The sequence below is a fragment of the Anabrus simplex genome, chromosome 1 (genome assembly GCF_040414725.1).
Source record: "Anabrus simplex isolate iqAnaSimp1 chromosome 1, ASM4041472v1, whole genome shotgun sequence".
Lineage (NCBI taxonomy): Eukaryota > Metazoa > Arthropoda > Insecta > Orthoptera > Tettigoniidae > Anabrus > Anabrus simplex.
Window position 1 is genome coordinate 135,011,615 of NC_090265.1, and position 106,985 is coordinate 135,118,599.

At 39.4% G+C, this 106,985-nt stretch overlaps 1 protein-coding gene across 1 annotated transcript; it reads left to right on the plus strand.

The window, feature by feature from the left end:
- Positions 1 to 14,193: 14,193 nt before the first annotated feature.
- Positions 14,194 to 73,676, plus strand: LOC136862938 (probable peptidoglycan muropeptide transporter SLC46). The gene is made up of 7 exons (XM_067139231.2): positions 14,194 to 14,222; positions 26,311 to 26,624; positions 36,157 to 36,258; positions 38,364 to 38,501; positions 40,431 to 40,514; positions 64,665 to 64,821; positions 72,601 to 73,676. The coding sequence occupies exons 2-7, from the start codon at positions 26,423 to 26,425 to the stop codon at positions 72,734 to 72,736; spliced, it is 819 nt and encodes a 272-aa protein (XP_066995332.2). The 5' UTR covers positions 14,194 to 14,222; positions 26,311 to 26,422; the 3' UTR covers positions 72,737 to 73,676.
- The last annotated feature ends 33,309 nt before the right edge of the window (positions 73,677 to 106,985 follow it).

A 106,985-nucleotide genomic window follows, 5' to 3' on the forward strand; every position in this document is an offset into this window, starting at 1 on the left:
GCGCAGCCCGAGTGACGTCAGCACGCGAGGATCGGCGCATCCGCCGCCAAGCGGTGGCAGCCCCGCACGCCACGTCAACCGCCATTCTTCAGCATGTGCAAGACACCCTGGCTGTTCCAATATCGACCAGAACAATTTCCCGTCGATTGGTTGAAGGAGGCCTGCACTCCCGGCGTCCGCTCAGAAGACTACCATTGACTCCACAGCATAGACGTGCACGCCTGGCATGGTGCCGGGCTAGAGCGACTTGGATGAGGGAATGGCGGAACGTCGTGTTCTCCGATGAGTCACGCTTCTCTTCTGTCAGTGATAGTCACCGCAGACCAGTGTGGCGTCGGCGTGGAGAAAGGTCAAATCCGGCAGTAACTGTGGAGCGCCCTACCGCTAGACAACGCGGCATCATGGTTTGGGGCGCTATTGCGTATGATTCCGCGTCACCTCTAGTGCGTATTCAAGGCTAAATGCCCACCGCTACGTGCAGCATGTGCTGCGGCCGGTGGCACTCCCGTACCTTCAGGGGTTGCCCAATGCTCTGTTTCAGCAGGATAATGCCCGCCCACACACTGCTCGCATCTCCCAACAGGCTCTACGAGGTGTACAGATGCTTCCGTGGCCAGCGTACTCTCCGGATCGCTCACCAATCGAACACGTGTGGGATCTCATTGGACGCCGTTTGCAAACTCTGCCCCAGCCTCGTACGGACGACCAACTTTGGCAAATGGTTGACAGAGAATAGAGAACCATCCCTCAGGACACCATCCGCACTCTTACTGACTCTGTACCTCGACGTGTTTCTGCGTGCATCGCCGCTCGCGGTGGTCCTACATCCTACTGAGTCGATGACGTGCGCATTGTGTAACCTGCATATCGGTTTGAAATAAACATCAATTATTCGTCCGTGCCGTCTCTGTTTTTTCCCCAACTTTCATCCCTTTCGAACCACTCCTTCTTGGTGTTGCATTTGCTCTGTCAGTCAGTGTATTACTCGAGAGATATTGATGAATCCTTCTTCATATGGGATGAATGATAACTTTCTGTCAGAATATTTAGTTGGTCTAGCATATGATGGGGCCTCTGTAATATTAGGTAGAAGAAATGGAGTTGGAGCACAGTTTTTAAAGTTAATTCCAGATATAGAAATCTGGCACTATTTAAACCATCGCTTGGAATTGGCCGTTTCTGATATCAGACATAAGTTACAGGTCTTAACCATCTCCATTCTTTCTTTGACAAATTGTATTCTTTATAGAGCATGTCTCCAAAAAATCAAAGGGAACTCAACATTTGTGCTGCTTTAATGGAACAAAGACTTAAGAAGATTGGGAAAATATTTACAATAAGATGGGTAGCATCAAGCCAGAGAACCGTAAAAGCTGTCTGTGAAAACTATAGTCCACTAGTAAAACATTTTAGTTAGGCCAAAAATGACCACCAGAGAGACTCTAAAGAAAGGCCAAAATTCTAAAGTCTAGAAAATATGTTAACATGCTCTTGTTGAGTTAACTGATTTGTCATTAGAGTTGCAGAAAAGAGAGACAAGTCTGACAGAGGTTCAAAATGCAATCAAGCGCACTATAAAAGTGTTTGAATATATGTGTAACTCAGCTTCTAGAGAATACTGAGAACAGTTCTTAAAGCAGCAGAAAACAAAATGTTTAGAAACATAGGATTACATGATTCTAAAAAAGTTGTTAAAATTGACAGAAAGTAGTTTTTGATAAGTCTTGTGAACAATTTAAATAACGGGCTTATGGAAAATGTGTCCACATCATCTCATCTTGGTTCCAGCTCTAGTCAGCAGAGACATTAGAGAATGACAAAAGTTATCAGTGATTCAAAAGTACTATACAAAAATAATTGGCCCTCCACTGGATATCTACTATGGTGATGAGAGTGTTGGCAACCTTTGCGACTTTTTCTACATGTCAGACAAGAGGAGGTACAGTAATGCTTTTAGACAGTATGTCGAGACCAAGGAAATTCCAGTGGAGCTGATACCTTTAATCAAGACTGTACAGACCTTTCCCATCTCTTCAGCAGAATCTGAAAGAGCTTTCGGTATCATGAATGAGATCCACAAATAGGCTGCTGGTTGCAAGATCATTTTCATAAGCAGCGTTGGACCTCCTGTGCATATATTTAACCCACAACCATATGTCAAGTCATGGCTACGAAAGGGGAGACGTTCAGCTGATGAAACAACTTGTCGAAAACATGAGGCCGCTGATTTTGACGCCCAATACGAGTCCATTTGGAAATTGCTGAATTAATAAGGTGAGTTCCTGTAAATATTTTGTTCCAACTAAATCACTGATACTCCATCAGTCGGTGTCCGGCTTCATGGTTAAATACTCGCCTTGCTCGCCTTTGAACACAGGGGTCCCAGGTTCGATTCCCGGCAGGGCAGGGAATTTTAACCATCAATGGTTAATGGATTTATGTGTCGTCTTCATCACCACTCCATCATCATCATCATCATCATCACCATCATCATCATCACGACGCGCAGGTCGCCTATTGGAGTCAAATCAAAAGACCTGCACCTGGCGAGCCGAAAATGTAATCGGACACTCCTGGCACTAAAATCCATATGCCATTTCATTTAATTTTTCATCGGTCATTCATTTTTCCGATACAAATCTTCATGTCTCTTTAATCTGTGTTGTCCATTTACAATTTTTTGGACCCATTATCTTTAAACGTAAGGAACTTCATCTTATTTGTCCGTATTGAACTGAGATCACAATTAATTAAAGTCTATCAGGTTCCACCTTTTCAATACTAATACAATGTTGTTGGATGATATTTACAACATTATTTATTACAGTACATGTTTCGGTGCTCTATTATGTCACCATCATCAGCTGATTTAGAAAATGTGAAAAAAATGGCGATCTAAATATTAAACAAAATATTGTCATACTTAACTCATACATATACATATTTACATACAACAGAATATTTATTGGTTAAATCCTAAACATCTATTATGCTATATTAAATATCCCTAATATGTAACAAGAGAATTCTTGTAAGTCATGAATATAAAATTTTTCTCATCTGGTTGATGAGTTGTCTTCACATTCCTTAATGTCTGTAATTCTATGCTCTCGTACTGTCTAATTAGAATGCGCACTTAAAATTGAGGAATTAAAATTGCATGCAGTCTATTTGATGTTAAAATGTTCATTTCATTTGTATATTAGCTGCTTTTGTTGGATAAAATTCATTATATATAATATAATTGTTGAAAATTGAGCCGTCTTCTTATATTTATGAAGTACTAAAACTTCGTATTTTTATTGCTTTATGCGTGGTTGGAACTGTAATTAATTTGTCCTACAGTTGTTAGGCGGACTTATCTTCTCAGTTCAATGGGAACCCTGCAATGATGAAACCCAATATTAAAAGAAAAGCGAGAAAATTGATAAAGAAGCTGATTGAATCTAACTGTTGATACGGCTGACTCACCTTTACAGCTGTGTACTTCGCGTGACGGCTACCGCGCGATGAGTGTGTGTGCTAGTATCTTGTGCTGTGTGACGAAGCGCTAGTGAAGGAGAAGTAGGGGCGGCAAAGGGGATGTTTCTAGAAACATGAACTTTTAGGAGATGGTCCGGGGGGCGTTGTGGACGAAGACAATAGTACGCAAAGTTGTTACGTAGCATTCGGAACGCATTCGAATTTTCTGGAATTTTTAGCTTGTTAAGTAATAGAATCAAAACGTCAAACAGTACCTTGGGTTTTTCCGAAATTTCATTCAGATTAAGGTTAGCGTTATAGTATTGGTCTATATGTATTAGACATGCTTCAGTAATGTCAAGCTTCTGTCCCTTAGAAAGTATTTCCATGATCTCGAGGTCTTTATCTATGTCTGTGAACTTATGTTTGTACTCATGGATATGTTGACCTACCGCTGAGAATCTGTGATATTTTACAGCGTTAAGGTGTTCCTGACATCTGACGTTGAAGCTACGCCCAGTTTGCCCTATGTATCCGCTTGAACAGTCTTTACATTCGAATCTATATACCCCTGATTTAGAATATGGGTTGACTTTGTTGACAACAGAAGCATTATGTAAAACTGTTGTACTTCTATTATCTGTCTTGAATGCGATCCTGATGTTACGCTTCTTGAAAATATTTGTAATTCTGTGTACATCTTTATTAAATGTGAAGGTTGCGATTTCCTTAGCTTCTGGTTTATTTTTCATCAGACTCGTTTGAGGGCGATATTTGAATTTGTTTATTATTCGTTCTATGAAATTCTCTTTAGCCATAGCTCGAATGATGTTCAGTTCCTTGTCCAAGTTTTGTTTGGACACTGGTATGCTTAAAGCGCGATTCACCAAACTGTTATAGGTCGCGCATTTGTGAGCTGAGGGGTGTATCGAATCATTTCGTATTGTGGCTACAGTTTGTGTGGGTTTTCTGTAAATACTAAAAGAAAATGAAGAGGCATGCCTATTGATCTTTAGGTCCAGATAATTAATGGATTTATCTATTTCGGATTCTAAAGTAAATTTTATATCCGTATCTGTCGTGTTGAGATTACTAAGAGTCGTAGATGCGTTGGTTATGCTTTCATCCAGGATAACAAACGCATCATCTACATACCTAGACCAAAATAGAACATTTTTGAATTTTTCATTATTAATTATTTGTGTGTCCTCCAAGAAATCCAAATAAATCTCTGCCAAAATTCCTGAGGCCGGAGACCCCATTGCAAGGCCATTCTGTTTATAAATGATCTGGTCGAAAGTGAAATAGTTATTATTGATCAGTAATTTTAAAATCGCCATGAATTCATCAATTTCAAGTTTGCTTAAGCGACTGTATTTTTTCAAATTCTTAGCTACAATGGGAAGCATAATTAATAATGAAAAATTCAAAAATGTTCTATTTTGGTCTAGGCATGTAGATGATGCGTTTGTTATCCTGGATGAAAGCATAACCAACGCATCTACGACTCTTAGTAATCTCAACACGATAGATACGGATATAAAATTTACTTTAGAATCCGAAATAGATAAATCCATTAATTATCTGGACCTAAAGATCAATAGGCATGCCTCTTCATTTTCTTTTAGTATTTACAGAAAACCCACACAAACTGTAGCCACAATACGAAATGATTCGATACACCCCTCAGCTCACAAATGCGCGACCTATAACAGTTTGGTGAATCGCGCTTTAAGCATACCAATGTCCAAACAAAACTTGGACAAGGAACTGAACATCATTCGAGCTATGGCTAAAGAGAATTTCATAGAACGAATAATAAACAAATTCAAATATCGCCCTCAAACGAGTCTGATGAAAAATAAACCAGAAGCTAAGGAAATCGCAACCTTCACATTTAATAAAGATGTACACAGAATTACAAATATTTTCAAGAAGCGTAACATCAGGATCGCATTCAAGACAGATAATAGAAGTACAACAGTTTTAAATAATGCTTCTGTTGTCAACAAAGTCAACCCATATTCTAAATCAGGGGTATATAGATTCGAATGTAAAGACTGTTCAAGCGGATACATAGGGCAAACTGGGCGTAGCTTCAACGTCAGATATCAGGAACACCTTAACGCTGTAAAATATCACAGATTCTCAGCGGTAGGTCAACATATCCATGAGTACAAACATAAGTTCACAGACATAGATAAAGACCTCGAGATCATGGAAATACTTTCTAAGGGACAGAAGCTTGACATTACTGAAGCATGTCTAATACATATAGACCAATACTATAACGCTAACCTTAATCTGAATGAAATTTCGGAAAAACCCAAGGTACTGTTTGACGTTTTGATTCTATTACTTAACAAGCTAAAAATTCCAGAAAATTCGAATGCGTTCCGAATGCTACGTAACAACTTTGCGTACTATTGTCTTCGTCCACAACGCCCCCCGGACCATCTCCTAAAAGTTCATGTTTCTAGAAACATCCCCTTTGCCGCCCCTACTTCTCCTTCACTAGCGCTTCGTCACACAGCACAAGATACTAGCACACACACTCATCGCGCGGTAGCCGTCACACGAAGTACACAGCTGTAAAGGTGAGTCAGCCGTATCAACAGTTAGATTCAATCAGCTTCTTTATCAATTTTCTCGCTTTTCTTTTAATATTGGGTTTCATCATTGCAGGGTTCCCATTGAACTGAGAAGATAAGTCCGCCTAACAACTGTAGGACAAATTAATTACAGTTCCAACCACGCATAAAGCAATAAAAATACGAAGTTTTAGTACTTCATAAATATAAGAAGACGGCTCAATTTTCAACAATTATATTATATATAATGAATTTTATCCAACAAAAGCAGCTAATATACAAATGAAATGAACATTTTAACATCAAATAGACTGCATGCAATTTTAATTCCACAATTTTAAGTGCGCATTCTAATTAGACAGTACGAGAGCATAGAATTACAGACATTAAGGAATGTGAAGACAACTCATCAACCAGATGAGAAAAATTTTATATTCATGACTTACAAGAATTCTCTTGTTACATATTAGGGATATTTAATATAGCATAATAGATGTTTAGGATTTAACCAATAAATATTCTTTTGTATATAAATATGTATATGCATGAGTTAAGTATGACAATATTTTGTTTAATATTTAGATCGCCAATTTTTTTCACATTTTCTAAATCAGCTGATGATGGTGACATAATAGAGCACCGAAACATGTACTGTAATAAATAATGTTGTAAATATCATCCAACAACATTGTATTAGTATTGAAAAGGTGGAACCTGATAGACTTTAATTAATTGTGATCTCAGTTCAATACGGACAAATAAGATGAAGTTCCTTACGTTTAATGATGAAGCCCACCAGGCATTTATTGTAGCTCATCGTTATATGAATTTAAGAATAAAAGTGGGAAAACTTGGTAAGGATATTAAATTTATTAGACAATGCATAGCATATGATTTGACTCCAAATTTCTTGAAAAGTGTTTTAAAAAGGGACCCAGGTGTGCCGCATCGAAGTAAATACTGGTTAAAGTCCAAAAGACAATGGCTTAATAATGAATTAAAATTCCTCCACAAAAAGAAGTTCTTTTTGAATCAGCAATTATATGTGACTCACCTCAAAGCTACACTCTTGCTCTCGGCATCACAATGGAACCTTTTTCAAAATAAAGTTCAATTCAAATTATCTAACGTACTTGCAAGTAAACAATGAACATTGGAGAAAGGGCTAGAGGTGCTAAGGAAAGAAGCAGAAAAATTTCGAACTCAATCTTCATCCTCGATCCAAAGGTCCAATTTTACACCTAACGAAGATCCATTGAAACATTTTCATGCTCCAGTCATTAACCTTTCCAATGTCAACTTGAACGAAGAGGAAAGACTTATCCTTGAGAAAGGTCCAAAATATAATTAGCCGACCTTCAATGAAGCTAAAATAACTAAAGATCTGATCATAGAAACAGAAACCGCGCTCGGAAAATTGCCATTCGACTTGCAGGATGAAGTCAGAATGGAAGTAAAGAAACAGCTGAACAAAACGATTAATAATAATAATAATAATAGTAATAATAATAATAATAATAATAATAATAATAATAATAAATTTGTTATCCCAAAAGATTCCTTTAAGGATAGGAAACAAATACTTGAACTTAAAAAGAAAATAAAAAACGAAGAGCTTATAGTTACTAAAGCTGATAAAGGCAACGTAACCGTCATTATGCACAATGCTGATTACATTCAAAAAACAAAAAACTTTTTTAAAGATGACTCTTTCTCTATTATAAAAAAGGACCCGACTCAATCATTGCAGAAACAACTGAAACAAACATTGAAGACATCTTCTTTCCTCTTTAACGAATACGAGAAGCAGAAATTAATTAGCATGAACCCCGGTCTTCCTACCGCTAAAGCTCTACCAAAAATCCACAAGGCCGGAGTCCCCATTAGACCAATTATCAATTACAGACCTAGCCCCCTTTACAAATTAGCGCAGTATATTCAAAAATTCTTAAAACAACATTACAGATTCACTGCAAATAAAGCCATAAAGAATTCCGTAGAATTTACTAAAGAATTAATTAAATTTAGATTACAGCATCACCACACAATACATTCTTTTGATATAGTAAATATGTTCCCTAATATCAAAACTAATAAATTGCTTCCCATTGTAGCTAAGAATTTGAAAAAATACAGTCGCTTAAGCAAACTTGAAATTGATGAATTCATGGCGATTTTAAAATTACTGATCAATAATAACTATTTCACTTTCGACCAGATCATTTATAAACAGAATGGCCTTGCAATGGGGTCTCCGGCCTCAGGAATTTTGGCAGAGATTTATTTGGATTTCTTGGAGGACACACAAATAATTAATAATGAAAAATTCAAAAATGTTCTATTTTGGTCTAGGTATGTAGATGATGCGTTTGTTATCCTGGATGAAAGCATAACCAACGCATCTACGACTCTTAGTAATCTCAACACGACAGATACGGATATAAAATTTACTTTAGAATCCGAAATAGATAAATCCATTAATTATCTGGACCTAAAGATCAATAGGCATGCCTCTTCATTTTCTTTTAGTATTTACAGAAAACCCACACAAACTGTAGCCACAATACGAAATGATTCGATACACCCCTCAGCTCACAAATGCGCGACCTATAACAGTTTGGTGAATCGCGCTTTAAGCATACCAGTGTCCAAACAAAACTTGGACAAGGAACTGAACATCATTCGAGCTATGGCTAAAGAGAATTTCATAGAACGAATAATAAACAAATTCAAATATCGCCCTCAAACGAGTCTGATGAAAAATAAACCAGAAGCTAAGGAAATCGCAACCTTCACATTTAATAAAGATGTACACAGAATTACAAATATTTTCAAGAAGCGTAACATCAGGATCGCATTCAAGACAGATAATAGAAGTACAACAGTTTTACATAATGCTTCTGTTGTCAACAAAGTCAACCCATATTCTAAATCAGGGGTATATAGATTCGAATGTAAAGACTGTTCAAGCGGATACATAGGGCAAACTGGGCGTAGCTTCAACGTCAGATATCAGGAACACCTTAACGCTGTAAAATATCACAGATTCTCAGCGGTAGGTCAACATATCCATGAGTACAAACATAAGTTCACAGACATAGATAAAGACCTCGAGATCATGGAAATACTTTCTAAGGGACAGAAGCTTGACATTACTGAAGCATGTCTAATACATATAGACCAATACTATAACGTTAACCTTAATCTGAATGAAATTTCGGAAAAACCCAAGGTACTGTTTGACGTTTTGATTCTATTACTTAACAAGCTAAAAATTCCAGAAAATTCGAATGCGTTCCGAATGCTACGTAACAACTTTGCGTACTATTGTCTTCGTCCACAACGCCCCCCGGACCATCTCCTAAAAGTTCATGTTTCTAGAAACATCCCCTTTGCCGCCCCTACTTCTCCTTCACTAGCGCTTCGTCACACAGCACAAGATACTAGCACACACACTCATCGCGCGGTAGCCGTCACACGAAGTACACAGCTGTAGAGGTGAATCAGCCGTATCAACAGTTAGATTCAATCAGCTTCTTTATCAATTTTCTCGCTTTTCTTTTAATATTGGGTTTCATCATTGCAGGGTTCCCATTGAACTGAGAAGATAAGTCCGCCTAACAACTGTAGGACAAATTAATTACAGTTCCAACCACGCATAAAGCAATAAAAATACGAAGTTTTAGTACTTCATAAATATAAGAAGACGGCTCAATTTTCAACAACTATATTATATATAATGAATTTTTTCCAACAAAAGCAGCTAATATACAAATGAAATGAACATTTTAACATCAAATAGACTGCATGAAATTTTTATTCCTCAATTTTAAGTGCGCATTCTAATTAGACAGTACGAGAGCATAGAATTACAGACATCAAGGAATGTGAAGACAACTCATCAACCAGATGAGAAAAATTTTATATTCATGATTTACAAGAATTCTCTTGTTACATATTAGGGATATTTAATATAGCATAATAGATGTTTAGGATTTAACCAATAAATATTCTGTTGTATGTAAATATGTATATGTATGAGTTAAGTATGACAATATTTTGTTTAATATTTAGATCGCCAATTTTTTTCACATTTTCTAAATCAGCTGATGATGGTGACATAATAGAGCACCGAAACATGTACTGTAATAAATAATGTTGTAAATATCATCCAACAACATTGTATTAGTATTGAAAAGGTGGAACCTGATAGACTTTAATTAATTGTGGACCCATTATCTTGCGAAGATATTTTCTCTCAGCCTTTTCAGTGTCTCTTAGACCAGCCTTCCCAGTCATTCGGAGACATTCACTAGCATACAGACATTCCATTTTAATTGCAATGTTGTAGTGTCTGATCAAATCAAATCATTTTATTTGAAAATGAGATGTCTACCTCGGTGGCAAATGGTACACAAAAATACATTATTATCAAGCACTAAATATTAAATTAACAAAAGAAGAAGACTTTCCTAAAATACAGTATTATACAATTTACACTAACAATTTTTCTATTAAACACACAGCTTATCCTTAATAAATTTAAATTATTTACAAAATTCTACTCATAATATCTTCTGTACTCACAAACATAAACAACTCATATACAGTATGTGGAATTACTTCAAATAATACTACTGTATATAACTGCTATAAGGTTAAAATTTAGGTACGTTGCATTTTTTTAACCATTTTTGTACCTAACAAGCATAACGACCTGCTGCGTCTTAACCAGAGCCCTTATTTCCACCGCTTTCCAGAGTTCCTGAAGGGCCTTCACAGCTACCGTAGTGGTCCCAGGGCCGTCGAAGTCCCCATTGTACTTCACCTCTGCAGGCAGTCCCCTACTTCGGCTGTCCAATCTCCATAGACCAGGGGATGGAATTAATTTCTTCACAATTCGCAAAAATTCTTTACTTACAATAACCTGCACAGGTCAAATGCCCACTAATATTTCATTTCTTTTCTTTGTTGCTGTTTATACTTTTCTTGAATATCTGTACAGGTTTTGGAAAAGGATCAAACACTTCCCCTGGCAAACTGTTCCACTCCTTCACGCCGTTCCCAATGAATGAAAATTTACCGCAATCGCTTCTGCTAAAATCTCTTCTAATTTTATACTTGTGTTCAGCCATGCCAATGTAATTATTTTCCAACTGAAGCCTTTCACGGATTTTCCCCCCATGCTTCCTCTCCTGTATAGACTCTTATATAATCCTATACGTCTCAGTCTTGTTTTTATCTCTTCTCTTACTTAAAGTTTCCCACCCAAGTTTCTCTAACATTTCTGATACACTACTTTTTCTCCTGAAATCCAATTTTACAAATCTTGCTGCTTTCCTCTGTACGTACACCCAGCGAATATAATGCGACGGTTTTACTCAGCCAAACATTTCATAGCGGATAGGTCTCTCCCCTCGTATAACATCGCTTAAGAAACAACACTGCATAGTCAAAAGAATACAGCCAAATGCGATGGTTCAACATCGCTTAACTAACATGGACTGGATGATTTTCCTCTTAGAAATTAGCTGAGCTAGAAAAGTCAATTCCTAAGACTTTAGGATCGTTTATTCAGTTTTATATGTGTTTTTCCTTCGGGTGCAAAATTAGCAAACGAACGAATAGGTCATGCGGTTAGGTGCACGCAGCTGTGAGTTTCCAGTCAGGAGATAGTGGGTTAACCCCACTGTCGGCAGCCCTGGAGATGGTTTTCCGTGGTTTTCCATTTTCACACCGGACAAATACAGGGGATGTACCTTAATTAAGACCGCGGTCACTTCCTTCCCACTCCTAGCCATTTCCTGATCCATCGCCGTCATAAAACCGATCTGTATCTGTGCGACGTAAAGCCGATTGTAAAAATCTATATATATTGTTACGGGGTTAGCCATGGAATGCGGAGGTGAAAGAAGGTGCCGGGATGAATGGGTCTAACTACAATGTCAAGAAAAGAATTTAAAAACTTAACGGAAGGTTATATTTTTGAAAAACAACAAATTTAACAACTTTTCACTTAGTGAGATTACAATGACATAGCAATTTAGAAACAAGACTTAGGAAAATCCGAGACTTCAGAACTTTAACTCTCTTGGGCTACAAGCCCCTAGTTTTACAATCTTTGAGTTCCCAGCTCAAATTTACAAAAGAGCACAAATTTGTTCAAAGGGCAGAAATCCCCTAATACATGGAACACTAGCTCCTTAAGCTACAATACCAGGCCTCCCAGAGGCACTTCTATGACACTTGAAAAAGAGCAAAAGTGCTCTCAGGTTTCCAAGCCTACAACATGAAAATCTAATAATCACTGGCCTTACAAGGCATTATTTACAAATAGAAATCTTATTACACAGAGATATCTAGTACCCAACCTACGGGGCCTTAGTAAAAAAGAACAGGTTAAATAAATGGCCCGAAACACAAATTGAATGGAGGCGTGTACTTGCACTCCTAGATATGAATACTAAAATCCTAAAGGGCACCAGGCCAATGAAACAGGGGCTATTCCCAAACTACTGAGGTTGCACGCATGGAAATAACTTTAACACATTGCAGAAACGAAAGCGTGGCACCTCAAACCAAGATGAAGGGGAGCTCGAGAGGGTCAATCACTCTCTATCCCCGATTTCCAGTTAAAAGTTTTTATGAATTAATTACATAAGCCGGCAGAGAATTACATTTTTACAAAAGAAGGTTGCATAGTTAATGATTCGGACCTCCCGTGAAGTCTACTTGTGTACGCCGCAGATTAGAAGTGTATCTACAGTCCCCAGATGAGTTGGCGGTAGAGGCGCCGCAAATCAACCTTTGCCGGAAGATGGACTCCGGTGCGCCGTACACAAGTAGACTTCACGGGAGTGGAGTGGGCCCGTACCCCACCTTTGTGGTAGTACGGTGGAGAACGGCTGCGGGAGCACTGAAACAGTAAGATCTCGGCAACAGAAAAGTGTTGCTTGTGACTTGAGATTAGAGGGTACGATCTTTGTTGGTGATGCTGAGGGCCGGGCGGCGTGAAAGGCTTTTATGTCAATAGTGTGGATATGCAGGAGGGGAGGGGGGCTTGGTAATGGCCACTCAGGAATGGACAGCAGGAAAACCAGAGGGGAAGATCGTACATACAGTTTATACATATATCAAAATAAAATAATTTGGGGCAGAAGGCCTGTCAAAAATATAACCTTCAAACTGCTGCTAAACGTTGATGGCTAAGTTAACAATGACATTACACAGGTTTCACCTGAGACAGGTGAACTCTAAAGATCCTCTCCGTGGCTGGATTGCTCACTAATAAGGTAACCGGAGTCAAAAAATCCAATATGATGCACGGCCCATGAAATCTGGGGGCAAGCTTGCCCGCAGGAACAAAGTTTCTTACCATGACTTGATCTCCTATTTTCAAATTGGTGGGCCTCCATCCACGATCGTATCTTTCCCTAACCTTTTCATGAGAAAACTTAAGATTGGCCTTAGGCTTCTTCCATAAATCTCTAATATTATCGGGATCTATTGTCTCTGGTAGAATATCAGTAGTGATTGATTGACACAATGGTGCCATCACGAATGCACTCTGGTGGGTGTTCTACACATTACAGATCCTTGTAAATCTAATCATTTTCTCACACATCAATGGTAGGCACGTATATCAAAATGGGATAATATTGGACCACTCCTTCTAGGTGCTTAACTCTTTTTTGTCAGTTAGTGTATATAGATATATATAGATGGTGATTAGTGCTGTTTAAAGAGGCTTAATGTCAACGTCATTCCAGCATCTGATATAATACCGTATTTGACCATCTTTTTCAGTGCAGAACCCGGAAGAGAAGAAGAATGTCCAAATGAGGCAGCGGTGGAGGTTGCAGAGGCTGGTATCATTACATGGTCCTCCCTCATCAACAACTCTTTCCCGATACTCTTTGTCCTGATCGGCGGCTCATGGAGTGACAATAATGGTGGGATACGCAAGCCGCTCATGATACTACCTGTGCTGGGGCAAATGATCAGCGATGTCTTACTCATCTTCAACTCCATCTTCTGGCAATGGTCGCCCAGTATCGCTGCATTGTCCTACTCACTGCCCTCTGGGATGTGTGGAGGGCGAGTCACTATTTCAATTGGCATACTCAGCTACATAGCCGACATCACCACTCACAAGAACCGAACTTTCAGGTTACTTTTATGTTGTTGTTGTTGTTATTACTATTACTGTATATTAGAAGTAGTAGAGGAGTAAGTATGTTTATTATACCAGTAACATGTCGTCCCTACTCTGGCAAACTAACGAATCTGCAAATTGTCAATAGGTTAGGAGAGCAGAAAGAAGTTGTGATTGCTCATGTCAGATCAATGTTTATATTTCATGATTGGTTTTATGTGTTAGGCATACAGAACGAGCTGCAGATGTGAGACTTTGACAGAGAGTAGACAATATATAAATAATAAAATATAGACCAATACTTGAGAACTACATATTCCCTAGTTTGTCACTTTCGCTAGTTTGCCAGAGAGGGGACGATGTTTATGTATTTCTAAAAGTCACATTCTGAAAGCATTTCTGCAAATTATGCATGCATGCATAAGATCAAAGTGCAAAACAGACATGAATGACAACTAAACTGGGTTCAGAAATGGTTTTGGTACCCAAGAGGCATTGTTCAGAGTCTATGTTCTCCTTCAAATTTGCCGAGAAGAATGCAAAGATGTATTTGCATCTTTCATTGACTGTGAGATGGCATTCAGTGGAGTCCAACACATAAAACTCATCAAGATTCTCAGGCAGAAATGAATTAGACATAAAAGATATCTGCATCATACAAAATCCTGACTGGAAACAGCAAGGCAGAGTCAAGATTGGAGGGACAATAACTTCAGAGATATGTATCAAAAGAAGAATATCCCACAGTTACATATTTCCACCACTCCTATTCAACCTTTATGCTGAACACATACTCAAAGAAGCCTTGCATGGTACTGAACTAGGTGTGAAAGCTGTGAATAAAGTTATCATAAACAATATTAGTTATGCAGATATATTACACCTTTGAAGGTCTACAAGAACTGCACAGTAGAATTCGTCTCAGTGGATTAAGATAGGGTATAAACATCATTACCACAAAAAAAAAAAAAAAAAAAAAAAAAAAAAAAAGTTCATGATGATGCCTCCATTTCATGAAATAATAATCAATACATAGAACAAGTAAGTCACTTCATGTACATTGGGTGCATCATTACAAACAATCTAGCCCTGAAAAAGAGATCAGATACTGCATTGTAATTTCTAGATCATCTTTCCAAAAGAGGAGATGATCTAAAACTCAAACTTAGGCAAAAGCTGTTGAAATGTTATACCTGGTCAACACTGTTTTATGGAAACTGCAAGAGCTGCCATTCAGTGTCCCCATCCCTGGATGCTCCTATATGCAGATGATGTGGTCATTTCACAAGAGTGCAGCCTTGTATTTTCAGCACCATGTGGAAGACAGGAAACAGAGGCTGAATGAGAATGGGCTTCACCTCAACATCAAAAAGTCAGAATATCTAGAATGTGGTCCCCACAAACCAAAAACCAATGGTACCATTTCCATCAATGGCAAGTCCTTATAAATCACCCATTTTAAATACCTTGGATCTTTGGTCGCATCAGATAATGTTACTACCTCCGATATACAGATAAGGGTCAGAAGTAACTGGTGTCCTCTGTGATAAAAAGCTACCCAAATACCTGAAGGTTAAAAATTACAAGCCAGTGATGAGACCAGTTGATCACTATGGAATAGAATGGCACCCTTTGACAAGGAAACACGGGCAAATCTTCCATGCTATGGAGATGAGGATGTTGAGTCAGTCATTTCGGGCGACGTAGACTTAAAAAATTTGCAAATGACGTGTCTTCCTCGCTGGCAAATGATACACAAAAATACATTATCAAGTACTTAATTTTAAGTTAAAAAGAAAAAAAGACATTTTCTTAAAATAGAGTGTTATACAATTTACATTAATAATTTTTCAATTAAACACACAGCTCATCGTTAATAAATACAGTACATATCATTTAAAAATTTCTACGCATAATATCTTCTTTCTTACACACATAATCAACTCATATACAGTATATGGAATCATTTCAAATAATACTACACAACTGCTAAAGATTTAAATATACATTAAATTAAATTTTTTTTTTTTACCATTTTGGTGTCTAACATGCATAACAAGCTGCTGCGTCTTAACCAGAGCCCCTTTTGCCACCACTTTTCAGAGTTCTTGAAAGGCCTTAGAGCTACCATAGCGGTCCCAGGGCCCTCAAAGTCCCCACTGTACTTCACCCCTACAGGCAGTCCACTACTTTGGCTGGCCAATCTCCACAAACCAGGGGATGGAATTAATTTATTTGCAAAAATTCTTTATTTTGAATAACCTGCACAGGTCAAAAGCCCTCTAACATTTATTTTCTCTATTACTGTTTATTTTTCATCATCATCATCGATTTTCCGCTCCAGCAAGCCAGGTATGGGTGTTTACGAGCCTCTTCCAGTTTGTATTGTTTAATGTTAAGAATTTCATTCTTCGGGTTCCGTATTGAATCAAGATTCACAATAAACAAAACAAATAATAAGATCCACCGTTTCAATACTATATATTACCAAGCTCGATAGCTGCAGTCACTTAAGTGCGGCCAGTATCCAGTAATCGGGAGATAGTGGGTTCGAACCCCACTGTCAGCAACCCTAAAGATGATTTTCCGTGGTTTCCCCATTTTCACACCAGGCAAATGCTGGGGCTGTACCTTAATTAAGGCCACGGCCGCTTCCTTCCCATTCCTAGGCCTTTCCTATCCCATCGTCGCCATAAGACATATCTGTGTCAGTGCGACGTAAAACAAATAGCAAATACTATATATTATGTGAAAATGTTTTACATTTCTGTTAACTCATCACGTTTATGAACTGCTGATGTTCTATGTACTTTTTGCTGCCAATTTACATCATGTTTGACAAGGTCTTTGAAAATTTGCTTTCTCCAACTACCATGAGGCCTCCCTCTGGGCCTCTTACCAACAACATTCCTTTCATAGTATGCTCTTGGAGTCCTAAATGGAGTCATCCTTCTCATATGTCCATACCATCATAATCTACTTAATTCTAAGGTTTCCAACAGGCTCCTGTCCAATCCAGGTTGTTGCCAAATATTTCCATTCATTATTTTTTCTCTCCTTGTATTTTGGAGACATGACCGAAGGAACTTCATTTCAGTGGCCTGCAGGTGACTTTGTGCATATCTAGTCAACGTTGCTGCTTCTAGTCCGTATGTTAGAATTGGTATAAGATATGTTTTGTACAGCGTGAGCTTGCAAGCTTAGGGACATGAGTCATCCCAAAGTAATTGACGTATGAAGTGGTAGAATTCTGATGCAGCTTGCATTTCTTGGTTTATGCTATTGTCAGAAGAAGCGAAGCTCCCTAAGTATTTGAAGTTATTCTTTTTGCACTCGCAGGTGGACTGCTTCAGGATTTCAATTCATCACTAAACTGACAGTTTTATTTCAGCTGATGATCATTCCCATTCGTTCAAAGTCTTCTTGCCAAAGATCTAGTTTAGCTTGAATTTCTGCTTTTGTCTCACCCCATAGCATAACATCATCAGCAAATTCAAGTGCATTTGTTGTCTGATCCTTCATTTTCACTGCTTTTATAACCTAATCCATTGTACAGGGCACCAGGAAATGTTCTCCACAGCGCCTACGTGCTGATGCGTGAGGTGGCATTAGCAGTTAAGTTGGCAGCACGGCTGCTCCCGCTTGTATCTAAACGAAACAAACAACAAACAGTGGAATTTGTACACACCACAGCACTTCTTAACAGATGCTGGAAGTGTTGTCCTTGTGTTCAACACGTCTACACATATTGTCAAAGACTTTCACTAAAGAGTCTTGCATAAAGGACTGCACATAATTAATGATAGTCACTTTAAGTTTATAAACACTTTTTCATCTGTCAAAACCGTAGGCCTGCCTGTTCCTGGTACATTGTGAACTGAGGTGGTCACACAAAATTTACTTATCAAATCCCAAACAGATACTTTGAATTTGGAAACCGCGCCTGAAATTTTAATTTCACATTTTCTGTAAAATGATCACCTTTGCGAAAAGCGTATTCCACCAAAAATAGCTCTTTCTTCAGTAGTAAACATTACCACCTGTATCATGTTGCACTATTCCAATCATCTATCTGAATGCTCGCTTATGCAATACACGTTGATGATTTCGACAGCCCACAGCTCACACGTGCAACCTCCCTGTACTGCTATCCTGTTGACCTTGGCCTTTCGGTGAACAAGGGTGACAGATGTGACACCGTGCTGCCAACTAAACTGCTGATGCTCCCTCACGCAGCAGCAGGTAGGCACTGCGGAGACCATTTCCTGGCGCCCGTCAGTAATGAAGAGAAGTGGTGATAGACAACTTCCTTGTTGGACTCTGCTCTTGGTTTAAAAACTGTTTGACCTGCCTCCTTGAATTTGCAGACAGCTCTTTGTCTCTCGAGCTATGATCTCATCAGGCACTTCTTTACATCTCAGAACATATCCCATATGTGCTTACGAGGTACATGATCATATGCCTTCTCAGTATCCAAGAATACAACTATAACCATTCTATTCTTATCCCAGTATTTTTCAAGGAGCATTCTTCTTGAAAAAATGAGGTCTAGCGTTGATCCATTTGCTCTAAATCCATGTTGTTCTTCCACAAGTTTAGGTTCAAAAAATGTTCTGATTTTTCTCTCCAGGATCGTCTCATGTATTTTTAACCCATGAGATAGAAGGGTTGTTACACTTCTTTCGGTCACCTTTCTTAAACAGTGGAATAATCACTCCTTGCCTCCAGTCACTGGGGATTTCATTTTCTTCTCAAATTTTATTTAGTAGTCTGTATAACCATTGTATTCCAGGTTCACCAGGTGTTTTGATCATGTCTACACTGAACTCATCCAATCCTGCAGACTTGTTATTTTTCATTTTACACATTGCTGTTTCCACTTCCAGTCAGGTTAAACTTTCCACATTATAATTTATAGTGTTTAGAGGGTCATCTTGTGTGTCATCAGTTGTATTACAGTTCAGCAAGTGATGGAAATATCTACTGAACTTCCGCAATATTTTATTTTCATTTCTAGTTACCTCTCTGTTTGGAAGCTCTATTGTGATGATAGTAGTATCATCATTTTTGTTTTTAGCAATGCTATACAGGAGCTTTTTGTGTTTATCTTGCCCTATTCTATTGGCAAGATCTTCTTTGCATTTCTGTTTTTCAATGTCAACTATTATTTTCACCTATAATCTTTTTTCTTTGTAAAATATTAGTTCATCCTTGATTTCACTTGGATTTCCTTGCACTCTGGCATGGTACAAAGCTTTTCTTGCAGCATTTCTAGCTTTGACAGCAGCTTTTACATCCTTATTCCACCATATTGTTTCATTGGATTTTCTTATTTGGCTCTGCCTTCCACATACTCTCTCAGGCTGTAAGCCATCATATGCACCTAGCTGTTGTCGTTGTCTTGAGTTCTTTGATCCGAGGTTCATATAAGTCTTGAAAGCAATTGCAATTACTCTCCAACCGACTTGCTAGGCCTAACGCTAGAGAAGATTTTCTGTCAGGGTTATCTCCCTTAGCCTTTGGCAGTCTCCTGCCACACGTGCAAGGCAGCAGCTTACTGTTGAATTTATGTGTCATTTCCTACACAAAGGCTTCAAAAAGCCCCCTAAGGATGATTTCCTCTGCCCATAGCCATAGGTTTTCCCTTAAACCTATAGCAGATCAAGAGCATCATCATCAAAGCCAGGAGAACAGCTCACTTAGACCTTGTTTACTCTTTTCTTGAATATCTGTACAGATTTTTGAAAAAGGATCAAAATTTCCCCCGGTAAAATGTTGCACTTGTTCATGCCCTTCCCAATGAATGAAAATTTACCCCAATTTCTTCTGAAAAATCTCAACTAATTTTATATTTTGGTGTGGCCCAGTCATGGAGAAAGCAAGAGAGGCTCGACTCCAATTGTATGGCCATGTCATGTGAAGCCTTCCTAGGGAGGCATTTGAAGGTTCTTGATTTTAAGACCAAATTGTACTTACTGTATATTTCTATGAGACACTCCCTGTTTATTCTTTTGTGCGCTGGTTAAAGGCCTACTATCCTTTGGTATTTTTGTTCCTTGCCAACCAGCGCATTAAAGTCACCCAGGAGTCTGTAGAATGATGAGATGGAATACCTTGGACAAATTTCATAACAAATAACAAAGCTAGAGCTAGAGCGGAGCAAGAGCATCATCAAAGGCCAAGACCTGGAGGAGCTCATATTCTAAGCAAATTTCAAATTGATCGTATGGCTATAGACAGACAATAAAATAGAAAGATACTAAATGTCAAGGTATTGTGAGTAGCAAACATAGACTTTTCACTTGTCAAGGCTAATTTTCAACTCTTGAGAAGAACAGCAAAACCCCCAAGGAGTTCTTGAATACCCAGGTTCAACACTCTGCGACTATGTGATGAAAACTGCGACTTTCAGGATACACTTGGGAAGAATACACAGAGAGAAGGTTGGCCAGCCCTACAAAAAGCTCTTCTGGATGCCTCCCATGAAATTATCCCTAGTACGTCGAACAAAGGCAAGCACCCTTGGTGGACAACAGAGTGCGACCAGGCCATAGAAGAAAGGCATAGAGCCTGGATGAGGTGGATCCAGCACAAGAATAAAGCCAACCACGAGGCCTTAATCAAGCAAAGAAAGGCAACAGAAAACACTGTATGCAGAGCCAAGAGGAATTGATTACAAACCCTGCTGCAACAAGCAGAAGAAAACTACCAGAGAAATAACTCTAGAGACCTGTACAAGGGACTCAAGAAACTTACTTCTTCATGGGCCGGATGGGAAGATTCAACTGGATAACAGGGACTGCACCAATATTCTTGCAGATTATTTCCAGAAGCTCCTCAACACAGAAGATCCTAATGAAAGACCAATCTCCATGAGCCTTCAACCAGGAACCCTGATTTTCAACCACCTACCATGAATGAAATAGAAGATATAATGAAGAACGTAAAGAATAACAGGGCCTCAGATGAATATGGTATAGTGGCAGAGATGTGGAAATACGCAGAAGAACAGTCCCTGCAGAGCATCCAACAGATTTTAAAAGATATATGGACAACAAAGATCTTACCGGAAGGTTGGACGTCAGCTGTTGTACGCCCACTCCACAAGAAGGGAAGCAAGACAGACCTCAATAATTACAGAGGTATCTCCTTATAACAGGTCACCTAAAAGATTCTTTCTGCAGCCCTTTTAGCTAGAGTCACCAGCCAACCAGACTCTCAAGTAGGTGAATATCAGGCCAACTTCTGAGCTAATCTTGCCCAGAGCAAATACAAAATCTCAAGGCCATCCTCACCTGTAAGAATCAAAGGGGACATCCCTGCGTATTTGTCTTAGTAGATTTCCAGACTTTGTGGACAGAGAGACCCTTTTCTTCACCCTGTGGGAACTTGGCCTCTCTTGAGAAGTCCTTAAAATTGGTCCAGGCCACCTTGTAGGACACCACTTCTAAATCAAGTTCAGAGGTGAACTATCTGAGAGCTTCTCCATCAGGACAGGAGTAGGCAGGTAGATGGACTCTCTTGCATTCTCTTCTGCATCTTGGAGAAGATCATAGGCGAATGGATGGCAACATTACCAGAAGCAGGACTGAAGCTAGGGTAAAAGAAAGACAACCTTAATGTCTCATGCCTAGCCTTTGCCGATGACCACACAATACTAACTAATAGTATACAGGAGGCTGCCCATCGCCTGCAGAACCTTCATATTGTAGCGGCTAGGGTTGGCTTGAAGATGAACATCAGAAAGACTGAATTGATGACTAATATCAAGGAAGCGCTTCCACGATACCACTAGAAAACACCGCAATCAGAAAGATGCTGGTGGTCAAGTACCTAGGAGAGTAGATCTCTGTAAACCAGGGTGAGAACCTAGCCATAGACACCAGGTGCACCAAGTTTGAGAGGGCCTATCACTCCTGCAGAAGCATCTATGCATCAAAGTACTTCTCCAAGAATCTCAAACTCAGGCACTATAATGTGGTAGTAATACCACCTGTTCTCTATGCCTCTGAGTGTTGAATGATGACCACGAAAGGCCCTCTCAGGGAACTAGAACTGAAAGAAAGAGGAGAATACATGTAAGAGAAGAGGGAGGCACCTACAGAATTCGGCACAATGATAAGCTATAGCCTACAAAGAACAGGAAGACATCGTTACTGGTCTTCAATGGGCACCTAACCCGCTTGAGTCCCTGCAGACTTACCAACAGAATCTTTGCAGTGGGAGGTAGAGGGAAGGCATCCAGGAACAAGTGAATCTCTTCAGTCAAGTCGGATCTGGAACAACTGATGATCCTGATAAGTCCATACATGACAACCCACAGTTTTGGCAAGCCATCCAGGAGAGAATTTTTCCAACATCACTTACAAGTAGGAAGAACACAGGGACCAGCAAACCTATGTGGACGGAGGAAAGAAAGCTGGCTCACAGCCAGAAAATGAATGAATACTGGAAAAAGGGAAAATAGAAGGCCCAAGTGACAAGAAGATGTGAACCCCACAGTCCTCAGTAGGCCCAAATGACTAATAATAATAATAATAATAATAATAATAATAATAATAATAATAATCATTTGGAACACATATAACAAGAAAAATCATTAACTTGGAAAACAAAACTAAGACCTTAAAAACCTGAAGCATTATACGCATCGGAAATCTTAATCATTGGCAGCAAATCACTCATAAAAGATAAAGAAAAGCAAGAAAGAAAAAATGTTACGGAAAATTTCCGGCCCAGTCTGCACAGAGTGAGTATGGATGAAAAGAAAATCTCATGAAATTTATTGCCATACTGAAAAAATCTCAGACACTATCAGGAAAAGGAGGTTGAAATTCTATTGTCACATTTTCAAAATGAACAATGATAGACTGACCAAAAGAATATTCTAAATCTTGTCCTCACACTGAAAGTCAAGAACAACTGGCTAAATGAAACAGAATCAGATCTTCAGGAAATCAGCATCAACCAGGAAACTGTGAAGTACCAATCTCCTTTCAGAACTCTGATTAATAATCATTGTTTTGTGGATCCAAAAGCTAGAAGTAATAAAACCTGGACAGAAAAACGTAAGAAGAATTTCAGTGATAGTATGAAGAGATTTTGAGAAGAAAGTTCAAGCATGCTCCTCAGTTGGGCATAACAATGTAAAAATAAAAAATAAAATTTTTTATGGGGATACCATAGGTTGCAGAGGTATAAGAAGGTGTGGGCATAAATGGAAGGACAGAGAACAGATGAGAACATAATTTAAAACTCTAAAATTAAAAATTTTATTTCTTTTCTTTCTCTTTTTCTTTTGAATTTAAACAACAACAAATCTGGAGCTCATCGGCTCAAACAACAGGAATGATCAAAATTCAGGTAGACAAATATTTGAAAAATGAGCTTGTAGCTCCAAAGTTACACTATTCCAAAGAGCACTTTTGTTCCACTCAATTTATCCTCTAGGAGACAGCTCCAGAACTTACAACCAGCCTCTCAAAAGCACAAGTTTCTAATCTAAATTTTACATTAGATCATTACAAAACAGTTTTTACTGTCTTACCAACTCAACAGCCTGATTCACACTTGATTGTGAATAGTTAAAAATTAAACAGGGGCAATAAGTGCCCATACTAAATGGCCTTAGTGGTCCAAAGAAAAGGTTTAAGATATCGGCCGTAAACAAAATGCTAGATGGTGAAAATATTAAGTTCCAAAGGTAGAGATGTCACCCCAATACAAGTTGAATGGGAATTAAAAGAGATGAACACTTTTTATTCCCTAAGTTACATCTTTCACAGCAGGAATTTGAATAAAGTCCTTAGACTTACTTGAAAATTTACTTTTAAAAGATGATGATAACTACAGAAATTTACATCAAGAATTAATTTTGAAACCTTCCCCTCAAGTCAGCTATCTGGATCTCTCAGATATTTAAAAGATTTCTGCCATTACCTTGAGCTGGTGGGCCTTCCAACAGCAGGCAAGGCTTTCCCCTGCCTCTACTACTTATGCAGTCTAGACTGGAGCAATGAAGAAGACAACATGGCTCAAAAGCTCCCAGCTTTTATAGTGGAGCGGAAAGCTCCAAGAACTCTCTAGGCCGATGGCGTGTACACATCCTCAATTTTGATTGGTTATTAAATATATGTACAAAATTTCTGATTGGCTACTACTTTCACGAAGAATGAGGCTATGTAGTGCTGACAGCTTCAGCACATAAAAAACAATTTACAAACACTTCAGGTTAATAAACGTCGAAAATATAGATTCCCTTTGAAAATTAATTGTCCGTCCTCCCACCAGAAGGGGCACATAAGTCGACAGTAGAGACACCTTAACCCACAAGGGGTCGCATGCTGAGTGTAACATCAGGAGCTGGCGTACGGTCGTTTCAACCGGAAATCAATAAAACACCAAACGCTTACTTAATATGGTATTTATTGTTATAATAATATAAGATAATACTATTTAAAGACAAACACTTTTTAGCATAATAATTATAATAATGAGATTGCCTTATGCTTATGAACCGGCCCTGTGGCGTAGAGGTAGCGTGTCTGCCTCTCACCTGGAGGCCCCGGGTTCGATTCCTGGCCAGGTCAGGGATTTTTACCTGGACCTGAGGACTGGTTCGCGGGCCACTCAGCCTACGTGATTAGAATTGAGGAGCTAACTGATGGTGAGATAGTGGCCCCGGTCTAGAAAGCCAAGAATAACAGCCGAGAGGATTTGTTGTGCTGACCACACGACACCTCGTAATCTGCAGGTCTTCGGGCTGAGCAGCGGTCGCTTGGTAGGCCAAGGCCCTTCAAGGGATGTAGTGCCATGTGGTTTGGGGGGGGGCTTGTGCTTATGAAAGTGAAAAAGTGAAATTCAAGTTCAGTTTATGGAAAATATCTTTAAAATGATGTTTAATTTCATTTAACACACATGTAGACAATGCTCCTTCTCCCTCTACTCAACAATGAGTGATAACAGTGCACTTCTCACATTATAAATAAGTCTACACCATTAGTCGCGTATGGTTGAATAGAATGGAGACATGTAATGTGAGGAGTCGCGTGTGAATGAAACAACCTGATAACCAGCTTGTCACTCACTGAAGGAGTGGAGAGGGATAACAGTGGTGTGACAGAAGTGTGGATGAGTCCATTGAAAGGTACTGAGGGCTAGGAAGTATAATAAACATTGTTCGTGGAAGGATTGATCAAAATAAACAGAAATGGTTGAAATGACCTGATGCGACCCCTGACGGGTTAAGATTAAAGCTCAAAACTTCTTCCAATACACAGTTCAGGGGTTTACATCACAGATGGCCTTCTAACAGGCAGTCATTTTAAATGCATGGAGAAGGTGTATCTCTGGTACAACAGCAATAATAATAATAGTAATAATAATAATAATAATAATAATAATAATAATAATAATAATAATAATAATAATAATAATAATAATAATAATAATAATAATAATAATAATAATAATAATAATAATAATAATAATTTTCACACTGCTTAAGACTGTATACCCTGGGCAGGATTCTGTGGGCTCATGGGTTCATGTGTGGAGCTGATTGTGTATGCCTGTACTGTTGAACTCGTGTGTTTCTTCCAGCTTAAGAAATATTCCATGTTCCAGGATTCACAGATGACACAACAAAATTACCTTGTACAATTTTAGTCATATTTTAGTGCAGTTCAGTCATTATTGTAATTAAAAATAAATATGTATTTTTATATATAATGAATTTAACATACACCAAAAGAACCACTTATGATAACATTTACACATGCCGTAGATTATAATCAACTGTGTCTTGCTTTTTGTTAATTGACATAGTCTGAAAGCCATCTCCATCCTCTCCACCTTCTCTTTTACTGTCTCCATTTCATTCCCACTGGTGGTGAAAATTTCTCCTAGTTTTTGTTATTATTATTATTATTATTATTATTATGTAAATTAATGCATTTAAAAAGTTACATAATACAGACACATTTCCAAAATTCATTTCAAAAGGATCAGAGAAATACTAAAGGAAACCAAGTATTCTGAACTACTACTTTCACTACTGAGACTTGTCCCATGTTGTACAACTCTGATATTTCTCACCCACAGGTTATCTATAGTCGTAGCGCTGGTATTCCTAGGTTTGCCGGTTGGGACATCACTTGGAGGTGCTCTCAACAAGTATCTTGGCTTCCCAGGAACATTTGCTCTGTCCGTCATCATGAATGTCTTGGGATTAGTCTCACTCCTCCGAGTGAAAGAATCTGGAGACCGCAAGAAGGCCAAACACTCTGAACGCTGTTTTAAGTTTCACGATGTGTTGCAAACCTTTTACACCATAACACGGCGGCGGCAGGGATATCATCGATGCTGTATTATCCTCTTGGGGCTTTCCATCTTCTTTCTCCTTGGACCCTTCCTGGGTGAGTCACGTCACTAATAATGATGCAAGTCTACCAGTAAGAGAAATTTACCATTGTCTTCAATATATTAACATTAGATCATGTTAAATCAGAATGAGTTGAAGTTAATGGTCATGAATGGTCTTCAAAGTGAAGGAAAGCTCGAAACATACTTGTCTTGTTCTTTTAAGACCCAAGAGCCATGTTCAAAACTAAACCATCACGTTGCACAGCTTCCAGCCACTGGTTGGGTTTGTTTAGAAGATAAGCTTCTCCTTTGTCTTCTGTCTTCCCACCATCTCTCTGTTACTACTGTGATCCAGTCCTCCTCTATTTTCTTCTCCCTCTCCACTTCTTTCAGCCATCTATCCCTTCCTCTTCCTCTTGGTTTCCTGTCTTCCATTCCCATCTCATGCATCTTCTGGTTATCCTCTTCTCCATGCTTTTCATGTGTCCATACCATCTAACCCTTGATTCTTCTATCCTATCTGGCTACGGTTCCACTTGCATTACTTCTGTAACGTTCTCTTTTCTTATCTAATCCATTTTTGTTACTGCTATTCTACTTTTCAAAAATTTCATCTCACTGGCCTGGATCCTGCTTTTCTCCCTTCCCCTAATTACCAAAGTTTCTAAAGTATATGTAAGTGTTGGTATTACATTTGATATATCACTATTTTGCTGTTTTAGGGGACCACTTTACTCCACACCAAGCTTCTAACATTTTTGGGGAATATTACTGCTTGTCTCCTACTCTCACTTATTTGTTTATCATTTCTTTCACTTTCCTGTATTAAACTGCCTATATACCTGAAACTCTCCACCTTACAAGTTATTCCCCTCCAATCATAACTCCAGTTGTTCGTCTACTCTTATTTCTGGTTGTAAGATCATTTCACTTTTCTTTATACTAAATTTCATTGCAATATTCTTATACTATCTCATCCCATGCATCCATCTTCTCCTGAAATATTTAAGAATGTGTATTCAAATATTCTTAAGTATTTTGCTACTTGATTTTCTAGTCAATACAGGTTTTACAAAGGGAGTTCAATATATAAAGCAACACTTTTTTTTCTTCTAAAATCAGGTTGGTTTTATTGAGGATTCAAATACACCATGTTATTCCCCAATTCTTCTGCTACAAGATCCTATTTTTCAACACAATCTCTGTTCAATGCTGTGGTCTTATGCCATCATAATGTGATGGCCTGTATGTCTGCATGGTACCACTCTACTGGTCGATGTCGGAGCCAACGTCTTGCTGCATTGATAACTTCCCCATTGTCCATGTAGTGCTTCCCGCGTAGTTCATCCTCTATTGGGCCAAACAGATGGAAGTCAGAAGGCGTGAAACCCAGGCTGTAGGGTGGATGAGGAAGAACATTCCAGATCAGACAGGTTTACTCGACTTTGTTGTGATGATGAAACATGCCTCGCCCAATGACTCACCATGCTTTTGTCCACTGCCAGGTCTCCATGGATATTCTGCAAGCACCTATCTGTGATGCCCTGGTTTTCCATCAAAAGAAACTCAATAACTGCTGTCTGTTTGGTATGCATCTCCATTACAGACACCAATTTGAAGGCTAGTTATAGTGCTGTCACCTACCGGAAATTAATGAAACTCTATGAGATGAAGTGGGAATATTCAAAGATGTTCCAAACAAAATTTCAACATTTTAAAGCTGAAATTGGCCAAGAAATAAAATGTGTTGCATTATATATTGAACACCCCTCATATAACGGGGCTTTTAAAGCTTGTTACTTGTAAAATAAAAATAATGCAATATGAATGTCCAGTTTTAGAACACGTTTTTCATTAATTCTGTTGAGCAAACAAGCAGTATTTGAGTCTGAGGTCAGAATTGAAGTATCATTGGCATACAAGATAACTGAACTGTGGTCAAGTTTTTGTACATCACAGACATGAAGAATAAAAAGAAGATGACCAGGAATAGAGCCTTAAGGTATGAAAGTTCATGTAACTTGCACTGGCAAACCATTTTTTAGTCCCTGGTGGTACAACATTTCTGTGATATTTGGAAGAAACTTCATTCAGAAACAATAATTTTACACAATTACAACTTCAATTACTATAGTTCCAAATACTGTCAACAGATGTTAGAAGGCTGCTATAAGTGATGTACTGCAGAAATGCGACACCCACAGTGAGTGGAAGTATGAACTCACAATAAATCAACTTCCACTGAGCAAGGCATCTGGCGTACAGAGCATAAATGCGACCACAGCATCAATAAAGTGGCACCTTCTTGGCACTCTACAACAAGATGAAGGAAAGAACACACAAATTATATCTCATGAACAGACACTGTTCAAAGCACTTGCACTATATGAGCACATCATATAAAACTATCTTTCAAACCACAATTTGGTAGTGAAATAATCTTCAAGAATTCCTGTACTAGGGATCAGATGCTGAGGATAGTTGTGTAGGAAGCAGCTGAAAACATTTCAATGAAGTAATTCATTTACAGTATGTTCAAAGTGCCCCCTTTATCCCGGTTGGCTCAGTCGGAGAGCGAGAGTCCCAGATGCGGACCATTCACTGTCAGGCTTTGCTTATATTATAAGGGCAGGTAAGACTTAAGGACTGTTGACAATAAAAAATAAAAAAATAAAAAATCAATAGGTTTGACATTAAGCACTTCACATAACACAAAATAACAAAATTTAACAAATTTATCTTGATGATTTTGATTCTTCTCCAAAAGTTGTCTGATACATTACACCTTCATTCTCCAACCATACCGAAGCTTGCATTTTACTGTTATATAAAATAAATAACCATTATCCCACATCTGGCTTGAATAAAAATGAAAATTATTGTAGGAGAATCTCCTCCTAACACTGGTCAGATTATCAGCAAATTAAAAACAAATTAACAATAGTAAATTGTTCCAGGTTTCATAAACTATCCTAGGCTATCACAATAGTGTCTACCTTTACACAAAAAAAATTAAATTTTTTAATTTAATGAAGAAAATTAATTAATAATGGCATCATTAAACTTTGAAAATATTATCATAAATATTACATCATTATCTTTCTTATTTGTGGATAAATTCCATTAATAGTATTTCATCTTTCTGGTGTGAATTCAACGGAACTATACTCCTGAAAATATTTCCATTATGTAATTTTACTAAATCACGTCTCTTCAAGACCTTACCAAAATTAATTACGTTTACAAGTATTATTATTTCCATGAAAATCCTTTTAAACTGCTTTGAATAAAACATTAATTAATTCATGTTACTCGACACCTTGAAAATGAATTTTACAATATTTACAATTTTTATACTTTGCTCATACAATTTTGAAATAACACACACTTATTCATTTTTGGCTGGTACCTTAACGTCAACTTAATGTAAAATTCAAATAAAATTTACTAAAGGTGTTAATCATCTCAAAATAAGTCATCACAAACAATGCTGGAATAACCTGGGCCCAACGTGATGAACACGTGGCCAGGTCAGAACCACATTTCAATAAATCACAGAAAAATATTACTAACTACTGCACTCATTCCACAATCACACAAATGATACACGATTATTATTTACACATTTTACAATTGGATTCTGGAATTTGAATATTAAGTTTTGGATTTTTATTCTCCTATCCATGGAATATTCAGATGACGGTATCAGATAAATAGTAACACACGACACTCATAGAAATGTGATTAAATCTGGGCAATCACTTGTAAAGAAAATAACAGAGTTATCACAACACTGATCATCGAGAAAACCAGCGATTCAATATTCAGAAGAATTGGTAGACTAATAACACGCACCTAAATATTGGTTAAACATTAATATCATCAGACATGTGGTTCATGAGTCACGATAAATTATTTTTACTCCTAAATCTCATCCACATTATTTAACATGTGCTCCAATTAGGGAAAGGCTAGGAAAACAACAGATAGGGAATCTGCCACCTGGGCAACTGCCCTAAATGCAGATCAGTATTGACTGATTTATTGGAAATTCGCAGAAGACATGGTTCTTTAGACACAAACCAAACCTCATGGCACTACAGCCCTTGAAGGGCTATGGCCTACCAAGCGACCGCTGCTTGGCCCGAAGGCCTGCAGATTACGAGGTGTCATGTGGTCAGCACGATGAATCCTCTTGGCCGTTATTCTTAGCTTTCTAGACTGGGGCCGCCATCTCACCATCAGATAGCTCCTCAATTCTAATCACATAGGCTGAATAGACCTCCAACCAACCCTCATGTTGAGGTAATATTTCTACAAAGATGAACAGGAAAATTATTTTAAAAAGGTACTTAAATTTCTGATGAAATTGGATCTCGCCATCGGTGAATGAATCTGCTCACATTGTGACCTGCTTACGTGGCAATCTGCTTCTAGTCGTTATCTCCCCCATGTCAGACAGTGCCTACATTTTAACACTGCATGTTGACAGCAAAGTCAATTTCCATATTCTCGTAAATCGCTCTTTCAGAAGATGGGTGAGACATCCTGCTGAGGAGAATTGAGTATGTGAAGGTCCTCTTCTTTCTTGTCTTTATGAGAGCTGAAACTGACACAAAAGTTTTAGAATGTGACCAAACACATGACCACGTGGAAATGATCGTAAAATAATACGTAACTTGTCCTCGAAAATCTGCTGCACTCAAAGAACATCGCAATAGGAAGGGGCGTTTATTCCTGAAGTACAGGTATTTATACATTTACACCAGGAGATGTGTCCTTATATTGCATCGTAATTGCCATCGTACCTTCACCTGAAAGGTTCTCATAGTTCGAGAGAGTAATCATACCGAGAATATTAGCCACGCGCTATCAACTGGAGCGGCCTTGAGAAAATCCAAGTAGGTCACATGACTACAGCTGGCCGGTCGATTGAAAAATCAATACACTGTCAACCCTACCTATTCAAACCGGTTCTCTGTGTGAAGACACGACTGAGTTGAAATAAACTTGTAACATATCACTCTTAATGAAAGAATGATAACATCCCTTTGCCACATACAATAAAATATTCATTATAGGCCAAATTTGAAGGGGTCAAGAGGAAGTAAAAATTTGGCTGAATACTGATTTTTTCCTACTTGTTTAACATCATACTAACACATCGAAGGTGTTTGGTGACAGAAGGTTGGAGAAGGGCTAAGGTTGGGATGGTAGGGGCTGTGGCCTTGCCTGGTGTGTAAATAGAAAACAATGAAAAACCATCTTAAGGACTGCCGAAGGTGGGATTCAAACTCACTATCTCCTGAGTGGAAGCTTATGTGGGGATTATCGATGTATCAATGACCATACCCTCCAAGACTGTTACCCAGTTCCATGTGTAGATGTTGTTAACCACATCTTTGAAGACAAGACAACTTTTTCTAACCTGGACCATATGAAGTCATTCAGCGTACTTCAAACTTCTTCTCCCTGATGATTAGGGATAAGGTAACAAACCTTTCAATAGACAGACTCAAAACGGTGTTTAACTCGAAGGAGTGTGGCAGTGAACTGGCTGACCCACAACCACTAATGTCAGCCAAAAATATGAGCGATCCAGTACTCCACAAAATTACCAGACTAGGACGTGTTATTAAACTTCTTGTGTTTTTTGCAGACATTGTGGTGTTAAATCAACACTGAGGGGAAAGTGTTGTGGGGGTATTGTGAACATGTATGTAAATACAGTCGAACCTGCACTAACGGACACCTTTATTGAGCAGACACCTCATTATATGGACATTTTTCCATGGAACCGATTTTATTTTACATAACGCACGTGTTAAGTAAGCTCATCTAAACAGACACCTCGAATTCCAGACAGCGGACATCACCATTCCACTTGTCTTAAGCGGACACTTCACACATTCCACGACACTCTTTACACGGGGCTGTCATTATTTCTCTTAATATCATTCTGCAGACATACAGGAAGTCCAAGGAAAAGAGAGATGAAACACACATAGGAATGCTGAAGTAGCCGTGAAGTTTTTGACAAGTTGCTTTACGTCACACCGACACAGATAGGTCTTATGGCAGCGAGGGGACAGGAAAGGGCTAGGAATGGGAAGGAAATAGCCATGGCCTTAATTAGGTACAGCCCCAGCATTTGTCTGGTGTGAAAATATGAAACTACAGAAAACCATCTTCAGGGCTGCCGATAGTGGGGTTTGAACCCACTATCTCCCGAATACTAGATACTGGCCACACTTAAGCGACTGCAGCTATTCAGCTTGGTACCGTGAAGTATATTGTTCTGTACATGGCTCTCTCCAAACCTTTCGTTAGGGCGTCTTCGGTTCTAATTAGTGTACATTCTGAAAATTCTAGTTGTCCTGGAATACTACCAGTGTCTGCTTACTCACAAGTTACCTAGAGATTTTCGAGCATATCTTGCATCACTTTATTCATAATTCAGATTGTTACTGATAAGGTTGAGGTCAGGTAGTCAGCTTGAGAAGGAAAAGACTTTCATATGCTGATTGATGAAGGAGGAAAACCATAGCATTTCAATCACAGTGGCGAAACTACTTGGCATCATTTGAAGCAATGCCTACCCTAAGAAATACGATTAAACATAACTATCGTAACAAATGTATCTGCTGTTGTTATTGTGTTGAATCAACAATAATCTCTTTTTGATCTGTGCTACATGATGATAGCAGATGATATACTTTGCTGATCGCCCCGCTAGATGGCGACAGCAGACTACTTGTTCTGACAAGGAGGCAGTCTCTAACTTGTCTCACCCAGGACTTTTTGTTTTATTTCCCTTCCGTCAGTTTATGAATGGCGCGGGATGGTGGAGGAAGGGTACGTTTACCGCCCGCACTCCTCTCTCCGCAAGGTCTAGAGCCCAGAGAGGCAAGCCTCCTTGCTATTTGAGAGCGTAGTAACTCCCCGCGCGAAGGTGACAATGAAGTACCTTATTGTTAAGTGTGTGCTTTTCTTTTGAATTAGTAGACAATCCATGCATTATTGGCTGTATTTGTGACAATTCAGATATGGACTGTTAGTTGTGTAAAACGAGACAATAAAACCAGGTAGGCTCTTCATTCATAATCTGACAGCATTTCATTCATTTTTAGTAGATCCTCAAAAAGAGCTCATCCTCTGGAATCCAAAGGATTCAGACTTCCACAAGCATGCGCTACCCATTGGAGCTTTCATTCGATAGCAGTCCACAGAATATTTTCACACTATGATGATCTAAGACAGGTTTTTGAAGACATTGCAGAGAATGATGAGGGTTGGGACAGTGAGTCGTAAAATTCTGCTGTAGGGTTGCTTAACATACTCAAGAAGGCCCAATTCATTTATTTGCTCTGTCTCTGTAGATAAATTTTTGTTTATAGAGACCATATCGTTGCTCTACTGCAACATAAAAGCACACCTGATGTAAGTCTGTGCAATACTGAAATTAGAAAAACCACTGTATCCTCAAGGTCCTGCGATCAGAATATACAGTATCATCTTGCGTTGTAATATGTCGCAAAATAAATAACAAGATAAATGTAGACGACAGGACATTCCAAAAGCTCAAAATGTTAACATATGCAGTTCTTGACACCTTAATTATGCAAAAGGAAATACGGTTTGGCGATTTTGAAAGCATCCAGTTTGAGTTGTTGGATCCAACTCAGTTCATAGTTTACAAAGAGAGCTTCCCTGCTATTAAACTGAACAGTCTTATGAACATTTACCGCTGTTTTAATAGGAAAAGACTAGAAAGTGAATTGATTAAGATTTATTTCGATATAGAAAAACACTTGTCCCCTAAAACTTTTACATTACATTGTCCTCAGTGACCTCGAACCAGTGTATGTGGAAATGTCTTCTTATTATTATTGCTCTTTGTTTTACGTCCCACCGACACAGATAGGTCTTATGGCGACGATGGGACAGGAAAGGCCAAGGAATGGGAAGGAAGCGGCCGTGGCCTTAATTAAGGTAGATTTGCCTGGTGTGAAAGTGGGAAACCACGGAAAACCATCTTCAGGGCTGCCGACAGTGGGGTTCGAACCCACTATTTCCCGGATGCCAGCTCACAGGTACGCGCTTCTAACCGCACGGCCAACTCGCCCGGTTGTGGAAATGTCAAAATTGATTCTTTTAATATTAACATTTCCTGTGACCACTGAAGGGAGTATGAGCACTCTGAAGAGGATAAAAACATACTTGCGTAATTCAATGAACAATGAAAGACTTGGCCGTGCGTTTAGAAGCGCGTAGCTGTGAGCTGGCCTCCGGGAGATAGTGGGTTCGAACCCCACTCGAGAAAATGCTTGTGAAGAAATTGGTGAGTGATCAAGTATTGAAGGAATCAATTTTGACATTTCCACAACCGGGCGAGTTGGCCGTGCGGTTAGAAGCGCGTAGCTGTGAGCTGGCATCCGGGAGATAGTGGGTTCGAACCCCACTCGAGAAAATGCTTGTGAAGAAATTGGTGAGTGATCAAGTACTGAAGGACCGAGTGATTGACCATTTTGCAACCAAGACAACTCGATGTTTGGAACTACTGTACAAGAAACTTTAAGGTAATATTTACTGCCTACCCATTAATTAACTAATAGCTTCGCCACTGTTCAATCGCCCAGTAAACATGAGTAGGAGAGGCAATCGTGTTCAGGTCTCGAAACAAGAAAAAATGTAGTGTGAAATTATTTTCGGTGAGAAAGCTCACTGAAAAATTGACTGTGGGAAAAAAATTGTGAAGAATAAAAATGACATTTTAAGTGAGTGCAGGTGGGGTAATAGATATCGAAGAATGAAAAGAAAGTGGGAGTCAGTTTTTGCAGAAGTGAACATTGCGGTATATGATTGGTTCAAATGTGTTCGAGCAAAGAAACTAAGTGAGAAGGCCAATGTTACAAGAAAAAGCGCCAGAAATTGCAAATAACCTGAAAGTTGAGGTTAATTGAATAAAGAATTTGCACACTATGCTGGGTCGTTATTCCCGTTTTGAGAGTATTATATTATAGAAAAACGTGGTAAATTTGTACACCCAGCTGAATGATTACTTCCCGAAGCTGTAATGAATGTTAAGGCTGTAAAATCACTTCTAATATATCCCAGGCAAATATTCAGTAAGAAATTATTTAGAATACTGTAATCAAAATAAAGATGTTTGCTTATCTTGAAGGTGAGTGGTTTTCATTTTGAATATTAGGTTAATTTTATTTAAGTGAAGATATTTAATTTTGTTATGTTGTGGATATTGATTCTTTTATGCAGGTATGCTTAGGGCCAAAGGAATAATAGTGTGAGAACTTTGCTTACTCTGTGAACTGTGCTGCCCATATACTCTCTGGATGTAAAAACAAGACAAAGAAGTAAACAAAATAAGTGTAACCTGCGTTTATGCTGACTCTTAATAAATAATAAGTAAACCTAACATATGTCAAAGCCATAACACTTACAGCTGCTGAATTCTACAAATATAAAATTGCTAGTGTCTAATGAACTTTATGTTAATTGTATTATATTACCTCATTGCATATGTGTTTCCTAGCTGTCCAACTAATACTCACTATTCTGTTTCAGGTGAATACTCTGTTCTTTATCTGTTTGTTCGAATGAAGTTTGGATGGACAGCAGAAACGTTTGGCTACTTTGCTGGAGTCAAGATGATTGTCCTCTTTTTTGGTAAAATGTAGAATATATCTTTACATTCATACAAACAGAGATTTTCTAATTAAAAATGTGCTTTTTATTATACACATTAAAGTTGATTTAATGTACTATTGTGACTGCATAGACATTTGGCTGGAATATTTGTAACCAGACCAATATAAGATAATGACTCAATACTGCACTGAAATTAATAAATAATACTGATTGAGATGTAGTTAGAAGTGTTATGTAGAAGGACTGGGTAGTGTTGCTGTTAAGTCTCCAGTCCACGCATGTCCAATCCTAACACGAATAACTGATTTCATGTATGACACTACATAAAATAAGGTATTCCATCATTTCTTGGTTTAACTGAAACATGCCAACATGTCTCATTATGTTTACTAAATCTCTTTTCCATATGTACAGAAATAATGAGAGTATGACACAATGTATTTTCATTTTCAGAACTAAACACTTCTTCATTGTTTCCTGACAAAGAATCTATTAGCTACCTTACAATCTACTGGGCGAGTTGGCTGCGTGGTTAGGGCCGAACAGCTGTGAACTTGCATCCGGGAGATAGTGGGTTTGAACCCCAGTGTCAGCAGCCCTGAAGATGGTTTTCTCTGGTTTCCCATTTTCATACCAGGCAAATGGACCTTCATTAAGGCCATGGTTGCTTCCTTCTCACTCCTAGGTCTTTCCTATCCCATCATCACCTTAAGACCTATCTGTGTCGGTGTGACGTAAAGCAAATAGGGACTTTGCAATCTTTGAATTACCTACAATAGTCTGATTCTACCACTGCATCCAAGGTCATAATACTCAAGGAAGCAATCTGACAGTTCTTAGAGTGAGGTCCGTTTACTGCCTGCCTGGTTGGGAAGAAAGAAGTAGGAGGTATGGTTGTCATGGAGATAAGCCTGGCAGGCAGCTCTTGTTGCTTTGGAGTTGCCAAACCTCTCACTTCTGAGTTAGGTACAGCAGAACACAGAGGAACGAACGAACAAGTGAGCCGGAAGCAAGGGAGAAGGTTAAAGGAATGCAGGAATCGGGCAACACTGTGCAGTGGTATGTGCAATGCTCCTCCCTCCAGCCTTATCTGTCAGAATGCTTCTTTCACCATTATAGGTATACAGTACTTCTAACAGCCCAGAATCTGAATAAGGCAAGAGACAACTCTTCTGTCAAATAATTAGGGTGTTGTCATGTTGTTTTGAACTTCTTCTTTTTCCAAAAGAGTATATTTGCAATGGAGATATTATGTACTGATCATTTGTTAACGATAAGGATTCCATTTCAGTTACTCTTGCTCATATCCTCTTTACCCATAGTTCTTGCTCAAAGTCTCTCCGTCCTTTCAGTGCTCAATGACAGTTATCCCACATTAAATGTCCTACAGAAAGCTTGGTTATAGATGAAAGCATGATTCCATTTTGTGGAAACAGTACATTCCCAACAACTTGCATAAGTGTGGCAAAAAAAGATTATAAAAATTTGTTATAACACTTATGGGGTGAAAGTTTACATGAGTAAAGGAACTGCATTGAAGAATATGTACAGGCAAGTCCATGGCAACATCCATAGCAAAGGAAATGATGAATGAGTCTTGAGAACTAATTCTCACATGGAGTGACCGGAATTTGAACTACAGAACCCAGCGGTGTGAGGCCGGCGTGCTGCTGCCTGAGCCACGGGGGCTCTTAGTATATGGTACAAGTTTTATTTTTAATCACTTAGCAACCAAGATCTGCCAGCTCAGTAGAACTGGCAGAGTTCTTCATAAATATCTATGCTGCTGGTCGATTGAACACCCATGACACCTAACGTGTCAAAGTAATAAGAATAGAAGAATATTTTCACATTCCCGAACTGATATAAACAATATAAACAACTCCTACCCATTCTTCCTCAGTTCTCCAGCCGTGGTACCAGGTGCACTTCAAATAACTAAAAAGAAAATAGAAGGAAATCAGGATAAAATTTTATTGATTCATAAACCAACCATTTGAAATCTGAAACTGTTTTTTAATTACATTTGTAGTACCTGTTACCATTATTTCTTCTTTTTTTGCAGATCACTTACTGAATTTCATACATTTAGTACTTACGTGATACTTTCTCTTTCAACTTAGGCACACCAGTGATTGTAAGAATTCTCTCTCTCTATCTGAAAGTCTCTGATGCATGCATTGGTATCTTAGCATGCATCCTTCAAATGATACCAAGTCTCATCTACCCATTTGTACAAGAAGGTTGGATTATGTACATTGGTAAGTTACCGTAATATTCAATACATTACCTCTGTATTATTATGATAACTCTGTTAAGATTTTGGAAAATTTGAAGGAAGAAATAAATAAGGTAAACAATGAATAATACTTCAGTCATCAGTCAATACACTTCAAGATTTCCTTTCTTTGTCATGCAGTTACATGTAATTAGTGAATCAGTGGTAGTCAGCCTCCAGATCCCCAAGATCACGGTTTCAAACTCAGCAGAGGTAACAGTAACAGTTCGGTCTCTCATGGTAGTATCATGATGAGCACATTAGAAATTTTCTGGGTTTGTATGTCATGGTCCATTGTTTCACTGAAAACATAGAAGTTCAGTATTGAAGACAAATAAACCTACTCTCATCCATAAAGATCATGACAAGATTTGTCTTCAGCTAAAATGAGAATTTCTGCAAGGTTAAAACTTTTCTGATATCAGAAAGACAAAAATCTCAGAGAGAAAACACTAGAAGGTTCATCTTAGGAGTTAAAAATGCATCGTCTTCCTTGATCTGCATAATTATTATGGTCTCGCTCTGTAAACACTAGAGTGCAATAACACTGCAGTTGTCCTTCTAATGTTGTAAACATTTCTTAACAGACAGAGCAGGGGTCCCCATACTACGAAAAAGTAGAAGGTTGAAGTTGAAGGGCTAAAGGGCCTGAAAAGGTTTCAAATTTTGAGTCTTGGATAGCTCTATAAAACTAAAAACCAAATTTTGAAAATCACTTCCCACCTAAATGCAGTTCCGGAAAAACAGCCTAAAATCTCTTGTTTCTTTACTCGTTTTCTTTTTGATTCAAATCCTAGCCAAATTAACTTATTTACATAATTCCTTCTGTAATGTGTTCCTTGGTTCAATACCTTCGGGCATTTTTTGATTTTTTGAAAAATGTCCACATAAAATGTAGTTATAAGGGCTAAATGAAACTCTGCATTGACTCACATTAGTGCTTATAGTGGTGCTTATGTGAAACAATGTGTTGACTCGTATTAATGCTCGTAGTGGTAGAAAAAGTTAAACTGTTAATCTAATTGACTGGATAACAATGATTAAGAAAAGGATTGTAATATTTAGGAATAAATACAGAATATATTCTCATACTTTATTATATTTTATTTACCTAAAAGAAGTAGCTCCTATCCCTGGGATATTTTCAACACTGAGTTGCTTGCCAGAAGGGCTAGAACTGTAGATTTTTATTTCTCTCACCTTGGTGGAGGTTTGGATTGGTAGTCACTCTGACTCCTAATACACCACAATCTTTCAACACTCCTAGTGGTCATTATTGTTTTAAGAGGAAGAACAACTGGGCAACCACTCTCTTTTAATACTACTGTAATTAGAAATGAAAATGGAAGGGCTCTGATCCTTCGAAAACTGAAGGTATCTCCAAAAGAGAAAGAAGGGCCACAAAGGGCATGAAATTGATTGCTTGATTGATTTTGAGGATTAACTTTTTGTTTTGCCATTGTTGTCTTATTTTTCTAAGAATACAGTTAAAGAGTAATGGAGAGAGTCTGTCTGTTTCTACTGCTCCTGTTTTGATTTTAAATGGTTCTTAGATTTTCCTCATGAATTTAACTTTGGAATTTGTGTCTTTTTGTCTGTTTTATGTGTTCACTAAGGTTTTGAGGTCTAATCCTTGTTCTATCAGTGATTCATAATAATTTAGGTCATAAGTTTTTTTAAATTGCCATCATCATCATAATCATCATCATCATCACACTGTATTAAATTGAGCTGTTCATGATTCCTTATGTTTCATGAAGTGTAATTTGAGGAATCCAGAATAATGAGTATGTTCTTGTTAGAATCTCCATATCAAACAACAGTAGGTATCAATAAAAATAATGACTTCCCTACTACATTGAGTTTATAACTAATTATTCTGAGCTAATACATAACATATTTCATTTTACAGTTGCACTCACAGAAGTCACACATGGCACTGCATTTACAGTTCAGAAAGCCATTGTGACTAAATTGGTATCAAAGGAAGAAATGGGTAAGTAAGAGTAAATATAATAATGAAGTAACTTTAGGAATTAGAACTGATAATATCTAACTTTAAGAATCATTCCCCAAAGAGATATTTTCCTGCCTGGGAGGATCAGGGGTGACTTCTGAGGGGTAGTAGGTGAAGCAGCACTATTTTTACCACAGTTACTTTAAAAACTCATTTTCCTTATCATGTATGTTGGTTTTAATAGAAAATAGTTTTGTACCATGCCTGATTTACTGTTCTGGCAGCCAGTGAAGTGTGATTTAGACCATGGCGACCAGAGGGTGAAGAAGTCTTCCTTTCATGCTATTTAGCCTCTGGGGGCAGAGCTTAGCTCATTCGTTGCTATGACAACTGTGATGTTAGCCACTACAGTTTGTGCTGCAGAGAGGTACGTGGTGAAGTAAAGGGGAAAGATATACATTTCTTCTTCCTATGTGGACTGGAGCACACTTCCTTAAGAGTTGTACTGTTAATAAATACAAATCCTCTTTGTGATATAGTGTGTGTTTAATTAGAAACACCATTTTTATGTTGGAAAGATGAAGATGAGAAGGAATTAGAAATTGGAATAATCTATAATGGGAAATGTTTGATACATCTCCAGGTTCTTTGATATCATTTTTTTTTAGAAACTAGGTAAATGACTGATATAGAATCTGCCATCTGGGCAATTGACCTAAATGCAGATCAATGGTGAATAATTGAAGTTTTAAATTGTCATTGCCCTACTGACTTTCACCAAATATGTGGTACAAAGGAAGGGAACAATTCAAGTAAATGCAACAATCTTAGGTTTCATATGGTCACGGTTTAAAAAATTCTCATGGTTGTGCTCCTCTCCAACTCTGCAGAAATTATTTTGTTGGCTATGCTTGCATAATATAGCCTATATATTAAAACAACATTCAGAATAGTGATTAAGATAAGTGTGTGTAAATATAGTTTTCTTTCTTCCTACTAACTTTTCACTTAACTTTACAGCCATGAGCTGGAAAGGGGGGCCTAATTGGTAGTTTTAATAAGCATGATTATGGTATTTAATGATAGTAAAGTGTTGAAATGATCCACTAAAACTAATAATCTAGTGCTCTTTCATCTTTTTATTACTTTGGTTCAGCATTCCCTTACTCTAGCTGCAAATGTAAACAACACAAGAGCTCTTACTATCAGGAAGAAAGCATTATTGTAATATAAACAAGAACATCAGATCAAATCCTTAATCTGTTAAGCATAAGAATAACACAACAGTAAAGATATAATGTCCCTGGCCTTCTGGCCTCAGCTTGGCAGGTTCGATCCTGGCTTAGTCCGGTGGTATTTGAAGGTGTTTAAATCTGTCAGCCTCATGTAAGTAGATTTACTGGCACATAAAAATCTCCTGCAGGACAAACTTCCAGCATCCTGGCACCTGTGAAAATGGAAAAAGTAATTAGTGGGACGTAAAAACAATAACATTATTATTATTCACCTTAAACATTCTCTCTAGCAAAGGCATAAAACTTGTAATTAGATAAATGAATGAAATGGTGTTAAATAATGTATTGTCTGTGCTCTATTTGCTTTAGTACTGATGGTAGTAAAATGGGAATTTAAATGGTTAATTGATTAATGACTCAAATAAATAGACATAAAAGTCCTCATCTATTCTAATCAAAGTCAAAGGATTCTCTCCCCTTTTTAAGACGTTCTTTCCTTCTCTTACTTAGCAGTGGTCAGTCGAGTCTTCTGAGAACAATAAAGTTCCCTGCAGTTTGCCTCTTTTACATGGCAAAAACCCAACAGAGATCATGTCTGGGAATTTTAATTTGTTAAGATGGATGCCATTATTTTTCAGTGTTGAATTTTTAAGTTTTTTGTCTGTTGATGAAGAACAATAATAAATGAATAATAGACTTATTAAGTGTGTTTTTTTACAGGTATTTATTTTATTTTTAAAATCTTCCTTCATGTGGAGGCTGTCTAAGACAAAGAATACACCAAAACAATTTCATGTAAAAAAAATTTAAAATAAATTATGTCTCAGTCTGGCAAATACAAGTGATGTCTGAGTATCTAAAGAGAACCCCTGAGCGCTTTCAGTCACTAGTCGATGAACTCCTCGGAACTGATGTTGAAGTTCTATCATCTTCTTAGCTGACTGTCCCTCTAGCACCGATCATCAGCTCCCTCACTTCTAAGTCATTCAGCTCATATTTATTCATATAATACTACACTGTAGGCAGGTAGATAGACTTATTTTCTCTGTCTACTTTGTCTGGTTAGGCAGAGTGCATTTTAAATCTTACTGTGGGATGTACTCCAATGCCATGGACTTCCTTGTGCACTTGAAATACTTTCTCATGGAGCGACTGTGCTATGCGACGACCTGATGTGATGTCTAGTGTTTCGAACAGTTTCACCAAAGGCACAGGAGCCCAAGACATGAAGTAAAGATTCAGTCTCACTGCATTTTCTGCAGTGGTTACCATCCAGGGACCTTTTCAGTACAGCTTTTACAAGTGCAACGTTACATGTCATTTTCAGCATGTCTCTCCACTCCGTGCTAGAAACACCAGCATGGTTTCTAAACCAATGGTTTGCCTTGTTCAGACACACTCCCTGACCTTTGCTTCTCAGCTAGCACCATTTCTAAAATTAAGATTCTTGTAATTTATTTCTGAGTTTCTTGGTGTCATACTCACCACGCCTTTTTTCTTCGTATCCTCAGTTTTATCGTTTACGTTTAGCTCAGTTAAGCATCTGTTAATTTCTTCATATGGATTTCTAGTGGCTTCAATATATTGGTTCCCCTTCCATTTCAGAATGTTGCAGCTGTTTATATGCTGAAGCAAGGATTCCCAGCTTGCCCTAAAATCACCTAACCCTTTGTACCATTTATCCGAGTAAATCATAAAATCCAGAGTGTCAGTTAGGAAGGGATAAGATCTTCTTGTGTACTCTCAACAAGGTTATCAGCATCTTCCAAAAACCGCTGTGGTATTTTTCCTGCAGGAACGTACAGGAACTGGTAAGTCAAAGTAAGGCAAACTGAACAATTTAGAATTGAAAATTTCTGATCTGGATGAAGCCAGATGCAGGATGATAATGGGATGAGATTTTGCTGAAGGAGTGCCATTGTCTTCTTGGAATTAAATAGCATATATATTTTGATCAAAGTAACTATATACATTTACATAGAAATGAATCCTCAAATACCATTGCTCTTCAACCATAACAAGGTAAGGACCACGGCTACAGGCAGCAGACTATTATAATGAAAAATATGAATTCCATTAACCTTCATCGGCTAACGTAAATTTTTTAACACTTCGGCTATCATTGCAGCTGTTAGCCGCACTTGCATCTTTCTAACTGTCAGTGCTATTGTTTAACTTAAATGCATAATAGACAGCAGGTTTCTTAAATCAGTATTAATAAGTACTGTATTAAGTAATAAACTTTATTATTTTTCAGAATGATTTCTCCATTACAACATATTTTAGAAGCTTAAACATTATCACAAATCTTATTGTTCTAAGACATCAATTTTCAGTTGGTTTTAGTTCACATCAATAAGCTGTCTCTTCTTTGTATGCACAATATCAATATGTTAATCATATAAATATAATAAAGGCGAAAAGAAATCATGAACATTCAAAATATCTATTAGCCAAAATGTACATGTCTGAACAAAACAAATATACCCCACATATTACAAACAGCCAGTTACACACTTGAGGGGGATAACCACCTACCTTCATGCAGAATCCCAAGGAATATAATACTATTCTTCTGAAGATACTCAGCAAGCGGTTAACTACAGAAGTAGTAGTTACTGGTCAAGTTTCTAAAATTATTCATCAGTCGCAAAGTCATCCTCATTTACAGAACTTTCATAACAATTATGACAGAACAATTTAGCATGTGTTTGGCAAACATTCTTTTGGCATGTGTTACAGGAGAGCCGTGTTCGATGATTCTTATGTGTCCCACAAATTTAGCAAATTCCTGGTCGTATCAGAGTTTCTCTTATAGAGCAGCTTTCTTCTTTGTAAACCTTAAAAAATATATTTATTTTATTTATTTAGCGTATGGCCCATACAATCAACTTGAGTTCAGATATAAATTATATACATATTTACATAACAAGAAAACAATGAACAAGAAAAGGCTCCCTACAACTGAATGTCAAGATCACTGATCCACTGTATTGCTTCTGGAGTTGCCATCAGGAAATCCACTTTGCTGCCTGTGTATTCCCGCGTTTCACACTCTGACAATATGATGTATGGTTTGTCGTGCAGCTCCGCAGTCACACGCGGGTGTTGGCAACTTGTTCCATTTAAACAGCATGTCTTTGCATCTGCCATGGCCTGTTCTTATTCTGTTCAGAACAGACCATGTTTTTTTACATGGTAGTTGGAATCCACTTGGAAGTTTGGCATTCGAGAACATACTGTGCAGGTGCATATCCGTTGCTGCTTCCCACCATCTTTTCCACTCTGTAGTTGGGTTGTAGCTTCTAGCAACCATGTCTAAGGCGTTACGTAAAGTTGGGTGGCGTGAACATAATCTGTTTTGGTTGATAGTTCGTAGATCTTCGTGTACAGGTAGATCGGGGTTCCTTAAGATTTTATTGAATTCCTTGATAAGAGCGGTGGATCTGTGTAAATCAGATGGCATTATTCCAGATAGAAGCGGGAGCCAATGAGTTGGTGTAGATCGAATTGTGCCAGTTATTATGCGTATAGTGGAATTCAATTCAGTATCAATGAGTTTTGTGTGATGACTGTTTATCCATACTGGAGCACAGCACTCAGCACTTGAATACACCAAGCCTAAAGCTGAAGTCCGTAAAACGCTTGCTGAAGAACCCCAGGTAGTTCCACAAAGCTTATGAATGATGTTGTTACGTGTTTTCAGTTTCTGTGCAGAGCCCAGCAGATGTTGCTTGTAGGATAGTGTTTGATCCAAGATTACTCCAAGATATTTTGGGTTCCAGTTGTGGTGAAGAATCCTGCCACAGAAACTTACATTCAATTTAGTATTTGCTAAGTGATTGTTTAAATGGAAACAAAACACCTCCGTTTTATTGGTGTTGGGTTTAAGTCTCCAGTTCCTGAAGTAAGTTTCCAAAATGGACAAATCCCTGGTTAAAATCTCTTCAGTTCTCTCCAGTTCTTTGTGTTGCACAGCTAATGCTATATCATCAGCATAGCAGAATCTCCGTGATGTAACTTCAGGAAGATCAGATATATACAAGCTGAACAGGAGTGGCGATAGGACTGAACCTTGAGGCAAACCATTTTTAAGCCTCCTCTCCTTGCTCACATTGTTCCCGATGATAACCTGAAGCCTCCTATCACTCAACATATTGTTAATAAGTCTTGCTATCATTCATAGAAATGGGGTTCCAAAGAAAATTGTAAACATCTGTTGCTTTTGTTGATCTCACTGCTGCATTTGATACCGTGTGGAGGGAAGGTATGGTCTATAAACTTCTCCAGGTCATACCATGCATGAAGATAGCAAGACTTAAAAAATAGAGCTAACTCTTTAGGAAGCTTTGGTATTAGTTTGGCCTAATCTTGTAGGTTTTTTTCCATAAGTTCAAGGGCCAACTGGTGGAGGTACTCTCTTCTCAATGATTTATCCATAGGATTGTTCATCTGGAAAAATATGCATTGAGTTTATTCCAGCTAGATCTAGAATGTGGAAGAATTTTTTTTCTATTTACTTTACGTCGCACCGACACAGATGTCTTACGGTGATGATGGGATAGGAAAGGCCTAGGAATAGGAAGGAAGTGGCCGTGGCCTTAATTAAGGTACAGCCCCGGCATTTGCCTGGTGTGAAAATGGGAAACCACAGAAAGCCATCTTCAGGGCTGCCGACAGTGGGGCTCGAACCCACTATCTCCCGATTACTGGATACTGGCCGCACTTAAGCGACTGCAGCTATCGAGCTCGGTAGAATGTGGAAGAAGTAATTCACTGTCCAGCTAAGAGTTTTCCTTGACGTAGTAATACGTGAACACATCAAGTCAACTGTGTCTACGCCACCTTTTGTGGCATTGTAATCCATGATGTGTACAGGTATACCGGTTTCTTCATCTATATCATTGGGGTCGTGCATGGTGGAGAGTAAAATTACAACTTTCTTCTTTTGGATGGCAAAGGAAATCAAAGATTTATCCTCCTGACACCCAAACAAGTGACTCCCTGGTAGAAGATTCTTGTTTTCAATCACAAACTTGGGGGAGATAACTGCCTTATCCTTACGCAGAGTCCCAAGGAATGTAATACCATTCTTCAGAAGATACTCAGCAAGTGGATAGCTACTGAAATAGTTGTCGATAGTTAGGTTTCTATTACTGCGTTCTATTGGATCACATAATCTTCTGACAATATCAAAAGGTTTGTTGGATGCTTCGAAGGGACCAGGTTTTTGTTTTCCACAGTACAGTTCGAGATTGTAGGTATAAAATGTTTGGGAGTCACAAAGGGCATAAATCTTTAGGCCGTACTTAGCTGATTTCTTAGCCATATATTGAATAAACCCACAACGTCCTCAAAATGCGATGAGCATCCCGTCGATGGTTACAAAATCCCCAATGTTATGAATTGTAGATCTGTCACTGGAGCCAACTTGTCAAATTTCTTCCTCTGTTCCCTAGATGTTATGTCATCAAACCTAATCCACTTCAGAAGACATTTGAACTGCTCTTTGCTGAAATTTGCATGCAAAATTGTCAATCCAGTACCGTTTGTCACAAAATATTCTGAAAAATCAGCATGATTTCCCATTTTCACACCGATTAGAAACGGAGCACCGATAACAGCCATGATTTCAGCATTCGTCGTTGACTTAAATCTGCTCTAATACCAATATAAATGGTCTGTTATTGGACATTATAAATTTTCCAGGTAACTCATTCCTGGTTGCCAGCATTTCGCCCTCATGTGCTAGGCTGGGCTCATCAGTTGGTACCTAGCACACCTACCAAGACGCTGGCTAGTGCATACCGTGGAGGCCACTGTGTAGGCTAATTGTAGCCACCGGCAGTGCCAATGAACTATGAGAGATATTGTCTCATTACCAAAAATTAAAGCCTGCTTGATACAGATGTTGATTCCCATAGGAAATCTGAAATATTTGTTTCGAATGAGTAAATTTATAATACCAATATAAATGGTCCATTATTGGACATTATAAATTTTCCAGGTAACTCATTCCTGGTTGCATCAGAATTATGATCATCGTCGAGAATTCGTTGAGGTTCAAAGTCAGGATCTTCGTCGTCATCTAAATCACACTCTTGTTCTTCTCCAGCAGACTCTTCAGCTTCTAGTGCCCTTAGAATTCTTTGGATATCCTCGGGAGTGCTATATCTGGCCCTAGAAAAAAGAAACCAAAACTCCGTTCTACAGAAGCACTGGTTCTATTATTCGGTAAAGATATATATTATTTCAGAGCAATATAGTAATATACTACTATTTGATAGGGTAATAGGCTTAAATAGTGCAAAGGTCACCGTCAGAACGTTCAGACTTCCAACGAAAATTTATAATTCACCTAAGTAAGGATGCGTATATTTTATATTATGACACAAGTTTTATAATATGTACTTATTTGTATTAGACATAAATAATTTTATAGTTAATGTCATTGAAAATACCTATTTACAAAGCAATCCACAAAACAAAATAATAATAACATACACTTACATTGTGACCAAAAGCTGAGACACACTGGCTAACGTGCGGCAGACAGCCACCGGTCTGACACCTATGAACTTAGAAGTCACATTGGGCGCCTCTGTGTCGTGGAGACATCTGGAAACTGTGCCGCCTAACGGGGAAGGGTGTAAGTTAGGAATACTAGCTTCTCCCATTACACTGTGATGCGCCGAGACGGAACAGCGAGTTGGTTTCAAATTTTGCGGCCAACATCCGCATACATTAGCAGATGAAGGTTAAGAATGTACTGAATGCAATTAGTTTGGAATTTCCAACCTAAATTGAAGACATGAGGATGGTTGTGAATTGAGTGAACTCCAGAAGTAATTACTTAACTTAACACTAGGTTTACCGCAGCAGTCAAAATGACCGTTTTCAGTGTTGTTTTCTCTATCATTCTCGTTATACGGTTAGGACAAACAAACCCTTTGGTGGCTTTTATTGATTTTAAGTGTACTTTTTGGCACATGGCTTCAAAAACCCGTAACTCCTTTCTAGTTAGTGCTGTGAGGTCATATACCTACTTTTACCGGACGGTCATTTTGACCGGTAATGCAGTAGCTACCCCATCAGACTTTTGTGGTATTCATTTAGAGTGGGATATGATTCTAACAAGTATAGTATATTTTATTACCGTAGTGTCATATAGAATGTATTGTTGTGCTACAATGCTGCAGTTGTTGGCTCTTTTCAAGCAATCATACAATTACACCGACAGAAAAATATAGTCAGTATTTGTTCAGTAATGAAAGGTGTGCAATTATAATGAGTAGTCAATTGTCGTGTTCACTAGTTACAAACATTCAAATTAGATTTCCCATTTTTTTGTAATTACCCCAAAGAAACATGTTCTCGCGTAGTCTGCTGACGGATGCCGAAATTTTGAACCATAAGCATAAAATTTGCCCATCACAATCCAGTGATGAAGCTGGGACTGATTTGGACCTCTATAATTGCGAGAACGTGTATAGCTTGACAAACAGAAATAGTTCGGATAGTGATTTTAGTTGCGTCGAGCCTGTAGAATTGCCACGTGAATATGAAATCACACAGCAGCCTTCTACCTCAAGGGTTAGGGAATTACCCTTCAAACGTGATGCACGCGCACCAGCAAAACAGCTGATGACAAAAGCAAGCCATTTGACTTTAGTCGTTTCGTATTTATGTAATTCTGTGCACAGTGTAAGTAAGTTTGGTTTTATATTTTGCAGGTGAAGGAAACACTAAGGAAGGTAGTGAAATTACTAGCAAGGAGCATGATATAAACTGCAGTAGGCCGAGCGTACTCTGCGGTAAGTCAACATATGGACATGGTCAGCACGCGGCGGTCGGCGAGTAAGAAGTTGCTTTGGAAGGAACATTACGGACTCGCGTTGATCTACAAAGCCTGCCAGGCCATCGAGGAGAACAAAATATTCTCAGGGAAATTCCAGGTTCCACAGGACATACAAATCGCTACATTGAAGGAATTTGCACCGCTACAGGTTGTCTTTTTATTGACGAATCCAAGCTGCACCACATTGAACGATATACTAAGGTTGGAGCCCGCAAAATTCTGAACAATCCTGAACCAGCACTTTCTTTGGAAGAATTGGGCGCTGTCATTGGTATTTTATATGCCCGTGGAACTTACAGAGCTGACACGAACATTCTCGATCTGTGGTCACAGAAGTGGGGTCTTGGAATTTTCTACTAAACTGTGGCACGAAACCGTTTCCTGTAAACCATGAAGTTTCTTCAAATCAGTTAAATGTCTACCAGCGGAGATCACCTGAAATTTGATAAATTTGCGCTTGTATCCGTTGTGTGGAACAAATTTATATCTAATTTTACTATTTGCTACAGACAAAGTGAGAAACTTACCGTGGATGAACAGCTCTTTCCATCGGAAGCAGATGCCAATTTATGAAGTATGTGGCCAACAAACCAGACAAGTTTGGTATTAAATTTTGGTTGGCTGTTGATGTGGAAGCCATGTATATTGTAAACGATTTTCCATATCTTGAGAAAATTGAAATGCGTCCCACTCATCAGACCCTGAGTGAACATACTGTACAATATTGCATCTTGCCGAGTCTTTCATCATTCAGGGAAGAAATATTGTTTGTGATTACTTCTTCACTTCACTGAAACTAGCAAAATCATTGAAAAACAAGAAAGGTATCGTAGGAAAACTGAACCATAGTAGGAGAGAAGTTCCTCCTCCTGTGAAGATCAGCAGTGACCCAATGTACAGCACAGTAGTGTACAAAAATGAGGATGCAATTCTCAAATCCTACCAGGGTAAAACGAACAAGAATGTTCTCATTCTCAGTACAGTACAGTACATACAGATATAAGGATTAATGGAAAACATCCAAAGAAAAAACATGAAACAGTCTCTTTTATAATTCTACAAAATTTGTCGTCGACATAGTAGATCAATTGGTACACGGCAAATTCAATGAGTCGGCGATGGCCAGTGCACGTCTTCTTCAACATACTAGATCTCGATGGTATAAACGCCTATGCATTGTGTAAGGCAACAGCCGGCAAGAAAATACAGAGAAGGATATTCCTGAAACAACTGGCAAATGATTTAGCGTATCCTTATGCGTCTTCTCGGATTAGTAGTCTGCAACGATGAGGCCCTAACCTACGGAGAAAGTTCACATCGCAGATAGTGCCAGGTTGTAGTGTACAAAGGGAACAATACAACTGAAAGGTGTGCAATCTGTAGAAAACTGCTCTGTGGTTAAGTTAAATTCAAAGGTGACCAAGCAAAGTGTGTGCGTACAGTGCGACAAATAAGTTGAAAAGCAGAAAGTGACATTCATGCAGATATGTATATAATTCAAGCCAAAGCGTGTAAGTAGTAGTAGTATATTTACTAGTATATTTATTTATTTATTCATAATTGTGTTTGCAACTCCTACATGATAATAATTAAATTATGGTCCATGATGTTTTTATACTCAATTCAAACCTTTTTCTGGCACCAATATCCTCAAGAAACGAATACATGTTACTATCGGTCAAAATGACCGCTTCGGTAAAAGTAAGTAGAAAGAATGTTTGGTAAACCTAGTTAAAGGCTACTCTTTCAAGCATTAGACCATACATGTCTGTTTTTTCCACCTTATGCATAAGGTATCTCAAGTCAATCCAGGTTTCCCTTCTGGTACAACTACATCAGTCTGGAAACAGAATGAGGTACCATTGTAGAAGAATACATGACCATAATTTATTCATTTAAGAAAAGGCCTATCCTTGTCCACAGATCTAAAGTTTAAGGAAATCTGGTACAGAATGTTATCAAAAAGGGACTAATATAAATACCGGTATAAGAAGCAAAATAAATAATGGTGCGGTTGTGTTGAGACACGTGTGTACAAGCCAGGATGGCTTGGAATTAAAAATTGGCAATGCCCAGATACTGTATTGCCACTTTTACTGCTTGTCATGGATGATACCATCAGAGCTGCAAACACAGAACACAAATGTATAAGAACCAACACAATATTATCTTATGATATTATATTTTGAGAGAGATTGAAGAACAGCTTGATACAGTAAATAAGAAGATTGAGGAATGAGAATCAGTATGGAGAAAACTGGACATAGTAATGATACTTAAAACTGACAGCCTACAGAAGTATATTTATTTGCAGATGACCTTGCATTACTGTTTGTGGTCAACATTGAAAATTTTGACCTTTTTACTCTGGTGGATTGCTGTAGTAGTCGGGAGAATGCAATGCCACACAACCGGTGGACTTCTGTAGCACTCATTTGTTGTTCAGCTTTTCTTTGTTTCGCTACGGTATACTGTAGACTGATTGAGAAGTTTGATCTTCATGATATCTAGCAGTTGTCTTGCAAGTCTACAGTATAGTTACTGGTAAAATCACTAGATGTCTGGGGCAATGAGTTAGAAGGTGAGAGTCTGAGTGGCATTCATGTTTGTCATATAATGTGCCTATTCTGTTCTTCATTATACCAACATAATCCTGCAGTGGTGTAATGTGTTAATTATAAAGCTATTGAAATAAATGGAAAGATCTCTGTTCACCCAGGACAAAAACACTTGAAGTATCCTGCCCTTTACCAACATTTTTAACAAGGAACAAAACCTCCAGCAGAATTCAATGCAGAAATAAGGTTTAGTGTACAGACAATAGGAAATTTTGTATAGTGCAGGGGTCTGAGAACACTGGTGCTTTAAAATTGTGTGCGTGTGTGTAGCCAATGAGGTGAAGGCATGCTTAGTTCACCTGAGTAGCTGCGATTGGAGGGGGGGGTGCGATTGAGGGGTAATGGGGGTGGGGGTCAGTAGCCTATCCCCCCTCCACTTTGTGAAATAGAAATACACTTTTATTCCTTTTTAGCCTCCTGACCTTTTTAAGTTTTGGCAGACTGAAGAACCTAAGAGATTTGACAAATTGCCTGAAACTAGAAATTATAAGAAAAGCAATTTGTACAATCCCTATTGTTTTTTCAGCAAATGCCTTCCTTTTAATTTATTTAATTATTAAGACAAATACTTAGCGAAAGTACTCACATAATGTTGTTTGTTGTGACCAGTGGCATATGCTGGGATTAAGATATGGGCTACCACTAGACAGGTTATCTCTTTTTGATGGTTAGTTTAGTGAATGTGTAGCATTCATCATTCTGGCAGTCTCACTCAGTAAATGTGTTTGTGTAGTTCTGTTTAGTGTCTGTGACTTTGTTTGTGTGTAGTCAAATACTAAATGATATTTTAATTGTATGGTGATGCCAAACTTCTATTTAATTGTAATACATGTGCAATTATTGTCCTTTTGGTGAAAGTTTTATTGTATAGTACTTTTATTACTGCACTAAAGTTGATAGACTCAATGTTTATGTCTCTATTGAAATTTGCTCAGAGAACATTAAACATGCTTACCATTTTGTTGCTATATTTTTTCAATTTATATGTCCTCCTACCCCCTTCACCTATAGCCCTTAAACCTGGGTATTTTTGCAGTCTATAAATTTTTGTGCCTCCCCACCCCACTTCTAATTCCCAATCACCACTACTGGTTCACCTAGAAAAATGTGGGTTTAATTCCTCGTGATGATTTTCACTTCTGGAGAGGCGTGTAGCCTTAAGGTTCACTCAGCCTACCCACAAGTTAAATACAGTAAATTGTCTACAAATTGTATCTTATGTCTGGATTGTATTCTGTTAGAGGTCCTGTTTCTTGTTAGTTACATATTCAAGATACAATTGCAGTTGAGCTTGGAGGTGCTGGTTGTTGGGGATATCACTAATAAATAAAACACTGAATCACTTTACTTCGTCATGGCTGCCATCTTTATTCTTACTTACTACAAACCAGTACAAAACAAAAGCATAAATACAAGCGATATGGCAGTTCCCAGTAGCTCCGCTAGATAGCAGGAGCTCATACTTGAAATACTAAACTATGTACAGGGAGATTGCATATCCAAATCACATAACGCCGTTAGAGTGTGTACGAGTCCTTTTCTATGAATCTCCAACATCCTCCCCACCCTGGTCTATCTCGAGTGGGATGACCAGCTGGACAGGTCGTGTCACATTGTTTCCGTCCGAGGTGCGAAGAATAACCGTTCTAGTTCTCCCGTCACGTCCTTCGCGTAATTCTTCGACCCGTGCTTTATTCCACATGTGTCTTGGGCGTGTATCCTCTTGTAGTAAAACTACGTCACCGACCCTGATTCTTGACCCGTGGTCTCTGGGCTGGCGAACTTCGTGAAAATTCCGTAATAGTAGCAAATACTCTTTACTCCAACGCTTCCAGAAGTCGTCAGCCATTCGCTGGAGTAGTCTGAAGATTCTAAGAAGGTCTCGCCTAGGTGGTTCTGGTCCTGTAGGTATCGTGGTGAGTCGATCGCCAACGAGGAAGTGGGCTGGAGTCAATACACCACCATTGTCATCATGTTGCGTCAAGGGTCTTGTGTTTAATACGGCTTCTATGCTGGTCAAAACAGTCCGTAGCCCTTCATCATCAATAGTGGAACGTCCAAGTATTTTCCGTAGACATCGCTTGGTGAGGCCGATTAGTCTTTCCCACCATCCTCCCCACCAAGCGGCACGTGGGGCAATGAACTTCCATGTGATACCTTGCTGGGCCATATAGTGGTGTGTCCGTGCCGCTGTCAGTTCTCTCCACAAGTCCGTTAACTCTGCGTTCGCTGAATGGAATGTCTGAGCGTTGTCGCTGTAGATCGTGTGTGGTATGCCACGTCGGCCTATAAACCTCTGCAAGGCCTGTAGGAATTTGTCTGTCGACATGTCACCGCACAGTTCCAAGTGTAAGGCACGCGTTGTTGCACAGGTGAATAATGCAATGTAGGCTTTCTTCATGAGGTTGCCAGAAGTAACGTACAGTGGTCCTGCGAAGTCTAGTCCCGTTACTTCGAATGGTCTGCAAGGACGTAGACGATCCAGAGGAAGTGGTGCTTCTAATTCCGTCGGTCTCCTTCGGTGAACAACTTTACACGGAAGGCAAGTGTGTAAGACCTTCTTGATTGTTTGGCGTGCTCGCAAGATCCAGAATTCTGTGCGTAGTTCAGTTAGGATAGCTGAAACACCTAGATGGTGAAGTCTTATGTGAGTTTGTTTTATCAGAAGTTTACAGAAAGCGTGTGAGCCATCCAGAAGTATTGGGTGCTTTTCGTTGTTCGAGATGTCAGCGTGTTGTAGGCGTCCGCCTAGTCGAAGGATACCATGTTGTAGAAATGGATTGTAGCGAAAGATCTTCGAAGCTCGTGCTAGTGGAAGATTATTCTTCAGGGCTTGCAGTTCAGAAGCAAAGCATTCCTGTTGAACTTGCTTTATCCAGTACGTTCTTGCTTCTTCCATTTCTGAGGCTGTGAAGTTGTGACAATACTTGGTTTTCTCCTTCAAACATTTCACGAATCGTAGAATCCACGCAGTAACTCGTAAAAGTTTCCAGTATGTACTAAATCGTGAGGCAGCAAACAATGGTTCTGGGGTGGTGGTTGCAAGAACTTGAGTGGTCTTCCTTTCCTCAGGTAGAGTCATATTAGTGGGGGTGACATCTCTGGGCCATGAGTAGGAAGGTCCATTCAACCACGAAGGTCCGTGCCACCATGAGTCCAAGGACTCCAGTTGGTGTGCTTGAAGTCCTCTAGAAAGGTGGTCAGCTGGGTTGTTGATTCCGGGACAGTGTCTCCACTGACTGGACGTGGTATGAGTCAAAATTTCAGTCACCCGGTTACAGACAAATGTTTTCCAACGGTTGGGATTACTTCTTATCCACCCCAGTGTGACTGTAGAATCGCTCCATAACGTGGCAGGGATGGACGTTACTCCAGTGGCTTCGTAAAAATAATGTAGAAGTCGGGATCCGACCAAGGCTGCTAACAATTCGAGCCTGGGAAGAGTCACTTTCTTCACAGGGGACAGTCTGGCCTTGCTGCAAACTAAGCGAACAGTGTAAGCGTCGTTGACAAGTGACCGGACGTACAATGCGGCGCCGTATGCTCTTTCGGAGGCGTCGCAAAACACGTGCAGTGATATGTCTGTACCGGAATTTGAAATGGCAATCCATCGTGGTATTCGGATTGGAGAGAGGTACTGTAGGTGTGAGAGCCAATCGTTCCATCGATGGGCGAGATTAGGCGGTAAAATTTCTTCCCATGCCAGTCCTAGGCACCAAGTATCTTGGAAAAGGATTTTGGCAGTGATTGACACGGGTGAAAATAGTCCAAGTGGGTCGTAGAAGCGTGCGGTGGCTTTCAGTAACTGTCGTTTAGTTGCTGGCTGTGAGGATAGTTTCGCAGTGACGTCACCTGGGGTTGTAAAGAGTTGGTCTGATTCCGCATTCCAGTCGATACCTAATACTCGTGTCTGCAGTACGACTTCTCGAGTTTCTGCTTTCCATATGTTCATTAATGGCAAGGAATTCGTGACCCATTTGGAGAGTGGGAGTCGAATGTGGCGCAGGAGGGCTGTCAGTTCATAATAAACAGTAACGGCCGTATTGTCGTCTTCTACGCTGGCAGTGAAGTCATCCATAAATGTGCAAGCATCTAGGAGAGGCGCTGCCGTGGGATAAGTGTTGTAGTGTAGGGTAGCTAGTTCACGGAGAGTGGCTGAGAGGAGGAACGGGCTACAGGTGAGGCCAAATGGTAGGCGGGTGAATCGGTACGTTACGACGTCCTCTGTTGTCGTGTAGGTTCCGTCTGTAGTAGTGTCGATGCGGTACCAAAGAAATCTGGTGAGATCTCTATCTTTTTCGTCGAGGGCTAGCTGGAGGAACGCCTGGGTACCGTCACATGCGATGGCCTTTCGATGCAATCGAAACCTTAAGAGAGTGGCAAAAATTTCGGGTAGGAGATTTGGACCCATGTGGAGGGTATCGTTGAGGGATGGGAATCCTGGTTCGTGAGAGGAAGCGTCGTACACTATTCTCCATTTAGTGGCATCTCGTTTCTCCTTCTTGACGGCATGGTGTGGCAGATAAAACATATTTCCAGGGATTACGGTATCGGGGGCTAGCTCCACTTGCTCTCGAAGCACGTAGTCCAACATTAGCGTCTGATACATGTTCTTGAAAGTTGCGTCTTGATGTAGCCGTCTCTGTAGTGTTCGAAACCTTGCCTCGGTTGTTGCCAAATTATCGGATAAGACTATATCCCGTTTGCGAGGAAGGGATACGACTCTTCGTCCGTCGTGGATGCGGTAATTGTCGTGGAACTCTTGAAGAATAGCAGCATCCGTGTCGTCTAGTTGTCTGTGTTTCGTCTCTCGAATGCCGATTGTCTCGAGGTCCCAAAAACGTCGCATGGAGTCGTCAGATATCTCGTCATTGTTGACTGAGACGTGGTTCGTCATGACATGATTGACAGTGGTACCAGAACGGTTGCCTGTGAGGACCCAACCGAAGATTGTTGGAAGTAGGACTAAGGAGGGTGTGATGGGCTGTGGTGGATCTAGTTTCACGACTTTCCAATAATTGTCTGCACCAATAAGGATTTCAATCGGCAAATCATCTGCGTCGTTGGTTTTTGGATCAGCGAGTGGCAGATTGCTGTGGTTAAGAGTGACTGCTGGGTGAGATGAATAAGTGTTGGCACTTTCGAAAGCTGTGATAGTGACGGCGGTTTTTGTCGAAAATCCGATAATTTCAAATTGGGTGAGTCGACGTGGCTGAAAGCTATTGCTAGTTGTTTCGAAGGCTGTGACTGCTAGGTCTCGAGTACAGATTACTGGTAGCTGTAGAGTGTCCAATAATGACGTGGCAATAAAACTTGATTGACTTCCAGCGTCTAGAAGGCATCGTGTGATTTTGTGTGTCCCTGTTGGTCCTTGTATCTGAACACGGGCTGTCTGAAGAAATGAAAAACTGGGTGGCCCTGTTTCAATCTTTCCGACAGAAGTTGACTGGGATTGGCTCTGGTTGCAGATGGATACGTGGTGAAGTTGTTTGCATTTAGGGCATGACACTCTGCCCTTCTTGTTGCAGTTCTGGACATTGTGACCTCGATTGAGGCAGAGAAAGCATCTTTTGGAGAGTTTCAGCTTCTCCACCCTAGCTTGGGGTAGGACTACTTGTGTGCATCCCTGTGCCCAGTGACCTCTGCTTTCGCAGAAGGCACAGAATGGTGTTATTGTGGGCTTGTTCTGCTCCCTTCTTAACTTTTGTGGCTTAGTACTGACTTGGAGAGCAGCTGCTGTAGGTTGGTAAAGTGATGGAAGTGCGATGCTGGTCTCTCCCCTGAGTTTCTGAGTGCTAAGGGCCGCTTCTACCTCCTCACGAAGAAATTCTATCAGAGACATCATATGACCTTCGGAGATTTTGTTGCGCTTTGCGTGAATTAGCCAACGTGTGCAGATTGCCGCTGGGAAAGCTCGTAAAATCTTCGGGGCAATCACGCGTCCGTAAACATTAATGTCTTCGCCGAGCGCCTTGAGGGCTTGAACTCTACGGTGGCACTCCAGGTATGTCACGTTGAGATCATCAGGATTCTCTGATAATGTGGGTGGTAAATTCTCCAGGTAGTTCAGATGAGCCTGAATTATTTTATCCTTGTCGCCATAACGTTCAGTAAGTAAAGTCTTGACCTGGGCGTACGTTTCTGAACTAAGTGCTATACCATCGACGAGCTGCTTGGGTTCTCCTCGTAGATATCCTCGTAATAACACGTGCTTGCTAATGTCTGGAATCGTGGTGTTGTTGTCAACTGCTGTCTCGAACTGTTCCCAGAAACGAGACCAGGACTCTATGTCACCTGAGAATGGCTCAATGTGTATTGTCGGGAGTTTAAATTCTGGAACAACTGGGGGTGGAACATAATAGCTAGAACTGGGAATGGATGCTGACGCATTTGTCTCTGCTGGTTTCCGTGTAAGAATTTTGTTGGCATGCTGTATAGCTCTTGTTGCACTGTCGACATAGTTTTCACATGCCTGTACATCTGTTTCATAATCTGTGTCGGGTAACTGGTCGTGTATAACATCATCTGAGGAAACTAATAATTGCAAGGTGTTCTGAAGTCTATCACGAAGATATTCTATTTCGTCATAGTCTGGTGTACTTGTTTTGTCTTTTAAAAGATTGACAAAGCGCGTTAAATTAGCTCGCAGAGTAGTTCGCTTTCTTTTCAGAAGGGACAGGTCTTGTATAGACATCGCTGAGGGTGTGACAGACGGGTAATTTATGACGGCTGAGGAGGGGGTGCAGATGAACGTGCTGCAGGCAGGGCTTTGTTCCCGTGACAGTAGGTAGTTGGGCCGGTAATAGTCCGCCTTGTTTCCAGTAGATGGCAGCACTTGTCACACAGACCGGCGTGAGGTTGTTTTAGAAGAACGATATTCTTGAAGCATGCAGAAATAATATCTACACCAATGCAATAATGCCGTATAATCCCCATATAACATGCTACGTTAGTGATTCAGTACATAGTATCTCAGAAGAAATAACTGTTCTACTCATCGTGATCCTGGGTCGAGTGGCGTGATGAAATATTCCCCTTACAGGAGAACCGTGGTTACTTGGCGTGAAAGTTCTCCAAATCTTGAAAGTTCGTGATGAAACGTATCGTAACTTGAACAGATGGGTTATTTCGGCACCATAAATGTTGGGGATATCACTAATAAATAAAACACTGAATCACTTTACTTCGTCATGGCTGCCATCTTTATTCTTACTTACTACAAACCAGTACAAAACAAAAGCATAAATACAAGCGATATGGCAGTTCCCAGTAGCTCCGCTAGATAGCAGGAGCTCATACTTGAAATACTAAACTATGTACAGGGAGATTGCATATCCAAATCACATAACGCCGTTAGAGTGTGTACGAGTCCTTTTCTATGAATCTCCAACACTGGTGTTTATTTATCGATGACGGTAGGGTGAACAGCAGACTGAGTACATTCATCACATGAGTCTTGCATTACCCACAGAACAAGATTTAATTTTAGAGAATAATTTGTGAATGCTATGATTAAAAATATTAATAGGATAAATTCAGAATGGAATGTGTGTTGATTGTTCAGAAGTTAGCCATGTTAGAGCGAAAGGAATTACTGTATCCGATTAACTGACTAACTGAGCAGGCTTCTATACTTGATGACAGAGCACCAGATTTAAACAAGGAGTAGTTTCTGGCATGACCAAGTGCAATTATATCCTCAACACATGATAATGCCTGGATTTTCTGAACATCACTGTATTTTCAGCTTCTTCATTTCTGTGGTAGCCAAGTAGAATATACTTGACTATTTTCTTCATAAACTTTTGTACTACCGTACTAGTCCTGTCTCTTTCATTTTACTTGTGGATATGGCTTCACTTCCATGATGTAAGACCATAATGAATGGAATACAGAGTGTGATCACTCTGCTCTCTGATTCTCCAATAAAGGCAGTGACCTTCCAAATCCAAGAAAAATCCGCCAAGAACTAAGAATAATACCAATATAAATGGTCCGTTATTGGACATTATAAATTTTCCAGCTAGCTCATTCTTGGTTGCCAGCGTTTCGCCCTCGTGTGCTAGGGTGGGTTCATCAGTTGGTACCTAGCACACCTACCAATACGCTGGCTAGTGCATACCGTGGAGGCCACTGCGTAGGCTAACTGGAGCCACCGGCAGTGCCAATGCACTAAGAGACTTTGTCTCATCACTAAAAATTGATGCCTGCTTGGCCATCAGATGATATAGATGTTGATTCCCATAGGGAATCTGAAATATTTGTTCTGAATGAGCAAATTTATAATACCAATATAAATGGTCCGTTATTGGACATTATAAATTTTCCAGCTAGCTCATTCTTGGTTGCCAGCGTTTCGCCCTCGTGTGCTAGGGTGGGTTCATCAGTTGGTACCTAGCACACCTACCAATACGCTGGCTAGTGCATACCGTGGAGGCCACTGCGTAGGCTAACTGGAGCCACCGGCAGTGCCAATGCACTAAGAGACTTTGTCTCATCACTAAAAATTGATGCCTGCTTGGCCATCAGATGATATAGATGTTGATTCCCATAGGGAATCTGAAATATTTGTCCTGAATGAGCAAATTTATAATACCAATATAAATGGTCCGTTATTGGACATTATAAATTTTCCAGCTAGCTCATTCTTGGTTGCCAGCGTTTCGCCCTCGTGTGCTAGGGTGGGTTCATCAGTTGGTACCTAGCACACCTACCAATACGCTGGCTAGTGCATACCGTGGAGGCCACTGCGTAGGCTAACTGGAGCCACCGGCAGTGCCAATGCACTAAGAGACTTTGTCTCATCACTAAAAATTGATGCCTGCTTGGCCATCAGATGATATAGATGTTGATTCCCATAGGGAATCTGAAATATTTGTCCTGAATGAGCAAATTTATAATACCAATATAAATGGTCCGTTATTGGATGATATAGATGTTGATTCCCATAGGGAATCTGAAATATTTGTCCTGAATGAGCAAATTTATAATACCAATATAAATGGTCCGTTATTGGACATTATAAATTTTCCAGCTAGCTCATTCATGGTTGCCAGCGTTTCGCCCTCGTGTGCTAGGGTGGGCTCATCAGTTGGTACCTAGCACACCTACCAATACGCTGGCTAGTGCATACCGTGGAGGCCAAGCAGGCATCAATTTTTAGTGATGAGACAAAGTCTCTTAGAGCATTGGCACTGCCGGTGGCTCCAGTTAGCCTACGCAGTGGCCTCCACGGTATGCACTAGCCAGCGTATTGGTAGGTGTGCTAGGTACCAACTGATGAGCCCACCCTAGCACACGAGGGCGAAACGCTGGCAACCAAGAATGAGCTAGCTGGAAAATTTATAATGTCCAATAACGGACCATTTATATTGGTATTATAAATTTGCTCATTCAGGACAAATATTTCAGATTCCCTATGGGAATCAACATCTATATCATCTGATGGCCAAGCAGGCATCAATTTTTAGTGATGAGACAAAGTCTCTTAGTGCATTGGCACTGCCGGTGGCTCCAGTTAGCCTACGCAGTGGCCTCCACGGTATGCACTAGCCAGCGTATTGGTAGGTGTGCTAGGTACCAACTGATGAGCCCACCCTAGCACACGAGGGCGAAACGCTGGCAACCAAGAATGAGCTAGCTGGAAAATTTATAATGTCCAATAACGGACCATTTATATTGGTATTATAAATTTGCTCATTCAGGACAAATATTTCAGATTCCCTATGGGAATCAACATCTATATCATCTGATGGCCAAGCAGGCATCAATTTTTAGTGATGAGACAAAGTCTCTTAGTGCATTGGCACTGCCGGTGGCTCCAGTTAGCCTATGCAGTGGCCTCCACGGTATGCACTAGCCAGCGTATTGGTAGGTGTGCTAGGTACCAACTGATGAGCCCACCCTAGCTCACGAGGGCGAAACGCTGGCAACCAAGAATGAGCTAGCTGGAAAATTTATAATGTCCAATAACGGACCATTTATATTGGTATTATAAATTTGCTCATTCAGGACAAATATTTCAGATTCCCTATGGGAATCAACATCTATATCATCTGATGGCCAAGCAGGCATCAATTTTTAGTGATGAGACAAAGTCTCTTAGTGCATTGGCACTGCCGGTGTCTCCAGTTAGCCTACGCAGTGGCCTCCACGGTATGCACTAGCCAGCGTATTGGTAGGTGTGCTAGGTACCAACTGATGAGCCCACCCTAGCACACGAGGGCGAAACGCTGGCAACCAAGAATGAGCTAGCTGGAAAATTTATAATGTCCAATAACGGACCATTTATATTGGTATTATAAATTTGCTCATTCAGGACAAATATTTCAGATTCCCTATGGGAATCAACATCTATATCAAGAACTAAGAAGTCGTGAAATGGCAACTTGGTGCTCTTTGCCTCAGAAGGGGATCAGTGTAGAGTTGTATAAAGAATACACTCCAGCCAGTAATTGGATTAGGCATCACCAGGGACTTTCTTGTAGCGAATGGCGAGAGGCAATCAAGATGACATCAAAAGTTTCTGCAGTACGAACTATCCCGGGCAGAACTCAGGACGGAAACCTCTGCCGCAGATGCGTCAGAGAGAAAGAAACACTGGCTCACGTTCTGGGTTCTTGCCCCTACGGCGAAGTACCGAGAAACTCACGTCACCACAAGATAAGATCACTGATTGCAGAAGAACTCCTTAGCAAAAACTTCCATGTATATGAAGAAGTGCACGGTTTGTCTACGACAGGGAGTACAAGATGAATTGACATAATTGCCTTTAAAGATAACGACAAGAAAGGCTTCATTATCGATCCGACCATCCGATTTGAGCACCATAGCGGCCAGTCTACTGAAGTTCATCTTGAAAAGCAGAACATTTACGCGCCCACCATTCCGTTCTACAAAAATAAATACCAGCTGAATGAAGTAGAGATTATCGGCCTAATGATTGGTGCTCGTGGCACAATACCTGCCTTGTTCATAGAATTCTGGAAGAAGTTCAACCTGCCCATGAACAACATTGAAAGAATACTTACTACCACCATACATGAATCTGTACACATCCTGAAATCTCACCTCTTTGGACCTCCATAACCTAAAAAATCCGTAACATCGCTATATTTCTATGTGATAAAAACATTATCTATCCTGATATGCTTTACTTTGTCCATTGTGGCAACCCGTAATTGCGGGAAGTCGTTGATTCATTCGGTAAATATATATATCTGTGTAGTGCTTTGTCTGTGGGCAATCAAGTAGTTTTCTATTATTTCGAGAAAATGTCATACTGTTTCGCTCCTGGTTGTAAATCGGGTTACGGAAGGAAGCCTGATGGTAGACAACTTTTTATACTGCCAAAAGAAAATAATCTGTTTGCGAAGTTTACGAGAGTTATTCCACGCAAAGATGAGTAATTGTAAGCCAAAAGCAAAATATGCGGCCTGCATTTTTTGGCAGATTAATTAACTTATAAAGGCGGACTGTTTCGTTGTGAATGGTAAAAACGTTGACCTTCCTCGTGTGAGGTGGAAATTAAAACCAGGAGCGGTGCTTCATATTTTTTCTAAATTTACCAAAATACCTATCCACTGAGGTAAAATCGCTAAAGGCACCCAGTAGGAAAAGAAATGAAGACAGTATCAAAAGGATAAGGAATAAGAATCACAATGCGAATGAAGCAATGATGGCAACAGTGACTGGTAAGGTTCAAGCTCAGCCTAGTTGTGGTCAAATTCACAGCCAGTCTAGTTCTCTTACCAGTGCCCAAAAGTCAATAATGTCCCTCAAAAGGTGACTATAGAACGCAACTCATAATTAAATGTGAGCTAAATATCTCCTTCCCGAGTCAAAGGATTAATTTCCTACACGGAATATTTAATATTTGATGTGCTCTGTTTAAAAGTCATTTTTTAAAGTATGTAAAGCACAGTATTGCTTTTGCTTTCTGTAATGTTCCATTTTATCTTGTGTGTTCTCTTATTAAAGTCCAAAGTTATTCCTTCATGGGGAGTGAGAATATTATTTACAACTCTTTGACACTATTATTCATAAGTCTAAACACTTGGGTGTTGTATTTATTTGTGTATCAGTGTAACCTCCACTACAACAGCTGACCATGTAGTGTTGGTGATTGGCTCCTCTAGCGCCACTCTGTGGAAGCGCGTTTGAACTTGGTGAGTGATCTCACTAGCTATTTTATTTGTCATGGTAATACTATCCATGACAGAGTTATGAAAAGCCTATTTTTAACTATTTATGTACCCTTTGACATGCTGTCAGGATCAGACATATTTATTGCCTTTGTTACGATTCATATATTTAAATAATTTAAACACACCAGTAATATCCAATGAGATAATGTCTATTCTTAACAAATTGTAAATTACTTTCTGTGCCCTGAAATACATCAAGTAGGAATATGTTCAGAGCTTTGTAAACTCAACTTTCAATTTACTACAGATATGTTCCTTATTTCCTGTTATAGGTCAGGTGAACTCATTTATGTGTTTTACTGAAGCACTGGTACCAATTGTTATGATCCCACTCTACAATTTATTATATCAGAATACGATTCACAAGTTTCCAGGAGCCTTCTTTTTGTTTAATGCAGCTATTACTGTGCCTGCAGTTGGGATCTTCATGTGAGTATAAGAAACTTGTATATTGTAATAAGCATTACATCATCATCATCATCATCATCATAATTGTACAGTTCCAGTTTCCTGGGTACTGTTAGTAAGCCTCTTCCACTTCTTCCTGTCCATATACAACTTGTCATGGAGAACATCATCCACTGTCCATTCTCTGGTAACTATATCAACACAGATCATGTATATTAATCGGGCTTTAGGTCAAGATTGTGAGCAACTGCAACATGACCTTGAAAATATTGTGAGATGGACAGCAGGCAATGGTGTGTTGATAAACGGGGTTAAAAGTCAGGTTGTGAGTTTCACAAATAGGAAAAGTGCTCTCAGTTTTAATTACTGCGTTGATGGGGTGAAAGTTCCTTTTGGGGATCATTGTAAGTATCTAGGTGTTAATATAAGGAAAGATCTTCACTGGGGTAATCACATAAATGGGATTGTAAATAAAGGGTACCGATCTCTGCACATGGTTATGAGGGTGTTTAGGGGTTGTAGTAAGGATGTAAAGGAGAGTGCATATAAGTCTCTGGTAAGACCCCAACTAGAGTATGGTTCCAGTGTATGGGACCCTCACCAGGATTACCTGATTCAAGAACTGGAAAAAATCCAAAGAAAAGCAGCTCGATTTGTTCTGGGTGATTTCTGACAAAAGAGTAGCGTTACAAAAATGTTGCAAAGTTTGGGTTGGGAAGAATTGAGAGAAAGAAGAAGAGCTGCTCGACTAAGTGGTATGTTACATGTAATAAATATCATTTTTGGTCCGTATTGATGATATTTGATTGAAATAATAACATTAAGTTATTTATTTGACCACCTAATCAATACAAAATCGTCTTGGATGATTTACATAAATTTGTTAGCTAATAGTGGTACATGTTTCGCCTTCTCTGAAGGCATCATCAGCCATAGTCTTAACCTTAAATTAAAAATAAGCGTCTAAATAACATGTAGTAATGAAATGAATTTTAAAATCTTGAAGAGATTTGAAGTAAAATAACATTAAAAATAACAATGATGGTTTGAAAAATACAATGTGATGAGATACAATAGTGGAAGTATTAACAAAATTAACATTAGAAGGCTGCTAAAATAAGTACAATGGATAAAACAACAGATTGTTATACAACAAGTAGTAAGATTGCATAAAAGTAAAGTTAATAGTCTGGCGGTTATAATTAGACGATGGCGAAAAATCTTATATAATCAAAGTAAAGAAGAGAGAATAAAAGTCAAAGTTAGTCGAGAGATCCGAAGTTAATCATGATCTTGAAGATAAAAGACGAAAGTCACATGCATATGGTGAAGTTGTAGAACACGTTGAGGATATGAAGTTGGTGAATAGAAGTTGAAGAACAGTTTCAAATAGGATCACTATGGACCATCTCAAAATTTGAAGTGATGTTCAAATGTTGTAAATTGTGAGTTTGTAGATATTCAGTTGAAAAAGCATATAAAAGTGGAATCTGTAAATGGAAGCAAGAAACGTAGAGTTAATTGTGTGAAAAGATATTTGAAAAATATTGAAGTAGAATCATATGCACTTACCATTTGACGGTGACAAAGATAGCTTGTAATATTATGAGTTAGAAGTATTTGCAACAGTAGACTTCTTGCTACGTGTGTTATAACTGAAGTTTTGTGCTGGAGGGGGATCTGTTTGCGTTGACGGAACTATTGGAGGGGGGCTGCTATTAGTGGGAGGGAAGGAAGAGTGTGTATTACTGTGCGTGTTGTAACGGTGTAAGGCTATTGGAGGGAGCGATGTTACAGTGGGTGTGGCTATGGGTTTATTGGTTGTATTTGAATTAGAGGTACTAGCGGCGGGGGGAAGGGAGGGGGGTATATTAGCTGTAGGGGAGGTGGGAACTCTAATTGATGTGAGGTTGAAGATTTTTAAGAATTTGTTGGTGAGGGAAGTTGATTCTCGTAATAAAATAAGAATCTGTTCATACAAGGGGCTTTTTTTATCAATAGTGTCATTTAGATTTTTATCTTTATTAAAATGTTGGTCGAGGAAAATAAATAAGTTTTCATATTCTGTCATGAGTTTGCTTTTATCGACTCTTTTTAGGATATGGAGGTCTTGTTCTATTGTGGTGAATTTATGCCCGGTGTCCCTCATATGGTTGGCCATTGCGGAGAATTTGTTGTGTCTTTGGGCATTGTAATGCTCGGCGTATCTGGTAGAGAAGCTGCGGCCAGTTTGGCCAACATAAGAAAAATTACATGTAGAGCATTTCAATCTGTATATTCCTGATCCAGAGTAACTATTGTCTGTGATGTTAATAGAGTTGTGATTGAAGAATAAATTACGATTAATGTTTTTTGTTGTGTAGGCTATTTTTATTTCGTGCTTCATTAATGAATTGGTTATCGGGTAAATGCTATGGTTAGTGAACGTGAATTTAGCGTATTTTGGTTTGACGGGTTTTAATGGAGTTAAATTGGTAGCTAGTTTCAGTTTGGTTTTATTGATGATTTTATCAATCATACTCGTGTTAAATCCATTGAATTTAGCTATTTCCTTGATGAATAGTAATTCTTTCTTTAAATTAATAGAGGACATAGGGATCTTTAATGCTCTATATATTAAACTGTGATAAGTGGCTTTTTTATGTGAGTTGGGATGTAAAGAATCATTTTTTATGGTTGTTGGAGAAAAGGTGGGTTTTCTGTATATTTGGAAGTCGAATTTGTTCAATGCTCGTGTGATTTTGATATCTAAGAAGTTCAAAGAGTTATTGAACTCATCTTCTTTAGTGAATTTAATATTATTATCTAAGTTGTTGAGGAATGATAGCATGTTATTGCTGTTGTTGATTTGTTTATCAATGATAGCTATGGTATCATAACTTAATGTTATTATTTCAATTAAGTGGTATGTTCCGAGCTGTCAGCGGAGAGATGGCGTGGAATGACATTAGTAGACGAATAGGTTTGAATGGCGTCTATAAAAGTAGGAAAGATCACAATATGAAGATAAAGTTGGAATTCAAGAGGACAAACTGGGGCAAATATTCATTTATAGGAAGGGGAGTTAGGGATTGGAATAACTTACCAAGGGAGATGTTCAATAAATTTCCAATTTCTTTGAAATCATTTCGGAAAAGGCTAGGAAAGCAACAGATAGGGAATCTGCCACCTGGGTGACTGCCCTAAATGCAGATCAGTATTGATTGATTGATTGTATTGATTGATTGACTCCCTGCAGGTCTTTTCCCCTCCACCTGTCTTTCCAAATTTATTCTGGCTGTTCTTGTAGGTTCCATCCTCATCACATGCCTGTTATAAAAAGCATTACAAAACATAAGAAACTGCTAAGGAATGTAATAATTAAGGATAAAAGTTACTGCTGTACTTATACAAGGTGTCCTTGAAAAAGGTGCCAATATTTACTGGAGGAGGCAGCACTCAACAAACAAAAGAAAAATGGTCCTATAAACATTTGTCACAAATCCAATATCTTCAAAGTTACCAGGTGTATACATATGATTTTGCCAGTTTTTGTGGTAAAGAAAACGTAATTTACAAAGGAAATTCATTTTTGTTTATTCAAAATACTAGCTGATGTACCCGTGCTTCGCTACGGGATTCTCAGAAAGACTGACTTGGTGGTTTTTCTAACTGAATTCAACATAGGTCATTACAAAAACGTCAGTAGGAATGTAGCAATTGAAAGCAATGTTATCATATAAAATACTCGATCAAATGAAAAACCACACACTTTCTCACTTTCAACGAACAGTACTACGGTGCAAGTGACTAATTTCATGTTTTAATCTGTATTGAAATCTGTTGATATACAATAACAAAGTTTTATTATGAATCCACCTGTTCAATACATTATAATGTTGTCACATTTAAAATATCTTCATTAGTTAAAAAGTTATATATGGGACATGTTTTGCTCCATTACAGAGCATCATCAGCCAAATCTGAATCTTGAATAATTGTTATGTACGTAAATAATGACTTAAGAACTATTAGACCATTTTTCACAAACTTAAAACTTACTCTATCAGAATATCATAAAATACAAAATCTTTGTAAACACGCCTTAATTACATGTGCTTAATAGGAAGATACATTAAAATTGTGGAAGAAATACTAAAATATTAAACAAGATTAAAAATATATATATATATATCATGTCTAAATCTTAGAAAGACGTGAAAATCAATCTTAGGAGCTAAATTTGAAGATTTTCTTGGTAATGAGATCTGGTAAAAACGTTATTTATCCCCTGTGGATAAGAGTCTATAAAGATTCAAATTTATCGTCAGTTTGATGATTGAACTTATAACAGGATGAATGTTGGTCTTTAAGAAATTTAGATGCTTGTTGACCTTGGCGAATGCTGCTGAATAGATATGTTCTTATAGATGTCAGTGACCGTACGTTGAACTAATGGATTTGATAAGGCATGATTGAAAGGGACGTAAATCAATGCTCGTATTTAAAAGTTGTTGATTGGTTTATCTTGTTGAATGTCCCTCCAATTGCTGTTTGTCACGTCTTTCTAAGATTTTAAACATGATATATATATATTATTTTATTTAATATTTTAGTACTCTTTATTCCATAATTTTAATGTATCTTCCTATTAAGCACATGTAATTAAGGCATGTTTACAAAGATTTGGTTGATGATGTTCTGTAATGGAGCGAAACATGTCCCATATATAACTTTTTAACTAATGAAGATATTTTAAATCTGACAACATTATAATGTATTGAACAGGTGGATTCATAATAAAACTTTGTTATTGTATATCAACAGTACTACGGTGCTGATCTAACAGTCCAAAGTTCCAGAGCTGGAATAACCAGGTCGCAGACTGCCGTGAACACTCCTCTGTCATTATTCTGTTAAATATGCACACTACTCATTCCAATCAGTGCCTCAGAGTAGGGATTGAATAGCTCGAATGCTATGATGAACCAGTGTGTTACGTACCAGTAATGTCAGAAAATGTATAAACCAGAGGAATGGCATGCTAAAGAAGAAAGTTATCTAACTCCCCAGCTACTTCCTGCCAATATACAGGTAGGCTGTTACACTCGGTACGACCAGGCGAGTTGGCCATGTGGTTAGAGGCGCACAGCTGTGAGCTTGCATCCGGGAGATAGTGGATTCAAACCCCACTGCCAGCATAAGTGAAGATGGCCGTGGCTTCCCATTTTCACACCAGTCACACCAGACTGTACCTTAATTAAAGGCTAGGCCGCTTCCTTCACACCCTATTCCTTTCCTATGCGATCATCGCCATAAGACCTACCTGTGTCGGTGTGACGTAAAGCAAATTAGAAAAAACCTTGGTACGCTGCAGTAATCCTATCTATCGGGATGAGTGGAAACAGAAGACAAAAAGCACATCACAACAAACAATGGTCAATGTAATGTTATTGTTGATAAAGTTTATGAGATTTCTATATTGCAGGCCTTCACATTACAGTAGTTTTCTTTCGACTCTGTGATATTAGGGTGTCTTACAAAATTATTTATATCATAGACTGTAGCAAATACAGTAGAGACAATACGCGACACTTCCAGATTTAGCCTTGTTAAAATGGGAGACAAGTCGCAAGTGGCGCTCCTAGTAGCCTGACCTGCAAATTTGCGCTAAATTCAAATATCAATGGAAATGTATATACGGAAATGGATAAATAAATTACGTCTAGAAAGAAAGTGTTACTAAGATATTAACTTCAAAGTTGCTAAAGCAATTCTGGATAAATGAATGGAGAATTATTTAACAGGTTATTATTTAAAGACTGAAATTTGACATATCATCAAGATGTGAAATGGACTGCTGTGAAAGGACTTGATCTTTCATTTATGCATTACTTTTTTAGCTTTAGAATTCCTGCCTGAACGTTCACCGCTAGATTTTTCTTTTTTCTCATTTAAAAGCATTGTATCATCATATTAAAACACTTGTCAACAAAAATATTGGCACATTCCTTACACACAATTCAATGAATTTACATTTGAGAGCTGGACAATTTTCCTTTTAACTTGAAGCCTACTAACAGAAAGAAAATCTATAAATTTAGCCTCAAAAACATTCAAACTTTCCCAACAAGCAATACTTGCCATAATGCCATTACATTAGGGTAAAGCAAATTTGCATCATCATATTGTTTCAACAAAATATGTACATTTCTTAAATCACCCATATTTTCTTCAGTGCTTGACAACACATTATGGCATTCCAAACGGGGTAACTTGGAACACAACCAGCCACACTCATATGCATATGCATTTTCCTGAATTAAATCAAACCCACAGATCACACCTACAACAACACTAATCCTAAATGATTAAAAATTCAATTTACAATTATATTCATAGGCGTAAATCTAACATTCTTCCCTCAACACTTTTTAGGACTAGCTGGTATACCACGTCGATATTCTGATTATCCAGACAGTTATACATCCTGAAATGTTGTTTCAAGACTAGGGTCAACTATCTCATTTATTGGAATTATCTTCCTTATTTTCATTATTTGAGAAAGTATAATCTCAAATCGAATGGTATTATTTCCTATAAATATGGTAAGTTCATTAGAATGATATCAATATTTTAATGTTTGCATTCTCTAATAATCCTTTTTTTATAAACACCAAAATCTTTTCAACCATAATATGTTCAGCATTGTTACTAAAATTGGGAGCCGCCCCCTTCCATTTTTGGTTTCCAGCAACAATAGAAAGTTTAAGATGAAAAAACAATGAAGTGCACCAAAGTAGATAAAAACTTGTTGATTTCCCCCATACAATGTTTGACAAATACATTTAATACACCTTATGAGTTATATAATATAACCATGTATTTTTAAAACTTGGACCACTGCATTACCTCCCACTGCTCACAGGAATAATGCCTCCTGATTTATGCAGATCTACTGTCCTATCCGGGAATTTCATGAAATCTGTGATAATTTTGATCTACATGTGCATAGAGATCTGTCCATTCTTAATCCCTGCAGGCTACAGTCACATCCTCTACTTCGTATGATGCTACTGACATAGAGAGATTTTAAACCCCACCAGAGAAAGGAATATCAGTGGAAAGCAGTGATAGAAGGTCACCTATACAGGGTTGGAGTAGTAACAGAAATAGATTTCAGAATCACTCGTGAAATGACAAATCAAAGAACAAGCATGTAATGCGTTACTTAGAAGGACTTCTCATCCATTATAACAAGAAAATGATTATATTACACTAGTTATCTATACACATAAAGTAAGAATTTTGTCTGTACATTGCTCATAATTTAAAAAGAATGGTATTTCTGCATCGATCATGTCCACAGTAACAAGGAAATGCACTTTTTAATTTCCCATCATGTCTGTCTGTCTGTCTGTCTGTCTGCATATCACGAGAGAATGGCTGAAGAGAATTTAATGAAAATTGGTGTTTTAAGTCAGAGAATGAGGCACTGCAATCAAAACTATAAATTATTTTATTTACACTGAGTGAAATGGTGGTTTAGGGGAAGGCCTAAAATTTAATTCTCAAATATCTGAGTTATTAGTGATCCTATCAATAAATACCACATTACTAATGTTATATAGAATTACAGTAAAATTGTGATCATTCATGACTTACACATTTTTACAGTTAAATTTGTGAATTTCTATATATATGCTGTATGTCCCCATTAATGTAACATTGTAAACACCTGCATGCAGCTTTCCCTACTCCAATTGGACTGGCCACTGCTGATTATCTAACATTTAATGTGTTTCTTTCTCCTATTTTCAGTGTTGTATATTTTCTGCTGAAAGAGAAACAAAGCCTAGATATAACAAACCCAGAAATCTCCTTCAGAAAAGAAGGAGATAATATTCAGTGTAATGAAACCGGAAGTACAAGTATAAGGGTAAAACCTTTGAAGTGAAAGCAGTCTGGACGAAGTGTTTAGAGAAGCTCCACAGAAGATTTTTTTTTTTTTTCCTTCACTGCCACAATGTTCAAAGATGAGAGAAAATCCTTGATGACATGTATTGTATGGTGTGAAAGTCACTATGTCAGTGTTTTTTTATCAGGATAATAGACTATGGCAGCTCTATTGCAGAAGGTGTGACATATTCTCTGCCATTTTTAAGTTGATGAGAAAAGAAATTTTCATCTCAGGGATGTTTGTTCATTTATATATCGATACTCATTGTGCAAGCATTGAAATGGTGTAGTTTAACTTTCTTTAAGGAATGTTTATAGAATGTAACTGTTGAGAGGTTTCTATAGGGAGCAGTTCTATAGAAGCTGGGGAACTGTTCTGTGTATGATGTATGGTTTTAGTAAAATATCCTACTAATACTTTTATGGCCCATAATTGTAAACATGATAATAAGCCTTTGGGCTTTTGCCATGTGCCCATGTCTGAAAACGAGGTGAAATTCTTTACGTTTCGCAGAGAACTTGCTCCGCATCTTCAGAAAGAAATCTCATCTCTTCTTGAGCAAGACTTCTCCAATAATGACGTTTTGAATTTAAGAATACTTTACTATTTGTCTATAGTAAGTGGTACTTCTGTTCATCACTAGATGGCACTCTGTGAAATGTAAAGAATTTCACCTTGTTTTCTGACATGACAAAAGCCCAAAAGCTTATTATCATGTCTATCCTACTAAATATTTACATATTTCTCAAATGATTTGTATAGCATGTATAATATGTAAATATATATGAAGTAATGAAGTATAAAATGGAATTATGTAGTTTTCACTCTACTCAATAAAATAAACCATGTTATGGTTCTTTATCACAGTGCTTACTGCCATGAAAATAATTGTCATAAACATGCATGGTTTTCATTTCCTGAAGAAACTTACTATACTTTTACCAAGCAGAATAAAGTTTGATTAATTCGCAAGTGACTATACTATCTGCGCACTTTTTAGCGATAGATTTACACCCTAGTGCTGAATCGATTGACTTCGGTTATCTTCGAGATTCGTATTGGCAACTTTTGAAACACAAACTAAGAATCCCTTATCATTGCTGTGCGACATCTGGCGTACACTTTAAGTACTCGTACTGTTGTTGTTTACACAGCAAAGCCAAACTATAGAATTCATGCTAGGAACAAGATTCGCTTCGGGAAATATTATATAGTAAAACCAACAGATATGGTAATAATACAGGTATACTTCCCTACTACTGGACATGACGACGATGAAGTTGAGGAAATGTATCATAAAATAGAAGATATAATTAAACTAAACAAAGACAAAGATAACATAATCATAATGGGAGACTTCAATGCTGTGGTTGGCAGCAATATTACTAGAAAAGTTGCTGGCAGATTCGGTCTAGGACGAACAAATGATAGAGGAGAACGTATGATGAACTTCTGTGAAGAACAAGACATGATCATAATGAACACTGTATTTTACATGCCTAATAGAAGACGTTACACATGGAAGGATTTCGGAGATAATAACAGATACCAAATTGACTACATTCTAGTTAAGAGAAGGTATAGAAATCAGGTAACTTCATGCCATAGCTATCCTGGCTTAGACATCGACAGCGACCATGTCCCAGTATTAGCAAAATGTCGAATTAGGCTGAAGAAGTTTAGGAAACCAAGAAGCAAGAAATGGAATCTAGAAAAGTTAAATGATCCATTAACACAAGTAGCATTCGAAGAAAAGACAGATACGATCATGTACAACAACTGCAACGAAACAGATTGGGACGCTGTCAAAGCTTCACTTACAACGGCAGCAGATGAAGTGCTAGGAAAAAAGACGCTTGAACCCAGGAAGAACTGGATGACCGAAGAAATACTAAATCTCATTCAGGAAAGAAACAAAGAGCATCGGAAAAATACCCCAGAAGGAATGATAAACTATAAGAAACTAAAAAACTTAGTTACACAGAAGTGCCGAGAGGCGAAAGAAAGATGGATGAATGACATTTGTAAAAGCATAGAACATGATATGAAAATCGGAAATGTTGACAGAGCATACAATCAAGTAAAAAGAACACAATTCAAAGCTAAAATGAAATCCAGTGTAATAAAAGATACGGAAGGAAGTCTGTTAATAGAAGATGAGGAGGTAATGAAGAGATGGAAAAAGTATTTGGAGGATCTATATAATGGAGAAGAAATTGACAATGTAGATGAGTACATCATAAAACAAGACCAGGTTTCACAAGATGAACTAGGTCCTCCCATAGTGAGAAGTGAATTCAAAACAGCACTGCAACAGCTGAAAAAGAACAAGGCTCCTGGACCAGACAAACTGCCTGCTGAACTGTGGAAAAACTCTGGAAAAAAGCTGAAGGATGAACTCTTCAAAATCATCCAGTACTGCTATGAAAACGGAGATATGCCAGAGGATTTTGTTGAAAGCAAAGCAGTACTTCTGCACAAAAAAGGAGATTCAACAGAATGCTCCAATTACAGAATACTAAGTCTTGTTTCACATGCAGCAAAAATATTCACATGCATATTAAAAAACAGAATCAAAATGAAAATTGAGCAGAATCTAGATGATGATCAGTTTGGGTTCAGGAAAGGAGTAGGAACAAGAGAAGCTATTATAGCACTTAAAACCATCTTGGAGAGAAGACTGGAGCTTAACAGAAATACATATATAGCTTTTGTAGACCTGGAAAAAGCTTTTGACAATGTTCATTGGAAAAGGCTGTTCAAAATTATGAAGGACATTCATTTGGACTGGAAAGACAGAAAAGCAATACTCAACCTCTACATCAATCAAAGAATAAACATCAAAAGTAATGATAAAGTATGCAAGGTGAGAATCAGGAAAGGAGTAAGACAGGGGTGTTCCTTATCACCATTTCTATTTAATCTGTACATTGAAGAGGCCATGAAAATTTTTAAATCCAAAACACCTGGCATTAAAATAAATGGAACAACTGTACACTGTATTAGATTTGCCAACGATATTGCACTTCTGGCTGACAATGAGAAGAACATGCAGATCATGCTCAACAAATTAACATCCATCTTAAAAGATTTCCAACTTAACATTAATGTAAATAAAACTAATGTTATGGTTGTAAGCAAATCTAAAATGAAGCCAGAGGCACAGCTCAGAATTGGAAATATTTTAATAAAACAGGTGCACAAGTTCTGCTACTTAGGATCAGTTATTACCGATGACAACAGATGCACTGTGGAAATAAAAAAAAGGATTTCCCTGTGTAAGAAAGCCTTTGAGGAGAAGAAGCAGCTCTTAACTAATAAATCCTTAAATACTGAACAAAAGAAATTATTTATCAAAACGTTCATTTGGAGTGTGCTGCTATACGGCTGTGAAGGATGGACTCTCTTGAAGGAGGACGTGAAACGACTAGAGGCAGTGGAAATGTGGCTATGGAGGAAGATGACTAGAACTAGCTGGATTGAGAAGAAAACTAATGAAGCAGTGCTTAGAGAAATAAACACCCAGAGGCATTTAATAACAGCGATAAAAAGGAGAAAAGCATCAGTTTTCGGTCACATTCTCCGGCATAATAACTTCATAAAGAACTTGTTCGAAGGCAAGGTGATGGGAAAGAAAGGCAGAGGGAAACCACGGAAGAAGATCATTGAAGAGGTAGTTGAGATGATGGGATGCCAAGGTTATGGAGAGATGAAAAGGATCGCAGAGAGAAGAGATCAATGGTTGCAGCGACAAGGCGAAGCCTTTAGATGATGATGATGATGATATATTGTGTGTGTGACACAGTTGTTGGCGTTAAGATAATAAAGCAACTGTCATGCCCCAATCAACGAAGACAACAAGAAGAACCCACAGAAAGTTGATGACTTCTGGGATCTTCTGGAAACTGAAATCACCCGGATACCCAAGAGCAACGTAAAAATCCTGCTGGGAGACTTCAACGCACAGATTGGGAAGGAACGAAAGTACAGAGACATCGTAGGGGAATATCCAGCACATAAGAGGACAAACAAGAATGGGGAAAGGCTCATTGGACTCTGCAAAGCTTTTCAGTTGAACTTATGTCAACACACTTTAAGAAACTCCCGAGAAAATCAAAGACATGAGTATCTCCGAATCCTGAACTAGGGGAATTCCAATTGGATCACGTAGCGATAACAAGGAAAAACTCAAAGGAGGTGATGAACGTCAAAGTGATTAGGAACGGTGAATTTGATTCAGACCACTATCTCTCCAAAGTTAAAATCCGTTTTCTCCCAATAGGACAAAAGAGAGACCCACCTAAAATAATGAAATACAACACAAACAAAATGAACATCACTGAAGACATCATTAGAAACTTCAGGGACAAAATCCGGACCAGCAGAAAGGGTAACTGGCAAGAACTATGCACAGGAATCAATGAAGCCGCAAAGAAAACACTCGGACAGGCTAGGAGGAAAAGAGAAATATGGTAGAATGAAGAGTGCGAGGAAGCTCTCAGGGAGAGGTCCGAAAAATGGAGAAAATGGAAATGCTCCAGAGGAAAGGAACAAATGGAACAACTCAGGCAACAGAGGAAAGAAACATCCAGGATATTTCGAAGGACTAAACGATCATTTGAAAGAGCTCAACTGGAAGAGATCCAGACCAACTTTATCAAGAACAATTCCAGAGACTTTTATCAGACCTTTAAGAGAAAACTCAAAGGATACCAAGCGCCAAGTTTGAGCTTCAGAAACGAACAGGGTAAAATCAGACTGAACAACCAAAAAACTGTGAGATATTAGCCAGATACTTCCACACTCTCTTGAATTGTCCTTCCCCAACCTCTAAACTAGAATTTCCAGACATACCAGAGAACTCAGAAGATGACGAACCACCAACAAAGGAAGAAGTCAAGGAAGCTCTTGAAAACCTCAAAAACAACAGGGCAAGTGGAGAGGACTTAATAACCGCAGAAATGTTGAAATGGGCAGAACCGGAAATCTTAGATGATCTTCACCAAATCATCAAGGAAATCTGGAAGAAGGAGACAATACCAGAAGAATGGAAAACAGCACTTATCCATCCGCTGCATAAGAAAGGGGACAAGCAGTATGTCAACAACTATAGGGGCGTGTCCCTCCTCCCGATCGCCTATAAAATTATCTCAAAACTGCTTCTTAATAGAATAGAAGCAAATCTGGACCAACAACTAGGGGAATACCAAGCAGGGTTTAGGAAAGGCCGCTCCTGTATCGAACAAATATTCAACCTGAAGTCAATACTCTGCCACAGAATGTTGAGTGGTAAGAAAATTGTGGTGTCATTTATAGACTTCAAAAAAGCCCTTGATTTGGTGGACAGAGAGACTTTGGATAAGATCATTAGGGAATTTGGAGTCAAAACGAAACTGGCAAATATAATCAAAGAGACCCTAACAGGCACAACCTCCAAGGTAAAATTCTTCGGGCATCTCTCACAATCATTTGAAATCAAGACAGGCGTGAGGCAAGGGGATGGACTATCCCCACTCCTGTTCAACTGTGTCCTAGAAAAGATAGTGAGAATATGGAACTCAGAACTTGAACATCAAGGGATAATCCCGATCTGTCTAGGGAGAAAATCAGGTGGGATTAAAGTCAACTGCTTGGCTTTTGCTGACGACTTTGCTATACTATCAGAAAGTCCAGAGGTCGCAACCATCCAGATTAACCTCTTGGAAAGAATTGCCAGCCAAACAGGACTGAGGATCTCAGCAGAAAAGACCAAATTCATGACGAACATCAAAGATGGACCAAAATTCCTGGAAACAGAGATAGGACGGATAGAAAGGGACAAGAAGTTCAAGTACCTTGGTGAGACGATACAGGAGAATGGACTAGAAAAAGCTGCAGTGGACGATCGGATCTCAAAAATGGAGAGGGCATACGGCTTGACAAAAAACATCTACAATAAGAAGTGCTTATCTTGGAATTCCAAATTAAAACATTACAGCACCGTGGTCAAAACAGAATGCCTGTATGCCAGTGAATGCCTGTCCATGAACTACAAGCTGGAGAAGCTAGAGGTCCTGGAAAGATGAATCCTCAGAAAAATTATGGGGACTGTCCAAACTGAAAGCGGATGGAAACTTCGGAGTAACAAAAAAGTTTACCAGAAGGTGGAAAGAATCTCAGATACCATGAAGAAAAGGAGGCTGGCATTTCTTGGACATCTATACAGAATGAACGCAAACAGACTTACCAAACAGATATTTGATTACTTCTGGAGAAAAAAGACCACTACAGCATGGATTAAGGAAACGAAGAAGGATATGGAAAGGTTAAGCATCTTGGAAGACCAGCTGTTAGAAAGGAATACGTTTAGGAACATACTTAAGAATTTGGAAGGTGTTCAAGCTGCAGGAAGAACTAGGAAGACCGGAAGAGCCTGGACAGATGAACAACGGAAGCAGGCCAGCGAACGCATGAAGGAGTATTGGACACAGAGAAAACTCCGCACGAAGAGAAAGAAATGAAATTGTAGCATGATCCTTAGTGGTCCATTCGCTTGTAAAAAAAAAAAAAAAAAGTTTAGAAAATTCATATCGATCGATCATATTATCGATTCAATTCAGATTTCATTTCCATTCAGTTGGCAGTATTTACCGGAACCGGAAGTGCTTCCTTCTTACTCCTCACTGAGTACAAAAATCTATCACTAAAAAGTGCGCGTACAGTACATTTCTTACACAATGAAACTCTAAAGACTGTTGAACAAATGTCTGTACTTCCAATATTGTCTAATGAAACTGTAAATATGTACAATATATTGTATTCAGTTTGAAGCAACTATGTTTTCCAGTTCTATAATATTTCAATTTTAAATCTGTTATTGTGTCCACGGGAAGAGCCTCCATGGCTCAGGCAGAAGCATGCCAGTCTCTCACCACTGGGTTTTGTGGTTCAAATCCTGGTCACTCCATGTGAGTTTTGTGCTGTACAAAGCGGAGACGGGACAGGGTTTTCTCCGGGTGCTCTGGTTGTTCCTGTCATCTTTCATTCCAGCAACACTCTCCAGTATTATTTCATTTCATCTGTCAGTCATTGATCATTGGCCCAGAGGAGTGTGTCAGGGATAATTCCCATCCTCGCCGCTAGATGGGGGCTTCATTCATTCCATTCCTGACCCGGTCGAATGACTGGAAACAGGCTGTGAGTTTTCATATTGTGTCCACAGGAAACTGTTTTCTATATCACTCTTAACCCATTTCTTATAAATCAGTTTCTGTAACACATATCTGGAAAGAAGTTTTCACTGTGGACTGGTCTTTGATATTTTAAGAGGTAAAACTGGGATTATTAACTCTCCCGAACCTCACTGTAACTGACGAAGAATTAGCATTCTGATTTCTCCAAGAATGAGATTTTGGTTTATTGAAGGCAATGCTGGAAGAAATGAAATCTTCTAGGATAGGGGTAACCATCAATATTTGACTTATGAGTGCATTTACATGAAGGTTATCAACTCAAAGATATATGATGACATTTTGTCAAATGGTGATTTCATAGTAGGATAGGCTGTTTTGTACCTTAAGCATTTCTGGCATTGGTTCTGATTTGAGTAGGTGTCTATCGAGCTCATACTTAACCAAACTGCAAAAAATACTAGTAGGTAGCAGTGATGGTAGTTCTGATCAGTTATGATGAAGAGCATGGATGTGGTTGACAAAAAAAAATTTTTAGCATTATTTTTGTATTCTTTGTGGCACAGAAACAAAGTTGTGTTTGTTACTATAACCATCTGCTGTGTGTTTCTTAACATCTTATTAGTAGATACATATACTGAGTTCAGTGATTTATTAAAGCCTTTCACTTAGGGAGCTATATTTGTAGAAATGTACTTTCTATTGTGGGTACCTTGAAACACAAACTGTCATGTATCATGGATCAAAACCATAGACTGTCATTTCCTTCTTTGATTCTTAGATCATAGTGAGAAGTTAATCGAGCATTTAAAGGATTTGAATTGTTTTGGATGTCTTGGAGAAAGACTTCAGTCATGGCTCCTCCAGAAAGCAGATTTTCTATCAGAGAAGCTTGCAAATTGTGCAATCTGAAGTTAGTTACACTGTCAAGATATTTGTCCAAATTTTGAAACTTGAAGCTGAAATGTTCAGCTGTAACCCAAGATTAAACAGTAAAAACTATCAAAGAAAATTGTTTGTTTAAATAGAGTACATAAAAACTATCAGACAAATGAACCAAGATTTGACCAAAATGGGTATAGGAAACTGCCCTTGACAAAAATGAAAACTACCCTGAGTCATAGAATAAATAAGAAAAACTGTGCCAAGGAGACAGAAAAACTACATTTGCAATGTTTTCAACTCTAGCTGAGTGCAAGTGCAACCGAGAAACAATTCTTCTCATCATATTCTTTACAAAACTGTATGATTTTAGCAAAATAATCTTACATATTTCTGAAAAGATTTGTTGAAATAATTAGTGATGATAAACAATTTAAAATTGATTTCAAATATTTTATTACAGCTATTTCTGATCCATATTCCCTTTGTTCCAAGACAGACTTGGAATCACGTAAGTTTGGTGCCTAAACACCAAATGTGCCCTCCCTACGTATGGCTCATCAGTGCTGTCCACTTGACTAGTTATTAAAATAATTCTTCTATGAACGTCCCTTCAGGTATGAGCAGGCTACCTAACATATGGTCCAGCTCCATGGCTAAATGGTTAGTGTGCTGGCCTTTGGTCACAAGGGTCCCGGGTTCAATTCCCGGCAGGGTCGGGAATTTTAACCATCATTGGTTAATCTTGCTGGCACGGGGGCTGGGTGTATGTGTTGCTTCATCATCATTTCATCCTCATGACTCGCAGGTCGCCTATGGATGTCAAATCAAAATACCTGCACCTGGCAAGCTGAACATGTCCTCGGACACTCCCGGCACTAAAAGCCATACGCCATTTCACCTAACATATGGTACTGTCAGTCTCAATAGATGCCAGAGAGTCAAAATTTTGCTCTGATAAATTTTTCTTTAATGTATCAGTAAATGTACTGCCGTGGATCTCTAACATTTGAGTATTTTTAAATATTACCATAACTGAATATGTTAGGAATCAAATTCCTCCCCAGAGACTCTCAATGGAGAATGGAACGGTGATCGCTGAACTGCAACTGAGTCTGCATTGTGCCAGCTTTATCATAGTATATATAACTTTGTGTGGCTATTTCTAGCCGGGTGCAGCCCTTGTAAGGCAGACCCTCCGATGAGGGTGGGCGGCATCTGCCATGTGCAGGTAACTGCGTGTTATTGTGTTGGAGGATAGTGTTATGTGTGGTGTGTGAGTTGCAGGGATGTTAGGTATAGCACAAACACCTAGCCTCAGGGCCATTGGAATTAACCAATGAAGGTTAAAATCCCCGACCCAGCCGGGAATCGAATCCGGGACCCTCTGAACCGAAGGCCAATATGTTGTCCATTCAGCCAATGAGTCAGACATCATAGTCATATTTCCTATCTGACCTTCTTTGGTCAACTATGGGGGTTGGGGCATAAGTCAGGGCAACTATCCCTACAATGGTCAAATGTTCTGTAAAACATAATACTCATGGTATATGGGCATAGGACGAGATGGTGGTGAATTGGACACGGACCATGCGCAGTATGATGGGACTGCAGTAATGAGTCTGGCTATATGCAGAATGGATGTGACAAGGCAAGCACAGCATGCATACATCAAACTGGCCATTAGTCAGGGTTACAATGCCAAAGATATGCTGGACTCCAGTCCGGATCTGGACGCTGATGCCTTTTAACCCAGACATGCACAATTTATATAATGTCAAGAGTAAGAAAGAAAGGGAAAATATTCGATTAAAACATTAAAAATATCTTAGAGAGAAATGTAGGTCTTATGCTTGCCCTGGCCTTAAAAAAAATTTGCTCCATAAATGGCAGTACCGAATAGTGAAGAAATGAGAATGAATAGGTTTCTTATTTGCTCCAAAAATGGCAGTGAGTATTTATTTTGATTTTTTCTCTAGTCTGTAGGCCTCTTCCCTGCCTCAGTTAGTAGTTAGTTATTGCTTGTTCTGCACACAAATTAAAAAATAATGCATTGTTTATAAATCAGTGTAAATTTTCAATCATTTCAGAAAAATCTTGTGTCATGAGTGACTAATATAGGATACATAAAGTGAACAGTGAAAATTGCATCTTCAAGTCTGAAAAGGAACTAAAATTCCTTTTGTTTGCCCTGATCATACAGTACAGACACAAAATGGACATGTTTAATATGCAGTCGGACAGTTGCTTTTATTTAGAGTGGTAATTTTTTTTTTTTTTCTTGACAGGTTGCTTATCATCACACTGACACAGATAGGTCTTATTGCAACAATGGGACAGGAAAAGGATAGGAGTGGGAAGGAAGCAGTGGTGGCCTTAATTAAAGTACATCCCCAGCACTTGCCTGGTATGAAAATGGGAAACCAGGGAAAACCATCTTCAGGGCTGCCAACAGTGGGTAGTTTAATGTGGCACTTCAACAATAAGCAGTTCAATTGCGACCAGCAATTTCCACTTAACAATGAACAAGAAACCAGAAGGTTAAACAGTAGAAAGCTTCATTAAAGGCCAGTCAAAGATACATAAGATGAGGTACCACAGAACAGGAGAAGGCAACACGGGCATCTTTAAAAATATCCTGGATTTTAAGTAGGGCAAACATTTCATTTGTCAGCCAGAAACTCTGAAAGAATGTCTTGTTGAAACAGTCAGCACATTATTTCCAAGTGATGAGAAAGCGATTCAAGCCATGAAAAGTATATGACTGTCTGCTGCTACAAGTGTGCGCAGGGTAGAATAGTTATCAATGGATGTTTATAAAAACTCAAGTAAGAAACAGGTGTTGCCTTAGTGTGCTCTGTGACTCTGGACAAATCTTCAGATGAGACTGACTGCGCTCAATTATGGTATACATCCAAATTTTTAATGGTTTTTGAGTTGTGGATGATTTGCATGGTTTTAAGGCTATTGAATGCAGTCATGCGGAAGACATATGTCGGACATAATGTCAGAATATGTTATGAAGTGGGAAAATCTGTTATAGATGGCAACAGATGGTGGGAGGTAAGAGTGACCCGGTTCATCATATTTGAGATCAAAACAGTAATGTTGCATTTTGCCACAGCATAATTCACCAAACTGCATTGTGCACTAAGTTGTCTCTTGAGCTGACTGACATTATGAGTACAGTCACTAGTACAGTGACTTTTTTCGGTAAGAAATCACCATTGACAAATAAACTTTTCAGACTCTGCTTTGAGAAACTTGTTGCCATGCACACAGTTCTTTTGCTTCACAACAATGTTTGCTGTTTTAGCAAAGGAAACTAAATTCTCTGAACTGAATGATGAAATCAGTTTTAACAATGGATGTGACGTTAAAGACAGTAACTAGAAATGTCAATTGATCAACTTCCTGTACAATGAAGAAACAATTCAGTAGTTTGCTTCTTTGAGTGGCATACACTTTATTAACCCGCGAGTGGTCGCTATATGAGATTTTCTCTCACATTTTGTATTGTGATATTACTTCACAGTGATGAAAGGGAGGTGAATGTTCCCTCTTCTAGCTGAGTTTATAACTGTCGTGAGTAGAGCGATTCACATTTGAAGGGTAAGCACCCCCTCCCCTAGTCAGGACAAAGGTTCCTATGTGTCTGTGCGTGCTGTGTGAGAGTTTCTCTCATCTCGCGACCAATGACGTTGGTGTTATTTTGAAGTGGAGCGGTAACCTTACTCCAGTTGTACGCGTTAGTATTTGCATTATGAGCACTTCTGGTTTTTGAAAATGTTATTGTGTTCAGAAACCTTGGTTTGTACGTAAATACTACTAGATATAATGCATGTGTGAGATTTTATTTTTTACAAATTCAGGACGGAAGTTATTTTTATGTACATTGCTTATGTTATTTTAAGTAGTAATTTGTGTCTTTTATAAACAGCTAATCATGTCCAGCTCCATGCCTAAATGATTAGCGTGCTGGCCTTTGGTCACAGAAGAGCCGGGTTCGATTCCCGGTGGGGTCAGGATTTTTAACCTTAATTGATTAATTTCGCTGGCATGGAAGCTGGGTGTATGTGTCGTCTTCATCATCATTTCATCGTCATCATGACGCGTAGGTCACCTACGGACGTCAAATCAAAAGACCTGCATCTGGCGAGCCAAACTTGTCCTCAGACACTCATGGCGCTAAAAGCCATAAGCCATCTCTCTCCCTCTCAGAGCGAATCATTTCATTTTTATCTAAAATATATCAGGTAGAACTTGCGTTTCATTTCAGTAGTAAATTTCAGCCTTGCGTTACACAAAGCTGTGAAAAATGTCATATTTATTTTAATGTGAGAGAAAGTCTCACGCGCGACCACTCACGTTACATTTTGGCTAGCGACCACTCGCGGGTTAACATTTAAACAATCGTGCCACTATTTCACAGGGATAAGGAAAACTGGTACCTACTATACTGTGCCCTACTGCACTCTAAAGTTCCGTCCAGGCGAAGGCCGGTCTCGAACCTAGAGTACAGTAGTGAACGAACTCTCACAGACGTGAGCTGGTGCACATAGTCTTACCTGAACACTGTCCTCTTCAATCAGCCGGGAGAGCGCTCTTCTCAGGGATAATATGGGTATAATGGGGCAACATAAAGCTCAAACACTAGGACATGTGCCTACTCAGGTAAGAATTCGACTAAGTAAAAAGAATTAAAATAAATATCTAACAGAAAACACCGCTGCATTCAAATTTTAACAAATAGGGATTTATTACATAAAATTGAATTATTTACAAATAAAAAAGCATTTTAATATGAGATGGAAAAATGACGCTGAGCCGATGACTATCAGTTCACTGCCTTCACGAGAATCCGTGAGCTGCAACAAGCATGTAACCATAGGGTAAGTAACGAAGTTTAGAAAGATGGATATCTGCTTACTGACACAAAAACAATGATTCCCATAAAAATTTACAATGCCTCGCGCCGTCGAACCCCGGTGCAAACAAAATCACTACAAAATTTACAATGACCTGACTTGGTCACGAACCCTAGTCCTATGACAAGTAAGGCGTCCAAGATACCTATGCAAACAATATAAAAGGATCCAATCAACACCTACAAGGGTGTCAGTCAAAAAAAACGAGCCAGTGTTAAAAGATTACGTAAAACAAATAGGACATAAAACAAATCTCTCTCTCTGCTCTCAAACCATGAAGGTCGTTTCTTCCCCTTCTGGCATACTTGAAATACTGCAGGCGACCAACACACCCGCCTGTGACGTCAAGCTCAATGACCTCCATTCTCACCCCACCACTGGCGGCAGTCCCCTAATTTATGAGCTCTACCGGGGAGCCAGGCTAAAATCTTGCCTTTCAAAAGAACACTTCACGTAGTCAGCTGCTAAAGCCCTCATTTAAATATACCTGGGCGAACTGCCCTCGTCTCGATACCTTCAGCAATCTCGCTCATCTTACTTACGCCTCTCATGGGCTAAATCCAAGTGCTACAAAACCCTAATCATTAAGCGATCGTCACATTGCCATCCTAGGCATTTCCAAAATATATTCAATAAACTCTCAATGGTTGGGCTCTCTCAGGCCGACTGCAAATCTTACTTTTGCCTCTTATGGGCTCAAATCTCTTAAATACCTGGACTCGCTCGCTCTATCAATGAATCTGGGTGAATTACTGGTCACGGCTTGGTCACAACTTGGTCATAATTATACACTTCTACGTCTGCAGAAACAAATGCCTGAATGTGATCTAATAAAAGTACCTATCTGTAGACTAACCTCCTATGACAAAATGAGTTCAATCAGACCCTTACAAAAACACGTACTTTAAAATAACGCAATCAAAATGAACTATAAATACGCTAACAAGGACTCTACCAATAACATCTACCTTAAAGTACGGGGTTCGAGTTTGAGGCCTAGCTCTAAATTACAAGGGAAATTCTCCTATTCCCACAAATCTGCGGACTGACGGCCCCCATATACCTATCTAAATTTAAATGACATGCTTGAAACAGAATTGGAAAGCTCTGACCTTAATTTAGCATTCTGAAGAGGACATAGCGGAGCGGCCATCCCTGTGGACCACTGGATCTACCACATTCTGATAGACTGCAGAGCTTGCATCAGATACTGCTGACCATTTGGAGACATTCTTGCTGGTGTGGCGTCTTCGTACAGCTCCCTCTGTAGTCGGAAGGTGTCCTCTTCGATGTTGTGCTGGTCAGGTGCTCCCAACGTTCTTGGATCGATGCCCGTTGTTGTGTTGGCTTCAGCTCCTGGTTGTGGCTTCTTTGGAATGATGCTGTCACACACTCGTTCTGACTTGATGCTGGGGTAACTGAAAATAAATTCATATATTACAGACTGTCCAAACTCGATGCCGGTCTTCACTGTTAGCGTGTCTCACACGTTACACTGACCAAGTCTCGTTCAGAGTTTTAACCTGGTACACAAGAGTTTCTTTACTACACTCCGTCACTGTTCTATCACCCTATCACATGGACAACATATAGTTTTAGAATTCCTAACCTGAGCCAATATTAATTCTAGCATTTCGTCCGAAATCCCTTGACCTCACAGAAATATGAAGCTCCTAGCTCATTAGTCTCTTATAAGCAGTGCCTCATCTCCCCATAGCATAATCCCACAGGTAAAATCTTCAATTCATCTGAATATTCAAGTTGATTACTTACATCTTTGCAGAAATCGCAGTACAGGTAGTCGTTGTAGCTTGAAGACAAAGCGTTGTTCTCAGTACCAACACGCCGTATGACGATTCGTTCCTGCAGCCTCTCGGTCTACGAATGACTCTGATATGCCCTGGCGGCCTTAATTTATAATTCCGAGTAGCGTCATCACGCCACTTGGCTGCGTGCAACCTTAGCGTGCCCGGGAAAATTTTCCCGCATTAATTATCATGAGCGCAACTTAGCGAATGCATTAATTAATGCAGCCCTAATGCCTATCAAAATAAAGCAGATATAATACAGGTTGCAATTCTTGTCTCAAATCCAATGCAACTCTTCTGTAACCAAAGATATTAATTTATTTCATTCTTCCCTCCTAGAATAAGTTTAGCCGGGAACTGGAAAGCGTCCCCAAGCTTCATCAAGAGGCTTCGCTTTGGACATAACTCCTTCTAATGAGTTCTGGAGATTTCTCATAATGACGCTCGCGCTCACTTCACATAAGAACGCTTCTTCTGGACCCCTTTATGACATATACTGTAAGACATCGGCTTCGTGGGTGGCCTAGTATTATTCCAATATCCAATACTCAAATTAATACAATTGCTCCAATGAACAGAATGGTTCATAGCCCCCCGTGAACGACAAAATAAAATTTTGTCAAGAATTTTATTTTCCCAAATTCCAAGATCATTTTCTCATTGCAATAATATCTGCTGTCAATATTCAAAACTTCAGGGCATGGGACTATCTTCAGCGACAGACATGATAGCCTCCCTATCCTTCCTCACTCGGTAATAGGCATCCAGCAGGGCTAGAAATCTCCGGTGGTTACTCTCGCAGTCTTGACACTCCGTTTCGTTGCGCTGCTCAGATAGCTGTTGCTGGTCGCCTGGAGAAATCATATTCACTTCTTCTTCTGCTTCTTCTTCATCTTCTTCAACATTGGGTATCTCTGGTTGTTCTTCTTCGCTGTCATTTCCATCTTCTTCCGGAATGATAACCTCCTCTCTGGCAATGTTTTCGGTCTCTTCGTCCTCAGGTTCTTCTTCCTCTTCTTCGCCTCCTTCTTCTTCTTCTTGATTGTCTAATTGATATTGGCCGGGTTGGAAAAAGGGCTTAAGGTTTGATGAGTTAAAGACCTTAGTCACTGTAGCGTCCAAGCTTTGTACCTTGTATGAGTTATTTTCATAACTATGAATTATTCTATACGGTCCAGTGTATAGCTCAGCGAACTTATGGTAGTATCTCTCTGTAGGGTTAGAGACAGTGGGTGTCTTAACTAACACTAACTCGCCCACTTGTAAAGGTCTATGAAATCTTTTATTCCTAGTTCTTCGCAGCCGCTTCTCAGCCTGTGCTTTTAAGTGTTCTGCAACGTTATTAACACATATCTCTTGAGCTAGTTGCGGATCCCTATTAAATTCATCTTAAGTTCTCTTCATTCGTCATGATGTTCAATTAATATAATTCATAAAATAAATTTATAACTACTGGTTATCATCAGTTTTCTATTTACAATACTACTTATATACAGTGGTGTTTATCTAAATGGCTCTTCTATTTGCCAAACTTACAGAAGTTCCCTGTCTCACGGCCATTTCGCAACTTTCTTCACACCCTGTCTCATTCATGCGGCCTTCTAGCCTGCAGAGGTTCCTGGCACTACATGTTTGTTTCCTTCTGTAGTTAGAGAGGTTCCCTCTCTCTGTTCCGCTCTTTCTTTTGTGGAGTAAGAGACATTCCTTTCTCTCGGTTTTCCAGTCACTTTTCTTCCGCCTTATTTCACGACATGCGGAAAGCCACCTCTTCGCAACAGCACGTTTTCTCCTCAACTGTTCCACGTAGCTTCTCGGTTCAAGAATTCGTCCCTCTTTCATATCTTCTTTTCGCCGCTTCTTCTTTCTCTTGATGGTTCCAATCTTCCACCTACGACGTATTCTCACTTGTTTCCCGAACCAACCAAACTGGTCTCGGTATTTTTGTTTCTTCTTGCGTCTCTTGTATGACTTAGTTCTCTTTCCTTCATTTCGCTTCGAATGCTGGTTATACCATTGATCGTCTCCTTCATTTCCGGCTGCTATTTCTTGTAGATACTTTCCAACCGTTTCCCTTTGATTATTTTGTGCGTCCCCGGTCGGGTCTCCCATTTCTCGTCGTCCAGAAATCCCGGTCACTTCGTTCGCGATTTCCCTTCCTATCTCCTTTGCCTCGCCCTTGGATGCTGTCACACATTCCAGACTCTCTTCTTCTTCCGCAGAATTTATGAGGTCTTCGCCCTCAGACGTCGTCGCGTAGTACTTGAGCTCAGCCCCTTCTGACAGGACTATGGCTATGTTGCCAGATCTCTGCACAATGTGATTCTTGAACTGCTCTTCTTCTCCTTCCTGTAGCCAAACCAAAGTTGCCGTTTCCCCAGCTTCCTTGCTTGTTGTGTCATTCAATCCTTCTTCTGAGGCTACGGTAATATTCTCGTTTCCTGGTGTATCTTCCCTTTCTGCTTCTGCCTCCTGAACCATTGGACTGTTTGTATCAGATTGCTCCATTCGCATCACTTCATTTTCGGGCGGTTCAACCGGTGACTCAGACTGCTGAACTTCTTCGATAATTTCATCCTCGGACACCTTATCGCTGACTTTACCTTCCTTATTCTCTTCCGTGGTTTGCTCTTTCCTCCCAACTCCTTCTCGAGTCCTCGCCTCCATACTGTCTTCTACTTTCTGCTCTATTTTTTCTAGCCTCTCTTGCGTATGGTCTATGCGATCTATTGCTGCTATCAGTTCTTCTTTAACGGTTTTCAGTTCGGCCTGAGTCTCCTTGTCCTCTTCTTCAATAGGCTGTTTTATTTCTCCGATACTGCCCTTTCCCTTACAAATCTGTTCATCTATTGTCCTGTGTGACTCTTCTACCTGTCTATTCACTTCCTCTGTAGGGGTAACACATGGTCTCCTATTGATCTCTATCTTCGTTTCTACCTTGGCTATGGTTTCCCTAGTCGCTTCATTTCTAGAGGCCAATGGCTTCAAACGCATGCTAGGATGTTCCTTAAACTCAGTTATTTGGCTCGTTATCCGTGCCTCTGAGAGTCTTAATCGTTCGGTCAAGCGTTCTTGGAACCCCGCGAATGGATCTGTGAGTTGCTCGGTCGAGTGTTCCTTCAGTCCTTTCACTGGTCCCGAGTTCTTAACTTCCGGTTCTCTAAATTTTGTACTGACTTGGTCGTTCAAATGCTCACCAAGCGCCACAAACTGTACCTCACTTTTGGCACATTGTCTAGGGAATGGCTCACTATTCCTAGTCTTTCGTCCTGTAATAGCTCGTATATCCTCTCTCAACGCCACAAAATGTGCTTCTCTTTTGGCACCCTGTTCTTTTATCTGCTCGCTGAGCTGCCTCAGCATCTCTCCTATGTCTACCGACATTCTACTCACTTGTCATAAAGTCCGGCGGGAAAAAGCCGCTCCGTATGTCCTCGATTAAATTTCAAATACTATAAATTTCCTACACTTTCTAATTTATCAAAATGTTCCTACTGCTAAACTCTCGACCTTTCAAAGCCTAAATTGGCTACCTCAATCTAATATCATGTCATTCAAACATAGGGTAACCGTCAGCACAACACTATGACACAAAAATATATATACAACACAAACATAAAATTCTCCCACAAAATGTCATAAACCAGCAAAAACTACCACATGCACAAATCCAAGCTATCCGATTATACACCTGTAAAACACAACACCTTGCAGGTCAAATCCCCGCACGAATATCATCCATAACTTCAAGAAAACCACAAAATCAGCACATCCTCGCTAAACACCATCAACAACAATATCCATAAACTAATGGTAAGATCAAAGACAGAACATCACAAAATATCTCTCTGAACTGGCAGTCATTCAAGCTCACAAGTTTAACAACATACTCCAAATATATCACCAAGCTAACAGTACAGATCACAGACCAAACTTGGTATACCTGCCCCTTACGTAATAGAATGCAGCTGTCATAACAGATGCCTGAAATCAAGCCTTGCACGACCTTTATTTACCAAAATATCAGGTCCTGCCTTTATAGACACACATTATGACCTATAGCCCTATTTTATGGGGAAAATCAACAAAATACCACTTGGTTGTGTGAGCTCGTTTACACAAATATCAAGCATCACCTGACGGCATAATCAAATAAGCTGTATGACCCTCCTTACTGCAATATCGGGTACTCAGTTAGCCACACCAAGTTCACAATGTAGACAAAGGCGCTCTGGTCCCTTTTACTGAAATATCGGGCCATTCGTTACTCGTCGTCATAAACTATGGCGCTATGACCCCCTTTACGGAATTTCGGCCACCACGTTCTTCGGCGCCAATTAAACTATGGCGCTATGGCCTAATGAGCCCCTTTTTACTAAGTTATCGAGCTCCACGAGTATTGGGCGCCAATTAAACTATGTGCCCTACTGCACTCTAAAGTTCCGTCCAGGCGAAGGCCGGTCTCGAACCTAGAGTACAGTAGTGAACGAACTCTCACAGACGTGAGCTGGTGCACATAGTCTTACCTGAACACTGTCCTCTTCAATCAGCCGGGAGAGCGCTCTTCTCAGGGATAATATGGGTATAATGGGGCAACATAAAGCTCAAACACTAGGACATGTGCCTACTCAGGTAAGAATTCGACTAAGTAAAAAGAATTAAAATAAATATCTAACAGAAAACACCGCTGCGTTCAAATTTTAACAAATAGGGATTTATTACATAAAATTGAATTATTTACAAATAAAAAAGCATTTTAATATGAGATGGAAAAATGACGCTGAGCCGATGACTATCAGTTCACTGCCTTCACGAGAATCCGTGAGCTGCAACAAGCATGTAACCATAGGGTAAGTAACGAAGTTTAGAAAGATGGATATCTGCTTACTGACACAAAAACAATGATTCCCATAAAAATTTACAATGCCTCGCGCCGTCGAACCCCGGTGCAAACAAAATCACTACAAAATTTACAATGACCTGACTTGGTCACGAACCCTAGTCCTATGACAAGTAAGGCGTCCAAGATACCTATGCAAACAATATAAAAGGATCCAATCAACACCTACAAGGGTGTCAGTCAAAAAAAACGAGCCAGTGTTAAAAGATTACGTAAAACAAATAGGACATAAAACAAATCTCTCTCTCTGCTCTCAAACCATGAAGGTCGTTTCTTCCCCTTCTGGCATACTTGAAATACTGCAGACGACCAACACACCCGCCTGTGACGTCAAGCTCAATGACCTCCATTCTCACCCCACCACTGGCGGCAGTCCCCTAATTTATGAGCTCTACCGGGGAGCCAGGCTAAAAACTTGCCTTTCAAAAGAACACTTCACGTAGTCAGCTGCTAAAGCCCTCATTTAAATATACCTGGGCGAACTGCCCTCGTCTCGATACCTTCAGCAATCTCGCTCATCTTACTTACGCCTCTCATGGGCTAAATCCAAGTGCTACAAAACCCTAATCATTAAGCGATCGTCACATTGCCATCCTAGACATTTCCAAAATATATTCAATAAACTCTCAATGGTTGGGCTCTCTCAGGCCGACTGCAAATCTTACTTTTGCCTCTTATGGGCTCAAATCTCTTAAATACCTGGACTCGCTCGCTCTATCAATGAATCTGGGTGAATTACTGGTCACGGCTTGGTCACAACTTGGTCATAATTATACACTTCTACGTCTGCAGAAACAAATGCCTGAATGTGATCTAATAAAAGTACCTATCTGTAGACTAACCTCCTATGACAAAATGAGCTCAATCAGACCCTTACAAAAACACGTACTTTAAAATAACGCAATCAAAATGAACTATAAATACGCTAACAAGGACTCTACCAATAACATCTACCTTAAAGTACGGGGTTCGAGTTTGAGGCCTAGCTCTAAATTACAAGGGAAATTCTCCTATTCCCACAAATCTGCGGACTGACGGCCCCCATATACCTATCTAAATTTAAATGACATGCTTGAAACAGAATTGGAAAGCTCTGACCTTAATTTAGCATTCTGAAGAGGACATAGCGGAGCGGCCATCCCTGTGGACCACTGGATCTACCACATTCTGATAGACTGCAGAGCTTGCATCAGATACTGCTGACCATTTGGAGACATTCTTGCTGGTGTGGCGTCTTCGTACAGCTCCCTCTGTAGTCGGAAGGTGTCCTCTTCGATGTTGTGCTGGTCAGGTGCTCCCAACGTTCTTGGATCGATGCCCGTTGTTGTGTTGGCTTCAGCTCCTGGTTGTGGCTTCTTTGGAATGATGCTGTCACACACTCGTTCTGACTTGATGCTGGGGTAACTGAAAATAAATTCATATATTACAGACTGTCCAAACTCGATGCCGGTCTTCACTGTTAGCGTGTCTCACACGTTACACTGACCAAGTCTCGTTCAGAGTTTTAACCTGGTACACAAGAGTTTCTTTACTACACTCCGTCACTGTTCTATCACCCTATCACATGGACAACATATAGTTTTAGAATTCCTAACCTGAGCCAATATTAATTCTAGCATTTCGTCCGAAATCCCTTGACCTCACAGAAATATGAAGCTCCTAGCTCATTAGTCTCTTATAAGCAGTGCCTCATCTCCCCATAGCATAATCCCACAGGTAAAATCTTCAATTCATCTGAATATTCAAGTTGATTACTTACATCTTTGCAGAAATCGCAGTACAGGTAGTCGTTGTAGCTTGAAGACAAAGCGTTGTTCTCAGTACCAACACGCCGTATGACGATTCGTTCCTGCAGCCTCTCGGTCTACGAATGACTCTGATATGCCCTGGCGGCCTTAATTTATAATTCCGAGTAGCGTCATCACGCCACTTGGCTGCGTGCAACCTTAGCGTGCCCGGGAAAATTTTCCCGCATTAATTATCATGAGCGCAACTTAGCGAATGCATTAATTAATGCAGCCCTAATGCCTATCAAAATAAAGCAGATATAATACAGGTTGCAATTCTTGTCTCAAATTCAATGCAACTCTTCTGTAACCAAAGATATTAATTTATTTCATTCTTCCCTCCTAGAATAAGTTTAGCCGGGAACTGGAAAGCGTCCCCAAGCTTCATCAAGAGGCTTCGCTTTGGACATAACTCCTTCTAATGAGTTCTGGAGATTTCTCATAATGACGCTCGCGCTCACTTCACATAAGAACGCTTCTTCTGGACCCCTTTATGACATATACTGTAAGACATCGGCTTCGTGGGTGGCCTAGTATTATTCCAATATCCAATACTCAAATTAATACAATTGCTCCAATGAACAGAATGGTTCAATACATGAACTGCGTGAGACTGTACAACTCTATCGAGCTAACTTAGATCTCTTTATTCAAGAACTGAGGGAGAAAAGATTCATTTTTACAAACTTAATTTGGTATCTTCTAAAAAGGTTTGATGCGTAAACTGCCATATTTTTTATACCAACTGAATAGAGAATAATAGTGGACCAAAGGAACTGAACTGTGAAATTTTGACCAGGAAGAATTATGGATGGAAATACTACAGCTGCAAATGACTGGAGAAAGGACAGAGAAAGTTGATATGTTATTTTCATTCTCTCCTGATAGAGATTCATATTCTAATTTGCGGCAGTTTTCAAAATATAGCGTGATAATTTCCAGGCTGACATGTGTGTGTGAATGTGTGATTTCCACCATGAAATTTGTGGAAAACATTTTCAGATCCAGAATAACTAAGGAATTCTTGAGGGATTACTTAACCATTGCTAGAATTGCGTACCCTCCAGGCTTCGAAAAGATTTCACTATACGAGGCATGGCGTTTCTCTCACTGATGGGGTTGGCTGGGTGAATTGATATTCCAAACGTGCATATTGTCAATGAATATAAAATATAATTAACCAAAATGTGAGTGTATTGTGTATAAACAGTCCATTGGTTGACATTTTTTATAAAATGCATAGATGTATAATGATAATTGGTACCAATATACACTATTGTATATTTTCTGTAATTATTGTTCAGAGAAACCAATCACTGTAAGCAAGACCAGCACATATCTTACTCAATCATATATTTGGACCCCAGAGCTCCCTTTATTGCAGTATTACAGTACCATCAATATAGACCTCAGAAAAAATAATATAAGACCCTGTCATAGAGAACTTGTGAAAACTGTGGGAAGTAATGCCCTTACGTACCGAACCGTTGTGAGATGGGCAGGAGCATTTTAGCTCATATGTGAAACAAGCAACGACGTTCAATGGTCTGGATGATCTGTTAGTGTCCAAACTGATGTGTCACATGCAGTAATGGACATAGACAGAAGATGGACACTACTTGAGTTAAAAGCCAAAACAAGTCATCCTTCTACACAAAAATGTCCAGACCACATGCAGCAGAGGCTGTACAAAGGCAATTTCAGCTCTGGGTGTAGGAAGTACTGGAACACCCACCACACTCACCGGACTTGTGTCCGTACGATTTTGATCTCATCCCCAAAGTGAAAGAAACATTGTGTGGGAGACGGATTGGGACACGAGAAGACATTGCCAGTATTGTGAAACCTGAGATTGCACAAATCACATATGGTAAGGCGACAGGTATCCGATGTCTCCCTCACCATTGGCAACATGTTGTGGACAATCTAGGGGACTCCTCTGAGGGCTTGACTTAAAGTTTACTGAATACCCTCTGAGAATAAACATTATGTAGCACAAGAATTTCATGGCTGATATTTTCCTTGCTTTATTCTGATATCTAGTAAATTTACTTGGCATTATTCATAGATTCCACAGCACCTTACACTCCCCACTCCCATCTGTATATTTCCATTTATCTTGTTGATCCCACATTTGTGCGAACAAACTAGTTGCCATGAATTGTGTCCCAAACTTCGTATTATTCTCTCCTGAATCTGAACGCATTAGGTTCTACGAGGCTTAAGGACTACCTTTCACGTCCTTCATAGTGTGTCTCTTCTGCTTTTGATACCCTTATTCCTTAAAGTACTAACCCTCATCCTCCTTTGCCTTCTGATTAGTTCGGAGGAGAAATGATTTTCCTATACTTCCCCTCGATGATCACATCTACTTGCGGGAAAAGCACTGGAGGATTCCATTGGAAATGTCTGAGAGGTGGTAGTGGTGATTATTGCTTTAAGGGAAGGACAAATGGACAACCATCCGACGCTTTGAAGAGCGAAAGAAAAGTAAGGACTACAAAGAACGTGTAAATGAGAGACTCCCTAGGCTTCACAAACCTAATACCGTCGGGGTCGGAAGAAACAAAAGTTGACTCAGGGAGGTCGGATAGAAAAGAAGGAAGTGAAGAGTCTGGCAAAAGTAAGTAGAAGCAACGCCGCACTCAGCTAGGGGCCCTCTGGGTTATTTCCGACAAAGGATTAGTATTACGAAAATGTTGCAAATATTGGGCTGGGAAGACTTTGGAATAAGGAGACGGGATGTTCGACTATGTGGTCAGTTTCGAGCTGTCATTAGATAGATGGTGTGGAGCTAATAAGCTTGGGGTAAGCTTTTAAACTAGGAAAGATCATAATATGAAGATAAAAAGTTGGAATTCAAGAGGATAAAATGGGGCCAATCTTCATTTTATAGGACGAGGAGTAAGCGATGAAATTAATTGAAAAATGGAAACCTACAACCTGTTTTCCAGTCAGTGATCGGGTCAGGGAAGGAATGAATGAAGCCCCCATCTAGCGGTGAGGATAGGAACTGTGCCGGCTGCCGAAGCCTGTCGCACCTCTGGGGCAATGATTAATGACTGACAAATGAAATGAAATGATAGTGGAGAGTGTTACTGGAATGAAAAATGACAGGGAAAACAGGATTACCCAGAGAAAAACATGTCCCGCCTTCGCTTTGTCCAGCACAAATCTCACATGGAGTGACTGGGATTTGAACCATGGAAGCCAGCTGTGAGAGGCCGACGTGCTGCCACCTGAGCCACGAAGGCTTATTGGAACTAATTATCAAGGGAAATATTTGATAAATGTCCAAGTCCTTTGAAAACGTTTAAGAAAAAGCCAGGCAAACAAATGCTACGGAATTTGTCACCTGGGCGATAGCCCTAAATGCAGATGGTTGATTGATTGATTGATTGATTGATTGATTGATTGATTGATTGATTGATTCTCCCAATATGAGAACCTCGGGGGTTCCCCTTTCAGTCACCTCTTACGATAACCGTGGTCGTATCCTACCACCCTCACCGATAGGGAGTGACATTTCTGAGATAAGGTCTAATTAAGAATGAATTAATTAGTTCTTTTTATTTATTGTAAACTTATAAATGATATACATAGGCCCTAAGCATATAATGTTGACGAAAGCTATCGCATTTATGTCATCATCATCATCATCATCATCATCATCTGTTTACCCTCCAGGTTCGGTTTTTCCCTCGGACTCAGCGAGGGATCCCACCTCTACCGCCTCAAGGGCAGTGTCCTGGAGCTTCAGACTCTTGGTCGGGGGATACAACTGGGGGAATGACCAGTACCTCGCCCAGGCAGGCTCACCTGCTATGCTGAACAGGGGCCTTGTGGAGGGATGGGAAGATTGGAAGGGATAGACAAGGAAGAGGGAAGGAAGCGGCCGTGGCGTTAAGTTAGGTACCACCCCGGCATTCGCCTGGAGGAGAAGAGGGAAACCACGGAAAACCACGGGTTCGATTCCCACCTCTACTCAGTTGACCTTCCGAGGCTGAGTGGACGCCGTTCCAGCCCTCGTACCACTTTTCAAAATTTCGTGGCAGAGCCGGGAATCGAACCCGGACCTCCGGGGGTGGCAGCTAATCACGCTAACCACTACACCACAGAGGCGGACATCGCATTTATGTTCAGTGCTAAATAAGTGATTCAATGCCGCCTTTTTCTTTAAGAATTAATTAAGAACTCCATGCTTTTGAAATAAATAAATAAATAAATAAATAAATAAATAAATAAATAAATAAATACTGTAAATAAATACAGTTGAGGTTTGCGATGATCACTGAGATGGAAGAAAATAACGAGTTGTCAGCCTCTTGCAAGTTAAATACAGGAAGTAGATGAAAAATTTCGACCACTCTAAGAATGGTCTATCAGCAAAACTGAGGAACTACCCACGAAAGATGAAAGAGACATCCTGTGGCTTGTTTTTTTCTTTTTTTGCTTTACGTTGCACCGACAAAGATATGTCTTATGGCGACGATGGGATAGGAGAGGCCTAGGAATTGGAAGGAAGCGGCCGTGGCCTTAATTAAGGTACAGCGCCGGCATTTGTCTGGTGTAAAAATGGGAACCCACGGAAAACCATCTCCAGGGCTGCCGACAGTGGGGCTCGAACCCACTATCTCCCGATTACTGGATACTGGCCACACTTAAGCGACTGCAGCTATGGAGCTCGGTCCTGTAGCCTGTAAACGTACTGCCGGTACCATCAAGGTTTGAAGAAAACAAGTTAATGGTAGTGATTATTGTTTTAAGGAGGAAACCAATTAGGATTATCATCCCTACTCAACATCAGTAGCAATGAGAAGAGATTCCAACATCTTAAAGAAAAAGGCAGCATTGAATCACTTATTTAGCACTGAACATAAATGATAGCTTTCGTCAACATTATACGCTTAGGGCCTATGTAAGTTATATCATTTATTAGTTTACAATAAAAAATAAATGAACTACAGTATTATAAAAAATGTTCATTGTCGGTGCGATCATGGAGATCTATCCAAACTCCCAATCTGGATTGATTGTTTAAACAGGAAGTACGGAAAAATGGAAGCGGTGATCATCGAAGAATGAAGGTATCGGCAAAAAAAAGCAGAGGGCCACGATAAGCGTGAAAATGAAAGACTACTTAAGCCTTGTAAACCATGGGGTCTGAAGAGAACAAGAGTTGACCAAGGAAGGTCCGATAGGAAAGACGAAGTGAGGAGTCTAACACAAGTAAGTGGAAGCAATCCAAGACCTAGTAAAGGTCCCTGAAGTGGCCAAGCCTTGTTCCCAAACTTAGAGCCCGTGGGATCCCCTCTTAGCCGCCTCTTACGATAGGCAGATCATACCATGGATGTATTTTATCCCCCACCCACAGCGGTAATTTGAAAGAGAACACGAGATGCACGAGGTGGCACTAGTAGTAATAATTTCCTTGTGGCTATTACTGGCCTGGTGAAGCCCTTGTAAGACAGACCCACCGACCAGGGTAGGTGGCGTCTGTTGTGTATGGGAAAAATTCATGGTAATGTTGTGTGTAGTGTGTGAGCTGTAGAAATGTTGGGGACAGCACATACACTCAGTCACCACTTCAAATCCCTCGATTTGGCCGGGAATAGAACGCGGGGTGCTAATGATCGAAGACCAAGGCGCTGACCAGTCGGCTATGGAGCCGGACGAGACTGCTTGTTTTAAGGGTGAAGAGCTATGTTCCTTAGCCGTATCCGCTCGTCATATGGTAGCATTTGGCTACTGTTCACAGGAGGCAGGCGAATCTCCTACGTGTAGCAAAAGAACACCCTCGCCATTATATCACTTTGCGCATTAATTTGCATCATGTTTTCTAAGTTGTACAGCCGCATTCCCTCTGTAGGAGGAACTCAGCTGCTCACTCTGGGTCAGCACTATTTCCCACGTTGGGGAATCGTCACTCCTCCATTCGGAGCTCCTCCGGCATAAGCCGTAGACTCCTTCAGGTTAGACAGGGACCGAGCGAGTTGGTCATGCTGTTAGGGGCGCGCAGCTATGAGCTTGCATTCGGGAGACAGCGGGTTCGAACCCCAGTGTCGGCAGCACTGAAGATAGTTTTCTGTGGTTTCCCATTTTCATACCAGGCAAGTGCTGGGGCTGTACCTTAATTAAGGCCACGCCCGCTTCCTTCCCTTTCCTACTCCATCGTCGCCATAAGACCTATCTGTGCCGATGCTCGTAAAGCCAAATGCAAAAAAAAAAAAAAAAAAAAAGGTTAGATTAATTTCCACCGCCTGTCACTCGGCGTAGACTCGCTGGCAGTACGGTCTACCCCTTTACCATAACATAATTCTTCTGGCCAGATATTCCGGTAAAAAAATATTTGAATATCAGGTATTGTGAAGAAGTCTTTCTTAATTTCAGAACCATTAGGGCAGAAAAGCAGCAGCATAGTAAACTTCGTACCATTGGTGGCGGTGATTATTGTTCTAAGGTCCGCCCTATGTCTAAATGTTTAGCGTGCTGGCCTTTGGCTCTGGGGGTCCCGAGTTCGCTTCCCGGCCGGGTCGCGGATTTTAACCGTCATTGGTTAATTCCGATGGTTCGGGGGCTGGGTGTGTGTGCCGTCTCGATCATTAGAATTCATTATAGTTAGGTCTCCATCCTGTACGGTGTCAACTCGAAAGACCTGCATCAGGCCTCTTCGGAGGCCACACACCATTGTTGTTGTTATTAATATTATTATTATTACACGCCATTATTATTATTATTATTATTATTATTATTATTATTATTATTATTATTATTGTATGTATGTATGTATGTATGTATGTTGGGTATTCAGCCCGAAGGCTGGTTTGATCCTCTGCAGCTCCGCCATCAGCTGTCATAAATAGCCTAGGCATCACTGAAGAGGCGTACTAGGGAAATGAGGAGTGAGGTAGTTTCCCGTTGCTTTCCTCACCGAGCCAGCCGTTGCTATTACATATCAGTCTGCCAAGCCCACTGAAATGCATGCACCAACCGACCCTATGAGCGATATTTTCACACCATTCATAACAGGGACTGGCTGCATAAGCAATGGTATTACTAGCATCACTCATACCTCAGTCACTTTCATATTGTCAAAGCCAAGGATGAGACTGAGACAGGTCAATGAAAGTAACAAATTTGATATAGCCCATACCAGAAGACATAGTGCACTGTAAACACTCACCAGCAAAGGCATATTATTATTATTATTATTATTATTCAGCAACGCCAGTTGCTGACGAGGACCCTTTGTGAGGACTTTTGTACATGGCTCGTAAGTAGTGAAGTGCTGTCATTCATTGTCGAGTATAATTGTGTGTGTGTGTTTGTTTGTTTGTTTGTTTGTTTGTTTGTTTGTGTGTTTGTGTGTGTGTGTGTGTGTGTGTGTGTGTGTGTGTGTGTGTGTGTGTGTGTGTGTGTGTGTATGTGTGTGCTCGATTAAATCAGTTCAACACACTGATCTCTATACCTGGATGGCTGGTAGCTTGGGTAGCAGTAAGCCGAATAGAAGATGACTGGCGTAGTAAGATGGCAGCGAGCGCACGGTGCAGTAGACCACGAGGAGCGCGCTTGCTTTATTTATGCTTAGTTCAGGGACGCCAGGCCTCTTGATTGTAGTTCCACGAGTGTTCTGTGCTGTGTTATTGCAATACCCCGCACATTTACAAAGGGATTAAGATGAAATAGATCAATGAAAAATCACTAGTTTAGATATATCACTCGCTGAATTGAAACCACATGTTACTTCTGCATATTAGTCAAATATAGACCACAGCGGTCTCGATCTTCTACAATCTTTAAACAAGCCGGAATTACTGAAATAGAAACATTTTCTGTAAGAGGAAGAATAGGGCTATTTTTGTATGAATAAAAAGAAAACCCGAGTTTTTGGCTCAAAATACGAACAATTCAGTCATACCTCCCCTTAAGAATGCACAATTTCGTGGCATACGTGTATAGAATTTACAACAATGTTTCCAGAAACTGTTTTTTACTCGTATTGTATTACCGATTGCTAATTGCATGTATTCAGCACCTAAGTTAATATTTGTCGGCCGTTATTATACACTCATTTATTGCTATCCCGGAGATTTACTGACCTCGGAATGACTTGTCGGTGTTCCCAATGTCCTTCTGCTTTGAGTAAACATGTCCCTATATTTTTAATTATTCCATTGCGCCATTAATTGCGATCTAAAATTGATTATATTATCATTGCTTCCCCATAAGGAGAGCTCTAGCTTGGGTACACCAACGTGGCGGACCGCGCCCTCAACTTGGCGTACTTTCTCCTGCAGCGGAGAGCTGCCAATCAATCAATACTGATCTGCATTTAGGGCAGTCGCCCAGGTGGCAGATTCCCTATCTGTTGCTTTCCTAGCCTTTTCCTAAATGATTTCAAAGAAATTGGAAATTTATTGAACATCTCCCTTTGTAAGTTATTCCAATCCCTAACTCCCCTTCCTATAAATGAATATTTTCCCCAGTTTGTCCTCTTGAATTCCAACTTTATCTTCATATTGTGATCGTTCCTACTTTTATAAACGCCATTCAAACTTATTCGTCTACTAATATCATTCCACGCCATCTCTCCGCTGACAGCTCGGAACATACCACTTAGTTGAGCAGCTCTTCTTCTTTCTCTCAATTCTTCCCAACCCAAACATTGCTATATTTTTGTAACGCTACTCTTTTGTCGGAAATCACTCAGAACAAATCGAGCTGCTTTTCTTTGGATTTTTTCCAGTTCTTGAATCAGGTAATCCTGGTGAGGGTCCCATACACTGGAACCATACTCTAGTTGGGGTCTTACCAGAGACTTATATGCACTCTCCTTTACATCCTTACTACAACCCCTAAACACCCTCTTAACCATGTGCAGAGATCGGTACCCTTTATTTACAATCCCATTTATGTGATTACCCCAATGAAGATCTTTCCTTATATTAACACCTAGATACTTACAATGATCCCCAAAAGGAACTTTCACCCCATCAACGCAGTAATTAAAACTGAGAGGGCTTTTCCTATTTGTGAAACTCACAACCTGACTTTTAACCCCGTTTATCAACATACCATTGCCTGCTGTCCATCTCACAACATTTTCGAGGTCACGTTACAGTTGCTCACAATCTTGTAACTTATTTATCACTCTATAGAGAATAACATCATCCGCAAAAAGCCTTACCTCCGATTCCACTCCTTTACTCATATCATTTATATATATATATAAGAAAACATAAAGGTCCGATAACACTGCCCTGAGGAACTCCCCTCTCAACTATTACAGGGTCAGACAAAGCTTCACCTACTCTAACTCTCTGAGATCTATTTTCTAGAAATATAGCTACCCATTCAGTCACTCTTTTGTCTAGTCCAATTGCACTCATTTTTGCCAGTAGTCTCCCATGATCCACCCTATCAAATGCTTTAGACAGGTCAATCGCGATACAGTCCATTTGACCTCCAGAATCCAAGATATCTGCTATATCTTGCTGGAATCCTACAAGTTGAGCTTCAGTGGAATAACCTTTCCTAAAACCGAATTGCCTTCTATCGAACCAGTTATTAATTTCACAATCATGTCTAATATAATTAGAAAGAATGCCTTCCCAAAGCTTACATACAATGCATGTCAAACTTACTGGCCTGTAATTTTCAGCTTTATGTCTATCACCCTTTCCTTTATACACAGGGACTACTATAGCAACTCTCCATTCATCTGGTATAGCTCCTCCGACCAAACAATAATCAAATAAGTACTTCAGATATGGTACTATATTCCAACCCATTGTCTTTAGTATATCCCCAGAAATCTGTTCAATTCCAGCCGCTTTTCTAGTTTTCAACTTTTGTATCTTATTGTAAATGTCATTGTTATCATATGTAAATTTTATTACTTCTTTGGCCTTAGTCTCCTCCTCTACCTCAACGTTATCCTTGTAACCAACAATCTTTATATACTGCTGACTGAATACTTCTGCCTTTTGAAGATCCTCACATACACACTCCCCTTGTTCATTAATTATTCCTGGAATGTCCTTCTTGGAACCTGTTTCTGCCTTAAAAACCTATACATACCCTTCCATTTTTCACTAAAATTTGTATGACTGCCAATTATGCTTGCCATCATGTTATCCTTAGCTGCCTTCTTTGCTTGATTCAATTTTCTAGTAAGTTCCTTCAATTTCTCCTTACTTCCACAGCCATTTCTAACTCTATTTCTTTCCAGTCTGCACCTCCTTCTTAGTCTCTTAAAGGTAAAAACCTGTTTTCGCATTCCTCAACAATTTCTTTAAACCCATCCCATAGTCTGTTTACATTTTTATTTACCGTTTTCCACCGATCATAGTTACTTTTTAGAAACTGCCTCATGCCTGCTTTATCAGGCATATGGTACTGCCTAACAGTCCTACTTTTAAGACCTTCCTTTCTATCACATTTATTTTTAACTACGACAAAAACAGCTTCATGATCACTAATACCATCTATTACTTCAGTTTCCCTATAGAGCTCATCTGGTTTTATCAGCACGACATCCAGGATATTTTTCCCTCTGGTTGGTTCCATCACTTTCTGAATTAGCTGTCCTTCCCATATTAACTTATTTGCCATCTGTTGGTCATGCTTCCTGTCGTTCGCATTTCCTTCCCAATTTACATCTGGCAAATTCAGATCTCCCTGCCATCAGCGATCTATGTATAGAGATCAGTGGTTCAATAAGACGGAGTTCTACACGTAACAGTACGAAAAGTGTCGCACTTTTTTATTTGGGTGTTATCAGGTGATGTATTATACAGTCTTCTTCGGTTTCTATACGGGGTTGAAAATTACAATGTTTTGCCCCTAAAATGTAACAATCACTACCACCATGTCCTCTATCTATTGTTGCTTTCAAATGCGATAATATAAATCCATGGGCATATTTTCGAGCAAATATTGAGGAAGACCATGTTATAGTCTATGGAGGCAGCGTGATACATTGCAATTTTTTTTAAATTCCAATTTCCATATGATTAATGCACAGTAAAACGCTGGCCATCCATCACTGTCATGATTTGTTTGAATGAATGCTATGAGTGCTTATATTCGTATTTTCACGAAAAAGTCGAAAATGATCCAAATGTACATTTTACTTAGGTAACTGCTGTTTCTAGTGGCATTCTCGAAAAAAAAAATGGCGGACGATGGCTTCACTTCCAGCGCTCGAGTTGACAGTCTCCTAAGTTCATTGAAATCTGTAGTTGGCAATATAAGTTTGCATTTTGCAGCTCCCGTTATGTTCGCGCTCCAGTAGGAGCAAAACGATAGAAAGAAGTCCATAGAGTGGCTAGTGTGTCTACTACAGCGCTCTGGTGGGTGCCAAGATTAAATATCGGTGCCATGTTTTAAGGGCGCTCCATATCCCATATAATTTCGTCTTGTTATTATGCGTTATTTTTAATAAATTAGACCAAATTAATTAATAGGATAAATTATGCCGTCTGTGCCGGCATTCAATTGCACAAACAATATAAACAACATAAAAGATTTATCATATTTCAAATAAGCTTTTTTTAAAATAAAGTGCAACGTTTTTCTGTGATTACCAGAGTTATATCGCCTTTGTTTGTAACAGAATCGACTATGATTCATTGACTGATAGATTTGTAAAGTACGCCTATTTTACCAAAAATAGTGAACTGACGAAACAATGAAACGTGATCCTACCTGGCTGATTGACTCAGGCGGTAGAGTAATGGTTTTCGGAGTCCAAGTTGGCAGGTTCGATTCTGCTTCAGTCTGGTAGTAATTGAAGGTACTCGAATACGTCATATGCGTCTCGGTAAATATACTAGCGTGGAAAAAACTCCAGCGTGACTTTTTCCAGCATCTCGCCATTTCCGAAAACCATAAAAGTAGTTAGCGGGACGGGAAAACCAACAACACTGTTTAACAGAGCACTGTTTCTCGAATTTACGGCATTTGGAAGATAAATATATAGTGAACAATGATGATAGAAAACGCTTGCTGTCCTACGCCGTACCTATTTATTTTTATTCGGAAACTATCTCCCATTGGAGATAGTCTCATCGGACTCACGTGTACTACTAGTCAACTCATCAAAAAATAGCAAAATAGACCTGCACCATCTATACGAAGTAACATGAGGGCTTTCAGTTTTACAACACCATAACCATCATCTCCGTACAAAAAAAAATAGAACTGAATTATTCAGGTAAATATTAACATCAATAACACAAGGAGGACTGAACCTGCCTCTAAATAATTATTTTAAACGATTTATCCTACCGTTCAATACATTCTTTATTATTATTATTATTATTATTATTATTATTATTATTATTATTATTATTATTATTATTATTATTATTATTATTTAGCGCATGGCTTATACAGACAATATCAGCAAAATATATACATATTTACAGCTGAGAAACAAAGTAATTTGTGCTTCACAATTGAATATCAAGTTTTTCAATCCAACGTACAGCATTTGGTGATACCAGCAGGAAGTCATCTTCATCACCGTGATAGCCTCGAATCTTACATACCCTGACGATATGATGAATAGTCTGGTGTGGAGTTCCGCAGTCACAGTTTGGATTATGTAGCTTTTTCCACTTATGGAGAGCGGCTCTGCACCGGCTATGTCCTGTTCTGATTCTATTCAGGGCAGTCCAGGTCTTGCGTGGTAGGTGGGATCCGCTTGGAAGTCTGGGACCTGAGAAGAAGGTATGAAGGCGCACATCCGTCGCTGCTTCCCATCTACTTT

Excerpts from the sequence above, each read along its gene's own strand:
- LOC136862938 (XM_067139231.2), top strand. The coding sequence starts at position 26,423 with ATGAATGTCTTGGGATTAGTCTCACTCCTCCGAGTGAAAGAATCTGGA. Across the intron at positions 38,502-40,430 it reads AGGTTGGATTATGTACATTG|TTGCACTCACAGAAGTCACA; the intron begins GTAAGTTACCGT and ends TTCATTTTACAG. Across the intron at positions 64,822-72,600 it reads CCTGCAGTTGGGATCTTCAT|TGTTGTATATTTTCTGCTGA; the intron begins GTGAGTATAAGA and ends TCCTATTTTCAG.